At 45.9% G+C, this 143477-nt stretch overlaps 6 protein-coding genes and 1 pseudogene across 6 annotated transcripts; 4 read left to right on the top strand and 3 right to left on the bottom strand.

The window, feature by feature from the left end:
- Positions 1-3664: 3664 nt before the first annotated feature.
- LOC8026652 lies at positions 3665-24469 on the bottom strand. Its single transcript, XM_042293876.1, has 2 exons — positions 24280-24469; positions 3665-6098 (listed from the first exon to the last, which is right to left on the bottom strand). Exon 2 carries the CDS (start codon positions 6092-6094, stop codon positions 3947-3949), a length of 2148 nt encoding a protein of 715 aa, XP_042149810.1. The 5' UTR covers positions 6095-6098; positions 24280-24469; the 3' UTR covers positions 3665-3946.
- Positions 24470-54004: 29535 nt separating this feature from the next.
- On the top strand, positions 54005-56383 carry LOC8026654 (DNA replication factor Cdt1-like). Its single transcript, XM_002404980.5, has one exon. The coding sequence runs from the start codon at positions 54133-54135 to the stop codon at positions 55777-55779; it is 1647 nt and encodes a 548-aa protein (XP_002405024.4). The 5' UTR covers positions 54005-54132; the 3' UTR covers positions 55780-56383.
- An 8273-nt stretch (positions 56384-64656) lies between these two features.
- LOC115317826 lies at positions 64657-67331 on the bottom strand (annotated as a pseudogene).
- Positions 67332-67592: 261 nt separating this feature from the next.
- LOC8035324 (UBX domain-containing protein 7) lies at positions 67593-86377 on the top strand. The gene is made up of 12 exons (XM_029977488.4): positions 67593-67832; positions 70929-71097; positions 71190-71254; positions 71476-71544; positions 72072-72190; positions 77127-77273; positions 78439-78529; positions 78620-78673; positions 80277-80365; positions 84411-84726; positions 85286-85365; positions 85744-86377. Exons 1-12 carry the CDS (start codon positions 67730-67732, stop codon positions 85906-85908), a joined length of 1467 nt encoding a protein of 488 aa, XP_029833348.4. The 5' UTR covers positions 67593-67729; the 3' UTR covers positions 85909-86377.
- A 6542-nt stretch (positions 86378-92919) lies between these two features.
- On the bottom strand, positions 92920-115670 carry LOC8035322 (protein IWS1 homolog). The gene is made up of 14 exons (XM_029977490.4): positions 115501-115670; positions 115069-115136; positions 109546-109882; positions 106368-106575; positions 103916-104053; positions 103763-103826; positions 101922-101985; positions 101269-101497; positions 100473-100623; positions 96447-96659; positions 95507-95733; positions 95179-95244; positions 93893-94004; positions 92920-93127 (listed from the first exon to the last, which is right to left on the bottom strand). The coding sequence occupies exons 1-14, from the start codon at positions 115502-115504 to the stop codon at positions 93005-93007; spliced, it is 2004 nt and encodes a 667-aa protein (XP_029833350.3). The 5' UTR covers positions 115505-115670; the 3' UTR covers positions 92920-93004.
- A 165-nt stretch (positions 115671-115835) lies between these two features.
- Positions 115836-118545, top strand: LOC8035314 (centromere/kinetochore protein zw10 homolog). Its single transcript, XM_002411218.5, has one exon. The coding sequence runs from the start codon at positions 116264-116266 to the stop codon at positions 118385-118387; it is 2124 nt and encodes a 707-aa protein (XP_002411263.4). The 5' UTR covers positions 115836-116263; the 3' UTR covers positions 118388-118545.
- Positions 118546-120680: 2135 nt separating this feature from the next.
- Positions 120681-143092, top strand: LOC8035315 (RCC1 and BTB domain-containing protein 1). The gene is made up of 13 exons (XM_029977491.4): positions 120681-120838; positions 124346-124606; positions 125287-125525; positions 126140-126230; positions 129926-129993; positions 131505-131612; positions 133206-133348; positions 134977-135167; positions 136318-136373; positions 137200-137270; positions 137388-137441; positions 139703-139931; positions 141545-143092. The coding sequence occupies exons 2-13, from the start codon at positions 124357-124359 to the stop codon at positions 141683-141685; spliced, it is 1641 nt and encodes a 546-aa protein (XP_029833351.2). The 5' UTR covers positions 120681-120838; positions 124346-124356; the 3' UTR covers positions 141686-143092.
- Positions 143093-143477: the final 385 nt, after the last annotated feature.

Below are 143477 nucleotides of genomic sequence, written 5' to 3'. Positions count from 1 at the left end.
GGCAACAGGTCATTGTACATTCGGGTCACGACAAAAGCCACTCTTTTGGTTCCCTGTTGGAGCCATGCGATTTGTAATTTAGAGAAAGGAGAAGTTAGGTTTTTGTAACAGTGAAAGCTAGGGACCATAGAGTTGCATTAAATAGGGAAGAGGGGCAGTTGAAACTTCTCTATTACATCCTTAACCACTCCACCTCGCGCGGCCGCGGGCTAGATTGATGGAATAGGATCGGATGACAACGAGCTTTGTAGCGACTGCCACCGGGAGTTTATTGATTTTAAGGTATCGGCGTTTATCGAAACGCAACTTGCGTGAGACTTTTGTCGTGAGACAAATATTGGCAATGGCACGAACGTCAAATTCCACAGAAGAAATTTTAATCGATACAAGCGCGTTTTATATTTTATCTGGCATATGTTTACATCCGGTTATTATTTACATATTCATTTCCAGTAGGAAACACTGCGAAATTAAACTCCGAATTTCAGAGTATTGGGACTCAAACAAATATAAACTCCGATAAACTCCGAATCTTAGGCAAAAAATAAACTCCGAAAAACACCCTCCGAATTTGACGAAAAATAAACTCCGAAAACACGGAGCTCTATGTATACTTTATGGTGGTCGCTCTTATTTTAAAGTTCTTTATAGACCAGCTATCAGCAATGCTAAAATTTTTAAAGACTAAAGTCCCCTGTAATTTTGCCAACCAAGAGACTCCAATTCTTTATCATGCAGTGCATTTACTCGGATACTGCCTTAAATTATGATCTGAGCTATTCATAGTAAAAATTGAAACAGGAAGAACCAAATATATTAATATATTTTATTAAGAAAATCTTAGTTTCTCGAAATAATCAGATTCACTACCGCGAACAACACAATGTCTTATAAGAAATCTATGCTAATTTAAAGGCATATAAAAGAACGTCCAGTTTGAATGTTTTGTCATGTTTCTTTGTAAAAAAACGACGAACTAACGGAGTTACTTTAGAGAAGTAACTGTAACAAGTTACTCTTTCACTTTTGTAACTGTAACAGGGTTACTTTTTTTACCTGAGTAACTGTAACACTGTTACATTTTAGCAGTAACGTGCCCATGACTGCTCTGAGGCCTCGTTCACACAGCCGGCGTTTCGCCCCGTCCCGGCGAAAGCGCCGTGGGCGCCGCGCCGAAAACGGGACGGTGCGGGGACGGAGGAGTGTTCGAACCAGCGGCGGCGGAGCTGCCGGCGATGCTGGCGGCTGTGCACCCTTATATTGGGCGGTAGCTTGCGTCACCTAGCTGAGAAATCTTCGTGCACCTTTCAAATTCCGCTTCGAACGTTTGTATCTCGTAAAACTGTATAACCGATATAACCTATTATTTCGTGCCCAATTACACACTTCCCTCGATCTTTATTACCAATCTTGTAATCCCGTATTTGCGGCTGCTTTGTGGCGGCGTGGACCACCAAATGTAGCGGACGACCGGCGTCGACGGGCACAGCCACAACTGTTTTGTTCCTCGGAACTTGCGTTTGGGTCGCCGATAACGATCTTGCATGTTGCAAAAAAATTTTATTCGTCTCCACGTTTCTAAACAAAAACGACAAGACCCACCGCGAGCACGTTTCCCATCAATCACTCCTTGCACTCGCTAAACACATTCACACGGCGTCGATTCTTGGTCGGTATAAGCGTGCGAAGGCACAGAGACACGGCACTTCGGCGTGCCAAGGAAGCTTTGTACACGCCGCCAGATCCTTGCTTGCAACGAGTTGTGCCTTTTTCCTGCGACACTGCGCTTTCGTAAAATTTTCCATGTGTTCACAACAAGTCTCAACAATACACAGTCTTAAAAAACTTCTTCGCCGAATGACGGCGAACGAGTAGAAAACGTGTCTACAGCACGCTGGAAAACCGCAGCAAAAGGCTAGCAAACCTGCAAATCGTATCCCAAGCGAGTAAAGTCCGCGTGGCTTCACTCGCGCTGCAGCCAACAAGCGGAGAAGCGCGATCCAACAATTGTCATTGAGATGCGATCTCTATGATTGAGATCAGTGGTCCATCGCCTCGGTGATGGCGGCGCAGAGTGCTGCACATTTGCCTCTACTGCACTCCAAACATCCACGGGCAGAAGCCCGTGGATGTTTCATCTGCGGCCGTAGTCCTACGGAAATTTATGCAGCAAAATAAACCTATGCGCCGACCAATTTTTTTTTTATGTAGTTTAATGAAAGGAAATTATTACACCGGTCGGTTTTAATTACCAGCATAAACTGCCAATTTGAAATGAAAACTAACCACTCTACTGGAAGTGTTTATTTCATAAATAGAATTTTGTATTGCTTTGTGCATATTTATCTTTAGATATGTTGAAATTTTACCAAAGCTAATAAAAAAAACTTTCAGCCTTTCCACTCTGGTGAAGAAGGAAAAGCAGCGGAGCTGTAGCTTCTGTTCTCGGTGGTGGCTTTCCAGGCGAGCGATCTCCTCTTCTTTCGCAAGGGAATGTGAAGCGCTCGACGCAGTGGAACTTTAGGCGATAGCGGCCTCGCGGCGGTTGCGGAACAAATCGCGCTGCTGCGCACGCCGCCCGCTCGTTTCGTTCCCACTCTTCTTACGCCGAAGAAATGTTGCCGCCATCTATGAGCGACGGCAGCAACCAACTGTCTGGTTGCCAGGCTGGAAAGGTTGCCGCAATCTATGAGCGACGGCGGCAAGCCGACAACCACCAGACACAACACTCTGGACAGCTACCGCCATCTATGAGCGACGGCGGCAACCAGTGTCGTGTCAACATGTTTGGTACTGGACACGATCCTAGGAAAACTAGCCCTTTGAAAACTCAGCTGTAAAAAAAAAGAAAAAGAGCAAGAGCAAACTTTACAAAATTTATTTGCAACCATTTTGTTTAGATCTACGATTGGGACCATTTCGTCCGCTTCCTTTGGAGAATTGCAGCGCATCACGCATTCTTTTTTTTTTTTTTTCTAGAAAATCTAGAACAGCGTTGGAGAAGGCCGTCCTGAACATATCTCAATTTTTACCTGCATACTACCGCGCAAGTGACGTGAAGAACATATATTCTTTATTGTACCATGTGTATATCACAGCGGTGGGTACATTTATGTATTTGAAGTGCAAAATAGAGTTCCTACATTTAAATAATTCATCCTGGTGCCACCAATCTCCGGAAGTGTGCTTCTTCCGACAAGTGGCATAAGCAAGAATTTTAAAGCCGCAAGAGTGCCCTCCATTCTGAAATTTTCACGGCGCGAGAACTATACAGGTTGGTTGCGGACAGCGTGCGGATTACAGTATTCAAAATAACTAAAGTAATGTTACCTGTGTAGACGAACTGGTGGAGATAAAACATAATGAGCCAAAGACCGTTGAATAAAAAGAGGCCAAACAGAGAACACATTTTGTATGTCCTTCAGTTTTCATTACTACCTCAGGCTCGAGTTGCGGACGTGGAAGGAGGAAAAATACTATAATTAAGCTATACTACATAAAATTTAGTACCAGTGTAAAGCTAATGGAGCGGTCAGCACGGCACAGGTGACAGGTCGGCATGGTTGCTCTAATATTGATAGTAAGTTAAAACATACTATCCTAAAAACATTCTTTTTTTCAGTAGCCACGTTTGGCAATGGTTAAAGCAAACAAGTTCCAGTTTCATGTTGATAAACGAGTGCAAATTTATTAAATAATCTCAATACACAAAATGTCGCAAAACACAAGGCAAAAGACAACACAAAGCTTGTAGTGAAAATTAAAGCTGAGAAACTATACTTGAAGCAGGTACTAAAAACCAAAACTTGCTTCAAACTCACAGAAGAAGTGGTCTAAAACTTGTACCACTTGAAGGATCATCAGAGAAAAACACGCCATGAGGATAAGAAACAAGTTATCACAGCAAAATGTCATTCTCTGCTGAAATTCTGCAGAGACCTTGTTCTTACTGGTCCGCCGCCGACCGTTTCTTGATGTCCGCTGCCTTCAAGTAAGACCGAATGCGCAACCAGTTGTCGATCCCAATCTGATCCAGCTGCACTCCACCCCTATCTGGCCGGTCACAACCGACACTTTTGCGGACAATCCCGACTGCCACCATGAAGTCCATCTTGAGGTGATTCAGGCGCTCCGCAATCTTCTCTTTCGCCTCGCACTCCGCCAAAGAACCTGCCTTTTTAACCCTCTCCACCAGCACCTCACTCCGGCACAACATCTCGAATGCTTCGGCAAAGCACTGGCCATCCCGACCCATCACAAACTGAACGGCACGGTGGACGTGGGACATGTTCCGTCGTATTACATGGTCAATCTCAAACTGCTTGTATACCTGAGGTTCAGGCGTGCTTCGTTTCTTCACTACGAAATCGAGCAGGTGATGGTTCACGTGGATGCATTTCCCTAGCTCTGCCACCAAAGCCACAGAGGACGCCTTGTCACACGCAATGAGCAGTCCGTTAAGAGTCACATTCCCTTTGAGTGCCAAGCCAAGCACCGCGGCATCGAGCTCTGTGAACTGCCAGTTGACGAGGGACAACCAAGCGATGGTGTTGTTGAGGCTAAGACCCTTGTCCAGTACAATGTGCGTATACGGTTTTGATTGGCCAAATTCAAGGTGGACTCGCTTGAGTGTCCTTGTGGTTGACAGCAATATCACCAGAGAGTTGGCAAGCTCTTTGGTGAGTGGTGCTTCTATGCAGATTGTCAGCTGAAGTAGGTGTGAGCTTGAGGTCATCATCTGGATGCCATAGCACAGGCTAGGAGAAACTTCATTCTCGTAGGAGTTTTCATAGACTATCTCTGCAAGGTCGGGCCATCTGTGAAGGACCTGTAGCAGGCGAAAGGGGTCTGTGATAACAGTGCTGAATTTGATCTTTTCTTTCATCCCTGACGCTACCAGCGTCTTGTAAAACTTGGCCAGTTTACCATCACAGACCTCACCTACTGAGACACATTCTAGTGAACTGTTGCTCGCTAGGGCCTCATAGAAGCCGACTGCATTCTTGGTGTTCATGTATTGCCAAAAGAAGCCTAGTTTCTTGAGAGTTCTATTTGCTTGAATGGCGAGTGCCAAAGGAGCAATGTCCTTAATCTTAATGCTACCCACCTGAAGCTCATGTAGCCCTGCATTCCTCTCAATGAGCTTGGCAAGTGTTTTCAACTCAAAGCTGGAAGAAAACCAGGAAAAATGCAGGATGCGGAGAGTGGTGTTCTCAGCCACAACTTCACTGAGGAGCTCCAGCTGCTCAGTCCCGAGTTTCACATAGTCAAAGCTCAACTTCATGAGAGATTTGCTTTCTCTCAGTGCCTGGAGCACTGCCTCTAACTGAGGCACCTGATATGGGCCCAGACCAATTGTCAGTTTCTTCAGTGATGTGTTATTTGCCAAATACTCTCCGAACAGGAAAGAAGCACTTGGGTTCTCGTCGGTGGGTTTGTCGTCGTCGAGAGCATCGACGCCCAAAAGCACCAATGACTTCAGTGAATGCAAATGCCAAAAATTATGCACAAGCTTCTTCTGTGCAGGCAGAGACAGTATCAGGGTTTCAAGCTCCAGCTTTTCCAGCTTCTCCAGAGCGCCTATGGTAGTGACCAGGTCGTCGGCACAGCCTGCCGTGTTGTCTGCATTACAGCAGGTCACCCTGAGTTTTCTCAACCCAGAGCAGCGACCCATGGCGTCAAAGAGAAGTTTGTGTCGCCAAGAAATGGCCTCGCCTTTGAGCTCAAGAGCCACGATGCAGCGATGCTCCTGTAAAAGCCAATGAAGAAGGGTATATGCAAGATTGCTTTTGGAGTGTGATGTCTCGGGCAGAGGTCGGTGGTGGAGAGGGAGAACACCGAGCTTTCCGGGCACCGTTTCTTTCAGCTCCAGGTTCAGGATGCACAAGCACTCATTCCAAGGGACGAGGTCATCAAAGATGTAGCAGTTGCTGACTTCACTGTGCGTACAGCGAAGATTGAGGTTCATTTCCTTCAAGCTGACGAAGCTTTTGACGGTGCAGAGGTCATCATAGAGCTCTTGGGCTGTTTTCTCGCCAGGGCACAGTTGGACGACGTCAGAGGCATACTCCAGGAGCGTCCGCCTTGTTCCCATTGTGCTGCAGGGAACAAAAGCATTTCCTATACATATGGCACCCAGCCAAAGCATTGGGCTTCAACACCTTAGAGCACTTTACCTACCTAAAACTGTTGAATTTAAGCCAATTTGAACCTATAAAAGGTAGTCCTGGAAAAAGTAAAAGCCGCCAGCCTCGGACAGCATGCACGTGTTGCGTTGACAGTCACAGGAACCACTCATACTGTGCACGAGCCGATTGCGAGATTAGCTGCTCTCAACATCCAGCTATTCGACCTCAGCATTTTTGACTGCGCTGAGCCACTGTGCTGACAGTCCTTCGCCTCGGTCAGTACTCTGAACAATGAATTCAATTTATCCAGTCAATTTAGTAGAAAAAAAAACACACCCTTCAAAGTGTTACGAAAGCAAGAACAGTACCACCGCACTATTAGGAATGGCAAGGTTGAATATGTTAGCTGCTAATCTCACAAGAAATGATTCCTCTCGCCATAGCATGGTGCGTGTAGCAAGGCCACGCATTCCTGCAAATTCATTGACTTTGTCTGGCACTGTACACATTCAAACACCCCTAACATGGATGGAGCCAATACCACCTAGAAGGAAAAGGCTGCACCTTTAATTCCCTAATGTCATCTCTAGTGGATTCACACAGCACCGCCTATAGATGTTTGAAAGAAGGGCTCCAGGGAGCTTCCATTTTGGACGACGCTGGCATCACCTCGCGTGCAGCATATTTCCGCCATGGTAGGGTAGGCACATTTACCAGTCGTCCAGCAAACCCAAAGCAAGTGCTCAGTGGCGTAGCCAGGATTTTATTTCGGGAGGGGTCCAATGCAGTCTTGGGTATTTATGCGTTACTAGTAACGCGTTACTGTAACTTTGTTACTTTTTCGGTAACTTGTAACTGTAGTTCTATTACTTTTTCTGAGGTAACGATGAAAGTAACGACGGTACTTTTGTCGTTACTTTTCAGTTCTTTATGAATAATCTCTCATTGAACAAGTACAATCCAGCTATCCCTTGCACTTTCCAGATTGTCTGTTCCGACAATTCGAGTGTCAGTCGGCCTTGCACAAACTTGGTAATACGCTCTTTCTCGCGAGTCACGACCCGAATATAGCCACGTGTAGATTTGATGGAAAAAACGAAGAAAAGAATTTAGTTATCTTTACGCATGTGCTTGTACTTTGTGACTGAACACTTACATCTTAGTATCTTGAAGCACTATCTCTGTTGCGTTTTTTTTTTTTTTCTGTGCACGCTTTTTAATGGACTTCTTCCAAAACCGACGCGCCCCATCGCGGCGAAATACCACGCAGTGCACTTTGGGAACTAGTTGGCCACTCAGTTTCGGTTTCGACTGAGCAGCTTCATCTCATGCTATCACGCCGCGACCGAACGCGCTGCTTGCGTTTTCGATTATCTGACTTTTCACGAACGTACAATACACTCATCCTCGAGCGATACAAAACGAAGACCGGGGCACTTTCCTTGGTTCCCGAAACACCGGATATTGTGCATGCGTATGCGAACGTAGTAAGTCGTGGCTTAGTCACCTCACCCCACGAGTGCATCTTTGAGCTCAATGTCAGTAATCCCGTCTAGTGCCAGTGAACTACAACTGAAATTTGTTCGTCTGGAGCCTTACACACTTTTGTTTGCCAAACGTCCGCTTTTTGTTACTTCATTGGGCGAAAAGCAAGCCGCATCCTCACAGGGTATCAAAATTGAGGCCAGCGTTTACGCATAAACGTTTAAGGAAACGCAATAAATTCGACCTCACTACTGCACAAAAGTTACTATGATGTCTTCCTCGTGTCATCATATATCTCCCACTCAAATTTTATGCTGATAGAAGATTAACTTTTCGCAAACGTTGAGATCGGCTAGCTACGACGGAGGCCCTAACAAGCGTCCCCTACTCCTCGCGAAGCCTTTTTGGACGAGCTTTTACTGACGCCCGAGATCTGTGCCGGGAACGGTGTGTCTGAAATTATCTCGGCATACTCAGGCAGGAAGAAAGCAAACACATAACAAATATTATGGCCATTAGCAACCGTCAAATGCGCTTTGAATTCGTTCGAGCAGTTGTGTGAAGAATGTCGCACCGTGCGCCGGACGGGCATGAACCCCAATGCGGTGCGCATAGGGGTTCATGCCCGTCTGACGCACTTCCGGCGAACGGTGCGACATTCTTCACACAAGTGCTCGACTTTTGCATTCTTAAAACTGTCTGTATGCACGAATTTGCCTATATGATTGCAAGATAACTTCATGCGCATACGCGATGTTGAATATTAGTAAAATGCAAGCGGGTGGGGACTTCACTTCATGCAGTGCTGCGGTGCAGTATACAGATAAGAAATAAGAAGTGTGTTAAAATTGAGCTTTTCAATGGCGCCTCCGAGTTTTACCTCGCATACTCAGGCACATTAAGAAAAACAGTAATTGCAAAAAGTAATATTTCGTCTATGGACGCACGGAGCAAACGTACTTTTTGATCAACAAAACTAATTTAAAGGCGCGAGCTCGATGTATGCATACTTATTGGTTGCTACAGCTTGTTGATTCGTACACAAGCAAGATCCCCCAGCACCCGAGCTTCGCAGCGTCGAGACTCCCAGCACTGGCTCGTCCACATACCTCGATTGGAACGCTAACAGGAAGGTTCAATTACAAAAATACACCAAGCATCTGTTAAGACAAGCGATACGTCTCGGGCTTGTGCAAGAGCTTCGAAGTCTGGCCATTTAGGTGAGTTTAGAGACCACAAATGTCGCTCTCGGGGCCAGAAATCAATCTCTTGTCGACGTGTCGATCGAAACCGAAACCATGCCACCCTCCTTCCTGGCCAACTAGTTCCCAGAGTGCAACGCGCGCCGTGTTGCATGCAGGGCTTTATGGAAGTAGTCTATTGGGTAAATCAACCGTGAAACAACAATACACGCGGAGGGCACTTCGTATGTTTCGTATTTTGATTTGAGTTGGCGTGGTGTCAACAGTGGAGGTAAAATTTACTGTTGTTTGCGCGGGGTTTGTTTCTGGCTTGCCGTGTATGTACTGAAATATGTCCAAGGACTCCATGAACCCAGCGCAACCGTCAATGAGCAAGCAATGTGCTAGTGCTACCAAGGATAGCGGTATTGATGAGAACAAAGAACTAGCATGAACGGCATACAGGCAGATCTTGCTGGGGTGAAGGGGGTTGCTAACAATTTGACCGCAGTAAGCAAACTTTGCAACAAGGAGTACTCCGACAACAAGTCTTCGTGTTCAAATCTGAGAAAGCACATTTAGTTGAATTTTTGACTTTATTCTTTTTATAATATTAACTAATTTTCAAGCTAAACTATAAAGTTTGAATTTACCACTATGGTAAAAGCCTGACTGATTTGCGTCTATATTTTTTTTTTCTTTCAGACACTAGTTTTTCTTAACCTTCTGTGTTATCGAAAAGTAGCTGAAAAGTAACGTCGTTACTTTTTGAAAGTAACTGTAACTGTAACGAGTTACTCTTTTGTTGCGGTAACTGTAACGGTAACTTTGCTACTTTTTTCTGAAAGTAACTGTAACTAACGAATTACTTTTTAAAAGTAACTTACCCAAGACTGGTCCAATGGCATGAATTCTCCCCCCCCTTTTTCTTCCCCCCCCCCCCCGTCTCAATGAGGGTGAGCTCGGCGGTACGAACACTCACGCAAAGATTAGGGAGACGCTGTTAGATAGAACGGGTAAAGCTGCATTGTCCTTTTTGAAAATGAAGCAGGCTCCATTTACAGGAATACGAGCGTGGTGGCTCACCGTTCTACTGTCGTCTTAGTTGCGGCCCACCAACTTTAAAAGCTTCCTCACAGCACACAACTCCCCCCGCTTTTGAGGTAGCACTGCATTACCAACACGTGAAGGGCAGACAAAACACAAGGATAGCTATAGACCAGTGTTGCGGAATTGGCACCCCCATTCCATTCCAATTCCATTCCGGGGAACTAGAGTTTTCGATAATTCAATTCCTTTCAATTCCTAGGAATGGAGACACTGGGCCCATTTCCACTCCTGGAATGGCTGAATCGTTCCATTTCATTCCTTTAATTCCTAAACGTAAAAATTGGCACTTGACAGCTACATTGTGTTGCCGGCATAAGCAGCATAAAGCTGACATTATCAAATGCAGAGACAATTGCAAAAAAAAAAGCTAAATTCCTCAAAACAGCACTGATTTTACTAAGCGAACCGCTGGTGGCAGAAAGTGTTTATTTACAATGTACTGCAAACATCGAGAAAGCCCCTTGATATGTCGATGCTTGTTAAAGACATCGGTCTCGCAACCACGTGACTCACAACAAATAGCAAAACTTAAATCCACTCATTTTCTTTTCTTTTTTTTTAAACTTTTTTGCATTTGACTTTTAGGACATACGCGGCCAGCGTGCTTGTTTGACAAGACCATAAAAATATCCAGTTCGTGCGTGGCGCAGGAATAACCTATATTACTGTATTCTTCAAATACAGCAACACGGGTAGTACACTGCTGGAAGGGACTCCATGCATAGCGGCAAGAGCACATCCTCTGACAAAATGCAACCTGTGCGGCGCAGCACGAGGGACCGTATAAAGTTAAACCATGTCACGAAACCTGTTTTAAAACGCATAAGTTCACGCTTGCTTTACGAATCTCGATATTTCTTATCATCTTATCTTTACGAATCTCGATATTTCAACAAGGCATCTTCTTATCAGAAGATGCCTTGTTGCATATAAAAGATAAAATTTTAAATAACATTGAAAATAAACTTCTTACTCTTGGCATATACTTGGATTTTCGAAAAGCATTCGACAGCATCAATCATGACATCCTACTACAAAAACTTCCCCGCTATGGCATTAGGGGTAAAGCATTGGATTTAATAAAGAGTTTCCTACAAAATCGCGAGCAGTTCGTACAAATCAATGACATCCATTCTGATCTTAAGACTGTTAAATATGGGGTCCCTCAGGGATCAGTATTAGGACCTCTGCTTTTTATAATCTATTTAGACGACATTGTAAACATCTCAGTTTCTCCAAACTTAGTCATGTATGCTGATGATACTAGTCTCTTTTTTTCTGGTACTTCCGTAGATGAAATAGAACAAGAAGCTAATAACTACCTATGCGATTTAAACAGGTGGCTCGACATAAATAAAATGCAATTAAACGCTTCAAAAACAAAGTATATGTTATTTACGCCAAAAAATAAAAAGATCAATAAACTGCCATGTTTGACAATAAACAATTCCATTATAGACCGTATAACTGATTGCAAATTCTTAGGGGTATGGTTTAATGACGAACTATCCTGGACAACGCAAACTGAGCATATAAAAAGTGACCTCTCTAGAACAATAGGAATAATTTATAAGACAAAAGACCTCCTACCGACATGGTTGAAGGTACAGATATACTACACCATCTTTTATCAAAAACTTTACTACTGCTTACTAGTTTGGGGCACCACGGTTAAAACAAATTATAATGGACTTGCAAGTTTACAAAAACGTATGTTAAGAATAATGACCAACTCGAATCACTGTAGTGAAGCCGAAAGCCTATTTGACAGATTAAATATCCTTCCACTTTCTAAACTTTACCATTATAAGCTTGGGCAGCTTATTCATAGAAACGGAATAAGCGGCTTTGACCTCATTCTTGCAAATTTGTCTGAATATAACTTAAGGACAACAAGGACATACAGACTACCATCTATTAGGACTAACTACGGAAAACAAATGATCAATTTTCAGGTTTCCCAGCTTCTAAATGCTGTTGGTAATAATTTCATAATTACTACAAACCGAACTACATGTAAAAAAAGTCTACGCTCCTTTTTGATTGCCACTGAGTTGATAATTCTATAGATATGTTGAAATACATTTTTTTTTTAAATTTTAACCCGCATTTTTTGTGCATCCGCTTTTATTAAAAATCTTGTATACCTTGTGATCATGTTTATATTTTAATTTTATTGTGTGGACAATGCCAGATTGCTATTTTTATATGTGCCGGGAATTTAGGAATGTATTCTAGCTTCTTCACTTTTATGGTTTATACCGAAGTGCTTTTCTTACTTTTATTTATTTCGTTTTTGCTTGATGTCTTGTATTACTTTTTAATCTTTGTTTTTATGACAATGTTAAACAACATCAATGTGTGCTAGTATTCATTCTTTACAATTTTATGTATGCATCCATTTTCTCTTGAGTGTATGTATGTGTGTATCCGTTATATCTTGTATAAGTATTTTTTTTCTCTTGTCGAAGTTTTACCTTAATTGCTGTTGCTGCTGGATTTTGCCCCCCTTCCCCCCCCCCCCCCCCCCCCCCCCCCATTGGACCTTGGTGCCCAGTCAGGCGATACGATCGCCTTTTGCACCAAGGTACCATTTCGAGGAGTGTGTACCCCTTGAAAGAAAAAATAAACTGATTGATTGATTGATTGATATTCAATTCAATTTTTGGCTGGTTCGCCTGCCCTTTTCCACCCTTCGCATACTCATTCTCGTGTTTCCTCTTCAGATGGCGAATAAAGTTTGATGATATACGCCGACTGCACGCACCGTGTATAGTTTCGTATCGTTGCACAACTTTCAGAGTGCAACTTGTTTATTTTCTTTGCGACTAATGCCGAAAACTGTCTTCCACGATGCCATGACTCGATCTGTATTTATCTTGTCTACGCGTCCGAATTGTGATGTTCCTCTTCGCGCTAATCGAGTGGCGGGTTCAGGCAGCAGACGGTACCAACCGATTCATTCTTCTACTTCGGTGTCGGTTGTTCGCGTTGTGGCGACGGGTCGGGCAGTCAGCGTTGACAAAGCTCTTCACATCAAGATACAGTTAACGGGGTAATAACGCACCGTTCGAATTGACATTCCCCGTGTTTCCTCAACAACACCGTCCAACTGACTTCTCATTGCCTCAAACAGGGTCCAGTACAAGGAGCACGAATGCAGACCGGACAGCCGAGGCGCGCGAAAGTCAAAACCTTAGTGGCAGCTAGCACCCAGCTCCCCTTCTCAGTTGCCCTCACAGCAACGGTCGCGCATCGTGTGGCGCGGGACGGTCTTTCTCCGGGTCTAATCAGTTCGGTCACACCAAGAGCAGTGACGATAGTCTACTTCACCTTACGATGGACCTCAGCAGACAGCACGAGAGTTATCGAAACCACTCCAGTGCCTTCTGAGTGTCGCGTGACCCTGCAGTTCCGCTCACGGTGCTGGATTGCCTAGGGTGACTCGTAGCGTCCGGAGCGGTCCATCGCAAGGTGAAACGAAGTATGCAGAGACTAAAGTCAAAGGAAATGAACGGGAATCCGCTAGCTTGCTTGTAACCCCAACCATAGCCCCCCAACCCACTAAAACATATAACACAAAAAAAACAAGCATCGAAACAAAGACCAAGTCAAAGGCGGACTTGCACTACAAATGCAGTATAAAAAAACAAGCCTCGGAGCAAAGCGCAAGAGGAGAAGAGGGAAGTGAATCTCGCTTTGGAATTTTAATGCCGAAGCAAACCCACATTTCGCACTTCAAAGGAGTGCGCGTGAATGAACGTGGAAGGCAGCAGGGCCGGCAGGGCTGGCTGCCTGCGAAACAACGCTCCTCGAACTATAAGAAAAAATACCTGATCATCTTTCGGCGGCGCCCGAGTCAACGAGTTATCAGAGCTCTGCGAGTTACGAGTCCCTTCCGCTCCCAGATCTCAGTCTGTGCGCGCGCGTGCAGTCTACAAACCGTCGCAACAAAAAAAAAAAAAAAAAAAGCATGACAAGAAGGACGATGAGGAGTTGTGCATTACGGTTTCTTTCCTTGCCGCTCCCTTTTCTTTTGCTTGGTGCTCCGTTTCTTGTTTCGCTCTCGTGTAACGCCATCGAAGCCCGACGCCTGCGCGTCCGTGAAAGGCGCCACGTTACCCCCTTTCCCCTTTTGCTTTGACGCTTGTTTTATGTATTGCATTTTTTTGTGTGTGTGTGCATAAGTCTGTTAGGGCTCCACGCGGGCTTGCAGTTTCCCGCTCATTTTATTTCTGAGCAACTGACTCGCTGACTGGCCCGGTTTAGCTGACCGTAAACACACACAAAAAAAGAAAAAAGAACCGTGCCCATTCCATTCCCATTCCATTCCGGGCAAAAGGCGCCTAATTCCATTCCCATTCCATTCCCCTTAACGTTGCCGCCATTCCATTCCCATTCCATTCTGGGGTCGTGAAAATGCGGAATGATTCCTGAATCATTCCGACTCCGGAGTGGCAACTCCGCAACACTGCTATAGACCAGCGTCTGCTGTGTTCCATGGGTGCCGCAATGTTTGTTTATGCTGACGCCATGACACAGTAAGGGGGGGGTTGGGGGGGGGGGGGGGGGGACTGCACTTTTCGCGAGACTCGGTTTTTTGTTGTTTTTTTTTAAGAAACTTTTGCACATAACGTGGTACGTCAGAAAGGCATAGTCACGAAGCTCTAAGAACAATGCCAATGCCAAGAGTTCTTTAAAAAGAAAAAACCTTGTTTTATGCGCAGCCCCCCTTCACAACAGCCTGCGCTTGAGACTATTATTTCACATTTTTATCGCTGGGGCTAGGATTTTGGACACTGGTCTATAGACGACCTGCAGTGCTGTTTGGTTGGGCGCTATCTAGCTACTGAAGCAAGAAATGTTGGGTATGCCTGGGAGTGGCAGGTGCATTGTTCAAACGTGAGCTATTACTCCGGTGGCAACACTAAAGCCTAGTGTCTCAAGCAAGAAATATTAGGTAGGCCAGGAAGCCGTGATCGCATAACATGCAAGTACGGCGGAAGCTGCGGCCTGGAGGGACAATCGGGACGTGATTATGTGTCACCAGAGTTTTACTGCGAAGATGTATCAGGCTTTTCGCTGTGTCATGCTTTAATATGTGTGCGTTGCGCTTGTATACGTAGCGGATATCGAAGCCGTTAGCATACAGTGTGGGGCTTATCGTTCATTTGCCAAGTTACACCGAGGGAGGATATAACTTTGGGCTCTCACTCTACTGGCGCCGCCTGGCTCTTACCGGCAGGCTACAGTCAAACCCGTTTATAACGAACAGCAGGAAACGCTACGATCAGTTTGATATAGCAAGTAGTTCAATATAGCAAAAAAAACATTGACAACGAACTTCCACAATGAGTTTGTTGTAAGGCGAGAGCCTCTTTCTTTCTCATCTCTTCAGCTCTGCCTTGTAACAATACGCTAAAAAGCTTTCTTTTTTCTTTATGTGCAGAGATTTTTTTTTTTTTTTAGCTTAGCTCTCGTCCTGAATCGCTTCTCCTCGTGGGCAAACGCCTTAAGGTGAAAAGATTTTTTTTTTTTTTGCGCGTGTTCGGCTTGGCATATTATGTAGTTTGTAATATGCGGCATAATTTGCGACTCGGCATATTACATCAGACATGACTCAGTTCCAGCACGCGGTATCTAGCTTGTCACCTGACATCGCCAGAGGTGCGTGACCTGCTACTTCAACCACCAGCAGAGTATGACTCCGCTGGTGGTTGTTTTGAGGCCCCGCCGCACAGGGGCCTCGGAACAGAAATGCCTCTAGCAACTGTTGACCGCCGAGGAACTTTGTAAACAGATGCCTACGCAACTGCTGCGTTGAAAGGGACAGCTCTTCGGGGACAAGGCGACCACTATCGACGCCTCGCATCTCCAGGAGCTATTTCTGCAAAGGTTGTCAAAGAATGTGCGAATGGTAACCGCATCGGCCGGAGACATCGACCTTGTAAGGATTGCCGAGTTCGCAGATAGTATCAGGGAAATTCCAGCAGCATCACCGCACGTATCAACAGTTCATGCCAAAAGCATCCCGGACGAGAAATATGAACTCCCAGCAGAGGTTTCTCGCCTCGCCGACATAATGGCACAAATGCAAGCTCCCCGCGGCCGCAGCACATCACGAAGATGCCCTTGACGCCAGTCTCGCTCCTTGTCACGCGCGAGGTCAGGCGAGTGCTGGTACTATCAACGGTTCAGCGCTGCAGCTCGCGAGTGCGAGCCCCCATGCTCGAAATCGGAAAACCAGACAGCGGAGCACTAACGGTGACAGGCGCTCCAGGCAATCAAGACAGCCGTCAATCATTGTTTTATGTGGCAGACTGCACCACCGATGTACACTTCCTGGTGGAGACCGGTGCGGAGGTTAGTGTGGTTCCAGCAACCGCAGAAGATCGCCGGCATTCCAGCACGTCACAGCTCCGGACCGTCAACAATACGGCCATTCCAACATACGGTGAGCATTCACTGACTCTTGACCTGGCTGCGGCAAACCTTCTGCTGGGTGTTTGCTTGTGCGGTTATTCCACACGCCATAATCGGAGCCAATTTCCTGACACAATTTGGGTTGTTGATGCACGTCAAGCGAAGACGTCTTCGAGACGTAGTGACAAGCTTGTCAATACAAGGCATCGCATCGTCCCTGAAGTCCATCAGCCCCACGTCCGAAGAGTCAAAGTACGCCAAGCTGCTTGGCAAGCTTCCGGGGCCGAAGCGTGTTGGACCCGACGAGAGCCTCGTCCAACACACTGTGACACACCACATCGAAACGTTAGCAGTGATGTGATTGGCCTAATTCGTTTTGGAGCACCTTTTGGAGCAGCCAAAACAGTGTTTTGGAGCAGCATAAGTGGCTTTTGGAGCAACCAAAAAAGTGTTTTGGAGCAGCATAAGTGGTCTTTGGAGCAACCAAAAGAATGTTTTGGAGCAGCATAAGTGGCTTTTGGAGCAGCCAGAACAGTGTTTTGGAGCAGCATAGGTGGTCTTTCGAGCAACCAAGAGTGCTTTGGAGCAGCATAAGTGACTTTTGGAGCGGCCAACACAGTGTTTTGGAGCAGCAAAAGTCTGTTTTGCAGCAGATATTCTTCGAAAAAAAAAAATTGTTTTAAGTGCTGGACAAACGAAGGGCACTTTGCTCGCCGCAATAAACAAGTTATGGTTGAGTTAGACCCCCTGGAAATCTTTCCACGTGTAACTCAATAGCCAATGACATGACACATTTTGCAATGCTTCAGTTAAATGATACCTATATATGTACCCGCTAGAGATAAATAGGAACCAAACGGCACATATAAAATTTCTTTGAAAATGACAAGCCCAGTAGTAAATATCGCACCATTAGGTTTACTAGGTATATTATATACTAAATGGAAGCAGCCTCCAAATCAGTAAACACGTAACTACTCCAGTGCAATGCGAAATCGTATACACAAGAGAAAGGTGCATTACGACTAGCGGGTGCTCTTCTTTTTGCTTTTCTAAACTTTCTGCAAGGCTGCTGCAAGCCTCACTTTGCCTTCAGCTAGTAATGAATGTCCACTGTCAATGTCTCCGAAGAGACATTGAGACGTCTTACAAGTGTACAGTGATGTAGGCGTTGCAGAGCTATTCCGAAAAATCGCTTGCCGCCGTTTTCCGGGCTCCCGACGTGCCAGAAAAGAAAAGGATTGCCAGCGTCCGGGCTGGTGCCTCTATCGTGCAATCATGTTCAAATGCACGTGAGGGCAACTTCGGCAGGCTTGCAGTTGCACGTGCTCCGTCACGCGAGCGAAGACAACGGCTGTTCAATCAAAACCGAAACCACACCACTCCGCTTCGTTGCCAACTGGTTCCCAAAAGTGTATGCAAAATCCAACTGTCCAGCATACGACGAAAACAGTCCAGCGGCACGTGGGAGGAGAGGTACAAGCTAAACACAAAAAACACTAAAAAAGCTCAGCATAACTATGCAAGACATCGCGAGCCAGGTTCGAAACGTTCTTGGAGCGCTTTGTGCACCGACTGAACGCGAGACAAACAAGCGCGCTGTGCGAGTTCATCGTGCAGACATTGCCTTCTTTGCTTTAGCTCACTTCTCTTCAACGTTCTTTCGCAGCAGGTTTTTCACGTACCAGGGTCCTTCTCAAAAGAAAGCCCATCGAGAGAAACCTAGGTAGTGAATACTTCGACACAGAAGTCTTTGAGTTAAAGAGGGATTTTTGTAGTAGCGTATGATTTAAACAAGAACAAGAATGTTGATGAACATGCGGTGGTCCTTATGTTTTAGTTTAGAAAGCGCTATATTGGCAGCGACCAGGGGGACGGCAACACCCGACGTCGCGCGACCACGGTGACTGGTAGGCAGGGAAAAAATATGGTTTTCCCACGGCCGTTGCTTTTAGGAGCGAGTGCTTCAGCTCACAAAGTAACTCCTACCGCGCAAAAACATGGCTTCGCCGTTATGCGTTTCACAGCATAACGGCATGGCTGCTACCCGGCACGCTAGCGCCGGAGCGTCCGCACACACCCGCGTCTATCGTTGAAACTTTTTTTAAAAAGATGCGAGACGAGACCCACGAGGCGACGAGAGTGCGAAACGCAAGACGACGGGAAAACTATGCAAGACCGGATAAATCATTGATTCAGGCTACTTAGTGCAGGGCGGCCGCTTGCGCCCCATAACTAAGGTGTGCTCAATTACGGTACTCAGTTTAGTTTCGGTTTTGAAAGACGACCGAAATTGGTCCTTTGGCGCAGGCTTGGCGCAGATTACCCATATTTTGGCAAAATGTAGCAGGATGTAGCAAAACTAGCCCTTTGGCGCAGTTTGGCGCAATTGGCGCAGCAATCACATCACTGCGTTAGGAACCCCGGTTCACGCCAGTCCACGCCGACTGCCATCAGACAATCTATGCATCACCCGACAGGAGTTTTGAACATATGCTTGAGCTGGGCATTGTCCGACAGTCCGAGAGCTCCTGGTCGTCACTCCTTCACATGGTCCCCAAGTCCACACCCAGGGACTGGCGCCTGTGTGGAGGTTACAGAGCCCTCAACTGGATAACATCTCAAGACCGGTATTCGTTACCACATATTCATGACTTTACGGCATCGCTCGACGGCGCTACCGTTTTCTTTAAGATTGACATGGTGGAGTCCTCGGACATTCCGAAGAGGGCAATGACAACGCCCTTCGATTTGCTCTAGTCCGCGCGTACGCCAATCAGACTTAAAAACTCTGCGTAAACATTCCAACGTTTCATGGACCAGGTGTTACGGGACCTGCCGTACTGTTTTGTCTACATGGATGACATGCTCGGGGGAAGATCATCTACAACTACAGACAAACGCATCGGACACCTCCGAACAGTGTTTACTCGCCTCACCGAGTATGTAATCATTGTCAATGTGGCCAAGTGCATGTTTGCAGGTCGGAGCTCCACTTCCTGGGACACACGGTCAACTCTTTGGGTAGCCGCCCTCTCAACATCAAGGTGCAAGCCATTCAAGAATTCCCGAAGCCCACAACAAAGAAGCAACTCTGGGAGTTTCTCGGCATGATAACCTCTTATCATTGTTTTCTCCCGGGTTGCGCCGAGAAGCTCCAGCCACTGCATCAGATGCTCTTGGATGCGAGTAATTCCACAACGGAGCTAATGTAAAACAAGGGTGCTACATCAGCATTTGACCGCGCCCGACAGCTGCTCGCTAACAGCACCATGCTTGCGCACCCGAAAAAAGTCGCCCCACTTTCTGTGGTCACCGACGCGTCAGATATCGCTGTCGGCGCAATGCTATAACAGAAAGTAAACGAAGAGTAGCAACCACTTGCTTTTTACTCTCGCAAGCTTACGCCCACCGAACAGCGGTACAACATCTTCGGCCGTGAACTACCCAGTGTGTACCTGGCTTTACGCCATTTCAGACATTTCGTGAAAGGTCGCCAATTTTTTTGTCTTGACAGACCACAAGTCCACGCCTTTAAATCTCTGAAACCCGATGGTGGCAGTCACTCCCAGAGGGGGCTTTGGCAAATTACCTGCATTTCCAAATACACTGCAGACATTCGTCACACCCAGGGCACCGACAACGCCATCACAGACACTTTCTCACGAATAGGCATTTGCACCGTTGATTCTCTGGCAGCCATCGACTTCGAAAGACTGGCAAAGGTACAACACGGTGATGCACAGCTGCGGGAATTCAAACTATCAGCCGGTATGCTCGTCTTCCAAGAGGCTCCCCTTCCCATGTATCCTGTGAACCTCATCTGCGACACTTCGACAGAATTTCCGCGCACATTTGTACCCGCAAAGTTTTGTTGCCGGATTTTTTACTTCCCTCAAGGATTGTCACATCCCGGCCACACAACACCCTTTAACATCCCATTTTGTGTGGCCTAATATCGACAAGGACGTATGCCAGTGGGCACACACCTGCTTACAGTGTCAACGCTCGAAGGTTCATGAACACACAGTAACACCACTGGGCTCCTTCGATCCGCCTGGCGCACATTGTCGAAATGCTGCCACAATCCCAGGGAAAAACCCATCTATTAGCGTGTGTCGATGTTACACACGCTGGCCAGAAGCAATTCTGTTGGCCGACATTACTGCAGACACAATGGCACGCGCAGACGTCGTGCACTGGATTTCAAGATGCGGCACACCCTCCACAATCACAACTGACAGGGGCCGCCAGTTCGAATCTAATCTCTTCTCCAGCACCATGACACTACTGGGGTAAAGAAGAATCTGAACGACCGTGTATCACCCCCCCAGCAACGGCATGGTGGAGCGTTTCCACCGCCAGCTCAAGGCGACTTTCAAAGCATGGAAGCGTCAAGACTGGATGGCGGTGCTGCCACTCTTGCTTCCCAGCATACGTACGCCACTTAAAAGTGACATTGGTTGCAACGTAGCTGAGCTGGTTTATTGAACCACGCTCTGGCTGCCAGGTGAATTTTTTTGTATTGACACCAGCCGATACCTGTTCGGACCCTGGGAGTTATGCCACCGAACTGCGAGAGGCTATGAAGCAGCTCCGCGTCACGGCACCTAGCCAAGCTGGAGGCCCATCCACTTTCATCATCAACGACTTGGCGACCGGCACTCGTGTCTTCTTGCGACATGCCTCCATGCGGAAGCCTCCTCAACCACCCACGATGGCCCGTACAGGGTGCAGCGAAGAATGTCAAAGACCATGACTTTGGGCGTTTGCGGACAGCAGGAGATTGTAACTTTGGATCAGGTGAAGCCAGCTCATTTAGACTTTGCTCCACCTGATCCATCCCTAAAGGTGGTGGATTTCGACCAGCCGGAAACGTTGTCAACGGCCGAGTCCACCTTGCAGAACCACCCATCGTTTCAATCTTCGATAGACTGTTCACACAGTTTCCTGGAAACCCCTGCAACACTGTCGAGACGACACGCTTACTGACCAGTGCGCTTCGAAAGCGAGGATCTTAAAACGCAAGCCACTACTTGCCGTTGTACATCACCCACAAATATTTCCCGAGCAGTCATGGGACGTTGCTGAAGAATCACACGTCTCCTCACTGGAGATGGGAGTTTGTAGCGGTGCGTTCCCAAAAGGACCGCCAGAGGTTTTTACCAGACGTGTTCATTTAAAGTTTATGAACACCGGGAAAACTGAGAGGCCATCGGTTTGAAAAGAAGGGGGAAGAGGAACTCGGGCACGAGAAAAACGAGGGGCCCGAGCTGAGAAGGAATGACCACATCCACAAGCTAAAGAGCTAATCAGCGCCGGTCCCAGGTTCAACTTTTGCGATTAAGTCAAATGTTTTAGTTACGTTCCTCGGCTGTTCTGTACAGTACTTGACCCATACGCATTGTGATCAGTCAGGGACGCTATAATGTAATGTGCAGGCTTCGTCTTTCAGGTGGATGTGTGTCAATAAGAGACACAGCCTGAACTGGCACAGCTCAGATGGCGTGTCCACATAATGCTGAGAATGTGCGTCAACAAGAGAGACAGCCCGAGCTGGCACCGCTCAGCAGGAGCATCCCCATAGTGCTGATAATGTGTGTGAACAAGACACACAACTCAAGCTGGCACAGCTCAAGCTGGCACAGCTCAAGCTGGCACAGCTCAGCAGGAGGTGCGGCCTGGCCAAGATCTCGGTGGCATGGTAACTTAATCCAGATTGAGAAGTAGATGTCTTTGGTGGCACCTCCAACACTGGCAATCTAGCAGTGCAACATTCGTGATGTCGTCACCTGTTGGAACCTATGGCAGTTCTGATCAAAACGTTTCTCTGCCAACCACACCTCCCAGCTGGGCTTCCACTCTTGGTTAAAGCGCCAACGGAACAGCTCGAGGCTTGTGGTACTTTGGTTTGGAGTTTGGCTTGAGCTCGACATGAACTTCGGGTCCTTTGCTTTCACCAAGTCCCGACTCGAAGACATTTGGAAATTCCTTCCCCAGTCCTTGCATCCGGGGCAGGGACTCGGATAGTTGATAAATTCCTTGAATCTTGATTCCCAGTGCTCAGAACCAGTACCTTCGCAACAGGCTTTAGCCCTGTCCTTTCACTACCAGCAGTGGTAACGTGTGCTCCTTTCCTTCGAATTTCACAGGAACGTTGACACTTCCAAGAACCGTCAGTTTTCGGTGAGAATATATCCCGAGAGTGATTTCTGTTGTTATCAGTTTCTTCTTTGTTAGTCCAAGGCGATGCATTCTCCTCGGATCGATGACTGAACAAGCTGCTCTGGAATATACTTCCATGCAGATGGGGATTCCATTTACTTGAACTTCGACTATCCCTGCCGGCTCAATGAAGTTTAGGCGATACTCCACCTTGGAAGCTTTGTCTAACTCCAGCTTATGGCTTGATCCCACTTTCGAAGCGCTGTTTTTGGACTTGGCCATCTTCTGGCGGCAGGCACATACAATGTGCCCTTTCTTGCCACAGAAATGGCAGTTACGTCGTGTGTACCACCGCAATGCCAACATTTGCCAACTGAGCTTGGACGTGTCTTAACCTTGGCAAGGTTGTTGTCTCGCGTCGATGAGCTGTTCGGCGCTTTATGCGAGATGTTTCTGTCGATGTAGCAAACTTCAGCCGCCTATGGGTTATGAAGGTCTCTTGCGTATATTTCTTCGCATACTCTGCCGCGATTGGAGGGTCCTAAGCCTTTGCGAAGGTGAGCTCTGGTTCGGCGAGAAGATGGCGCTGTACAGCTTCTTCGCTGACCTCGCATATCAAACGATCTCGAAGCATCTCATCCAAAAACGATGAATAGTCTCAGTGTTCAGCGAGGCGACGCAACTCCGCGATGTAGTTCGCCACGGACTCGCCTTGACGTTGGCAACGCTTGTTGAACGTAAATCGGTGAGCAATTACCTATGTTTTCGGTGCGAAGTGCTTCGTTAGAATGGCTACCAACTCTTCAAAAGGTATGTCACCTGGTGTCTTAGGAGAGCAGAGTGATCGAAGCAAGGCATATGTGGAAGGCCCACACACGCTGCAGAAGACGGCCCGCCTCACTAGGTTGTTCACAATCCTGTTCGCCAAAAGGAAGAACCCGAGTCACTCAATGTGTCAAACTCCTCCAGACGTCGAAGTGCCGGTCCTGGTTCGTTCTCTTTCGTTGCCATGCTCCTTGCGTTGTTTAGCCGCGTCGCCAAATGTTATGTTTGGAGGCCAACGCTGCATCACAGCAATCTCACGTATTTAATAAGGCAGAAAATATAGAATAGACTCGAACCGCAGCAGGTTGTACCAGCTGAGAGCCTTTGTTGTGTGCCATCTTCTGCCTCAACTACCTTTTCGACAGAGTTGACACCAGGCTTGGAAGTAGCAACAAAACGTGGCCTTAAGCTTGCAGCTCCTGTGCAGCTCTTCTAGAGTACACTCAGTTGTTTTCTGGAGTCGTTGTTTAGTTCAACAGGAAGCAGATCAGCTGACAATGGAAGCTAATCAGCTTCAATCGTCGGCTGTTTGCAAATAAGCTGTCTTTTTCAGCTTTGACTTGACATTTTGGACTAAAAAAGTAAATTGTTGTGCTATTTTTTTTTTTTTTTTTAACTACATGATTAAAAACAGTGCAAAAGGATGGGACAAAAGTAGGTGCACACAGGACGGACACTGTATGTTCCACGGCTCCATTTCACGCAGTGTAATGCGGCTGTGTTAGGACTTGACAGTTCTATCGAAAAAAGTTTTTGAGGCTATTACTCACAAGTGCTGGCCGGCCGTCGGAAACAACAAACAAAACCTGGCAGCCCGTGATTGCAAACGTCACTGTGATTAGCAAACGTCACCCACACGCAACCCCACATTGTAATAGTTTTAGCTGTAATAATAATTACAAGGCCAATACTTCGAAGTCTACGTGTCAAAGGTTCACAGAATAAAAAAAAAAATGCATTACCTGCAGTGGAATCTTTCTCACTTTGGTTCACCAAACGCGCAGCGTTTCAGATTGCCGGCTCACTAACGTAGCGTCGATCAGTGAAAGTAAACAATGCAACTTCTCATTGCGGAGAGAAAAACGTGGTCCCTAGCGTTCGCACAGTTCGCGACCAAGAAAACCGCCATAGAAGAGCATCATGGGTACGTGTGACGTATCACCGGCGACTAGAGAAAACTTCGGCGCGCAATTTGGTGACGTCACGACCAATAGGAGCACGGAAACAGACGCGGTCCCCTCAACGCCCGGAGAAACATCGTGCCTGACGAACCGTCGTCGAACGAGAGGTGAGTGGTTTGAGTTTTCCTGTGATGTGATCTCTATGTGTGTTCGTTCCACGCGTCCGAGCTGTTTCTTCGTTTCAGATCTATTTGGCGCCGCTGCCTACATTGTTTGAGCCTGCGTTCACAATTAAAACAACCATCGCAGAAAGCTGAAAGCCCGCCGAAGAACGGCTAACTTGCGAGCTAAACCTAATTCAACAAAACCATTTGATCCGACAAAATAATGTGCTTGATCTTACATTTCATGTCAACAAAGAACTGCGCTGTCTGTCTTCGTCCCTACATGTTTTATTCTTTCGTGTTTTTCAAATCTTTACCAACCCGCGTCCAATCGAATGCCCCGATCACAAAAAATAGTTGGTCGTGCTCCGGTGGCCCTTATCATCAGCCGGTAAGGCAGTTACGTTTATCGTTTCTATATTTTGACCCAAGTAACGTCATATTCTCAAACTGTGAAATTCTATCACCACCTCTAGTTTCACATTCTGGTGCACCGTGCACTTGCAGCTTCCTGCACCCCTGCGAGGTTTCCTGCGATCGTACCTTGTATATTATGGATTTCTCGCCGCACGCGAGTGCTCTCGAAGGCGTGCTGTACACTCTGTAACATAGGTTGTGTGCAGAAAAGGCACAAGCCCGAGCACAAAAGCGCCCTTTTTGCACGAGCAGCCGTGCAAAAAGAACATTCTGCGAAGCTACGCCCTCGCACCCGTGCCTCTGCTGCACACAACTTATTAATAACCGAGCCGTTCTCGTTTTTGTTTTGCATATTACTGGTCGCGACTCAACACCGTTTCTTTTGAAGCTGATGGGCACCACAAGGCGTGAAAGAGGTGACTTGCAGCTTTGCCAAGGCAGCAGCAAGACACTACAAGCCTTCGCATTAACTGGCTAGCCAGTGGCGCTCTGTTCTGAACAGCACTGCGTGCCATGCAGAGGGTTTGTGCAAGCTTGCTGGGTGGCGACGCTAGCCACGGTAAGTGCATCCTATGCAGCTTTCTTTTAGGGATATATGTGGCTTGTAGGCCATGTCGTGCATGTGCCACCCAAGGGACAGCAGTGCCAGTGGCAAGGCTGTGCTGATGGTAATCACCACTGCACTGTGTTTTCATTCAATAACTACTGAAAAGGAACCTAGTACTTCCGAGAGATTCTCGGTTGTGCTTTGATGAACTCCAGCTCGCTTACGGACTTGATGTCTGTGTTAACAATGTAACGAGAATTCTTTTTAGTTTGGGGCGTTGTTTCTGCTGCGGATGACTAGCATTGCAGTAGAGAAATATGCAAAATAGTGTAATGCTTGCATTAGTTACCTAAATTGATGGCGGGAATAACTCACCTACATTTCCACCGACTGCATTTCTCAGAGGAATAGCCTGGACTAGATAGCTCGCTGCACTATGACCTTCCTCCTTAGCCTGTACAACTCGGCGTCTTTTCCTGATTGTCTTATGTGGCTGCTTCTGTTTGCCTAGGCACTCGGTTGAAATAGTGAAAGCTGTCTGCATCGCACATAACTGCCATGAAAGCCAGTGTGGACGTAGCTGGGGTAGCCCCCAATATGGCTTCTCTAGCTCGACACAAGTAATGTTCCTACCACTGTCGTGTATAATGCCAATCCAAGATTGAAATATACTTGTGCTTTTCATTGCCGTGACGTCACGCAGGAACATAGCCAGGATTTTGTTTTGGGGGCGGGGGGCGGCAGCGGCGGGCCGGGCGGGGCCGGGCTCCATGAACCCCTTCTAGTTACGTCCTTGCGTCGCGGGATGACAGGCTCACGGTTCGAGCGGCTGTGTAGAAATGAACTATGCCGAGCATTTGTTTCGTGCTGCTGGATGGGATTTGGGGCGACCTTCCAAAGCATTCTTTTGACACAATGAAACTGTTTGTGATCAGTTGTGAACAAAGTCTACAGCCCTAAGAGTGAACCTTTGCCTTCCCATGACGTCTCAATTTCAATGTTGCCGGTAGAGCTTTCCACTTTGAAAAACAGAATGGTGACCAAAATTGTAAATTCTGTAACTTTGCGAAAAAAAGCTATTTCGGCCAGATATTTCGGTTACTATTTCAGCGATGTTTGTTGATGTGCTTAGCAAGTTCTTAGGCAAATCGGGGACAATGAAGAAAATGCCGGAGTACCCCTTTAAAACATGGAGTGCACGTAGTACACAATGGAGAAGTTGCTCGCCAATCATTCTCTTAGAAGTGTGACTTGACCCCTTCGAGGCAGTTTACTGCCGCAGCGTGCACTTTAATCCGCCCGAGAAGAGAAAACGAGATGAATGACGAGTAGGATATCTTTGTTTCAAGGCTTGTTGAGACAGGAAAGGCCAGGGAACCAGTATTGTTGCTTCTTACTACCCGGTACGAGACTCAAGCCCGACATGTAAGGAAGTCGAAAGGCCTCTTCATGTGCCCTCTTTCTGCTTCCTTGTGCCTCGAGTTTTAGCTGTGTCTACAATTCATGCTCGCCTGCATGCCTACTCTTTTGGTCTCTTTTTTGTTCACTGTGTTACTGAAGTTTTCTGTCGTTGCTGTCCCAGAAATGCTTTGTGGATGCACAGAAATACAAGGTGCTCGACGCCTGCGGCTAATTGGTATTGCTTTTCCCAGTACCACGGCATGAAGGAGGTGGCCCCTCTCCCTTCCAAGCAGCTGCGATATACTACAAGCACTGGGTTACAACTGCAGCTAGCCCATGGGTACCGTTCTGCATCCTGCACTGCATGTAGTTCCGAGAGCCATGTGAAAAGGCAGGTGTGACCTTTTTAGGCACTGTCACTTTGTTTTGTGCATTTTCTGCCGCTTTTTCGGGGCAACTTCTTTTTAAGATTCAAATATTAGAAAACGGACTCCAGTGAGAGAGGGGGTTTTCTGAGAAGACTGGCTTCTTTGCTAAACCATTGGGACTGGTATTATATCTATAGAGTTCATGTACACCTTACGTTATGTACTTTTTCTTTAGTTTTATTTTACTTGGTACTTATACTTCGATGTTACACGACAGCCACTAAATGAAGAAAAAACAAAAAAAATGTTGACTTGTCGTTTTTTTTTTTGTTTTTTTGCAATATGTTGGAAGAGTCAATGATCTGGTCGGTCATTCATATTATTTTTCCTACACGCATGTCCAGCCTATGTTTACATAAAGCCCCAATTGCCCCTTAGCAACGGAAATAATCTGTGCGACAGACTAGGTGGCAGCATTGTGGACGGAAACTGGCCCGATTATATCTGCCATGTTTAGAAACTACATTTGATGTCAGGTTATGAATTCAGTGGCAAATTCCCCCCAAAAGAATCTACATCACTCTGCCAGCCAATCGCTGCCGTCAGTTGTCGTGACGTCACATCCAGCAAAGAAACTGCAAACTAGTATATTTTTTTTTTAATGGCAGGCCTCTGCTGTTGATGCGACATAGCACGTCAACACTCAAGCAGTTCTTCCGCTCTTGACCTCTCCGGTTTCACCTTACGAAGTTGTGACGGTGTCTGCTTTTGTTTGCGGTATTTCCCATGTGTCGACGTGAGAAGGCAGCGGTTGTATCGCCAAGTAGCAATCAATCTGTGCATTTGCTCCAGCGGCACAGTGTTACAAACAGGACTCTTTCACCAAGGGCAAAGTCTAACGACTGACCCTACAGTTGCCAGCATCATGCAGCCGTGAATGCGTAACTTGTCCGAACGCTTTTATGCTTTCGTCTGTGTACAGTGACAAAATGACTCGCTGAATGCGAAATGCCGTACAGCAAACTACAGTAGAGTCTCACTCATTCAAACTCCAGGAAGTCACAGATTTTAGTTTGAATTATCAGAAATTCATCCAAATATGATACTGGACAGCATTATGATTTGTTACATGGATAGCTACTCATACAAAGCAGATTTTTGCCAGTTTCCTCTACATAGGCCTAATTATAAGCAAGTACAGGCATAACACATTAGTGAAAGAGCTGTGACATTGAGTTTGTTCATCCGGCAAAAAATTTGTCGATTGTGGACTGTTTAGTCAGCACATACAATCTCAAAATTTTCAATACCAGCCAATGCAAGTAGCTCTTTACGGGACTCTTCCTTTGCAGACAGAAACTTCCGGAGCTGAGCGATGTGCTCAAAGCTATGGCTGTGACAGTTGGTAGCAAGTCATCCCTTTCTTCATTGTCATCTTCACTCTCACTGCTGCACTGTGCTGGCATTACTTCCTGTACTATGTCCTCTAATGAGTCATCACGACAAACACACACATCATCGTCAAGACTAGCATATTCCGCCTGCTCGGCGTTCACATTATGTGCTTCAAGGCCAGAAAGCATGATGCCAGTGAGCTGGTCTTCATCCTCGATGTCGTCTTGGTCATCATTGCTAGTCTTGAAGCACATAATGTGAACGCTGTTTTCTGCTAATGTGTGCCCGCTTGAGCCCCGTTGAGTGTGCTTCTTTATGAGCACCGGTGCACTGCGGAGAAAGAACACTCATGAAAGCACGCTCCGCAGGTATTGCTTCTCTGCGGTGCACCGGTGCTCGGAGGGAAGCATACTCAACAGGGCTGCGAGTACAAAAGTATGAATTAAAGGAGTCATGAAACGCTTTTCCAACTTTTTCCTGTTTAGCTTTCCTCTTCAACTCATAAATCGCGCATTCTACCAAACAGTTAAAGAAGATGGAAACGGGGCAGTCCCCTCTTGCTCGGACTCTCGTTTGAGACACAGTCATTGTCCCCCTAAAAGATTAGCCCGTCGCTCAAAATTCAGACAAAAGTTGCTTTCCCCACCTCAATCACCCCAAAGCTGACAGTGCTGCGGAAGCTACGTGCTCGTTGGGCCAGCCACATTTTTGCCACGTGATCACGCTCTCTCGCGCATACCCACGCGCAGAGAATGAGGTCAGGTGATGAAAGGGAGGCGGCTGATTGTCCGGCAAGCACGTAGCTTCCACCACAATGTCAGCTTAGGGGTGAAGGGATTAAGTGAGGTCCGGTGCCGTGTGACGTGCGTTTGGACCTGGTGACGCGCTGGGGGGGGGGGGGGGGGGGGGGGGGCTTTGCAACGCGCTACAAGGACAGCGGATGTATCACAGTGAAAAGGCAGAGAGATAATGAAGGAAAGGAGTTACGAAATAGACCCTTGTGTTTTCGAATTTTCGTACCGAAAGTCAGGCTTTTGACTTTCTACCTTTTTTTCTTTTGGCCCACTGAACGATGTGTTATTAGTAAAATCCCAATATAAATTGATTTATTCCAGCCAAAATTTGTCTCATGGGCCCTTTAAGCGAAAACGCCGTTTGAATTAAGTGGCTTATAAATACATTAAAAACATAGCGGGACAACCAAAATTTTCAAGTCTGTTTGAATGAACCGGAAGTACGAAATATCAGTTTGAATTATCACAAACCTATTGTATCAATTACTTTCTGCAGCAACTTTGCGCTTAAAATTGCAATAAAGTGATTTTTAGGCTAAATTCATTTTTCTGGACTGTTCGATTATTCTGAGCTTTGTGCGACCCCTTCATGTTCCGAAATATTGGTCAGTGACTGTAAAACTTAAACACGATGGTTACACACCACAGGTCCCGAGGACCATGACATCAATGAGCTGGCTTTCACCTTGTTCAAGGCAGCAGCGGAACACTATGGGCGGGACCCTGGGTCGACGCACCGGCCGGCTCATGGATGCCGTCCTGTACCCTGCACGGCACTGCGTGTGGCTTAACTGGCCAAGCAGAGGGTCATCGCATGGCTTTTATGAGGCGTCGCTAGCCATTGTAAGTATATTTTTTGACGCTCATGTCTGGTGATGTACTTTGGTGCTGTACAATGGAACACATTTGGTGGCAGTTCAGTCTCGCCAATTAGGCCATTTTGAAACGGAACACATTTAGTGGTGGCTCGGTTTAGGTTTCCTGGCTCGGCAATCTTGCAGCAGTGTCTAGACTCAACACAAACCTTTTTTTACTTGGCATTGACTGCGCTGATGATTGCGCCTCCCGCCGCATGCTAGAGTTGGCAGATTTCGGCCAGTTGGCTCACTTGAAGGTTTGCTGGCCAGTTTAATAAATATATAGACGGAATTAGATCGTAATATTTGACTTGGGGTCTTCCTATATGATACTGAAGAGGGCTACATAGTTTTCTAAATATCGGAAATGAAGCGGAGTTGCCCTTTAACACACGCACTAATATACATTACTCCGAAACCTTCACAGAACCCCCAACGATCGACAATTTGGAAGAATACGAAACTACATCGACAACACCTTACACTTAAAACGGATAACCTAATCTGTGAAATACATGTTTGCTACCCGGACAAAAAGTTCCGCCTCGTATGGACGCCTGGCCACCAATGCGTGGAGGGTAATGAGACAGCCCATCGTCTCACCCTCGAGAACTCCCCGGGTCCCGTCTCGTCATGGCCAGCTATCTACTCAGTAGGCGCAACAAGGAACGCTCGCAGAGCCCTGCGGAAGTCGAGGTTAAAAGAACAACCTGAAGAGCGGACCATTTACCCTCACCCTCCAAAGACCATGTCTAGGCAACAATCCTCCCTCGTCAGGCAAGCCCAGACCAACTCTCTTTCATCGCACTACATCTTCCACCACATCTACAAACGACCCGACTCCCCCACCTGCCCAAAATGCGGAGAATACCCTTCCATCCCTCATACCTACTGGTCTCGTAACCCACCCACCCTTCCCCCAACCCTCTCAGACATCATTTCTTGGGAGGAATGGCTGGCTCTACCCATGCGCACCGACATACCCACCGCACTAGAAGCACTAATTAATCACTTTAGTCCCCTTGCGGAATCCATCCGCGAGACGTGCGTCGGACGGACCGTCCGGACCAGGACGTAGGCCCTTACACAAAGTAAAGTTTTGCTTGCTTGCTTGCGGTGCAAAATAAGTGGATTCGGTGACACTTCAGTTACGACGAATAACGTATTCAAATAAGCTCACCTGTCGCGATGCCTTTACGCTGTTACAGATACAGTACGCCGCCAATGACAAACGACTTGGCGGATGGGCGGGATGGCTGCAACGGCTGCTGGCGGTAGCTGCCGGGACACGTGGGCAGTCGCAAAGGTGCAACGAGAAAGCGCGTGATTTTTACCGAGGGTTCCCGAAATTCCCTGCCGCCGTGGCGCTGTACGTTTTGCAAGGGGTCTATTCTTCCGCTCTTCGCCTCTCCGGTTTTACCTTGCAAAGTCGTGACAGTGTCTGCTTTATTTTTTTGCGGTATTTCCCGTGTGTCGACGTGTGCAATATTTCCAGTGTGCCGAAATATTTTTTAAACTGACGTTCGCTCAAGTGAGAGTTTACTGTATACTCGACTACTGTGCGTTGCCCCAGAGCCTTAAATGTAGAGAGTTTGGCCATTCGTTGGGAAGTATAGGAGACAAATGAGGAGGCGCCATTGGCCGAAAGCGGACTGGGCGTGTTCCAGGGCGTCTTCAGAAATTTGAATGTGACCAACCAGAACCCGGAAATAATACCTTGGCGGTGGTCGCAAGAAACAAACCTGATAACTGCATTGGAGTAACTCTCAATGGCTGAAAATATGGTACACGTGATGTTTCAATCACGTTAATCCAAAAAGATGGTGTAAGAGTGCGACTAGCGGAACGATCGACATAATCCTTACGCCAAGCACCCAGGGCCGGGAATCTGCCGTCCGAACGGTCACACTCTGTCCGCGCAAAACAGAGTTTCGCGGCGCATTCGTTTCTTACATCTTTCTGCATGATCATGATCAAAACAACACGTGCACCCTATTTTCAACCACGAAGAGTTACTACACTTCACTTTTACGCGCTTATTAAAACCATATACGAACATAGACTTTTGATCAGAACTGTTTGCTGCTACCACCGCTAGGGGATTCTTTCCGGCTTCTGGTTGGTCAAGAGAGCATGCCAAGCCCTCTTTCCGACTCTGCCGCACGCCCTGACTCTGCCAGCGCCTCCCATTGACCAAACTCTCTACATGTACGGCTTTGCGTTGCCCTACATGTTCGGATAACATACTGTTTCTGTTCACCTGGTAGGCACTTTCATTCTCTACATATGCCGTAGGTTGAAAATGCCCTGAATCATAGATCAAGCCTTGCAAGATGGAACTTCTCTTTAGGCCCAGTGCCTGGATCAAGTCTTGTCCCCCATCCCCTCAGGTCTTTCTGTCATATAAATTGTTGGTATTTCTTAAGACAGTGCGCATCGCCTGCCGACCACATCTTACAGTCGAATCTTGTTAGTTTGAACCCGAGGGGGACCAAAACATTGTACGAGTTTAAATTACCGGAAGTTTCCTTTCTAGAAACATATAAGATGGGACCTGCATGTTAGCTTGAATTATTTGCGAGTTTGAATTAAGAGGGCTTGAACTAATGAGATTCCACTGTACAAAGAGTGTGGTTAATCCAAGGTTCAGATTACTCTGAAATATGTCGGGTGATTACTGAAAGGTTAAGATACAAAAATTTTGGTAGAAAGGAAATGAATCTCCTCAGTTTTTAATTTTTCTCGCCACTATGTCTGAAGTTTTTCAGAAGATCATGGCATCGGTTTTCACCCATTTACACTTGGAAAGAAATGCTACCGGCAATAAGGGCTACGAAGTTTTCTTTGTGTTTGTAGTTATGTACGCTAGTGTGTATCACTTGTTTCTCTTGTGCTACCTTTGCGCAAGCTTGCCGGCGTGCTTGCCCGGCAAGTGAGTAAGAGCTAAACTCAACTGGACGTGGTGTGCTATCTTTTACACGAACTCGGTATTCCTATAGACCTTTACATCTCGGCAGTTACCTGACTGGTGGACACGGGGCATTGACACACATGGTGCCATAGAATGGCTTTAGTTTGGATGGATTTTGGTTTCAGCGGGCTCGCGGCTGTGTTATGTGCGATAAGAGACAAACCCGCCAATCGAAGTCTTGTCTTCTAGTATATAATTTGTGAAATAAAATTAAATCGTGCAAGAGAATTGGACCTCCAGCAAGCTTGGCTCAGTCAAATGCCAGGTACCCCTTCATGGATTTGTGTAGACAGATGTTATTTGTTTGAACATGTACTAATGATTCAAAACTATCAATAAATTGACTATCAATACTATTGATAGTTTTGCACCACTAGAGCGAACACAAATGCCGCACCGCCGTTCACCTCCCTTCCTCCTCTCCGCCCAAACTCCCATCTTCATCATCACTGAAAGTTGAACCAAGTTGGGATGGTAAGTGCTTGGGCTAGTTGGTGTCCCATTTGAAAAAATAAAGTGAGAAAAAGAAGACAGCAACGCAAACTACTAGTGTCGCAAGACTATCGATAGTAAAGCGTTGACAGTACTATCGATAGTTTTATGATAGTCGACTATCGATAGTACTATCCATAGCTTTTCGACAGTCGACTATTGATAGTAGTGTCTAGTTTTTCGATATTCGACTATCGATAGTTTTTTTGCTATCGTGTCAGATTTCTGGCTACTTTCGCTACTATTGATAGTTTTGCATCACTAACAGGTACGCTCTTTCAGCGGCGTCGAGGGTAAATCCGGCATCGACATCGCTGCACCCGAGCGATTTCCATGATGATGGTCTCTTTTCAGCGTCGTGCATTATGTGCCTCGGGCACTTTTGCCAGGCACTCAAGTTTTCTTCGACACGTTTTTCACCCCAGGAGGCAACCCTGTGTGTCTAAATAAATTATTTGTAGTTTATTTAAATTCATAAATAGATCAAACAAATGTTTCTACTACAATCATGATTCCGCCATATAATCAAAAGTAACTTTTGGATTCGTTATGAAGGCAGAGCACGGTGCTTTCAAGAAACAGTGACTACTTGCATTGTCTATATTTGCAGTCTTCTTTAAGATCGTAAATGTGTAAATATACCTTGTGCTTCTTATTGCACAACTAACACTTAAGCAAATTTCCAGTGTCATAAATAATTGGCCTCTCAACCCTTGTCTGACTTGGGGACCTCTCCATACTCTATGTGCGCCAGTGCTAACGCTGATTCCTTTCCCCGACGGTGCATATATAACATAATGTGCAGAAGTTGCACACATAATGATGGTATGCAGTTAGGTAGTAAATATAAGTATCAGACAACACTTCACAAAGCAAGACAAAATAAAAAAATTGGGGCTCCTATTCACACTGTAAAGACAGCTAGTTGGCCAGCGAAGCTGTGGTATCACCTGCAACGATTGCCCACTGCACTATACCAAAACGTTTTTTGTAAAGACCCTTTTCTTTGCAAATGCCACCAGGCGGTGCTCCAGTTTGTTGTCCCAGCGAACTTCCGATTCACAAAAAGAATGAACAAAACCCACCTTGACACAGCTGCCTGAAATGTCGATGAAATGTTTAACCACCAATTCTTCAGGTGAACGCCAAAAAAAAAACAAAGAAATGGGAGATGCTGTAAACGACTTATTTTTTGCAGGCTCAATATTTCGCAATTCACGTTAAAGCTGAAGTTTTGGAATAATTCGCGGGTTCTAATTTTCGCGATGCGGTGGAATCTCAATATAGATTCCAATGTATTTACGTTTTACCAGAATAGTTCGCGTGACCTATTTTTTACGAAATGTAGGCGGTTTGCAAAATTTAAGTCCTTTACAGTATGTTAATAAGTTTTGAATATTTTGTAAACAAACTTTCCTCCTCCAAGATATTAAATTGTACAGCCGAATGCCCTCATTAAATCTCCAACCTTGTTGTCCGTGTAGCATTTATCCTTTCTAGCATGGGTGACATAAGCAAGCTCGACAGACTTGCAAAGACTGTGCGATCAGAAGTCGCTTGATTCGCAAGCAGCAATTCATGTTCGTAAACAGCGAAAGAGCCTATGTGAAAGACTGTATGGTGCCGTTACCACGGCAACTTATGAAATCGCAATTTTTACCGAGAGACGCATGCGGGGAGCACTATGTGTTTCGCATTGTGCACGCCTAATCTATCATGTGGTTCCGACACTTGTGGTTTTCTTATTGAAAACTACAAGTGTCAAAACTACACGATAGAAGACAAGGAGCGCACAATGCTTTTCTGTCCACTACTGTTCTGTTGACAGACACAAAAGAAAACTTGCCAACGTGTCAGATACAGCTTCGCTGTAAAATTGCAGTAAAACTCGACGAAAAAACGAATGCAACGTGTTCAGGAAGGGGAGGGAGGAGCGACGATTTGAAGCCACCTTATGGCGGCTATGTGACGTGATTTTAAGATGGCAGCACCCATGTGACGGGGTGAAAAAATATAGAATTTAAAAAATAAATTGAAGGGATGCCATAAAACCACTTGCAGGGGGGATTGAATAGCTTGGGAGCCCAAGCTACTGTTGCATTGGTAGGAGACTACATTTGGAAGATGGAGTGGCGGTAGCTGGCTTGGCATGTGCATCTGTTGACATTTGGTGACCATAGCAAGCAGAATTTATTGTCCAGGAGGAGACTGGTGTGGCGAGATCAGGTACATGCTTGCGCTCTTTTGCAGTGCTTTTCAATAAGGCCGCAGGACATGAACATAGAGTAGAGTTCTCAATAAGGACAATGTGGATGGCTGATATTTTCCAGGACCTAATATTTTGACAAGCCTTGCATGAAAAACATTTTTTTTTCTTACCTGGATCATGGTGCTGAAGTATCAAACTGCCTCTGATGTTGTGAATGAAAAAAGATGCCACCAGAACATCTCTGTGCTAATAGTCGTCAACAAGATGAGAAACCCAGGGCATCTCTTAGCGCCCAGCCTCCAGCAAGCACTTGTCGCCTTTTCTCATGCTCTGTCTGCGTGTGCGTTCTGGAGGCTCGCAAGATGCCAAAGCATTGCCGAATGTAGGAGGCTCCTCCCTGCAATTCTTGTTGTCCTACATTTAGTCCTCCAGGTCAGTACAAAAACATACAAGTCTATTCAACACCCGAACACGATTTGGGCGATATGTTAGATATAATCCCTAACGGAATGAGAACGTCTGGGCGTGTCTTACAAATGCCCGGGCTTCAAGCATTGCCAAAAGTAGGAAGCTTCTCCCTACCGTCCTCATCTTGCGAGTTGCTACAGTTATTAAACCATTTTAAATCTGGCAATGCTACACCATACAATGACGGTTTTTACAAAAGCAATTTCTGGTTGATCTTATCAAAAGCTTGCTATAAATCGAAATAAATATCGACTTGCTTCCAAGAAAGAAGAAATGGCACCGTGTATTCAAGTGTGCAGAAACTAATTTCTAAATCTGAGGATATGCATGCTTCAATGATGGGGCAAACAAAATCAGTGCTGTTCTTAACAATAAAAGATAAATCTGGACCCAAAAACAGCCTAGCTTTAATTTCTTTATTGCTTTCAACATTTCGGTGTCAACTTCCTTGATTGCTGAAATGTTAGTCAATATTACTGAAAAAAAAGATGTGCTTTTATTGACCAACGTGTGAACGTTGTAAAAACATTTTTAGCAAACAGCAGATCTCCAACAATATCTGGACCCGCTTGGCAATAGTAGAAATGTGTGTACATATGTTCTTAGATCTAGGTCAGTTGACAAGCTTCGGAAAACGCCCGACGCCTTTTTGCAGCGCATCCGCTTAATGGCACCTGCTACACGATCGGCCCGTCATACGGACAGATCCGGTGAAACGTTGGATGCACATTACTTGCGGCGGAAAGTGACTTTATTATAATAACACAATACCTTACAATAAACAAGGTCTTCACAATACTTAATGCAAAAAGAGCGTCGTTCAAAAAATGTTCTCTGTTGACCATGGAGGCATTGACGCTGTGGCACTAGGAATGTTATCTACCTATACCTGCTTGCGTGCCAGCAACAGAGAACTGTTTTCGAACGCTGCTTTTCTGTGGAGCTTGTCAACTGATAGCTCTAAGAATATTGGCATGTAGGGCCTGAGTGGAGGCACCTATTTTCTCAAGCACCAGTTTGGAAACTTCTTATTGAATCCTTTCAAAAAGACACACAGTTTAGAGAAAATGGCAACAAACTTGCTTCTCGCAAATTCAGGAAAACGCAATTCACCAAACTCGACTGCTTGCTCTGCCTTGGCTGACGGTAAAGCCGAGCCAGTCAGCGAATCGCTCGCTTGGGCGGCCAGCACATTCAGAGTATGATAGACATGTTTTGTGCATGTCACAACTCTGCCGTTTTTGCAATTACATTCTGCCTGGTTTACAGCCTAAGAGAGAAGACTGAGTGCTCGAAGCATAGGCAAACACGCCTCAGTGAATCGCGCTAGCATTTAGGGGCTTCCAGATTTGCTTATGCCAATTGAATAGATTCACTAAATGGCCATCCTTTTTCAATAACTGATGTTGCTGTAAACTGAGCTTCGATAAAATGGTCCCGTTCTCGAAAACATGCTTCTACGGAATTGTGTTCGGTCAACTGTCGTAGACCTCTGCACGAGTGAAACTGAGCAGTAGATGTAGGTGCAGCACATTCTGTGAGTATAAAATAAAGGCACACAGCCAAACAAAGCACCTCAGTGATGCCTAGCAGACCACCAAATAAATATTTAACACGGGGTACTATTCTGTTTCATATCTCCAACATTACCGTCCCGCTTCGGCTCGTCACTATACTTCGTTTCAGCTTCGGTCCAGACGCAGCCAAAGCTACAAGCGCGAGCTCCGGGCTTTCAGCATCCCTGCCAAGCACGCGCGCTCGTGCAGTGCAAGCACTGTTCTGGGTCACATGCCCGCGCTTGTAGCATCGGCTGCGTCTGGACCGAAGCTGAAACGAAGTATAGATTGTTGACAGTTGCCCCGCAAGGATGCTTTCCGGACATGCGGAAACATCTAAACACAAGCGCTATCCACCCCTGCTTAACCACATGTTCTTTACGAACATAACTCGGCTTCCTAGCGATATTTTAGAACGCCATAAGTTAAAGAATATTTTCAAAACAGTAAAAGCCTATCTTCCAATTGCGCAACATAAACAGAACGGTGCAGGTAGAGCTGCATGGGCACTTTCTACTTGTCCGGTTTCATACAAAATATGATTGTCGTTAGCAAACTTTTAGGTAATGAAAACAGGAAAATGAACAAGAGTGTGTGATGGGTTTGGAAGGGAAAGAAACGTGGACAAAAGGCAAACACAAACAAATTAGAACAGACGAGACGACCCACCGTGCTAATGCTCTGTACGAACAATCTCAACCTTAAATACTACATTCTGTACAAATACAAGATACCCACGATATTACGAGATAAATAGCCACCAAAATTAACGTACCGATTGGGCAGTGCTGTTCGTAAATCAAGTAAATCGCCGAAGTCACAGAACGTTCACGAAATAAAACGGCCATCTTGGAAAAATAAAAATAGTGATGGTGATAGCGATGTGTGTTCTGTAAAAACTCCGAGGACAAATGTAGTCAATGTTTTTTCTTTAAATTTATGTATGGCACCTGCAAACGCTCTGGAAAACATACTTCACCTAGCAAAACTTCATTAAAATCATGGTGACAAAATAGTCTAAAGTTTAGGCATTTAGACGTGTTGAAATACACTTGGCAATGTCTATGTGGAGTGCAAGTTCGTCCGTTTCTTTTGCAGGGGTTGTGGTGATGTCAGAATGCAGAGCTCTGATTGAAGGATAGTGGGTAGACCTGAAGGCAGCTAGCATTGTGTACCCACCATCCTTCAATCAGAGCTTGGCACTTCGACGTCACTACAACCCCTGCAAAAAAAAGCAGAATACTTCGGACATAGCATGCTAAGGTGGCAAGAAAAATTAAACGGGGATAGCTATCTTCTTTTCATCAAACTTTTCGGAGCTTCATCTTTTGTATAATTACTGCCGTATAAAGAAGACAAAGTCTGGCGGCATGGGAGATGGTGAGCTGGCTGGGCCACGCGTGAGGGTCCGAGATGTGCATGACTGGCAGATACGCTTAAGGTTCGATGAAGGACTCACGGGTATTTTGTTTGCGGCCCCGGACTTTGACCTTTCTCTCGCCTCGGAACACGACATGGTGGCAGCAGTGGGATACTGAACAATCCTCCATCGTTTCTCGGGACCTGAGAAGCCGCACCAAACTCTGCAGTTAGACCGAACGGCCAGCAAAGAAGATTCGAGCCGCTGCTAGATCTACGCCATGACTAGCAACGCAGACGGTTCGGGGGCTTCAATCTCCTAGGCCAGCGTAGGACCTTCCTTCTTCAACCCCTTTGCGGTCGAGCTACCGGAGAAGCTGGATTTCAGGAATCCGAGCGACTGGAAGCGATGGATCATTCAGTGGGACCGCTACCGGATTATCTCGGGGCTTCATCTGTGTGACGCTTCGACTCGGGTGAAAACCTTCATCTAAGCTATGGGCAGAGGATGTCCTTTCTTCGCTCGAGATGACACAAGAGGAGCTGAACGACTACGACATAGTCAAAGCTAAGTTCGACACGCACTTCATTCCGCGGGTGGACGTCATCTTTGAGAGAGCGAAGTTAAATTCTAGAAAGCAAGAGCTGGACGAGCCTGTGGAGGTCTTTATCACGGCATTGCACAGATTGGTGGATACCTGCGACTACAGCCCTTTACGGGACGAGCTCATATAGGACCGCATTGTCGTCAGACTCCTGGACAAGAAACTAAGCGAGAAACTCCAGCTTGATGCTAAGCTTACACTGCAGCGCGCGACTACGGCAGCTTGATCATCAGGCGGTAAAGCGCCAACAGATTGAGCTACGCAGCACAAAGACAGACGGCAACGTTCTTGAAGAACTCAGAAGACAGCCAAAAACAAAAAGCGAGAACAAGGACTTTTGACGTCCGAACATGTTGCCTCTCCAAGCCCTGTCTAATAATTCGCCATAGACGTGCCGATGGTGTGGCAGTTCACGGAAACACGCCAAGTCTCAATGTGCCGCAAAAGACAAGAAGTGCAACGAATGCAAAAAGCTAGGCCACTTTGAGAGCGTCTGTTTTTCCAAACACACTCGAGAAAATTTCAGTATACAAGAGCACAGACAAGGACTGAATGAAGTCTTCCTCGGCGAGTTGGTACACTCAAGCAACGGGAAATGTACCAGGGGAAGCCTGGTACATTACAGCCAAAGTAAACAACCAAGACATCACATTCAAGGTGGACACGGGGGCGGACGTCACAGCTATCCCTCCCAATATGTGCGACGCGACAACGTTTGCAACCTTGCAGACAACAGGGACGGATCTTTATGGAGCAGGCCACACTCCGCTGAACACGCTAGGCAAGTTCACGGCGACGGTAACCTGGAATGGGCACACTACTAGAGAAATCATCTATGTGTCCGACCAGCTAAAACACCCACTGCTGGGGCGGCCTGCAATTGAAGCCCTCCAGGTGCTACCTAGCTCGAACGAAGTCAAAGCCGAAAGCAAGCCGGAGTATGACCACCCCCGTAAAAAGTACCCCTTGCTTTTCCAAGGACTGGGGAAAATGAATGTGGAGTACAAGATCGCGCTTCACCCTGATGCGAGACCATTCGCAATCACATACCCGAGAAGGGTACCTCTACCTCTGCTACCCAGCACTCAACAGGAATTGCAACGGATGCAAGACATGGACGTTATTGAAAGAGTCGACCATGCCACAGCATGGTGTGCACCCATGGTGGTAGCTAAAAAGCAAGACAGTTCTCTTCGTATCTGCGTGGACTATACACAGCTAAACCCGCAACTGGTGCCGGAGCGGATCATCATGCCAACCGTAGAGGAGAGCTTGGCAAGACTCGCCGGGGCGACGGTATTCAGCAAACTAGATGCCAATGCCGACTACTGGCAAGCACCACTAGCCCCAGAGTCAAAGGAACTGACGACTTTTATCACACCAGTGGGACAGTTTCAATTCAAAAGACTCCCGTTTGGCATTGCGACAGCGCCCGAAGCCTTTCAGCGGGAGATGCTAAGGATCCTAGAGGGAATCCCAGGACAAGTATGTCATATGGATGACATCTTAGTTTTCAGTCGTGACAAAAGGGAACACAACAAAAATCTTGAGTTGGTACTCCGCCGCCTCCACGACTCCGGAGTGACCCTGAACACCTCAAAGTGTGAGTTCTCCAGAAAGAGCATCACGTTTCTGGGCAACCTTCTGGACAGCAGGGGCATTGCGGCACACCCCAAGAAAACGGAAGCGATCGTCCAGATGTCGGCACCTGGAAGCTTGGCAGACCTGCGATCATTCTTGGGGATGGTCAACCACCTTGGGAAATTTCTTCCCAACGTAGCCGAGAAAACTAAGCCACTTCGAGATCTGCTACACGAGGATGCTAGCTGGCTCTGGAGCGAGCCTCAGGAAGAAGCATTCCTTAACATCAAAGATCTCCTATGCAAGACTCCTGTGCTCACACTCTATAAACCGGATGCACAACTTACATTGTCGGCGGATGCGTCTTCATTTGCACCGGGGGCGGTTCTGCTCCAAGAGGAAAACGGCAAAAGACGCCCAGTGGTATACGCATCGAGAGCCACGACACAAATGGAGCAGAGATACGCCCAAGTTGAAAAGGAGGCTTTGGCCATCGTATGGGCCTGTGAACATTTCCGGACCTACTTGGTAGGAAAGGAATTCCATGTCGAAACAGACCACAAGCCTCTGGTGCCACTGTTCACAACGAAATGTCTTGACGAAATGACACCAAGGCTACAGCGTCTGAGGATGCGCATCTTTGAGTATGACTTTGCGATATCCCACGTACCGGGCAAAGAGATGTTCACCGCAGATGTCTTCTCCAGGAAACCCCTACTGACTACACGCCAGTCTACAGACTCAAGGCACACCGTGAAGATCAGTGAAACGTTGGTTCACGAGTATGAAATGCTAACAGTGGAGCTCCTTCCAGCCTCTACCTCATTTTTGTCCAGACTGAAGGCAGAGCTTTTCAAAGACCCAACCACATCAAGGGTTATGGAATACTGTGAAAAACAATGGCTGGCAAGGGACAAACTTCCTCCGAACTTAAGCAAATTCGCGAGTCTCGCCGCAGACCTTTCGGTTGTGCAGGGATTACTAATGCGTAACGACCGGCTGGTGATCTTGCCTAGTCTGCAAGGAGAAGTCTTGGAGCGATTGCACAGCGGCCATCAGGGTGTTGTCCGATGCCGGGCAAGAGCCAGAGACTCCGTCTGACTATGTGAGTCGCCGTCCTACCTGTCAGCAATATAGACGACCACATACAGAACCCCTTCTTCAGACTCCACTACACAATCATCCCTGGCAGGAAATTGGAAGGGCTCTTTTCCAGTTCAGGGGGAAGAAGTATACAGTCATCGTTGACTACTACTCGAAGTCCTTCAAACTTGAAGAAATACCTCGAACAACCACAGAGGACATTATCAAGGTTTTCAGCCAGAACTTCGCTAGACACAGTTGCCCAGAAGTCATCTGCTCCGACAACGGTCCCCAGTTTGGCTCAACCAAGTTCCGGTGATTCGCCAGAGTGGGGAGTCTAACTGGTTACTTCAAGTCCGTATTATCCCCAGAGTAACGGAGAAGCGGAGAGAGCGCTGCAGACTGCGAAGGAAACCTCGAATTCAGCACAAGCTCTTCTGGCCCACCGAACCATCCCTGGGCCCAAAGGGTTTTCCCCTGCCAAACTTTTGACGGGGCAGAAGTTACGCTCCACTCTTCCAACGGCACCCAGTACCTCTCTGGCAACACTCCAGGAGGTATCGGCAATGATACAAGAAACGAAAGACAAGAGAGGCGTCTAACTATAATAGGCGCCACCGTACAAGAAATGGCAGGGAGCTACACCCACACGCAGCAGTGTGGATTCACGCGGGAGCGGCCGGACCATTTTGGTCTTACCTTGTAGAAACCGACCAAGGAACGATACGACGCACACGGCACCATCTCCAGCCCACGATTCCCGACAGCGACAGCCAGAAGGCCGGTTAACGGGAGAACGATCCTCAAGCAACCATAACACGAAGTGGGAGAATTTCACGACCACAGGAACTCTATGGACAATGAGGCTGAAAGGGGGAGGCGTCGTATAAAGAAGACGAAGTCTGGCGGCATGTGAGACGGTGAGCTGGCTGGGCCACGCGTGAGGGTCCGAGATGCGCGTGACTGGCCGATACGCTTAAGGTTCGATAAAGGACTCACGGGTATTGGTTTGCGGCTCCGGGCTTTGACCTTCCTCTCGCCTCGGAACACGACAATTACCTTCTCGCATGTTTCACAGTAATCTGTGGCATGGATTTACCACACTCTTTTTGTGACGTGTACCAGTAGGTGTGCGCTGTCATGAGAAAAAAATACAATTTATTTAATTACGACAGGGAGCCACGAGAGGGGAAGATGGCAAGTCCCGATCCACCAAAAAGGACAGGGCATAAGAGTGAAGTCTTGCAAGGCTTGGTCCATGATTCAGGACGGTTTGAAACCTATGATGAATGAAGAGAACAAAGGAGTCCATCAGGTCAACAGGAACATATCTGACCGAAACGTGCAGGGCAATGAAGAGCAGGGGCAAATTTATAGGTCAGGCTGGGTGGGGTGGAGAGGGGAGAAAAGGGAGTTTGCAAGGAGATACTTATTTCACGGGCAAAATGCAGCCCAGATGTGTTTTGTTGACCTAATATTTGTTATGTCACCAAAAACTAATAATTTCTTCCTAAGAAAAGCTGGGGTATGATGATTTTTCATTAAGAAAAAGTTAACCTGAAAAAGAAAGAACTCCCCCTCCTGGACAATGAAGGCGATTTCGGAGATCTTTTTGGCGATTGAACTGGGTTCCAGGCACGTCTCAGGCCACGTTGCCCGAATGTCAGCCGAAACCGGCGCTTGTGTGCCGCGCAAATGAATTAAACAGTCGCGGTAATAATCGTACCGGGATCGACTGGGGCGACGCCCCAAGAGTTGCGGGAGAAGCCAGAAGCGGAGCTCACGTGACCGATGCGGGGCCAAGGAGCGCGATGTCACAAGAGACGCGTCAGCGATTGGTCGAAACGAGAAACGTGCCCTCGGTCACGTTTTAGTTCGCGATTTTTAGAAATACTGTTCTAATTTCCGCTTGAATAACCATCAAAAGTATAAATCGGATCATAAATGATTACTAAACCATAAATAAAGCAGCATCATTGTTTTCTTTCTTTGCTACGCTGGACGCGAAACCGGCAACGAGCAACTATGGGCCAACAAAATAAAATTAGAAAAGAACACGGTACTCGAAAGATTTTGCAAAATGGTAGCTGTAGATGGCTGTTCTAACGGTCGACTGAAGACCAGTATTCGTTCGGGCGACGCTAGTTTTCACGTGTGGGTTGCTTTTCGTGTTCTTTGACGACGAAAAGAGGAAGTCCGCGGAGGAACCGGATCCTGGAACGGCGGGATCGCTGCCGCTTTCCCTTCGGCATCTCCCCCGCGTCCGCCCTTCGGCATGCGGGCCCGCTCGTTGCCGGCTGGGCGGTCTCCGTCGGGTGATGGCAGTGGCCGCCACACACGTACTCCCGTTCCGTTGGTGTTCGGTCACTGAACGGAAGCTCGAACTCGCTCGCGAGAGCGGCATTCGTCCATGTTGACAGAGTCGGCGCAACGACCGCGCCACCGCGCTGCTATAACCCACCGTGGTAACCAGAGTCTCGATCTCCTAAATACTACCGATACCGACTATTCACACTTGACGTCACCCCCTACGTCACCTCCGTTTTCGGAGGCCCAGAGACGAGACTGAAGATGGTTTAGTTTCGGTTTCTTTACTTCGTTCGTCGGCACATAAATACGCGTCATAAATGTCTACAAAAAATTGGGCGGCATGCTATGTTCCCAAGAAGCATTAAAACACCATTTAAAAAAAATTAAATAAAATCGTCTTCATTGTCCCTTTAAAGGGGAACACTGGTCTTGGAGCTTTTTTTCTTATTTTATGACCAAACTTAATGAAACTACACAAGCTCGTTCAGCTTTTTTTGCTGAATTCATATATCTGGTCATTTTCTCAGTCAGTAGCATTGTACTCAAAATAATTAAAACTTGCCTGCCTTTGGAAAAACGATAAAAAAAAAACTGCACAACAAAATATTCTTTTTAACACATGGCTAGATACTACGAAGTGTAAAGAATACAATGTTGGAAGCACTTTTAAGATAAACTCATTATTAGTGATTTTACCACAGATTGAAGTTCAGTGCTCAATGCATGTCTAACAAGTGATATAGCAAAATATAAAATATAAATTTTTCTAGACTTGTATTAAAAAATCTGCTCTCAACATTGTATGCTTCACACATTCAGCTACACATTTCAGGAATGGTTATATTTCTATCTGCTCTAGATGCTGAGATATCCCTCCTGTCAATTTTCAACGAGTGCAAAAATTGTGTTTTGTGAAAACAATGTTTTAGAGTCAACTTCAATGCACATGCAGCCCACATAGATATTATAAATTGACTTATAGCTCAAATATTCATTCACGAAATTAGAAGCTTGGTAGGTTCAGAAGAACAACACCTGTAGAGGTCAATATCGCCATTTTCAAAAGAATGCAATTCCAGAAAATTTTTGGCTCCAAGGACCCATGTTTCCCCCTAAGGACCACCGACCAGTTTGCGCTTTCCACTTTTCCCCCCCCCCTTGCTTCCTCCTCTCCCCCCTCCTACCCTGTCCACCACTGCTTGTTTCCTCCTGGTAGATTCAGAATTATAAGCCTGGTAGATTCAGAAGAACAACAGCCATCGCCATCTTCGAAAGAATGCAGTTTTAGGAAGTTTTTTGCTCCAAAGACCTACGTCCCTCCTTAAAAAAAAAAAAAATCTGCTAATGATGCAGAGCATTTGAGTATGCACCAAAACACTGAGGGAGAGGGGGAGACGAGAATGTGTGTGGACATCAGAACACAGAGCTCTGGTTGGAATGACTAGTGGGTAGACCTAAAGGTAGTTTACGGCTAGCAGTTCAAGAGGAGGAAAAGAAAGAACTCCCCTCTTGCTCACAGTGCTTGGACCCTTAATTTTGTACCCGCACATCACCATTCTTCCCTTGGAAAATTAGCCCCTTGATGCTCTTCGCTCAACATTCAAACAAAAATTGCCAATCCCCCCCCACTCCGGCCTGAGGCTTCTACAGTACTACGCACAAATATCCTCCGTGCACCCCTAAACTGACAGTGCTGTGGAAACTATGTGCTCCTTGGGCCAGTCGGGCTTGAGAATCTTTTGCCACACGATCACGCTCCCTCGCTTATAGCCACATTCGCAGAATGGGGTCAGGTGATGGACGGGGGAGGGGCGAGGTTTGTCAACTAACGTCCCAACCACCCCCGCACGGATTGCGACAGATCTCGCGGTAGCTGACGATTTTTCTGAACCTTTATTTATCCACTAATTTATTTCAACGTCTGTTGCAAATGAAGCACAGGTTCTCGATTGCTTGCTTCACAGAGTGAATAGCACAGCTCGCGTCTGATTTTGTTGCCCGTGGGACGTGCTTCCTTTTTTTTTTTCCGGTACTCCCGTCTCTTATGGCGGAAAAACCCCAGTTGTCTGCTCTCGTTCCTCTCCTGAGTGCAGCATGACGGGAGTGCTTTGTGGTGCACACTTGACTCTCAAGGTGCAGCGAGTGCATGGACGCATGGAGTGGCAATGCCGAAATGAACTCGTGAAGTACACTGGGCACAAGCATGTGGCTTCGTCTTGCATCTTGTTCGCGTGCAGAAGTTGCTTCGACAGTATTGCAGAAATTACACTATCCCTGACAATGAAGTACAAAAAGGTTTGTGTTGAGTCTAGACACTGCTGCAAGATTGCCAAGCCAGGAAACCTAAACCGAGCCACCACTAAATGTGTTCCGTTTCAAAATGGCCTAATTGGCAAGACTGAACTGCCACCAAATGTGTTCCGTTGTACAGCACCAAAGTACATCACCAGACATGAGCGTCAAAAAATATACTTACAATGGCTAGCGACGCCTCATAAAAGCCATGCGATGACCCTCTGCTTGGCCAGTTAAGCCACACGCAGTGCCGTGCAGGGTACAGGACGGCATCCATGAGCCGGCCGGTGCGTCGACCCAGGGTCCCGCCCATAGTGTTCCGCTGCTGCCTTGAACAAGGTGAAAGCCAGCTCATTGATGTCATGGTCCTCGGGACCTGTGGTGTGTAACCATCGTGTTTAAGTTTTACAGTCACTGACCAATATTTCGGAACATGAAGGGGTCGCGCAAAGCTCAGAATAATCGAACAGTCCAGAAAAATGAATTTAGCCTAAAAATCACTTTATTGCAATTTTAAGCGCAAAGTTGCTGCAGAAAGTAATTGATACAATAGGTTTGTGATAATTCAAACTGATATTTCGTACTTCCGGTTCATTCAAACAGACTTGAAAATTTTGGTTGTCCCGCTATGTTTTTAATGTATTTATAAGCCACTTAATTCAAACGGCGTTTTCGCTTAAAGGGCCCATGAGACAAATTTTGGCTGGAATAAATCAATTTATATTGGGATTTTACTAATAACACATCGTTCAGTGGGCCAAAAGAAAAAAGGTAGAAAGTCAAAAGCCTGACTTTTGGTACGAAAATTCGAAAACACAAGGGACTATTTCGTAACTCCTTTCCTTCATAATCTCTCTGCCTTTTCACTGTGATACATCCGCGGTCCTTGTAGCGCGTTGCAAAGCCCCCCCCCCCCCCCCCCCCCCCAGCGCGTCACCAGGTCCAAACGCACGTCACACGGCACCGGACCTCACTTAATCCCTTCACCCCTAAGCTGACATTGTGGTGGAAGCTACGTGCTTGCCGGACAATCAGCCGCCTCCCTTTCATCACCTGACCTCATTCTCTGCGCGTGGGTATGCGCGAGAGAGCGTGATCACGTGGCAAAAATGTGGCTGGCCCAACGAGCACGTAGCTTCCGCAGCACTGTCAGCTTCGGGGTGATTGAGGTGGGGAAAGCAACTTTTGTCTGAATTTTGAGCGACGGGCTAATCTTTTAGGGGGACAATGACTGTGTCCCGGTACTCAAACGAGAGTCCGAGCAAGAGGGGACTGCCCCGTTTCCATCTTCTTTAACTGTTTGGTAGAATGCGCGATTTATGAGTTGAAGAGGAAAGCTAAACAGGAAAAAGTTGGAAAAGCGTTTCATGACTCCTTTAATTCATACTTTTGTACTCGCAGCCCTGTTGATTATGCTTCCCTCCGAGCACCGGTGCACCGCAGAGAAGCAATACCTGTGGAGCGTGTTTTCATGAGTGCTCTTTCTCCGCAGTGCACTGGTGCTCATAAAGAAGCACACTCAACGGGGCTCAAGCGGGCACACATTAGCGGAAAACAGCGTTCACATTATGTGCTTCAAGACTAGCAATGATGACCAAGACGACATCGAGGATGAGGACCAGCTCACTGGCATCATGCTTTCTGGCCTTGAAGCACATAATGTGAACACCGAGCAGGCGGAATATGCTAGTCTTGACGATGATGTGTGTGTTTGTCGTGATGACTCATTAGAGGACATAGTACAGGAAGTAATGCCAGCACAGTGCAGCAGTGAGAGTGAAGATGACAATGAAGAAAGGGATGACTTGCTACCAACTGTCACAGCCATAGCTTTGAGCACATCGCTCAGCTCCGGAAGTTTCTGTCTGCAAAAGAAGAGTCCCGTAAAGAGCTACTTGCATTGGCTGGTATTGAAAATTTTATTTTGAGATTGTATGTGCTGACTAAACAGTCCACAATCGACAAATTTTTTGCCGGATGAACAAACTCAATGTCACAGCTCTTTCACTAATGTGTTATGCCTGTACTTGCTTATAATTAGGCCTATGTAGAGGAAACTGGCAAAAATCTGCTTTGTATGAGTAGCTATCCATGTAACAAATCATAATGCTGTCCAGTATCATATTTGGATGAATTTCTGATAATTCAAACTAAAATCTGTGACTTCCTGGAGTTTGAATGAGTGAGACTCTACTGTAGTTTGCTGTACGGCATTTCGCATTCAGCGAGTCATTTTGTCACTGTACACAGACGAAAGCATAAAAGCGTTCGGACAAGTTACGCATTCACGGCTGCATGATGCTGGCAACTGTAGGGTCAGTCGTTAGACTTTGCCCTTGGTGAAAGAGTCCTGTTTGTAACACTGTGCCGCTGGAGCAAATGCACAGATTGATTGCTACTTGGCGATACAACCGCTGCCTTCTCACGTCGACACATGGGAAATACCGCAAACAAAAGCAGACACCGTCACGACTTCGTAAGGTGAAACCGGAGAGGTCAAGAGCGGAAGAACTGCTTGAGTGTTGACGTGCTATGTCGCATCAACAGCAGAGGCCTGCCATTAAAAAAAAAATATACTAGTTTGCAGTTTCTTTGCTGGACGTGACGTCACGACAACTGACGGCAGCGATTGGCTGTCAAAGTGATGTAGATTCTTTTGGGGGGAATTTGCCACTGAATTCATAACCTGACATCAAATGTAGTTTCTAAACATGGCAGATATAATCGGGCCAGTTTCCGTCCACAATGCTGCCACCTAGTCTGTCGCACAGATTATTTCCGTTGCTAAGGGGCAATTGGGGCTTTATGTAAACATAGGGTGGACATGCGTGTAGGAAAAATAATATGAATGACCGACCAGATCATTGACTCTTCCAACATATTGCAAAAAAACAAAAAAAACGACAAGTCAACATTTTTTTTGTTTTTTCTTCATTTTTAGTGGCTGTCGTGTAACATCGAGGTATAAGTACCAAGTAAAATAAAACTGAAGAAAAAGTACATAACGTAAGGTGTACATGAACTCTATAGATATAATACCAGTCCCAATGGTTTAGCAAAGAAGCCAGTCTTCTCAGAAAACCCCCTCTCTCACTTGAGTCCGTTTTCTAATATTTGAATCTTAAAAAGAAGTTGCCCCGAAAAAGCGGCAGAAAATGCACAAAACAAAGTGACAGTGCCTAAAAAGGTCACACCTGCCTTTTCACATGGCTCTCGGAACTACATGCAGTGCAGGATGCAGAACGGTACCCATGGGCTAGCTGCAGTTGTAACTCAGTGCTAGTAGTATATCGCAGGTGCTTGGAAGGGAGAGAGGCCACCTCCTTCATGCCGTGGTACCGGAAAAAGCAATACCAATTAGCCGCAGGCGTCGAGCACCTTGTATTTCTCTGCATCCACAAAGCATTTCTGGGACAGCAACGACAGAAAACTTCAGTAACACAGTGAACAAAAAAGAGACCAAAAGAGTAGGCATGCAGGCGAGCGTGAATTGTAGGCAGAGCTAAAGCTCAAGGCACAAGGAAGCAGAAAGAGGGCACATGAAGAGGCCTTTCGACTTCCTTGCATGTCGGGCTTGAGTCTCGTACTGGGTAGTAAGAAACAACAATACTGGTTCCCTAGCCTTTCCTGTCTCAACAAGCCTTGGAACAAAGATATCCTACTCGTCATTCATCTTGTTTTCTCTTCTCGGGCGGATTAAAGTGCACGCTGCGGCAGTAAACTGCCTCGAAGGGGTTCAACTCACACTTCTAAGAGAATGATTGGCGAGCAACTTCTCCATTGTGTACTACGTGCACTCCATGTTTTAAAGGGGTACTCCGGCATTTTCTTCATTGTCCCCGATTTGCCTAAAAACTTGCTAAGCACATCAACAAACATCGCTGAAATAGTAACCGAAATATCTGGCCGAAATATCGGCTGTAGACTTTGTTCACAACTGATCACAAACAGTTTCATTGTGTCAAAAGAATGCTTTGGAAGGTCGCCCCAAATCCCACCCAGCAGCACGAAACAAATGCTCGGCATAGTTCATTTCTACACAGCCGCTCGAACCGTGAGCCTGTCATCCCGCGACGCAAGGACGTAACTAGAAGGGGTTCATGGAGCCCGGCCCCGCCCGGCCCGCCGCTGCCGCCCCCCGCCCCCAAAACAAAATCCTGGCTATGTTCCTGCGTGACGTCACAGCAATGAAAAGCACAAGTATATTTCAATCTTGGATTGGCATTATACACGACGGTGGTAGGAACATTACTTGTGTCGAGCTAGAGAAGCCATATTGGGGGCTACCCCAGCTACGTCCACACTGGCTTTCATGGCAGTTATGTGCGATGCAGACAGCTTTCACTATTTCAACCGAGTGCCTAGGCAAACACAGAAGCAGCCACATAAGACAATCAGGAAAAGACGCCGAGTTGTACAGGCTAAGGAGGAAGGTCATAGTGCAGCGAGCTATCTAGTCCAGGCTATTCCTCTGAGAAATGCAGTCGGTGGAAATGTAGGTGAGTTATTCCCGCCATCAATTTAGGTAACTAATGCAAGCATTACACTATTTTGCATATTTCTCTACTGCAATGCTAGTCATCCGCAGCAGAAACAACGCCCCAAACTAAAAAGAATTCTCGTTACATTGTTAACACAGACATCAAGTCCGTAAGCGAGCTGGAGTTCATCAAAGCACAACCGAGAATCTCTCGGAAGTACTTGGTTCCTTTTCAGTAGTTATTGAATGAAAACACAGTGCAGTGGTGATTACCATCAGCACAGCCTTGCCACTGGCACTGCTGTCCCTTGGGTGGCACATGCACGACATGGCCTACAAGCCACATATATCCCTAAAAGAAAGCTGCATAGGATGCACTTACCGTGGCTAGCGTCGCCACCCAGCGAGCTTGCACAAACCCTCTGCATGGCACGCAGTGCTGTTCAGAACAGAGCGCCACTGGCTAGCCAGTTAATGCGAAGGCTTGTAGTGTCTTGCTGCTGCCTTGGCAAAGCTGCAAGTCACCTCTTTCACGCCTTGTGGTGCCCATCAGCTTCAAAAGAAACGGTGTTGAGTCGCGACCAGCTATAACCTGTCGCACAAGGGAGAAAAGGGTGTGAATGTGCAGACTCCTATCTGTTTGCTTTTGTCTAGCGTGTGAGTTTTGTTTGAGAAGAAAACAACAATGACACTTCTTCCACAGTAATATGCAAAACAAAAACGAGAACGGCTTGATTATTAATAAGTTGTGTGCAGCAGAGGCACGGGTGCGAGGGCGTAGCTCCGCAGAATGTTCTTTTTGCACGGCTGCTCGTGCAAAAAGGGCGCTTTTGTGCTCGGGCCTGTGCCTTTTCTGCACACAACCTATGTTACAGAGTGTACAGCACGCCTTCGAGAGCACTCGCGTGCGGCGAGAAATCCATAACATACAAGGTACGATCGCAGGAAACCTCGCAGGGGTGCAGGAAGCTGCAAGTGCACGGTGCACCAGAATGTGAAACTAGAGGTGGTGATAGAATTTCACAGTTTGAGAATATGACGTTACTTGGGTCAAAATATAGAAACGATAAACGTAACTGCCTTACCGGCTGATGATAAGGGCCACCGGAGCACGACCAACTATTTGTTGTGATCGGGGCATTCGATTGGACGCGGGTTGGTAAAGATTTGAAAAACACGAAAGAATAAAACATGTAGGGACGAAGACAGACAGCGCAGTTCTTTGTTGACATGAAATGTAAGATCAAGCACATTATTCTGTCGGATCAAATGGTTTTGTTGAATTAGGTTTAGCTCGCAAGTTAGCCGTTCTTCGGCGGGCTTTCAGGTTTCTGCGATGGTTGTTTTAATCGTGAACGCAGGCTCAAACAATGTAGGCAGCGGCGCCAAATCGATCTGAAACGAAGAAACAGCTCGGACGCGTGGAACGAACACACATAGAGATCACATCACAGGAAAACTCAAACCACTCACCTCTCGTTCGACGACGGTTCGTCAGGCACGATGTTTCCGATGTTTCTCCGGGCGTTGAGGAGACCGCGTCTGTTTCCGTGCTCCTATTGGTCGTGACGTCACCAAATTTCATCCAATAAAGTGCGCGCCGAAGTTTTCTCTAGTCGCCGGTGACCAGGGTGTAAGATAGACAGGTGGGGAAACGGCCCATAGAAGCCTACCGCAGCGCCGTGACCGGATTGTGTACTCGTCTGCTTGCGGGTACCCCCGATTTGCGACAGATGGCGCTGCGGCGAGAGGAAAAAAAACGGAATCGGATTTGCGTGGAACTTTATGGGAGAGTGCGCAAAATAAACCGAGAGCACGACATTCCTTCATTGAAAATCCACGAGAAATCATCTCCGTGAGTTTAGCCGGTCGCCACCGGTCGCCCACCCGGAGTGAGAGTTCGCGGTGCTCCACATAGATGGCGCCACAGAAAAAGAGAAACCCGAGGGGGACACAATCCGGTCGCTCATTTGGCTCTCGTTTCCCCACCTGTCTATCTTACACCCTGCCGGTGACGTACCGGCGGTATCTGTTTTTTTTTTTTTTTTTTTAAATTATATCTTCTAATTTTTTTTAACTTTTATCAAAATAAGTATTTGTAAAAGTTATGGTGTTTTATTAAACGTTTTATGGCACTAAATGGACTATCAAACCTCCTAAACAGCGCAAATTGGCGCAAACGCTGCGAGGTTGACGGAACTTTTGCGTGGCGTCTGGCAACTAGCCCATTACGCGCCTTTTTCTGTAGTTTATGTTTGGTATTTTGTTACTGTCGGAGGAAAACCGCGAAAGCAGGCGAAAGTTGCTCTGCAGTGTGATCGTGTGATGTGCCCAGAAACACGATGAGTACTCAAAAACAAACAGCGCTCACACGTTTCTACAGCGCGAAGAAACTCGGAGTGAGTGCCACCGGCAAGGAAAAATGCATCGCCAACGTCGCCACGAAAAAGATCGAGACACTGCAGATCGCCTCTCCGCTCGTCGTAAGTGGCTACGATTACGTTTCTTCGGCGCCAAAGCGACGTTGCGTCGGTAGCAGTGTCTTACTAAAAGCGCCGACACCGCCTGCGAAACGTTCTCCCATTTCTGATTTAACGACTGCGTGCAAACGACAGCGACTTCAAAATGAAGTGGAAACATCGCCGCTTTGTTTACCGAAGGACGCAATGGACAGTCCCAAAAAAGTACCTTTGGCGGGTGCTGCAGGGAAGGCTCAAGAAACATCAGCTCCCGCGGGTCGAAAATGTTCCCCCGTGCTTAAATTGGCAGCAGGTTCGGGCCGCCTGAAAGAGTTGCACGCACGGCTTGAGGTCATTGAGAAGGCTCGTGCTAGCTTAAGTAAAACAAAGCAAAAACCAGGTGCAAAGCTCGTTAAAGAGTCCGCGCCTGACCAAGGAGCCTACGTACGTTACCATCACCTGATCGAGCCTCAGTCGCCGAGTCTGACCCTTCCCTACAGCTACAAGCAACTGGCTGAAGCATTCCGCTGCTGCGACACAGTCGTCAGCATGCTGTTTAACCGGAAAGAAGTCTGCACTTTCGACAAACTCAAACCCGCGGTGGAAGAGATGTCCAAGAGACGGTTCAGCAAGGAGAAATTGGGTCAGATTAAGGCAGTCTACCCCGGCTCTTACACCTTTATGCAAGAAAAGCTACAACGACGTGGTGCAGAGAGCAAAGACGCCTACCAACTGGTCGTATCTCCGCAGCTTACAGTGGAAGCGTCTGCTGCGAAGACAATGAGTCCCACCTGTCTCCTGGATCGCAGGAAGCTGTTCCATGACCTCTTGCTCTCGCTAGTGATGCGGCACCACCAGGCGTACCTGTCCACCCTGAGCCCACCGGTGACTGTCCCGTCCAGCGCAATCACCCGTTGGCACCCCAAGTTTCCGCTCGACGACGTTCCCCCCGTTTCACCGGCAGTGCTGCCCGAGTGTCCGCTGGAGAAAGGCAGTTCTTCGGCACAGGATGTGCTGAACAATGTCAAAGGGAGGCTGAATGAACGCGTAGAGAAGGCACTGCAGGGGCTCGCTCAGAAGCAGAAGGGACAGCAGCAAGTCAGCGTCTCGGCTGTTCCATCCGATGCAGTTTCTACGGCACGACTGAAGGGAGTTTCCGAAGACTTGCTTGCCCGCATCAGGGCAAGAGAGGCATTCAAGCTGGTGCAACAGATGACGATCCGTCCAGAAGATGAAAAAGAACGGACGCGGCTCTCGCACTTGCCGGAGCTGATCCGCATCACACGTTCGCTGTTCCTAGCAGAACAGAAAGCGGCCATTTCAAAGAATCTGCTTGTGCAGAAGGTGAAGGAAAGCTTCTCGTCCGTCCTCGCCATGTCCGAGGTCGAGGAGTTGGTCGAGCTCGCTTCGAAGGTACTGCCGGACTGGTTTAGGGTGCTCGTGACCCAGCGGGGAACGTTTGTCAAGATCGTCAAAGAGAAAGACGTTAATGCACTTGTGGACAGGGTCACAAAGAAACTTGCTGCGTAATACCAAATGTTAAGTCTGACTGACTGTTTGCGTATAGAGTGTAAAAAGCTGCATTGGTGTGAACGTTCGACACCTGCGTGTTAAAAATGTCTTTGTTCATGGCCCTTTTTTTTTTTTCTCCAAGGCTAAATGATTGTTGTATTTGGAAATGAGCAGAACGTGCTTTTAGCACAATTCAGGAAATTAGTAGGGAAGATACAGTGGTGATACCATAGGGGGCTTATTCGCTGATACAAAGCAGGAAAAACGAAAAACCAAAGTTTTGAAGTAACCATTCTCCTTTTTTTGAAAGTGGACATAGGCATGATGTGAGAACTCGTTGAGTATGTCAGACAAGAGTACACAAGGATGTTGAACCTTCGTTCCATTGTGTCATTCTGTATCATTCCTATGTCTTTTTCTGTGGATTAGTGCATGTTGGTATGCCTTAGAGTGGAAAGAGTTTTAAACCTTTTAGATTGAAAATAATTTTTGATAGCTCTGCTTTTTTTTTTTTTAATGAAGCTCATGTTGTACTGTCATTGTACTCAAACCTTTTAGTGCTGTATATGGTCATTTGACGTGTTATGCATCACGGAATAAAACTTTCTCAATTTCTTGCAAAGCTATTGTGCTTTTAATGTACAAATTTTTGTTGTGTTATTAGCAACACTCAGTGGCTTTTAGACAGCTTTTTCCATGTTGCATGCCATTGTTGAGCTTTCTCAGTGCTTTGAAAAGTGGTGCAGTGTTCTGCTCCAAAGCAGTTCTACCCGTATTCATATTACAAGCATGCAAAATTCTACTGGTTAACCATGCTAATTGCTTTGAAGAAGTGAGATCTAAACATGCCCCACACAAAGAGCTAGTTTTCTGTAATGGCAAGGCACTTTTTTCCATGAATGAATGAATTTGGAGTTTTCTGGCGCAGCAGCAACATAGGCCATAGTGCGCCAAACACAAGGTAAGGAAATATCACAAGGCTAAATGTTTATTATTGCAGCGGATCAAAATATCAAATATCAATTAAAGAAAACTGTAGTTTAAAGTCGATGTAAAATATTAAACTTTTCTAAAAAGTTAAAAACTTGACTGTACGGAGTAACAGGCTCGTCTCCAAGCAAAAGTGCCAAGTGGAAAGGGATTTGTTTTCTGAAAAAGATTGAAAAGCAAGAGCGGCGTTCGTTATTAAATTGTGGGCATACTAAAAGGATGTGAAGTACACTTAAAGTTTCTGAGCAGTAGTCACACATCGGTGGGTCGTCGTTTCTTAGAAGGTAGCTGTGAGTCAGGTGTGTGTGGCCTATCCTCAGTCGACATAAGATGACCTCATAGAACCTTTCTCGATGTCTGGCGCTGCGCCATTCACTCAAAACAGGTTTGACTTTATATAGCTTATTGTGAGGGTCAGAGTCCCACTCTACTTGCCAAGAATTTTTGATTGTATTTCGTAGTGTGGTTCTATAGTCTGTCACTGGGAGGGTGTCAATTTCAATGGACCTGTTTACACATGCACCTGCAACTCGGTCGGCTTCCTCATTGCCGTGTATTCCTATATGGCTAGGAACCCAGCAAAAGTGAATAGTGATGTTTTGCTTTATAGCATTCATTAATTTAACACGAAGCAGACAAACAAGGGGATGCTTCCAGGATCTTGCAGAGTTAAGGGCAAGAAGGGAACTGAGCGAGTCTGTAAATATCACAGATAATCTGTATTTTTGTTTGATTATTTCATCTACAATCACTAAGAGTCCATGAAGCTCAGCTGTAAACACAGATGCATTTTCATTAATTCGAATAACACGTTGGTAGGACTGCCCAACCGCAGCGCAGCCAGCATACCCGGCACCTTTCGTCCCATCAGTAAAAAAACTTTTGTCCGTCTCGTAACGACTAGCAATCTCAAAAAATTCTTGTTTTATAACACTAGCGGCAGACACTTTCCTATTGTATTTTGTCAAAGAGAGGTCGCATGTTATAGTTAGGTCATCCCAAGGAGCAAGTCTCTGTTCAGCTTCCATGACAGAACAAGATATGTCAAAACTATAAGTCGCTGCAGCATCCTTCACACGAAGTGCAAAGGGACGTGTTACGGATGGTTTGTTTTGAAAGGCCTGCTCATATTTTATGCTTTCAATCAAAGAAAAATTTGGGTGCTGTGGAAGAGTATGGAGTCTTAAATAGTACTGCATGCTAAGATAAAATCTACGTTTGTCAAGCGACCACTCATTTGACTCGGCATACAAGCTGGGCACGGGGGATGTTCGAAAGGCTCCAGTTGCCAGTCTGATTCCCTGGTGATGAATTGGGTCTAACATTTTAAGTGTAGAGGGTTTGGCAGAACCATAAACAATACTTCCATAATCCAAAACTGAGCGAACACAGGCCCTGTAGATTCGCAAAAGGCAGACACGGTCAGAACCCCATGAACGGTGTGCAAGGACCTTAAGAAGATTCGACTTTCGCTGACATTTTAATCTTAGTTCCTTTATATGTGAGCCAAAAGTTAATTTACTATCGAATATTAGGCCTAAAAACTTATGCTCCGCTTTAACCGGAATGGGTGTACCTTTAATATACAATGATGGCTCCGGAGACATTCCTCGTTTTCGAGAAAAGCAAACAGCCACAGTCTTCTCGGCAGAAAACCGGAAGCCATTCTGGTCAGCCCACTTACTCATCCTGTTTACCGTAAGTTGAACTTGTCGCTCACAGATGGCTAAGTTACATGAAGAAAAACAAATCTGGACATCGTCGACGTAAAGAGAATGAGTGATTGTGGGCGGAATTACTTGAGATAGAGAATTTATCTTTATAATAAACAAAGTGACGCTTAAGACACAGCCCTGCGGCACGCCATTCTCCTGGGGGAAAGGGTCGGAGATTGCAGCTCCCAGGCGTACCTGAAAGCTACGATCCTGCAAAAAGTCAGCAATGCAGTTGAACATTCTCCCTTTTATGTTCATCGACATAAGGTCCTGGAGTATGCCGTATCGCCAGGCGGTGTCGTAAGCTTTTTCAAGGTCGAAAAATACAGACAGACAAAATTGCCTATTTAATAAAGCCTCGCGGACCGCCGTCTCAAGACGTACAAGGTGGTCAACAGTAGACCGGGAAGTGCGAAAACCACACTGGAAATTGCTTAGTAGGTTCTTTTCTTCTAGTATGTAGATTAGCCTGTTGTTAACCAGCCGCTCAAAAGTTTTCCCCATACAGCTAGTAAGGGCAATTGGCCTGTAGCTCGTGGCTTTACTTCTGTCCTTTCCTTGTTTTAAGATGGGGATGACAATAGCCTGTTTCCAGGTGCTAGGAAACTTTCCTTTCGCCCAGATGATGTTAAAAAACTACACGGCACCTTCTCCACAATGGGCCACCGTCAGATTGTGGGCACCTCGGCCGGGATTCGAACCCGCCACATGGGGATCTGTAGGCCGGCACTCTTGCCTCAAAACCGCCAAGGCGGCGACCAAAAAAAATACTAGGGTTTGTGTGGCCATGTAAATTCTTTTATTTTGAACTATTCACCCCTGTAATCAATGTTTATAAATAGACTCAATATATTCAGTTATGATATCTGACAAGTATGTGAAGTAACAAAGATAAGCATTGTGAGGGTACGGATGACAGAGGCAGAGTTAAACGTTACTTAAAGAGTTTAATAACGATGGCAAATTCATACGGCGGTTATGGCGGGAACATCGCATGGCGGGAGCGTCGTCTAGAGTTCCCTGGTTGGGCCAGGCTTGGCTTTGTGAACAACAAGATGTCGGCAGGTGGCGCTAGTAATGAGCCTGCTCACATCCGACTCCCTCTTAATAGGACCAAGGCCCTTTGGTCCCGAAGCTTTCATTCAGAAAGGTCGTAATCTGTCAAATAGTTGGGCAGGCGCCACACTCGTTGGGTCCTCGAGCTTGGACCGGGGGTTGCAAGTTCTGTGTTGACACTAGGCGTTGGTCCGGTTGTTAAGGGTTCTGCTTCGGCACTGGCTGTTGGTCCGGTTGTCACAGGGTCTGGTTCGGCACAGGCTGTCGGTGCGTGTCGCAGATGGGCAAGGAGGGTAGGGTCAACGTATGGAGGACGGAATACTTTGAGCTGGCTGGAGTGCGCAACTCTCTCGTCTCTTGATGAATTGTCGGCTGGATTAGTTATACGGCGAATCTCATAGGTGACTGGAGTCTTCTGTGCGATGATTTGATAAGGTCCCTTGTGCGTTGGAGCAAGTTTTGTAGTGCCATCTGTGATTGGTTCTTGACGTCGAAGCCATACATGCTGGCCTGGTGTAAAGGTGACATGGCGATGGCTCTCGTCATAGCGACGTTTCCGTCGTTGCTGAGCTTGCTCAGAATTCTGTTGCGCTTCACTGCGGCGTTCTGAAAGGTCTAGAAGTCTTGCTTCTAGGGTGGTGGTTCCAAGGCGTCGGAACTTCTCCATGGGCAGTTTGGGCACATATCCGTGCAGCAACTCAAAAGGGGAAAACTGTAAAGTTGCATTGACGGCTGTGTTCACAGCGAAGGCTGCGGCGCTTAGTTTCTCTTCCCAACGTGATGGCTCTGCGTTGCACATCTTTCTCAGCACCGAGACGAGCGTTCCGTTACTTCTCTCGACAAGCCCATTGCTTGCCGCACGGGATCGAAGCTGCTCGAAGAGTGCTTGCATGGCTTTTTGAAATTTAGCGGGGGCACTTTTGAGTCTAAGAGGCATTCTTGTCCACTGGAACATGCCGCGATGCGTAATGAAAGACGTCTTGAGCTGGTCTTCCGGGCGCACTCTTATTTGCCAGTAGGCAAACCTCAGGTCAAGGCGGGCGAACAGCGAGCAACCTGCTATGTCGTCCATAATGTCCTCGGCACGGGGAAGCGGCTGAGCGACACTGACTGTCTGCTTGTTAAGTGGGATGTAGTTTACACACAGTCGTTTCTTGCTTCCACGAGAAACAATGACAATGGGGAAGGCCCAAGGGCTAGAAGACGGCACTATGATGCCCTTCCTCAGGAGCTCATCAGTTTGCTGCTCAATAAACTGTCGGTCATCAGCTGCATACCGATACGGTTGCCGACTGTAGGGTACAGCGTCTGGAACGAGGTCAATGGCGTGCTGTGCTCCTTCATAGAGTCCCAAGTCGTTGTCGTCGTCTGTAGCAAAGAGAGCAATGTGTCGCTGCAGGACATTTTGAATCGCAGTAGACTCTTCTGGCTGTAGCTCTGTGCCAATTTGGGCTTCGCTTAGAATGGAACTTGTCTTGTTTCTCTCGAAACTGTTCGGGCTACATGTTTTTGGAGAATCACGCTCTGGCTGGGGCGACTTTTCATGGCATGCCAGAGCCAGCCACAAGGGCTGGTTGTCATCTGGGAGAGGCTCAAGTTGGAGACCACCTGTCGAAGGGATAGTCGGTGCAAACGGGGAAGAAGTCAGGGTGTGGAGAAGGACAGCGTTCGACATCCTCGGCAACACCTTCTCCTGGCACAACAAGACGGCACCTGAGCTGGGGTGGCGAATTTCAGTTGGATTAGGCGGCCTCACAACAAGTTCTGCATGTGCTGCTTCGAACCAGTCCTCTCCGAGGATCAGAGGCAGGGGGTTGCGCGCAAGTACCATCACCTCCACGACGGCAGAGATGGGACCAACGGAGATGCGAGTGCACAGAGTACCAGTTGGTACAACTGTGCTGCCACCAACGACAGCAATGGGTGGCTTTGTCCATGGTTGCAAGCTCAAGGTTCCGATAAGCTCTTGCGACAGTATGGTCAACTTAGACCCACTGTCAGGGAAAGCGTCAACCTTGCCGATTGTTGGGACATCGGCTTGGACTACAGCACACTGGACCATTGAGCCCTCAAGTGGCTCAGAGTTCTGGAGGCAGGACATGGCAGGGGCATTGGTCTTGAAGCTGGCTGGCTGCTGATTACGTGGGGTCCTTGCAGCGGTGCATTTGGCGGAGAGGTGACCCAGCTGCCGGCAATTGTAGCACACAGCCTTGCTCAAATCTTGGCCGGGGCGATGGGCGGGAGCTCCGTGTTTTGATGTGATGGCAAGGTATCGTGCCTCCTGCTGTTCTTGTGAAAGAGACGAAATGCGCTGTGGTATGGCAGACACACGTTCAGCTCGATTTGAAGATTGAGTAGAGGAAGGCGTTGCGTGTGGTTTGGCAACTGGTGGCCTTGCACTTTCAGCCTCCGTGCGGTTTGACCTTAGACGAGAATGGCTTAAAGTCTGGTCGAGTCGTGTTACAATGTCCATGTATGCAGGGACCGTCGCAGGACACTGCGCTGTGATGGATGTCGCTAGATGTTCGTCATTGATGCCTTGAACAGCATACTCTATGCGCTGAGCATCAGTCAGCACAACGGGGCATTTCGAGATGAGTTTTAGTTTTGCCAGGGAATAGTTGACGAGGCTCTCTGCAGGCGACTGCACCAGAGCGGTGACCTTGTGCTGCCACTGCAGAAGCGTAAGGCGATCACCGAACTGCGCCTGAAAGGCGGCCTTAAAGCTGTCCCAAGTTAGGCACTGGAGTCCAGAAACAGCTTTCCAGTTAGCGGCTGGGCCTCGAAGCTTGCCGAGAGCGACTGCGAGAAGTGTCGAGGGCTCCCAGGAAGCCAGTCCTTGTGTTCGCTCCAGCTCCTCGATCCAATGGCGGGCCGAAATACCTCCATCGCCGCTAAAAGTTGGAAGCGACGCGGACAAGTCCGGCAGGGTAGTCACCTGCACAGGGGCTGGTGCACGTTGAGACACGGTCAGGAACTGCTGCAGCAAGCTTGTCAGTAGCTGCGTGGACTGCGCCGGGTCGAGAGTCGGGAGAGGCGATGACTCTTGCGGGCCTTCTGCGGAGGCCGCCGAGACGGGAAGAGGCAGGGTCGATGGCGGTGGCGGGGGGCTTCGGGCGATGTCGTCCAGGAGGCGGTGGATGATTTCCTCCTTGGATCCGGCGACGTCAAGTTTGCGACGAGACAACTCGTCGCGAAGGTATTCCGCCGTAAAACCGGCGAGGTCGCTTGGCGTGGCTTCGGCCCAATTGACAAGAGGCATGGCGGGCGGGCGGGCGAGCGGGCGAAACAAAAGATGCGACTCGTTCTTCAGGCGAGTTAGGCAGGCGGTGCGGGCGGGCGAGTGGCATCCAGGCTCCTTGACATGTCGACTGCGCCAAATGTGAGGGTACGGATGACAGAGGCAGAGTTAAACGTTACTTAAAGGGTTTAATAACGATGGCAAATTCATACGGCGGTTATGGCGGGAACATCGCATAGCGGGAGCGTCGTCTAGAGTTCCCTGGTTGGGCCAGGCTTGGCTTTGTGAACAACAAGATGTCGGCAGGTGGCGCTAGTAATGAGCCTGCTCACAGCATTATGTTCAGCTTGATCAGGAAATGTTAAATTACATATGACCTCATAAATTGATGAAAGTTTAAAATTGTGATGCACCTTGGTGGGGACACAAAAAGAACCGCCATTACCATATCCAAAGTTTGGGCATAAAACAAGATGAAAAATGTGGGACTCAAGTCTAAAATAGAAAGCAGGATTAACTTTGACCCAGTTATGATGAAAAGACGGGATATATAAAAATCATTTTATTGCACCCGTTTGGTCTTTTTTTATTTTTTTGTCTCTTTTAAGATAAACTTAACAGGTCCTTTTTTTTGCAGAGACATCGCAACATGCTGCAGGGGTTGCAGACTTAATGGCATAAAGTGCAATGCAAGCATCACATTTAGGAACTTGATGTCCAGCAGTCCAAATGCTGCAGATCTCTATCTACTGTATTTTTTTGCCTTTGTTTACAAAGCTTTATTTGCAGAATGTTTGTCTTTTTCTTTAGGAACATACAAAAAACAAAAGGTGCACGAAGTAGAATTATGATAGTATCAGGGGGTAGAAGCTGAGCTAGTTGGTGGTACATATTACAACGGCTAAACCTGTCTTTACTCCTTTCTCCCTAATTTCGTGGTTTAGCCGGTTTAGCCAACCAAGCAAAGACCGCTTTGCTTGGTCTGCCATAACGTCTTCCTGTATGACAGATTATCTGAACGTCTTGGCAATGCTTTAAACCCCTGTCTTCTTGTTGCCATACCACGCAGTGATTTGCTTAGGCGACTTTCCGGCTCAAAGCGATTCAAGTATTGCTGCCCTCAGGACATAGTCCCTGCAACATTTTTCAACAAGTTGCGAATTGTTTATTAGGCGATGGTCCGCCATCGAATCACATGGTTGCAGACAGTCGCGTACTAACTTGCTTTTGAGTGGGGGGGCAAACCAGAACCTCCCCCCCAGGGACGGTGGGCGGTGACATTGGTATTCTTTGGGCGCCGCTGGCCAGTGTTTGCCCTGCCCAGTGGCGGCTTTTTCAGGGGGGGCCTTGCCCCCCACTTTGAGAACCGGAAAAGCAAGCGCCCCCCTTGCCCATGGTTGCAGAAGCGCAATACGGCCAGTTAGCTGCACTGCATTGTTGAGACTAAATCTGAAAAAAGGGGATTTATCTCGACGATTCTGTACAATACTTTTAGGATAGCAGAAGGCACGATGTACAAGGGAATATGAGAACATCACATGCATAGTGAAATCATGTAGCTTACTTGACTGTTCTCAGTTCTGAGTAGAACACAAGAATCACCCCTTAGGCTTTCCAAGAATAATTTTCTTAATAGAAAAAAAAAATACATTCACCAACTTATTTTAGGGTGAAACATTTAGTTTTTTAGTCGAATTCCAAATATTATGGCAACAAAATGGGTCTGGGCATCACACATAGCCATCCGTGACGTCACAAGTCTGGTTACCTATCCCCCCCCCCCCCCCCCCCCCTTAGTCTGACCACAAATCCGTTTCTGTTTACGACTAGATGTCCTGGAGCCACCATCTAGGTAAAGGGCAGTGAGTTTCAAAGTGAGCTACACGTTGACAAAAAACAAATCCGTTAAACTTATAATGTTGTCTTTGCCATCATGCTACTATGGTTACATCATCTAAAATCTGGTCCTGACGTTCTAAGCCTCTTGCTACGCCATCCGGTCGAGGGGAGAGAAGGGACACCCAAAGAGGTCTCTGCAGTCGACACCGCTGAGTCCACCAAGGACACCTTGGACAAAGGGACCCTCCCCTTGTGGTCTGCTGAAACCACAGCCTCCAGAAGTGCAGCCCAGCACAGGGGAACTTGGTGGCTGCTGTTTGGGCCATCTGACAGATCAACAGGACCTGGATGGTAGAATTAATGACACCCAAGGCGTAAACGAGTGACCTCACAAAAGGCATACTGTAACTCGTAACACCCCCCCCCCCCCCCCCCCCCAAAAAAAAAGAAGAAAAGAAATGAGGCACAGTTATTAAATTTTTCTATCTTTCGCAGTGTCCGCTGCCCATCGTTTCACCGCTGAACATCTTTAATAGAGTCGAGTTCTGGTGAAATAAGTTATTTTCTTAGCTTTATGCAATGCAAAACCACATACCTTTTTTCTTTGCACGTGTGTGTGATCATTTTGTTTTACTGATTTATCAAACTTCAGAATTTTTATTACTAAGATAATTGTTTGAACCCTCGAACGGTAAACAAAATATTTACCAGGGTGCTCAACAGGCTCAAAGCATCTCAACCATTAATATTTATATTTAGAAAACCTAAATCTGTGTTTTTAGTGGATATCAGAGAATCTGCGTCGATTCTGACCTGACATTCCGGCTGGGTGACGTTCAAACTCTGCATCATGGCCGCCATATTTCCAGTGCCCTCGGACCTGTTCATCAGGAACTGATGCATCTCTGTGGCCGACTGATGAAGGGCAAACAGAGCAGACGCACCCACCAGCAGAGAGTACCAGGCAGGAAAGAGCAGCAGACTTGTACCGAATACCACCAGAAACACCAGAGACTCAGCAACTAGGCTAAGGCTGGTTCTGGAGGATGCTGTCAAGTCCGCTGAAGTCCCGCCTTGGTGGTCTGGATGTACTGTCAACAGACGTAGTGGTTACGTCACGCGGTCGTTCTAGACATGCTGGAACCCATTGTAAAATACAATGGCAGGTTTACAGCGCGAGCTAGGCTGTCCATGAAAAGGAGCACTTTAGGAGCACCTTCAACCTCCCGCCAAATTTTACCATAAACCTCACAACAATAAAAAAAAAAAAAAAATTGCAACGCAAATAAGTCTGTGTTGAATTGTGTGCATATATGTCCAGGATGTGATACATCTCTGGAAAACACGCGTGGGTAAAGTCACGCGGCGAGATTCACAAGGGGAAAATTAACATGCGACAAACACACAACACTGTTTTGCCTTGTAGGAACGTGTACGAAGTGAAGGGAAGAATAACGGATGCATAAATCGCCATTAGCTGCATACACTCGCACTCCTACTCTGCTAAACGTGACAAAGAGTGGCAGGCATAGGCGTAGACTACGGGGGGGGGGGGGGGGGGGGGGGGGGGGCGGCCATCAGGGCTTGTGCCCCCCTGGTGAGATCCGAAGGAAGGGAGGGGGTGGGGTAGAGCCTCCCTCCTGGGCTATGATCCTTACTGAGACGCTGTTTACGTGCCATGTAACCATGGGCATACCAACCAGGGCACTTGCCCCCCCCCCCCCAGCTCTCAGAGTGAGGGGGCAAGGCGTGTGTTTTGCCCCCCCTGAAACAGCCGCCACTGGGCAGGGCAAACACTTGCCGGCAGCGCCCAAGGAATATCAAGGGCACCGCCCCGCAGCCCTGGGGAGGGGGGGGGGGGGAGTGTCTGGTTTTCCCCCCCACTTAAAAACAAGTTGGTACGCCACTGCATGTAACGAGCTTCCAGTAGTGGCATGTAAACAAAATAACACACACAGCGACGGACACGTGGCGATATACATACGCTGTAAAATGTACCCCCTAGAATAAACTATACTGATAATTGCCAGTGTAAAAAAAAAAATTGCGCGGAAAAGAACGCCTTCTCGGAGAACTTCTCAGCCTGCCCCCTGCCCTGCCCTGCCCCCTGCCCTGCCCCCTGCCCTGCCCCCTGCCCTGCCCTGCCTCCTGCCCTGCCTCCTGCCCTGCCCCCTGCCCTGCCCTGCCCTGCCTCCTGCCCTGCCTCCTGCCCTGCCCCCTGCCCTGCCCCCTGCCCTGCCCCCTGCCCTGCCCCCTGCCCTGCCCCCTGCCCTGCCCCCTGCCCTGCCCCCTGCCCCCCCCCCCCCCCCACCCCCCCCCCCCCTTTGGGAAGATGAAAAGTCTACGCCGCTGGTCAGGCACCAGGCACAAATTTCGTGATTGTAGTTAAAAAGGTAAGAAGGGAAAACACTTACTTGTTAAGCCGGCATTCGACGGTTCTGTAGGAGGTACAAGCACGCTCAAAGTTATGCAAAGTACAACTGAAACATATCTTCCGAATGATTTCATTGAAGACGGTCATCAAACACAGAACCAGAGGCTCGCTGCGCTCGTTTTCAGATCACGAGAGTGTGCTTCAGCTAACCAATCATTTTCCTTCCACTAAGCGATAAGAAGCGTCAAAGATTTTGGGTGCGACCAGTCACTGTAATCTTGGCTGAATTCGGAAAAACTGACTGTGCCATTCCTTATCATTTTTGAGATATCTTGGCTGATTTGAAAGGACGCGGGCACTGCCTCCTCTTTTGGTTGGATAGAGAAATAAATGCAGCTACACCGCAGTGCCTTGAATTTAGCGGCAGCTTGCGTTACCTGGTGTTGAATTAGAAAAAAACTAGCTATTTAACGCATTTGGAGGAAGTTTTTTTCTAGAAGAAAATGTCAAAATATTTAGTATTTCGTTAATATTTATGCACTCTTACTGATTGAAGTTGGTTGCGTCATCTCAGGTGAAATCTGAGCAATCTTACGCCCAAAAGAAAAGTCAAAACACCAAAAACATGAACAAAACGTTCGTCGTAATTATTGATACTTAGCAATATTCTAACTTCTAGAATATGAAATCCAATGTTCCCGGATTTTGTTTTCTGAAAATGTGGCAATCGGCAGAAAAACGAAATACGTTCTTATGTCTCCTCTGGTGCTGACTGAGAATCGGGCTTTTAAAATGGCGTCCTCGTCTGCCAGTTCAAAAGGAGTAAATCTGGTCGAAAATTTTTGCGCTGTCACAGGTACCGTAATTCCTTCGCACATTCCTGTCGCACACATTCCGGTCCAAACACTCTGCGCGAGTCTGTCCTACCGAATTCGCTTCGGGCAGTCATTCGAAAGCCCATTTTACTACTCAAACTCCGGATGGCTTTGTCCTTTCAGATTTTACTGCCTTACCACGATTTCACGTGTTGTTTTTTGTCAACAGGTGAATTTCCAAATCGCGTAGCTACGGCTTCGAGCTTGAACAGTGACAACCATATCTCATGTGACGCGAGAGCCAGGGACTGTCGCTCTGCCTTGCTCGGTGGCGGCAGTCACAGCGGCGGTATTCTCGGGGTATCACTACCAAGTATCACTACCACCAGCCCGTACCATGAACTGCGTTTCGGTTAAATTGTTTACTGTTAGGCAACCGGACGAACAGGTGTTGCTCATGTATTGATTAACGAAACTTGACATTGGATTGTACAAGAAAATTACACCTCTCTTGGCTCTTATGGTCGAGATTTCGTTATCTATGAGATCTCTGCTTACTAAACAAACCCTACTAGTACCTCGATAATGCTCAGTTCCATGCGCGCTCTCTTGTTGGAAACATAGTTTATGGCACGTGACAGAATTGACAGACTTTCGTAGAAAGCGTTTTCATTGAGCTGCTTACCCACTCAACTTAGCTCAAAATATAAAGAATCCAATCAAATATCACACTTTGATTGCTTTGACAGGCTTAGGAATTCTGAATGTTAAAAATTAATATATATAGAATGACCCAAGTCACCAGGCTCGATCTAAAATGGACCGTAAAAATCGACGCCTGCACGTAACAATCTAAACTTTTCGTCAAAGGAGTATTTTACTGGTCGGTTTTTCTCTTCTAAAATTACAAAGCGTAGCACTCTTTCTGCAAAAAATGGGGCCAAGAAACTTGCCAGGGTCTACAGCGGGCAGCGATGCAGACAACCAAGTCGAGTACAGGGTATGTTTGGCATTCATATTGATAGATGGCACTACCTCCTTTCCGTGATGGCTTGCGACCATTGGGGTTTATTAAAATTAACAATCTTTTTGAAAGGTACCTTTGGTTAAAAAATAAATGCGAACAATAAAAGGAAAACTTAAAGGAAAAAAATGTGTCTGCGCTTTTGCTGCCAACGGATTTCGTCTGCGAGTCGTCTGCGTTCTTTCACCGGTCTGCAACCACTTCGGTCGCTGCTCCCGTCGCCGTCTATCAATACGAACGCCAAACACAACCTGCTACTCCACTTGGCCGTCTGCGTTGCCGCCTGCCGTAGACCCTGGCAAGTTTCTTGGCCCTATTTTTTTACATAAAGAGAAGTATGCTTTGTAATTTTACAAGAAAAAACCGACCTGTGAAATACACCTTTAACGAAAAGTTTGAATTGCTACGTGCAGGCGTCGGTTTTTGCGGTTCATTTTAGATCGAGCCTGTTGACTTGGATCACCCTATATGCTATATATTTAAGGCTTTCCTTCTGCATCGGTAATTGTACTGAAATCATAGGCATGCTTGTAAACACTAGGAACATATGTGAGTGGCGAGAATGAGATAAGCAGTTTGATTATGACACCCTGTGGAATCGATGTAAGTTGATACCCTACAATCGAAGTGTATAAAGGAATGCATTAAGATTTTGTTTTTCTGATTTCTTGTTGGTTTCGAACTGACTTGTCACTTTTCATCACACTGCCAGCACAAGCATCATTTTGTTTGGTGCTGTATCGACAAAATTAATAATTCCTTTCCTATTATTAGGTTTCGAACTGACTTGTCAGATCTCATCCATCTGTCGACATTGGCGGCACTAACTGACATTACCTGTTTCTCCGCCATACGAGCAATTTAAGTGGCTCGTCAAATTATTTAGGGATCTGCGAGGGTATGTTTCCTAAAAGTGTCATGTGTGGCGGTAAAAACCGGGCCATTGGGCGGCAGTGGCTTTGCCACCCACTGCTTCGACTGACTACTCGCTGCTGGATTATGCCGCAAATGACGATGCGATTTTGCTTGCTCACACGGCCGCAGATCGCCACTCCTTCAAGCAAAAAGCGCGAAGTTAGATTTTTTTTTTTTTTTTTTCTAGCCAGCAGTGCAGGGGTCTGAGGAGAAAAACAAAAATATACAGGTGTGATGAACGCACACCACGCAGCAGTTCTCTCCGCAGGCAGTGAGCGGTGAAGAGCCGAAAGGACTTCTCTTTCACTGCTCAATACTTGCTCGCGCCGTGACTTGCTTTGCCTTCGCTCGCTCCCCGCCTTTTCTTCCCCGATTTCTTTTTTTTAAGGCATTTTGATTTTTGTGTTTGTTTCAATGACAAGCCACATTGTGTCGCGTGATCTCTGTCCTCTTTTGGAGTTGATTTTTTGCAATGGCAGCCAAGAAAAAAGAAATGCAGGCGTCTTTGTTATCATCTTTTCCTTCGAAAGTGGTGGCACAAGACCGTAGCGGCACGTCTTTTCATGCCTGTAACGTGGCAAACAACGCTCTCTCCCCTGGCTCACAAGGTACTTGGTGGCAGGCAGATTAAATAACTGCCCAACCATTGAATTTTGAGCAGGTTCGAACGTGCTCAACGCCATGCCACCTGGTCGGGCGTAGAGAACAGTTGGTTTTACACAGTTGTGTTTGAAAGTAGTTGAGTGCCTTGCATTCCCTTGTAACTGCTTACTAGAGGTAGAGGATACACTGGCGCCAAATGTAGGCCTGTTCTATAACTGCGTATAAATAGACCGAAAGTTTTTCACTATTCGCAAGATGAAATCTATGCGACATTTATGAGAAATGGTCGCTTATAACGTTGCCCAAATTATTTCAGGACCACAGTGAAAGGACGGTGCAAAAGAAATGAGTTAATGGATACGCAGGTCGGAAATGATGCAGGGCCACCTAATAAGGGGTGCTAAGCGTTTTTTTCTTGTCGTATGGCATGGGAATGCAACGCACTTTATCGCGCTCAAAAACAAACAGTCTAGTAGGCACAGGTAGACGTGTCTAGACGAACGTGGCTCAGTTTTTGTCCTTTCTCGCTGTTCATTGCCCACGTTGCCTTTATCAACAAGCGTTTCCGTTGACAGTGTTTAATTCTCATCGCCAGGAGCTGATGCAAATGTTGCGAAGCAAATGTTGGAAGCCTGCAACGGCAACCTCGAAATGGCCATCAACATGCACGTTGATTCCGAATGGACTGCGCCGTCAAATTCAGTGGCCGACGCAACCGCACTGGCCTCCAGCTCGGATATGCCCCCGCATCCGGCAAATGCAGAGTAAGTGGCCCGTCTGGGTTTACTGGACTTTCTGTATGAAATGACAGAATATTGTGTACAGTTCCCCGTCATTCACATTTCATCCTTTTCAGCGACGACGTACGACCTCCCATTCCGCCGGTCCGAGAGGTTTTGGTGGAAGGTTCGTTTCCGTATGGTGAGTGGGCAAAATTCTCTCTACATTCCTTTAGCTGTGATGTTCAATTCCTGCGTTACTGGGTCAGTATTATGGCATCTTTGCGCAATGAGTTTGCCTCTAATGAACGTTCCAGGCGTAACTTACGCCTACAAAGTTTAATGAGAAAGTGCCAAGCGTCCTGCATCGGTTCCAAAGCAGTGCATTACCGCTACTAATGTATGTTTCTCATCGTCACAAAGGGTACCACGTTCCACGAAGAGCCACCTACAGCGTCTTTGACGGCTTCCGGGACTTCCAGGCTGAAATGAGTGAGCCACATTTAATTTGAGATTTGCTCGCTGTATTTTCATGTTCTTTCGGGGAAGTGTGCCTTCTCCATGTCTTTAAAATGTTTTGTTCTTGACTCATTAGAGCTTTATGCATAGTGTTGGTTGTAAATGAGAGGGTTCTCAAGGACTTTTAAAACCAGGCCCCAATAAAAAGAATGCCTCACTGCTTCCCCCATAAAAAAAGAAATTTAAAAGGAAGAATTATATGTCCCAATTTTTAATTGAGATAAAAGAAAGAGTACCTTCCCAAAGGCATGACAACATAAAGATATTCCTCTTATAGTTAGCTTCTCTGGAATTTTTTTTTTTTATTCCATCAGTTTGATGTGTATAGACTTTGCCCATGCAAGATAGATACCAATAAACATTGATTTGATCTTGATTGGAATAAATGCTGATTTATTGTGCCTAGTCATAAAGACTGTTTGATGGACATAAAGCAACCTTTATGACTGACGCAACCAAGGAAAAGTGGAGTCGTTCGTTGGCTCTTTTACTTGTTGCAGGATTACAGGAGGACAAAATGCTCCACGGAGAGGAGAGTCCCTCGTACAAAAAACGCAAAACATTGGAGGACCTCTTCAGGCCCCCTCTAGATCTTATGCACAGGGGATCTTTCGAATCGGTAAGAGTTCTATCCTTTGCTTGGGAAACGAGGAACCTCAACCCTCGGTCTGTCTTGCGGAAAGGGGGGCAGAAAACATTTTTTGCTATCGAAATAACCTCTTTGTTTTCTCAGTAAGGTTTTCCGTTCACTCATGGCATCAATCCAGGTTTTTCGTCCGCTCTTCAGAGTGGCATCGATCCTGGAGGTGCTTATGAAAGAACCCATAGCAGTCGGCTTCTGCACGTGCTGCATGGGCCAGATGGATTTTACACATTTTAAATAAACTGTAAACCTTAGCTTTTCATCCTATGATATACTGTAATTTATTGTGAAAGTGTGGCTTTGCAGTAAATTTGTTTTCTGAAAATATCGAAGTAAACTTGTAACCTCAGTCAGAAATTACAAATAAAAACCAAAAAGTTTCCTGTAGCTCAATAGAGAGCCCCTTAAAAGTCAAAGTTACAAAACATTTTTATGTGCTGTTTAAAGGGATTGTCCGGTCGAAACCGGAAGTACTTAAGTTCTTGCGCTCATTACGTCGAGGGAGCCTTCATATAGACAAACGTCATTTTTATTTTGATATATGATCTCCAGTTATTAATTAAACCTTTCATGATCCTGTGTACGAAACTGCACCCCGAATTTCGCCAGTGTCAATGGCTGACATCCGTAGGTTATGCGTGACGTCACAAAACGCAAAGGTTTGTCGGATGGTCGGGATAACAAGCGTCGGTCGATGGATGTCTTGTATTCTGTTTCGAATTATATAGTCTCCTGGACAGTACCCTACTGAAATACGGTTCTTTTAATGCAGTTCCCAAGCACGTGCAAAAAAAGTCACGCCTTTTAGCAGGATGTTACTCGCAGAGAGCCATAAGCTTCGAGCAAACGTATGCCGCTTCGCGCAAACACAACTGCGACAGACGCCAATCGAACTAGGGGCGCTTGCAAAGCAGAGGATGCAGATTTCGCCTCTGCAGCGGCACTTAGGTACACGCGGACTTGTACCCTACGCATTACAAGTAATCAAATTACTTGTAATCGATTACTTTTAAGAGTAATTTTGTAATCAGTTGATTACTTTTATTAGGCAGTAATCACAAGAGTAATCTGATTACTTTTTGAAGTAATAAAATTACTTGTAACCGTTACAATCCACGAGAACCGCCCCGCCGGCACACGCCTTTTTTTATAAAATGACAAAAATAAAATTCGCTTTTTTTTTTCGAACGGAAAAAGAAAGATTTTTGCGGTACTGTAGGAAACGAGGTATATCTCTTTCTATGAACAGTTTCTGTGAAATGTCCGTTTTTTTTTTTTTTTTTTTTTTTTTCTTCGAGCTGGGAGAGGGATGCCCCAGGGAAGCCACAGTGCGTGACAATGGCCATTCAGGGCGAAGTTTGAGGAAACAGAATGTAGCTTTGTGAGTCCTTCGTTCAAACTAGCCCCCTCACGCACACACGCACATAAATAAAAAATAAAAAAATCCTGCTTAGGGTACCTACTCGCAGCCCGGCCGTAGGAGAACCAGAACCAACGAATGCCTAAAGCGGACGCAAAATATAACAAAGGCAGTTGAAATATTTCCCCATTTTACCTACGTGGTCTTTGTGACAAGCAAGGTTTCGAGTTGAGAAGTGGTCGGGGCGATCTCTTCCGCTAATGGATACTACACATGATCCGCTTCGAATCCTCGAGCTGCTGCTCTTTTTTATAACATGCGAGCTCATCCACATGTGAATAATAAAATGAGCGACACAAACTTTGAGCGACAAGCCTTGCTCAAGTTTAACAAGATCTAGAACCCCCTCCGGCCCCCCCCCCCCCCACACACACACACTGACGAACGCCGAAATCATTAAACGTCTTGAAACGAATTGTATGCTTGTGTCCGCATTGTAAAGGTGCAACGACCACGAAGAGGGAGCCAGTTTTTCTTCTTCAATACTTGTGCAAATGTGAAATATAGGTTGGAAGTAGTTCATTGTTACGAGCGCTAAAGATGTGTCATCACACAATAAAGTAATCGGAAAAGTAACGATTACTTCTCTAAGTAATGTCTAATTACTTTTGCCGTCGAGTAATCAAGTAATCTAATCGAATACTTTTTAGCGAAAAGTAATAGTAATTGTAATCGATTACTTTTCTTTAGTAACGTGTACAAGGCTGGGTACACGAAGCGGCATCTGGGTACACATTTCGGCGGATCCACTGGATCGGTGATGAGGTTGCGGGTCATTCCCTCTGAGGCGACGTCCGCGGGTCGAAGGCAAACGGACCGTTCAAATGCATGTCGGACTCGTCACTTGACTTGGACGAGCTTGGTGAAGCGTAGCTACGCTCCATTTTCACACGCGGGTCAAACAGATATCGGGCTGTACGCGTGCTAAATACAACTCCTGGTATCATTTCGAGATGGCCAAGCTGTTGGTTTCGGTTTCGCTGCATAATCAAGGTCTGTTCGATTTGGCCAGGAAGTTCTGAACTATAGTCGGTTACAAGTCAAGGAGGTAGCGGCAAATGCCCCTCAAAGGGAATCTTTGCATTTCGACGATAGGTTCGCGGCATCAGGATGATTTTGCGTAAGGAGTCACTGGCGGCAGCGCGCGGTCAGTATACCGGTCACCTCGAAGACGAAGGCCTGACGATAGCGTACGTCTTCGCCAAGACAATTATCGACCGTAACTTTGGCGTCAAGTTGAAGCGAGAATCAGCAAAAAAATGCCGATTCTCGGTGTTTTTCCCAGGCCCGTTAGTGGGCGTCCATAGATACCAGCGGACAAAGCATGCAGTATTATGCTCAGCTACGGGGACATGCGAGTGCCAACGCACTAAATCCCAAACCTCTGCAATGTATCGGAGTCGTCAATATGCATCCAAGAGCAACTGAAGGCGGAGACTATCAAGAGGGCAATACCTTTCCCCTGTCTTTAAGTAAGAATATCAACACTGTGGATCCCCACATAGCATCAAAAAGAAACAATTTACGTGATCCAATATTTCAACACTCACCACAGGGAGCCAAACCTACGCGAGCAGGCACCTAAAACGCTTTTAGATTATCATAATCAGGCAAATTTCTACCCTTGGTTAGGATCTCAATTCCGCGTCCACCGCAGGTACGTTATTATCATAAATGAGAAGAAATGCAACCTCCGTATCGGCGTTAAAACATCGCACATTTGAGCAAGCGCTGCGAAAAATGGCACCGCGAGCAGAGACGGACGAGGAGTTCTGCTATCGCCGTCTGCTCTTGTCGTCTGCTTCTGCACGGACGCTGAACCGAGTCCGAAGCCGGTGCAAGATTTTGAGGAACTGGGTCTGAACTCGTTCAGAACTGGGATGAATCGAACGCACCAGTGCAGCGGTCGTGCAACTTACGGTTGAATCGAATTCACCAGTTCCTGCACTGCCGAACTAGTTCAGCCAGTTCAGGCGAATCGAACAGACCTAAATTGACTGATCCGATTTGGGCGAGGAGTGGGTGGACGTAGTTTAATATCGTTGGCACAGCATCACACCTCAGCTTACGAGCCTTCTGTCCGCTGAGAGCTCAACTCGTAGCTTTCTTCTGAGAGATGATTGCTGCATAGGCAGGATCTCGATCTGGACGGGAACCCAGTCCCTACGCACGACCACGATCCCCTTTGCTCGTCACTGCACGTCTCGCGGAAAAGTGTGGAACGTCATGTCTTGGCTCGCATGTGCTGCCCGATGGTTGTGGCACCCAACCGCGCAACAAAAATCTCACCCAACCACGAAACAAGTCGAGCACAACAACAAAAACGAAGCACGCTGAAGCGTTCACTCGCAGGCAAACAACGAGACAAAAATGCTCGCTTTGTGTTTTGTGACGTCGGAGCTTCAATGTTGCCAACGAAAGCAACGTTTACGCTAGAATGCGATATGAGCACTATAAATTCAATTACTCACGCAGAGGGGCATATAAAATTCGGATATTGCACGTACGATGCTTCTCGAGGCAATAACAATGATATTCAATTGTTTTCTCGAATACAAAATTTGACCGGACAATCCCTTTAAGTGTTCTATTGAACAAAAAAAACAAAAAAAGAGCAAAGCTAAAACAATTTTTTTTTTTTTTTTGCTTTTCTTTTTTTTTGTTAAATTAAATGTTTTAATAGCTTACAGGAACTGTTTTTCACTTTGATCTGATAAAGCTTGGCTCCCTGTTGAGCCACTAGAAACATTTTGGTTTTTATTTGTAACTTCTGTTTGATGCCAGTTTTTTCCTCTATTGTAGTGGATAACAATGTGTTTGTTCTATCTTCAGCAATCCTAAAATATTAATATTATTATTCATTGAGATTGATTGGTGCCTCCATTGGTTTTAGAAAGGAGGCTTTTTTATTGTCACCGAGTGCATTGTGTATCATAGCTGTTCGTTGCCAGGATAGAGCAGTAGTAATTGAGAAAGAGCTTCAACCTCATCAGTGCTGTTTTTTTTGTTGTTTCGTTTTATTTCTCCATTAAGATTGCACTTGTGAACAAAAATGACTTAGGAGCATGAAGCATTTATCCTGAGGCTTGGTAGGCCAAAGTAAAAATGCCGTGGACGAGCTCAGCTCGTCCAGTGGTTTTTTCGGTAGCCCTAAATTCCATAGCTCGTCCGAGTAGTTTTGCGGCGCTGATCATAGATCGCAGCACTCGTTTTAGTTGGCAAATATTTTTTTTTTTTTTGCCTCTGCTGATTTTTGCATAATAAACTTTTCAAATTTTATATGTAATACTAGAAAAACAACAATTCAAAATAAAAAAATATGGCACTTCTAGGTTACCATTGGAAAACAAATTTTTGGCACTTTCAGGTTACCTTTGAAAAAAAATTTTGGCACTTAATGGGTTAAAAAATAGAGTTTGACTGTTGTGATACTTGACAAAGCAGCCAGCCCAATAGAATGTTTTGCTTTACGTTTTCTCCCCTCTGCATCAGGCGAGGGAGGTTGGCAGGACAAAGAACCGCTGGCTAATGGTGAATGTGCAGAATGTGCAAGAGTTTGCCTGCCAGGTGCTCAACAGGGACGTCTGGAGCAATGCCACCATCAAGAGCATTGTCTCTGAACACTTTGTCTTCTGGCAGGTGAGCCACCAGCCCCCTCGCTTTATTTTTACAGGGACAACCTTTATAGGCGGGGTTTTTGCAACAGACTATAGGGCAAGTTTCGTACAAGTCTCATGGTGACGTAATGAGACCACGTCGCAGTCACATGACCATGTCATAGTGACGTGACGCCATGACACCATAGAAAATTTCTCCACAAAATATAGTGGAAAATTTTCTCCACTAAATAGACCCTTTCTAAAAGTTCACCGAGCAACACTGGCGGCCATCATATTTTGGGCATAGCTTCCTGGGCAAAGCGTGTGATTGGATGCGGGTTCAGGCCAATCGCTGACGCAGCACTCGTGTCGGATACTTTTTGAGCCGAGTGTTGGTTGAATGCCGACGCCGCACTTGTATGCAAGGTGTGCTCGAAGTACATGCCCAAAATATGACAATCTGAAATAATCGACACTCCCGCCAGTAGAGGGTGCACACTCTTGAATGGAGAAATTTTCTCTAAGGTTCAACTTCAGTCGATGTGAGAGTGAGTGTATTCTCGGCTGCTGGTTGGACGTGGCGCCACAGCCTGGGCATGGTCGACCAATCAGACATTTTAACCCATTTGAGAGTACACAATCGGGCAATACTTTGTTGGGAATGTCTCACCCACATACAAATTGCAAGAGAGGTCTCATGGCCTCCGACGTGCTTGTCCTTGGTACTCCTTCGTCCACCTGTCGATGTCAGCGTGTGTATGGAGGTACAGCAACTTGAGATTTGCAAAGGAAGTGCAGGTTTTCGTTAACCCCCAATGTAAAATAGCAGCCGGTCACAGTTTTGGCCTGCATCCGATCTGACTTCGCTGTGGCGCTCGGTTCGTAGCAGATGATAAGCTTTTCTTTCCGGTCTGTTAGCAGAAGAGATACGGCGTTCTCTTGTTTCATTTTTGTCTGCGTATGACTCTTTGCTCGCGTTAGCAGGCGAACCGCCTATGAACGCTGCTTTTGCTCGCTCCGCAAGAAGCGGGATACTGTCGCGTGACGCTGACATTTGATGCCGTGACATCACAGGACATCACGGTTAGCGTGCAGTATAACTGTGTAGTCTGTATGCAACAGCGTGCAGAGCCTCGGTTGTTGCCGCAGTTCATTTGCAGTATGCGACGAGGAACCATACTCACTGCATCGTTGTTTTGTCCTAGGTTTACCAGGACAGCGAAGAAGGTCAGCGGTACGTTCTCTTCTACAAGGTGGCCGACTATCCTTACGTGGCGATTTTGGACCCGAGGACAGGCAAGTCCACCCCGTTCTCCCCAGAAAGCGGACGCCAACTGGTGGAAGTCTCTAGACATTCTCATTAATCTTTAAACATTTGTTTTGCAGGAGAGAAAGTACTCTCTTGGAATCAGGTGGATGCTGTCAAATTCTGCGATGCTGGTCAGTCTCTTTGTTGGGTGTATATTATGGTCGTAAAATTTTAAATTAAAAGCCGCAGCATAGAACGGCATCTGGTGTGGGGCACTGCAACATTATTGTAGCAGTTCCCTGGGCAGCGCTGTCTACTGGCGTTTATGTTAAATCTGCTCCGCGGATAAAATGAGTAGCAATGAAATTTGAGTTTCACACATACAGTGCAGTGCTAATTCAGCACTAGGAACAGTGCTGATGCAGCACTAATTTATACATCCCTTAGCATTGATGTGGCACTGGCATCACTAACACAGCATGTATATCAGCAAGGTCAGCACTGACTAATAGCGCTAAGGTAGAGCTGTGGTGTATGTGTGGACAAGCCTTAACTGATGGCATTTGACTACTGAAGGAAGAGCAAGTGAGCAGGCAAGCCGGCGAAACACAAATGCTTGCCATTGCTAAGTGTATTGAGGGAGTGACCTTGCACAGGGTTTTCTAACCTTGACCTAAAGATGTGTGGGTTCAAAATGAGATGGGTATCGAAGAAATTCTTAGCTGGGTTAGAGGCGATGTGTGTCCCTTTTATGTGCCTCCCTTCTGGTTCCTTGATCTTTAGATTTTGTTTGTGTTTACATTTGAGTAATAATAGTCTATCATAAACCATACATTGCAGGTCACATCTATAGGGTGACCTAAGTCACCAGGCTCGGTCTAAAATGGACCGTGAAAATTGACGCCTGCACGTAGCCATCTAAACCTTTCGTCAAAGGTGTATTTCACAGGTCGGTTTTTTCTTGTACAAAGTGTAGCTCTCTATCTGTAAAAAATAGGGCCAAGAAACTTGTCAAAGTCTACGGCGGGCGGCAACGCAGACGACCAAGTCGAGTAGCAGGGTGTGTTTGGCGTTCGTATTGATAGATGGCGCTACCTCCTTATCGCGACAGCTCACGACCACCGTGGTTTATTAAAATGAACGTAATCTTTTTGGAATGTACCTTTAATTAAAAAATAAGTGTGAACAATTAAAAAAAAAAATCTGTCTGCATAACGACGGCGCTTTTGCTGCCAACAAATTTCGTCTGCGGGTCGTCTGCTTTCTTTCACTTGTTGGCTACACCTTCGGACACTGCTCCTGACGCCATCTATCAATACGAATGCCAAACACACCTGCCACTAGACTTGGTCGTCTGCGTCGCCGCCCGCCGTAGACTCTGGTAAGTTTTTTGGCCCTATTTTTTACAGAAAGAGAGCTAAGCTTTGTAATTTTACAAGAAAAAACCGACCTGTGAAATACACCTTTGACGAAAAGTTTAGATGGCTACGTGCAGGCATCGATTTTCACGGTCCATTTTAGATCGAACCTGGTGACTTGGGTCGCCCAAATATCTCCATATCTTGTTTATGTCATCATAGTTTTTTTTCACTGACGGTGCACAGAAATGCCTGAAGGAAATATAGGGGTAGAAAAAAAACTCAACTTTCAGCCACAGCTGTGCAAGTTTCAGTCTTGGAAACAGTTTAGTTTGCATGCCGTGTGGAGAGATAAGGGAATAACATTGATTCTACTGAGCGCATCGAAAACAGAGCAGTTGCAATAGAAAGCTCTTGCTTTTGGTATCTTTTACAGTGACAGAGTTCCTCGCCGAGCATCCGACTCCCGACGGCTCGGCCGTCATTCCTCCAAAGAAAAAGATTAAATCGGCTCCAGAGAAGCCCGTAAGTTATCACTATACTGCTCGAAGTGTCACAAGTGAAGCAGTACAGAGAATACCCTCAGACTGCTTCGTGGCATTTGGTTAGTAAGGCTTTCAGGGCTACAACTGCAGCGGTTTTGAATGGTATTCCTCAGAATTGCAAACATGGAGACAGGCATGAAGGGGCAAGGCTTCTTTGAAGATGTAAGTCTTATCTTGATAATGCAATTAATGCAGAGGTGCAAGCGAGCTGGTACTGGACATGGAATGATGAAAATAAGCCCTGGAGAAGGGGATCAAGAGGGACAAAGGACAGACACAAATCTCCATACATAGCTAGGTGACTCGTGCGCGACCAAAAAAAATCCATGTGGTCCTGGTATCGAACTAGGGACCTCTCCATTTTCAGTGGAGCGCTCTACCAACTGAGCTAACCAGGAGCAACACGTCAGTAGAGCAAACATGTTTTTTTTTCAGCTGCCACCAGTCTGACACCAACAAGGGTGAACGGCCCGCATTTTAACGTTATGATGATAATACGATTCATGCAAAGGTGCAAGCGAGCTGGACAAGAATGACGAAAACAAGTCCTGGAGAAGGGGAACAAGAGAGACAAAGGACAAACAGAAATCTCCAAACACATCTGGGTGACTGGTGCGCAACCGAAAAGATCCACCTGGTCCTGGTGTCGAAGCAGGGACCTCTCTATTTCCACTGGAGCGCTCTACCAACTGAGCTAACCAAGAGTTAGGCGTCATTAGAGTAAACAGTTTCTATCAACTGTCACCATTCTAACACCAAAAAAGGTGAACGACCTGCATTTTAAGGTTATGATGATAATGCAAAGGTGCAAGCGAGCTGGACAAGAATGACAAAAATAAGCCCTGAAGAAGAAACAAGAGGGACAAAGGACAAACACAGTTACTGTAAAATACCGGGCTAGCGCCCACTCAAAATTTTGAGATAGTAATGAAAAAATGAGGGATGGGCACTTGTCTGGTCATCAATTCTGCATATAAATGTACTGTGCATATTTTCTCAGATCTTACAAATTTGGGTATGGGCGCTTAATGGTGGTATGGGCAGATGCACGTATTCTATGGTAGGTGACTGGTGCGCGGCCAACCAATACCAGGACCAGGACTTTGGCTTTGGGGGGACCCTCCCCCCCCCCCCCCCAAATCCGAAAGTTTTGTCCATCCGTTCGTCCGCGCAGTACCCACTATATATAGCGGAGAAATTAATGTCACATGACCCATTCACCAACTCAGTCTCTCCGCTTAATTTAGCGGGGAAATTCATGTCACATGACCTAAAGGCCAATTCAATTTACTCTAAATTTAGCGGGCAGATTGATAAAAATATAGGTTCCCCGAAACGACTGTACAGTACGTTCTTTACAACCTCAAGTACTGCATTTCATGCATTACAGAACATTGGAGGTAAGTTCGCTGCCAATTGTTTTAATTCTAGAAGCACCTTTAAGGTAACTCAGGTCATAAGTTGAACCAAAATAAATGACATGTCGATTTACAGAGACAAAATCTGAGCACTGCCAAAATATTACACTAATAGGAAACTGCGATCCACTCTGAAACCAATATTAAAAACGCTACCACCAGCTTCTCAGCGGGCATTCAGTGGGTTTGCTGTTTGTCGAGCCACCCTGTGCCCTGATACCATGTTCATACTCAAGGAGATTACTTGATCGCACTGCCACTTAGTTCTCTGTATTTTTCCTGCTGGGTTTTCAGCCATCCCAGCGAATGATTTCTGCTTGTTATGTTATTTTTTGGCGGCCATAGTTCGTAAGTGCTCCTCAGCGATTGCACTCAAAGATTATTGACTCCCTGCTCACTCCAGGGCATTGTGGTGCCGAAGTTGGCGTTCACTGGCACCTATAGTTGAGTCCGTTTCTGTTCAGTGTGAGCTTACGATTAACATCTATAACTGTTCCATAACGTGCATTGCACACCACCAAGGTTGCAATTCTCAGAAGGCAAGTGGGAGCTCACTCTGAGCCTGCGTTCATCGTGGCAAACTCGTTTTTTGGCCAGCATCTTTATGAATATGTACTAATATTTGCTGTGTTGGGAGGTACCTTAAGCACATTGTACTTTAAAATACCCCTTGAAGTAGGTTCAGAAAACTTCTACTTTACTTGAAAAAACGCGAGCAGACAATGAGTCGCTCCATTTATATTCTCGCTTGATCAGCACTTCTCGTTTGATCAGTACATGCGAGAAGGTTAAAAATATTAGCGGAGGATTGCTTGCGGAAGCTACGGGGCTGGTGTCGTGCTCTCCCCTAGTGCGTTTAACTCCCTTGGATGCAAACCAGCGGAAGTGGCACCGAATTCACGAGTCAAGGGGACTTCTGAACTTGGCACCATTTCCGAAAATAACTACTCTGTGCCCACTTGACTTTATTTAGTGTTCGCCGCCATTTCAGAAAATAACTGATGCATCCCCAATTGCCCCTGGGGCAATGCATACCAGTTAGAAAAATACACTGTACTATGGGGGAACGAAAGGGCATCATAAAAGACTGTGTTTAAAAATACTTGTACTTCGAAAGTACATTGTATTTATAACAATTCACTTTACATACATTGTGCCCAGTGTATTTAGTACTTTACTTGAAGTGCATAACCTCTCATTTACTTTGTACTTTACTTCAAGTACTTTTTAGATGTAATTTACCCAACGCCGAATTTTGCTACAGATGTACAAAGCAAAGCAGTAAAATAGCCGTTGCATGTTGCCTTACCGAACGGAACTGCTCTTGCAACTAGGCCAGTCGTATGTTTTGTGGTACCGCAGTACAAACCTTGCTTCAAACGATGACCATGCAGCTGATCCCAAGGGTTGCCATCATGCTCAAGCCGGTAGATTCAGTTTCGTCTTAGACCACCGAAACAAAACTTAGACATATCTGCAAGACTACACAAAGTATCGACAAAGAAACGACACCTCATAATACAAGGACACTTCCCTCTCTAAAAACTGTCGTAACCCCAAAATCGAGAAACTCTACCGGAGTTACCTTTTAACTCTTTCCTGACCGCACTTATAAGCCATCGATCACCGGTGATCGATGGTTTCCAAGCGCCATCAAGAAATTAAATTTAGTGCGAAGAATTGTGTTGCACAATCTCGTGGATAGCCGAAGAATTGTAGGTTCAGTTTTAACGTAGGTTTGAGCTTTATCACAAGCTGGTGGGCTGTCGAAAATAGTCCTGGGAACGGTAGTTGCACTTGTCTAACACGGATGACTGCTTGCATCGGTCTTCGTAAGAAAGATGGTATTATTTGCATAATTCAACTGTATTGTGGCATATTTTTTTAGACCCGAAGAGCTCTGGGGACACTTTAAATGAGGTTATAGACGTCGCTTAACAGACGGTTGTCGGTAAGCATCACTATAATTCCCAATGCTGTCCTGAGCCGGCGTGCATGTTTTATGTTCCCAGCAAGGCAGACAAAAATGCAAAATATGATGGAACTGCAATCAAGGCTATGGCAAAACCAAGGAAGGACAGAAATGAAGAATTCCGCTGGGGATGTGAGGTGTGAGGTATCTGTGTTTCACCAATAGAAGCATTCCTTCGTTCAAAAGCATACGTGTTACGGAGGCTAACTATCCGACGAACCAAAAATAGACGTCAGCTGAGTGCACTAACTTCCAGAAGTAATAACCGTGGGTGCGGGGCACATTTTGTATATTCAAAATTTAAATTATTTGTTGTTTAATTTGAGATAGCTGTAGAATTTGCTGTGTTTATAGACTTTCTGCACGTACATTGTATTTTCAAAAAATAAAATTTTAAGATCTTTTTTTACATTATACCAGCCTCTGCTCCTTCGAAAGAACAACTAATTGGCCACATTTTGATGCACCATATTGCCCCACACGCAAATTAGTTGGCAAAAGAAAAGCATTTGCACGGATCCTTTGAAGATTGCTACTTTTCTTGGGTCAGGAAAGAGTTAACATTCTGCAACAAACCGACTCCTGAAGCTCAAAGCAGTTTCAGTGAACTAAAGTGTTGCGTGTTGTGCTTGCAGGAGAGCATTTTCGAGGAGAGCGAGGAGTCTCAAATGAGGGCGGCCATCGAGGCATCGCTGCGAGAGGGCAGCCGCGTGCAGGAGCCCATATCGGACGACGACCAGAGCGACCTCGAGACGTTCGATTCGGACACCGAGAGCGGCGTGACGCAGCTTGCAGCCGTGCGCAACTCGGCAGCCAATCACGTCGCACGCGCAGACTCTCCCATCGACATCAGCGCCTCCAACAGCAGCGGTGGGGGCAGCAACAGCAATGCAGCCGTGCAGCCAAAATTTGACGCCGAGGAGTGGAAAAGGTTCCTTGGGAGCGACCAAGGTCCGTGCTTTACGCTTTTCGGTGGTAGGGAGCTTCCCAAGATGTTTTCAAAGTGGACAGCTGAATTTTAACGAAACATAAAAGTAAGGAATGGATGAAAACACCGCTGTTTTGTCCATTCCTTACTGAGAAGGGAATGATTAGTGTCGTTGTTAACACAATAATTTTCAACTTCTCAACTGGTGACAATTCACATCTGAGCTAGTTGGGAATGATGACTTCTTTAACTGCAAGAAAATGGAGTAATTCGAGGTGGAGTGGCCCACATTAATAAGTGTATGTGAGCTGTCTTGCTGCGAGAATGCCAAGAGTTGTCTTTCAAGGTATCTTGGAGTTCCTCAAAACTATCTTAGAACTTTTTTCATTGTCAGGCTCTAACCATGTCTGGGTATTTGAACTGTGCTATGCTACCCCTGGTTCCTGGTGCTTTTGTGCACATGGGGAACCAAATTCATGTTGCTGGTTGCCATGGTTTGCATCTCTGACATCTTGGAAAGTTATTTTTGTGACCACTAGAGTTGTATGCTGAAGGCAGTTTTCATTGTGGCCTTTCTTTCAGACGAAAAATCTGAGCTGATGATCAGGTTTCCCGACGGATCAAGAAAAGTGATGACCTTTCCAAGCACATCGAAGTTGAAAGTAGGTGGCACAAGCTGTCATTTGTGTGCGCATATATTGAAACAACTATGTCTCTTTTTTGACACAAATCCAAGGTAACTGTTTTGTTTTGAGAAGTGGGAACCTCATGTAACAATATCTTTCATTGATGAATGTGCTCAGTTTAACTCTACCTTCGCTTTCTGATTCCGGCCTGCCTGTCCCTGACCACACAGCCTCAGTATTCTCTTCTCACATTTATGACCTTTTAAGGGCAGCAATCATTAAAGGTAACAAAACATTGTCTGACAAAGGTAGAACTGCAACAGTTTTTGTAGTCTGGTCATGATGCCACGCAGTGCCGTTCGTCCATTCATCCCATGCTCTGTCACTAACTCATTTGTTTCTCTCCCTTTCCAGGCCCTGATCAGTTTCGCGTCCTGCAGTGGCTATGACGAAGAAACGCACGAACTCGTCACCAACTTTCCAAGGCGCAACCTGAACAGCCTAGATCACTCAGCGACTCTTCGCGACGCCGGACTTTTCCCAAAGGAGACCATCTTCATCCAGTTGCGCAACTCGTGACAGTTGCAGGACCAGTGACAGTTGCACAACTCGCCTTCTCAACTGCCCGTTTTCATCGCCGTGCGAGTTGCGTCAAGCTCCGTGAAGACGTCTTCGACAGACAAAGGACAACAGTGCCGGGTTTATACCGATCGTGATGCGAACCCGTTTTGGAAATTCGGAGCCCACTCCGCTCAGTGGGAACAGGTGACTGGTCGGAATGCAGGGCTCAATAAGGCAACTGAAGTGTGAACAGTGTTGTGGCAAACGTTTTTAAAAATCGGGATTTAACCACGGATTTAATCGCAACACGTGCGGCATTGTTTGAAGCTGATTCAGAAATCAGGAGGCACGCTGGCAGCTTTTATGCCTGTGCGCCGACAGGAAGCAACTGTCTGCCAACCTCAGGAGCGCAACTTCTTAAAAGAATAAATGCAGATTTATGAGAGGCGTTTTGGGACGTATGACGAACTCCCACCAAACGTAAAAATATGTCTGCCCTCTGATTGCTTCTTAGGATGACTGACCCTTTTGTTCATTCTGCAACATTTTAATTATTTTATTTTACAACTTTTGAACTGTTCCTGTGTTGTCTTGTTGCTTACAATATACAGGGTGTTTTTTCTAAGCTTGACAAATTTGTTTAAAGAAAGCCATGAAAGCTATAGTCGGTTACAAGTCAAGAAGGTAGGAGAAGCTCCTCCGACAAGCGTGATGCGCTGGTTTCAAATCCCTCTGCATTCGAAAGAAGAATTCACTGGAAACACTCCTTGTTCCGCTTCAATGGTGAGATATTGGCTACAGTGTGATGCCAACTTGTCTCCGATCGCACTTTTTAAGAAAGCGACCTTTGTATTCATCGGAGAGAGAACCGAGCCCCTGAAAGCAGCCTTTGTATCCATCGGAGGGGGAACCTAATCCCCGAAAGTCGTATTTGTTTTCATCAGAGGGGGAAAACTCTAATCTCCCTCCCGTGGCTTCCACAATGCTAAGTCAGAGTCAAAAGATAAGGCAAGACCCTCCTCGCACGTTGGCCGCGACGTCATGGAAACGATGTGGCGCAGGGATATATGATTCCCCTCGAGGGGCATTTGCCGCTACCTTCTCGACTTGTAACCTACTATACACATGCGGTTTGTTAAGGTGAGTTATACTGCCAGGGGAACATAGTGCAGGGGGCTAATAGTAATGATCAATCGACTAACTAAATAGAATTTGTTAATTAACTTTTTAATTGGTGAAAATACATAGTTCCAATTATAGCCTGTTACAACTCAAGAAGGTAGGGCGAGGGAAAAGTAGGCCGGGGAGGAGGAAGTAGACAAAACGCTTGAGAGGGGAGGAGGTTTCCTTCTCTCTTCTCCAGTGTTCTGTCTGCTTCCTCCTCCCCGGCCTTCCTTTTCCTTGCCCTACCTTCTTGAGTTTCAACGGACTATAGAAACTTACAGAGCATCATCGAAGACCGCTAAGCCAATCATTTTAAGAAATACTTGAGTGCATGGGAAGCGTAGTACTCTGCCACTGGTACCATTCATGGAACAGGTACAAGGCTGGGGCCTTGACGAGAGACGGAAAAATCGTGCAGGCGCGTCATCGCATCGGTAGCCCTGCTCTTGCTGGGCAAGTAGTAACTTTAGCGCACTATTGCACTTTTCATGCTCTTTCTAAATATTGCTGATTTAGCAGTTTTCAATGGTGCTCATGTCCATTTTCACTAATTAAAAAGTTAATTAACAAATTTTATTTAATTAGCCGACTGATCACGATTATCCCCCTATACCCCTGGCCGTATAACTCAACTGCATAGTGCAGCTTTCATGGCTTTTTTTAAACAAATTCGTTAAGTATAAAACAAAAAAAAAGCCCCATATTTAAAAAAAAAAGTCTACATTATTTGTGGCAGGCACTTTTGTGAGTTACTATAAATGCCTCGTTTGTTAGACATTGTTTACTTGTTTACCACTGCAAACTTCGGAAGTGAAAATGAATAAACAAGCACATTCCTATGTTATGCTTTGCAGGCTGAGAGAATAGAATTCTAAGTGGAGAGAATTAAACACAATTGAAAAATAAAGTTCTCTCCAAACCTGTGCCACTCAAAGTATAACAGTTTTAATTTCAATTACAATCATTCAAAATTAAACTTGAGAATTTTTATAAAAAGCCCACCTGTGTGAAAAAAAAAAAAGTGGAGTGTCTCATTGAGAATACTTTCTTAACCCTTTCACGGTCATTGCTGCATATATATATATACACACACACACAGGGTGTCTTTTTTTTTCAGATTTGTTTAAAACCAACCGTGAAAGCTACACTAATGCAGTTTGTGCAGGTGTGTTATACGGCTAGGCGGACATTATAAGGGTGGCTAATCTTTGCGATAAGTCAGCTAATTAATTAAAATTTGTTAATTAATTTTAATTAGTGAAAATAGACCTATTGTTCCAATTAAAAACTTGTAGAGCATCATCAAAAACTACTAAGTCAACTATTCTTAGAAGGATATAATGCCGGGGCAGCATTTTACAGCGTTCTGTAAAAACGCTTCATTTGGACGCATTTCTAGATTTCGGTTTCTCGTCAGAATGCATCTTTGCACCCGCGGTCCTCCCTGGTGGTCGCAGCGCGAAGCCACCCCCTCTCCTCCCTCGTAGAATGGATTGAAGTCGGGCACACGTGTGTTGAGCGTCTCAGCCGCGGGGGAGCAGGACCACGGGTGCGTAGATGCGCATTGATGAGAAACCGAAATCTAGAAACGCGTTCAAATGTAGCATTTTTACAGAACGCCGTAAAATGCTGCCCCGACGTTATATCCTTCCAAGAATAGTTGATTTAGCGGTTTTCGGTGATGCTCTACAAGTTTCTAATTGGAACCCTATGTCTATTTTCACTAATTAAAAATTTAAGTAACGAATTTTAATTAATTAGCCGACTTATCGCAAAAATTAGCCACCTACATAATGTCCGCCTGGCTATATAAGTCGCTTGCACAAACCATGCAAGTGATGCTTTCACGGCTTTTTTTAAACAAATCTGAAAGAATAAAAAAAACACCCAATATATATATATAGTATACGGCGGTGATCATAGATTAGAAAGTGCCCGCCTAAACGCAAAACTGCATGAGGTGTTGATATTTGTTGAGTCTCTGGTGAACTATTTGCACTGAGTTTCGCTTTGCTGGGGCAAATTATGCACTGAGAAATTGAGAGAGAGGAGGAGACGAGCACACGGGGACGTCACAATGCCGAGCTCTGATTGGAAGGATTAGTGGGTAAACCTAAAGTTAGCTGCCTTTGTCTCCACTGCAATCGTCGAAGGCGTTAGAACGCGAAACGCCGGTGTCCGGCGTTCGGGTCTCGCGTTTAAACGTGTTCGACGATTGCAGTGCAGACAAAAGCAGCTAACTTTACGTTTACCTACTAATCATTTGAACCAGACCTCGGCGTTGACGTCCCCGCATGCTCTTGTCTCTTTTCTCTCAGTTTCTAGGCGCATAGTTTTTAAATTATACACTCGGCGCACGTGATGCGCGCGAGATGGTCGTTTCGCTCGTTTCGCGCGTCAGCTGCTTCTGGCGGTGCCTCCCTTACAATTAAGATTTGATGCTTCTCTGAATTCAGAACGTAAGAGCTTATCAAACCGACAGAGAAGCTTCTTAAAGTACTTCCAATTTGAAATCCAGAATGTCGCGCAAACGGACGCTTAAAAATTAGGCTTGTGCGGATAGTCGAAATTTCGCATAGTAGTTTCGAATAATAGACTATTCGATATTCGCTTCGAGAAGAACTACACTATTCGCGTTTTTCAAAGTGTTGATTGCGATGGGTTAGCCCCGTTGAGTGCGCTTCTTTCCGAGCACTGGTGCATAGCGGAGCAGCAATACCCGCGAAAGCAAGCTCCGTGGGTGTTGCTTCTCTGCATTACATCGGTGTTCGGTAAGAAGCGCACTTAACGGAGTAACCCGCCGTGATAAACATTTGGAAAAGTATGAATATCGCAATTGCGTTCTTGGAAGAAAAGCATATATTCAAAGCGGGATGGTGCACGCCTGTCGACTGTGTTTGGGAATAAATGGAAACTTTGTGAATGTGCATATCTACATTCAGGGGTGGATGCAGGAATTTTCTGAGGGGGGGTGGGGGGGGGGGGTCAGGTGTTGGTCATCGCACCATATGTTCAGGAAACCCCTCCCCCTCTGCCTCGTTTCACGCCCTAAATTTTACATATGCAGAAATCAAGGAGGGGGGGGGGGGGGGGGGGAGGGTCAGGACATCCGAACCCGCCCTCTAAATCCGCCCCTGTCTACATTGTAGTAAATGTTCCAAAATTAAACTGACTGTTACGCAAGAGTATACTATATTAGGCAGAGATGCCCTTACAACCTGCGTTCAACATGTGCAATTATTTATTTTTTAACTCGAGATTAAAGAAGGCATATTTTATATAGCAAACTTTGTAAATTCACTCAATTGGGTATAGGTGGCCATCTCTATAGGATTTATTTTATGTCAAATTCGTTGTTTACTTGCCATCCCAAGACATCAGACCTTATGAAGACACATTTAAAAAATATAGATAAACTTAGCTTATAAATGAACAAGTGGAACAACCTTCACAAGTTAGCTGGGTTTTTGTCTAAGCATTATGCAATGGTAGTGGAAGGCATGGAAAAACTATTCGAATCGAAAATATTCGGCCAAAACCAGTATTCGCTTCGAACTCAAAATCCACTATTTGCACAAGACTATTAAAAATAAAACTGAATAGAAACAAAGGTGACAAATTTTAGTTTTCAATATTTTCATTAGACACTTTTAAACCTAAACAGCTCTGCAAGCACTGTACGTGCTTCAGCAAAGTATAGAAAAATTTGCGCATTGACTCTTTCTTTCTACTATTCATCTGGAAACAAAACGAGACCAATGGGAAACTTCTTTCGGGAAAAAAAGCTAGACTGTCAAAAGGTTAAAAAGGGGCATTTGAAACAAAAACAATTCCTTCGGGACAACGTTATTTACCGCGGCGACCGTGGAAGACATCGGGTTACGAGGTGAAAGTGGTAATTAACAAATTATTTACCTAAAACCTGCTACGAAACATTCGAATTACTCGCTTTAGCCGACGCATTCCAATTGAGTGTTGCTCGTAAAAATATGTTGCAGACTCAGACAGTTCAAACCGTCCCGCCGGTTTTGGTAGGGACGAGCGACGTCCCGGCACTTGTTTCTGAAGAGCACATCACGGACACTGGGTCGGCAATTGTACCATACTAACCAAATTGCCCTTCTACCTTCTCTCCATGTGAACACATACAATCGAGCAGCGGTGCAATTCCTTTCTGCCATTGCCAGCAGCACACACTTCGACGAGGGAAAGTTCAAAAGCAAGGCTGATATGTTCTCCTTCTACTACCGCGCGTGCAGTGCTGCAATGTCCCTGCACGCTAGCACCAGATAAAGCTGCGATCACCCTGCTAATACATCGTATGAAAGAGTCCGCAGACATTTTCAGAGGCGTGTTTGTACCTCTTGTGCGACGCTCACATTGGTCGTACAAAAATCGTTTGCAGACATGTTCTGAGCATACAACTGTACAAAGGAAATGTGCATGTCTGGAGATAATTCTGTTGTCGTGTCTGCAGCGAACGCTGTTTCCTTTTTACGATGGACAAGTTTAGTAACTGCAGCTCAAGTGTTACCGGGGGATAGCATCCACCCGTGGTTATACACCCAGGCGGTTGGTACAAGGTCCGGACATGAAGGGTGAATGTGCAGTTTATTAGGTACGCCTCACTGCACTGTTAGCACGAACACGACACTGGTGCTTCTTAACACTTTACTTGGAAGGGGTATTGGCAGGCATAAAATTTTACCATTTAGGTTGGTGCCTAGAACGAGCACTTTCAGCAGTTTCCATGGCAGCCCTTAAAGTCCGAGGGACAACAAAAAAAAAAAATATGGCTTGTCCGCGCCAACGGTGTCCCGTCGGGTCAAGCATTGCTGGGCCTCTGCATTACGGCGTCGTACTTTGGCGTGCCACGTGATGACCGATTAGAATGCAGAGAGGCAAAGTGGCACAGTCGTATCTGAAGCGCTCGGCAGATTGGATGCTTCATGCAATCTGCAGACACTGATCCGTAGCTATAGCCACGATGGGATTGAAATGGCACCGAGTTGTCCCGCCTCCAGCCCGGGCTTACTACCTTCTATGATACTTTTGCGCCTCCTGACCTTCAAGCATGTACAGCGCAGTCAATGCGCAGCAGAAGGCTACAAGTTTGCGCTAGAGGCTGAACATCTGAAACAGAGACACACCCATTCTCATCTTGTCGTTAACCATAGGGTCTCTAGATCCCAATTAAATGGAAAATTTGACTGCTGTACGTCCAGCCATATACAGTGGGAAACAAATTGAGCCGGCTCAAACGAGCGCCGTCCTGTGGTAAAATGCCGCGTGGCGTGCCTCTGGCACGAGACAGGTGGTGGCAGTTCGACAGTAGGGGATAGTGGCGGTTCGTCCCTGCCTCCCTCCAAACGGCTGAATCCGCACGGCATTTTATGGCGATAGCCGTAATGGGCTCTTCCCATTGCTGGAAATGACATCCGTCGTAGTTGTAGTATGGCGCAGCCCGCTGTGCGTGAACGTGACGGATGCCGAATGACTTTGCCACGTGACATGTCGATGGGACTGTACAGCATTATTTCCTGCCCCAGCTTGAACTTTGTTGAGCCAGCTGACATAGTAGCTGCCCCCTGTGCAGAACCGACGCCCCATCCATTCAACATCCGACAAAAAAGTGCCACAAGTTTCGAGGTCGTGTAGATGGGGACAAAAAGAAGAAGCCCGTCGACAACACCGGACATCGATCGCTCACAAACGAGCCAGCAAGCGTTCAATGGCACCTCCTGTACGCTGTCTACGACATAACCAATTGCTACAAACTATCCATAGAAGTTGAATGGGGAGTCAACTGTCCATCTATGTAAAAACGCAGGCAAAATCCCTTTCTCGCCATTCACTACAGTTCGGCACAATTTGTACAGTGTTTTAATGTCTGCACGCAGTCCCTAGGTTGGCACACCAAAAACCGGTGCTGCAGACTGCGGTGCCGAGGCTACAGAGACATGTTCCTCCCTTCTATGCTGATGGTGACCGCCCTCTGTGCTTTCATCTTCTTCTTCCTCTCCTGGAACTGCCTCATGTGCCTGTCCAACCTTGTCACAGTCTTCTTGGTGTTCTGCATGAATTTAATGACAGTTAAGCCACTGCTTTGCAGCATACCCTCTGGCATAGAAAAACGCTACAGATCTACTTCAACGCCGAGTGTGTTTGAGGGCTGGCTTCTACCTGTAGAGCATCCTGAGAAGTTGTAGTGAAAAACATGATACCACGGCCACATGGTATCATGTGATAGCGTTGGTATGTGCTCTCACGGCCGCAAGTCACATGAGTACATAACTTGGCAACAGATTGTCACGCAACTTGATGTCACGGTGCCCATGACTATAAACTTCACTTGGGTGTCGCATAACGCACGACGACGTAAGTGACGTGACATAACCACAGGGTTGGTGCCTCGTGACCACCATCCGCTAAATTTAGTGGGAAAATATATGTCAGGCTATAACAGCCCTCAAGTCTGCATTCTGCATAGTTCAGACTTTACACACATAATATCACTTTAATGCATGAGTTTGCACTACGCAGAAGCCAAAGCCAACTTTGCGAGAGCACATGACAAAGTCTGCACCATCGCTCCAGTACAAACATGAGGCGAGTTTATGGTTTTCAAATGTGTTTAGGCTGCACAAATGTCAGCACCTGCCAGGGTGACGTGCAAATTCTCATAGAACTGGTGCCACTACAGACCAGCAGAACTGTGGGCAGCCAATAATGATGCTTGTGCACAGAGGGCTTTTTTTTTCCCCTATGCCTGTTGCACTCAACTGCCCAGGACTGTCTCAAATGGAGGCCCGTAAAACGAGGGCCCAGAAGCACTCACCTTGACAAACTCCGTGTCGCAATTCCACTTTGGCCTAACCACATAGTCCTTTGTGGATGGCGTTGGTACCCGAGCCCTTGCTATCCAGCCTTTTTCGCCGGGCCTCAAAGACCTGGAAACAAAAGTTGCCAAACAAACAGAGTCATCATATTGACAATGATTGCCAATTTAAAGCACATACATGGCAGTCGAGAGAGTGGTTTTAGTGGGACGCCGGAATTTATCATCACACCTTTACTCCATTTCCACCCGAGGACCATGACTATTCCGACTATTCTACATTGATGCCCGATTCCGAAGCAGTGCCATTTACACTACAGATCAACAAAAAATGTATGGCATTAAGGGGGGACATGGGCCTAAGCTTCAAAATGTTTTGAAAAAATTCATTTTTCAATTTTGAGGTTTTCGCTTTTATAAACTAATTATACACCCTTACACTAAATTTCATAACCATGCGCCAAATAGTTACGTTGATATACAATATTTTCAACACATTGTGGGGCACTAACAGAGTAAAAGACTTTGAATGCACTTTTTTCAGTTTCACTTTTTGCTGCAAATTTCATACAAAATACAAAGGAATCCTTTGTTCAAAGGTAGAATTATTCTGATATCACAATCGAGATGTTTCTAAACTGAAATTGCTGGGGAATTAGGCTATCTACTTTATTTCATTTTAAGTTAAAGTCCTCATTGAGAAAAAGTTATGTTTTCAAAAACTGACATAGGACAGTTATGCCTCTCATATTTTGAGGTAATCACTCTTCCTGAAATATTTACATCTGAGTTATAAAAACTAGATAGCCCGAAGTCCCACATCCCCCCCTTTATATTTTAGCAGTTAAAATTATGCTTAATAGCTCCATTTGCATATCATAGACTTCTTAACAAAGAGAGACACATCTTATGCAGGTATGTAAAGTTGTCCTAGAGAGCTGAAAGCTTGCATTGTACACCGTCATCTGAAGTTAAATCTCTTGTGCAAATTTCATTCCGATCACATGAGTAGTTCAGAAATTCAACCTCTAGCCACTGTCCCCCCTTAATGCGTCTACTTGTTTCTCTAGAATGAGAACCATGCACCTCAAGATGTCAGGTAACAAGGTTGCATTTGTATTTGTTTTGAACACGCTAGTACATTTTCAAGAACCTTCGCTCACCCAAGTCTGTGCTACTAAATCCCGCCACCGGAATATTAAGTTAGCCTCAGGTAGAGATGCGACTCTGGACTGCCAAGTAGCGAAAGAAGCAACAACCAAAAAGAAAAAAGCAAAACCACTGACTTGTCTTCTCCCGTCAAGGCCTTGTCTATGTCCTTTTTGGCAGGGGGTTCATCGGAAGATTCCAACCTGCAAAGAAACGCTGTGAATTAATAGTGCGTGAATTGAAGCGTCCTTCGTTTGCCACCAATACAATCACCAGACATTGACTTGTTTCGTCGCGCAGCCCAGAACTGCTTTGCACGACTGTGTACACAACTCCCGAGTTGCAGAGACCGGGCCGGTGACTTTGGTTCTTGCACACTTCCGACATTTCATGTTGCAGCAACCCCAGTAACCGGCGTGGTCGCACTAGCACGGCGAAAGCGCACCCTGCGCACCACTAACCTACCTAATCTTTCGTTTCTGGGGCATCCTCTCGAAGTCCTTCTGCTCTCTTTCCTCCTTGGAGATGGAGGAGTAGTTTGTGTTGAGGTTGAAGATGGGCCGCGCCCACTCGTTGATCAGCTTGCCCGCCCTTTCCCGATTCTCCTTGCTCTCCTTCGGGTGCTTGTAGAGGTACATCACAGCCCGGCCAATCCCGCTCGACTTGAGGAACCCTTGGTCCAGCGGGGGAAACTGGACACAACAGACGTGCAGTCGGAACACGGTCAAAGGTGAACTTCTTCGTCCAGGATACATGTGCGGCGGGCTGGTAATCTTTTCATGGCAACTGCCGGTGTCGACTAAATTTTGCAGAGGATCCCAGGGTGTGTTTCCCGTAATTTCCCAACCAGGACGGCCGGGAAATTTCTCTGCTAAATGTAACCGTGTCGTGTGACATCGTGACATTGTGTGACAGGACACTGATGTTATATGAAATTGCAATGTCCTTGCACATGGTACCATTACATCACGTGAGACTGCGACGTTATGTGAAACTAAGACGTGACATGCCGATACGCGATACCATTACAACCCGTGACACTGCAACACTCTGACAATACAATGTGGCATTACAACGTCCCAGACCTGGTACCATTACGTCAAGTGACACTAAAATGTTATAAATGCTACGACTCAACATTGCGACGTCCCGGCATGTGACACCATAATGTCGAGTGATGCCGTGACGGCACATGGTGTCACGGTCGGTGTGCAGCGCGACTGTGTGTGGTTTGTGCGCAGCACAATGCAGCACCTTAGCCGTAGCCTCGGTTTGCGAGGAATCAGCCCTTTCTTTTGCCGTCATTTCCGCAAGCCTAATGCCTCGGCAGAGCCGAGCGGCCCGCAGGAACGGCTGCGATTCCGCTGGCGCCTTCTGGGAGAGGTGTGGCGACGCACAAGCTCACCTCTCCGAGGAGACGGAGCATGTGCTCGCGGATCTGCAAGTGGGGCAGGCTCTTGTCCGGCAGTGGGGACAGCCACTCCGCCATGACGTGCAGCACCCCCTGGTCCAGGAAGGCCACCTTCAGGTCCATCTTCTTCAGCTGAGACACTACCGTTGGCAGGAACTTGAGCTTCTTGGTGGCAGCACGCTTGGTAAGGTTCAGTTCCTTGTCCTCCTGTGGGGAGAAGGAAACACGCATGACCGGTACCGTTTTCTCACCGTTCACCTGCAGGGGGCGTCCTCTAATGCATCGCTATTTCGACAGATGGCCGAAAGGCCCACACAGCTCGTGAACATTAATACAACACATACACTGGGAAGTGTTTGGCTCACGTGTATCATTGGGTGACTCGGATTCGCTAAAACGGTGCGCTGGAAAAACATTTTACCTAAGAGCGGGGGCAGTCAAGGAAGTTTGGGACTTTGGGGAATACGTGAGGGTACCATATTTACTCGAACATAACTTGACCATGAATATAGCTCGATGCCTTTATATTAAACTCGCCGAGAATAAAAAAAAAAATTTGAATATAGGTCAACCTTTTATTTCTTTTTCAAAAAACAAAAGTCTGGGCAAAAGAAAGAAACACACCTTTATTTACAGCACTCTCAGCTAAATCACAGTGCGATGCAAAAAAATGAATCACAGTCAGAGATTCCCGACGTGTAATCGTCGTCGGAAGCTTGGTCAGCTTCTTCGACATCCTCACAAATTCGCAGCAATACCTCATTGACACCATCGCAAAATGGCAACAATAAGAAACAAAAGAAAGTGATGAAAGATTACATACAAAGATGCGAGCAATGCCGCGAGCCATCGCAAGCAACAAGGAGCAAAAGTAACCCCCGTATTTTGTAGGGATGCTGCGAACCTCCCAAAGTTAGAGTTTAAAAGGTTCCAAATTTTCGAACCTCGCTAAGATTTGAATTTGAAAATTTGGCAAGTTTAGAACCCCGCTGAGGTTCGAATTCGAATAATTAAAAAATGTTAAGGTTTCTGAAAGTTTGAGTTCGAAGATATCAAATGTTTTACAGATAGTTCGAAAAATTCTAACATTTCGAATTTATTTAAAAATCAAGTCCGAAAAATTCAAATATTATAAATTTTTTTAGGTAAAAGTTCAAAAATTTTGAAAGGTTGAAAGGATGAAAATCAAATTCTGAAAGGTTCGATTTTAAGTTTTAAGCCTGAATTTCACGGATGAAAATCAAATTCCGCAGTTTCAAACTAAGTTTTCATGAATTCATCTAGAAAGATAGTTAGATTTGCTGCAAACTTCACTAAAAAAATTACAGGAGGACACTTACGACCATTTACGTGTAGGAATGCGAAAGCAAACGTATGCGTAGCATATTCCTGCAACCTCTGCGGAGGCCGGCCGAACGAGCTCTGGACAGCGGCGCACCCGCCGCTCTCCAGAACGGTGCTGTGGAGCACGGGACGCAGCCAATTCGGCGCGGCCAATTTGTCGCAGCCAATCGCAGCCATTTTAATAGCCATTTCGCGAAGGGGAGTTCTCTGCCATTTTTTCACGGTTACGGCGCGGAGGGAATTTTTCTGCTGTTTTTTGCGGTTACGGACAACGCTGGCTCTGCTTTATGGTACAGTTAATGCTTTCGCATTGAAACGTTGCCCTGCCTATTATGAACTCACACCAGCTCACTCACGCCCTGTTCGTTAATACTACTTTGTTCTCAGTGCTGTGGTACTGATGGTACTACTTGTATTTCTCGTTATTTGTCATAACTTCTGAAACAAGCGTTGAACTGGTTGAAGGGTTCATCGAAAAGACCCGAGGCGGTCGGGTAAGCATACTCTCTACTTATTTGCTAACTAGTAGCAATCTGATCAAATGTCGCCTAAATGCAATGCTGGCATGAGACAATGGACCTTTTTCCAGTAAGCTTCCGCGCATGCGTACACTCCCGCCGTCGCCATTTTCGGAGGGCATCGGGACGGTGCCCTCCAAAAATGGCGACGGCAACATTCATCTTTGCGAGTATTTAGCCTATTTTGACGCTTTGTTTTTTAGTATCGGTAGCATAGGGTATAAAGAACACTGAAAAACGATACAACGGCACGATGCCAATGTGTTTTGACGGACGGAGGCATGTTGGGCTGCTCTTCATTTGTAGTTCACAGACAACTCCCCAGACGGCGCTCGTTACTCGAAAAAGGTCCATTGAATATGAGGGACAACGCAATCAGATAAAGGCATCCAGGCTTCCCGAAAACTTTTAGTTGCTCTGGGCATTTATTTTCGGCAGGGTGACCCGTGGGATGGAGAAAACACTGAACACAGGCACAACACCCGACACAAGTCGTGGTTGAGGAGAATGCAACCAGACTAAATTACGGGACTACCCGCCTAATACAGTTAACCATGTCACGACCGGTTATTATTGGGCTAACCATATAGCCGCTGCCTGGTATCAGCATATGAGCAATTCGACATGCAAGTTTATTTTAACCCGAAAAAAAGCTGCATTTTCCTGAAGCACACCACCTTTATGCTCCCGACACACGATACAGCCTAAAGGGAAGCAAAACACTTCTTCATAAAGACGAGTTAGAGGTCAATTCTGGCGTATTTTCATCCCGTGAACCTGAATATCACGTTTCCACGAAGGTGTAACTAAACGCGAGAAAACATGAAAAACCTCCGACCAGTCGTTACGTCGTGCTAGTACCTTTCAGCCGCCAAGCGCGTGCCCCTCGTGTGCGCAGCGCGTGCAATTGCAGAACTTGCCAGGTATATTCCCCCACACTGACACTAGTCGTGACATGTCTCTTTCTGACCTTTTTGAAAAATAGTGAGAGTGCGCGTCAACAGCTTTGATAGGCACTGATAATGCGCGAGAGCGGAAATTCCGAAACCTCCTAATGTGACATCGTGCCCCAGAAAGGAGGGGCTACGGCGGTACTTTAAAAATTAATTTCTGCAGCCTCTGTGCACCAAATTCAAAAATAATCTAGATATTTGTGATCCTGAAGGCCAAATAAAGACGATTTAAGTGTTTTCCCTCAAATACAGAACCGCTTCAGTTTCCCTTTAATTCAGCTCGTACTGCCAATAGGGTGCCTACATGTCTGTCTGTCTCAGGGTGAAGACATCCATTGTTGCCTTGAATGTGCCAGCGCGTAACGCTCTCGCGCACTCGGTGCGTGACTTGGGCGGTAAAATGGCATCTATCTATTAGCCAAAGCTACGCACTCGAGCTGAGCGACACCGGATTGCGCGCACTTCAAAATGCATAAAAAAACGATTGGGAGGAAAAATGGCTGAGATGCCACCACTCAAGCAAAAGCGCATGTGTGTATGAAGGCACTCTAACTGCCAATGTTAATTCCCGCCACCTGCTGGTGATCCACAAAATAAAGGCAACAATTAATTTGTCTAGATCGAGGGTTCTCACATTATCTACCCCGAATGCCAACTGATGGTCCCCTTCCGAACGGAGCATTGGTGCAACAAAGCAGTGCAGAAGCCGAAAGACCTTGTAAACAGTAATGTGCATGGGGTCATGGGGTCAAATAATGGGGTCAAAGATAACATGAGTCAAGCAATGCTTAACTCGTAGTCGTGCATCAAAGGGTGACTTGGATCTCCCATTACAATCCTCAAATCGGAAGACCACTTCACTTAGGGTTAGGGTCAACCGGGGAAATCTGGGAGCTCGAGGAACACTTGAGGGTTCTCTGGGAAATCTCTCCGTTCCTAGGACACCAGTTTGAGAACCCAGAATTTAGGTGATAAGAGTGGAAATCGTGAAGTTTTTACGGAATTGCTAGGGGTGTGCGAATCTCTCTTTGAATCAAATAGCACAATGTCGTCGCCAGCTTCGACGCTATAAAGCGAGCCAATTCGAGTTACTACTATTCGCACATCCCCAGTATGATAGTGAAACAGGACATTGGTAAAGAGCCCGATGCCCCTGCACATTAGCTCGAAAAATATCCAATCCCAAGGGGCACATGTCAGCATACCTCCGCGGCAGCTTTCATTTCCTTGATGATCTCCGCAATGATGTCGTCGGTGTCGCTGATGATGTCCACGTCTTTCCGCCTCCTACGCCGGGAGCTCTCCTCTTTCTTCTTGGCCATCATCAGATCAAAGTCCGACATGAAGTCTGAATTCCTAGACACCCGACAAGCGAAGATCCAAAACATTCGTTACCGTAGGACTTTCTCAAGGATCACTCATACCAACAAAACAAGTTTGACATAGACGTTGTGTCGACATGTCACTAGTGTTCACACTTACGACGAGTCGTTTTTGCCACGTGGCGTCACCACAATGCACCCTACCCTATATTTGCAGGAAACCGCATCTCCTTTAAGGTGCCGACAAGTCTTCCCAAACATTTTGGAATGCTTCGAACGTGCCGTGTGCCTGGCTCGAAGCACACTTTACCGACATTCAAAACGCGAAAATAAAAACTAAAGCGCAGCGTCCTACGCACAAAGAAGTATATACAAAGAGTCACTACTCTTCCTTGCCGTGACATAGCTGCGAGCACAAGCTCGTGGCTTTATACACTTTAACTCAGCTTTAATTGACAGCAAAGCCAGGACTTAAGAAGTGCCTTGTTTTTTTAAATGCAGCTCCACAAGCAAGAGAACTTTTCAGAATTACATGTCTGTAGCCTAGGTATAAGATACTCCCACCACAAAGGCACACGCATGTAGGGTGTAATCTCCTTTCCAAGAAACGAGCCTGCTCCGAAATCTTTCGCTGACACGTTGAATGGAACGCAAGCTTGAGAGTCCGCTAAACACATACCGCCCACGTCTGTTGTCGTCTACCTCGTCGTCCGAACTGGAGGCGTCTGGCACGGGTGCGGAAGCGGGCTCCTGAACGACGTCAGCGCTTTCGCCCACCTCGTCATCGTTCTGCTCAACAGAAACATCCTCTTCCTTCTCTCGCTCCTCGTCGTCCACTCTGTCTTCGTCCTCTGAAGCCGCCTTCTCCTTTTCCTTGTTTTCGTCTTCATCCTCGCTGTCCGACAGAACTGTTTCGGAAAGCCAAGTCGACACATGCACATGTTTTAATGTCCTGTCACAATATCCCAAAAGTTAGCCCTCCGCCATGAAAGACCAACTGGTTTTTATACAACCGCTCGGATAAGGACCTCGCCCGCTTGCCCTTGCATTGGCAACCACGCAGATGTCATTTTATTTGTAGGGAAAGGAAAAGAACTGCCCCCTGCCTTGTTTTCTAAGTTGGCAAACTGTAAAACTCAGACTGACTATTCATTGTACAAATCATATGAGGTCTAAGTAAGATGATTTTGAGAAGCAGGCAATCCTCCAACTTTTTCGCCAACAATAAAATATGTGGAAAGAGAATGTGGTCTATTGTTTGGAAATGGGTTATTTCCCAGGTCGTTAGGGCAGACAAAGTGCTCTTGTGTGGCCGCTTCTCAGCTCACGCACCTTTTCGTGCTTTCCGTGCCTTGTCCTTCTTCCTGGGGCTCACCAAGTCTTCTTTGCCAAATCCCTGGAATGATAAAAGTGGCCCAATAAATGAAGGATCGCTCGTGCCACTGTAGAATGCGTCATGGTGGACATGAATGTGTAGCCATCTCAAATTTATAATTTGACCATCATTCAGCTTATTGCTTTTGGCAAGAACCAATACGTGGTCTTAAAGGGGTAGCGCAATAATTTTACCGTGAAAGGATTTGCAGATTGGATTTTTTATATTGTTTATCTAGGCACAAGTGATAAAAAAAAAAAAACTTCCCCCGAAAAACTGCTTTTCCGCTGCGCAAATCGCCCAAGAAAAAAACAAATTATTTGCCGATCTGCAGCCGCATGTGGCAGTTATGGGAACCACAGAGTCACGTCACAGGGCTACACAAAAGTCAACAAAACCAGCACCCCCCGCTGCTGCTACACTCGCCGCCAGCCTCATGTCAAACCGTCTTGTCTCGATCGCTCGCCGTGGCCTCCTTCGGCGACGCTAATCATTGAAAAGCCGACACTCGCGGAGGGTGGCTGGGGGCTCCAAAGACAAAACCCATTGGGAAACCAGGTGGTCCCCCAGGGATGTCGCTCGAACGACGCCGCAAATGTTTTAAAAAAAACTTTAACCTGCAACTTTTTTTTTTTTTTTAGATAAAAGTTAGCGCATGCACGAAGAAATTTTTTTCTGTTCTTCGTTCTAGAGGTGACACAGATTAATTCCCGCAATTAATTGGCCAAAATTTGAAAATCGTTGCACCACCGCTTCAAAAACATTACAAAGAAATGGATAATTCTAAACAAAAAAAAGTCGTGAGCTTGCAGAAATTATACGCCTTGCGGTAAACTGCAGAGCACACAAAATATCTGGGGAGGAACGAGTCTATTATAACTAGGGTTCCGTGTTTTCTGTGTTTATTTTATCCAGGGATGTTGTTTTTTTTTCCTCGGGATTTTCATTCTCTCTCACAAATTCAGTGTTTTTCCTTTCTTATTTCTTTTTTTGCAAATTACTTATAACTTATTTATTTACAAAATAAAAAAAATAAATAAAAGCAACACCACATCGGTAAAAAAAAGCACTCCAGAATTTGAAAAAAAATAAATAAATAAATAAATGCCAAACACTGAACCTTATTTACATTACGCCTAAAATCCGTGTTTTCGGTGAAGGGGGGAAAGGTAAATTTCAAATGCAGTTTTCTTTTTCTTCCTTTTAAAAAAACTGGTGCTAATTGTGTAAACTGGTTAAGTTATAACCAGTTTAGACAAAAACCATTGAATCTGTGGGAAAAATAAAAAAAAACACAAAAGATACCCTCAGATTGGAAAAGAAAAATAATAAACACTGCAAACATGGAACTCCAAAGGCTTGTTCACACACTTGCGACTTCTTAGGACCGGGTGCCTTGAAACTTCTTAAAATCTCTTAGAACGAGAGTACACACTGGTACCACCTATTGGGTAGCAGTGGAACACTTGATGGTCCCGCATATTTTCTATTTCTTTCGAGCATCATTCTTTATTTCTTGGCTCGAAAGTCTACCACCAAGCCTTTGCTCTAGTGGAATGCCGTTCCAGGGTCACCGCAGATGGCACCAGCATGTCATTGCGTTCTCTTGTCGTAAGACATTTTAAGAGGTTTTATGGCACTCGGCTCTAAGGAATTGCAAGTGTGTAAACAGGCTCTAATTACATGGTACTAATAAAACAAACGCATCTCCGAAAACAGAAATATGTTATAATATGTTATGTTCACGACAGGGCCGCGAGAGCGGCATGCAACAATAAGGTCGCTCGCAGACACCCACCTCAAATTCAGATTCGTCGTCGCTTTCGCCAAAGATGTCGGCAATCAGCTCGCCCACATTTGATCTGTCGAGGGGAAAAAGCCCATTACGACAATGGGGGCAAAACGTTTCAGTTTCGCCGCTGCACAACATAGTCGCAGATGGAATACGCACTCATTATCGCTGTCCTCCTTTTCGCTGTTTTCCTCCTCTTCCTCCTCCTTGTCAGAATCATCCTTTTCTTCCTCCTTCTCGGAACCGCCCTTTCCGTCCTCCTTTTCCGACGCTTCTCCCTCATCTTCCGAGCCTTTCCTGCACAAGTTTTGAAGCATAGCTAATAAGCATACAACTTTCAAGTTTTTCAAGATTCGTTTAACCTAGATTTTTTCACCTTGTTTAAAAAATCTTTGCGCCCCCCCCCCTCCAAAATAGAAAAACTACTGCATCTCGCACGCCATGAAATATTTCTGGGCGCCGAACGCACAAGTCGTGAATGTGCAATTACTGTTACTCCAACTTCGACAGCCTTTCGGCGACTGCGGTTTTTCCGAAGAAAGGACGTACCATAAGATACTCAGCGTCTGCCCATTCCACGATAAGCGCCCGCCCCTCAATTTTGTGGCATTAGGAGAATATGCAAAGGACGTATCTTTATGTATTTTTAACCTAAAGAGCGCCAATCCCCCAGTTTTACTCGATTTTCTCCAAATTTTGAGTGGGCGCTTGCTCCGAATTTGACGGTAGTTTTCTGCATTGCTAGTGTCACCTCCACTCTCATTTAGCAAGCGTTTAGCTAGAACCGATGCCACAGTTAGAGCCACCCACATCAGAGATACCGAATTGTTTTCTTAGTTTATTTTAGGAACAGGAACTCAATCCCATGTGTTCCGATATAACATCGACACAGGGTGCTGGAGACAACAGACCACCGGAAAGACAGTCTTATTTACTTACGCCCCTACTGGAGCGGTCGCGCAATCGCTACTGCGTGGTGTGCGCTAAATGCCAGATTAGCAGTCGTACTGCACTGGCTAAACTTCTCGTCTTCAGCGGAGACACCGGAAGACCATCGGGCCTGGCTAACGTACCAGTGTCTAAACGTACACGCAACACAATTACTTTTCATCTCACTTACAATAGGCTCGCAATAATTCAAACTCTGATATATCATACGTCTGGTCAATTCAAACAAACTTCAAAATTTTGGTTGCTCCGCTATGTTTTTGATGTGTTCATAAGCCGCTTAATGCGAACAACGTTCTCGTGTAATTCATACTTTTTGTTCTCGCGGCCCTGTTGAGTGCGCTTCTTTCCGAGCACCAGTGCACTGCAGAGAGGCAAGACTCGCAGAGCTTGCTTCCGCAGGTGTTGCTTCTCTGCAGTGCACCGGTGCTCGGTGAGAAGTGCACTGAACGGGGCTCAAGCAGGGCACCTATGAGCTATGAAAACGGGCACCACGCGGAAATTTTCACAGCAACTTGCACGGACGCTGTGACGTGGCGGCATGGCATAGGTCCACGTCACAGCATCCGTGCAAGTTGCTATGAAAACTGCCACGCAGTGCCCATTTTTACTGCTTATTCAGATTAGACAGCTTCTTGGCCTGATGAACAAAGTTTATTTTGTTTTGAGTTGTCATGTGCTGTCTGAACAGCCTGCGATAAACATTTTTAAGGAATAAATAAACTTGTTATGCATTTCGTCAATGTTTCAAGTGTGGCACACCTGCTTACGATCAGTAGGCCTATGTAGAGGAAATCATCAAATATCTGCTTTGTATGTATAGCCATTCATATGGAAAATGGCAATTTTATCTTGCATCATATTTACCGTAAAATATTGGAGAAGCGCCCACCCCTCTTCCACTGAAAACTAGTTTTATCTAGACATAGGCACTTGTCCAGTCGAATCGGGCACTTAACGTATAATTTGCAGAATCCCCAAATTCGGGAAATGTAAATAGTGGGTGATTGAACAAAGTGGGCGCTTCTGCAGTATTTTATGGTAGATGAATTTCCGATAATTCAAACACAATTTGTGGCTTCCTGGAGTTTGAACGAATGAGAATCCACAGTATTCTTGTGCTCGTTGCTTTGCGGGTGTCAGATGTCAGATGCTAGCAATATCGAAGGTACCCACTTCCATGTCTGCTTTCAAAACAACCGTAAATTTTTAGGTAGCGCCACGGTGTCTGGAACGCATCTCCGACCGATACGTTTACTGCATCCTCAAACGTAGTCCCTTAACTTCCATCCGACGACGTCACAAAAGCGTCGCGCCGCTGTCCGCCACGATCGTGGACATGGCAAATGCCCGTTCCGCTACGGGCCACCCTCCAGCTCAAGGGTCCACGAAACTTCGGCAGCCGGAAGTCGGGACGCGGCGACAACGACGGTGCCAGCGCTCATCCATACTTTATGCCGTAACTTGTACGACCAACCGTCAGGATAGCGATGTCCGACAGCTTACTGTGCCGGCTCCTGCAACGCCATGTTGTTGCCCTTTGCGACCACTTTTGTTCACGGCCGGTATGGGACGCTAGACAAGTCAGTCTGAGACGCGTTTCAAAAGCACCGTAGTGGCGCACGATCCAGAAGGATGGGCGAACACTCCCGCAGACGCTCACTTGGAAGGCGAAGAAGGTGCGCTGCTCTTTTCAGCGGCTCCCGTGTCTGACGGAGAAGGGCTGGCAGGGGCACTGTCGTGGCATGATGCGGCAGATTTGCTGTCATCCTGCTCGTCATTCTTAGACGCGTCCATCTGGTCGGCCTCTTCGCCCCCCTCCTGCTGACCGGAAGCGCTGCTCTCGCTGCTCACACGACCATCCTCTCTGTCTACGAGAGAGAACAAAACAAAACAACTGATATGAGGGGAGCAAGTCGTCTGCTTTTCGCGCAGGGGTTGCGGTGACATCAGAACGATGCTGAGATCCGATTGGCTTTGATTGGAAGGATCTTAGGTAGACCTCAATGCTAGATGCCTTGAGGTCTACCAGTTATTTTTTTCATTCAGTTAATAAGAGCTCTGCATTCTGACATCATTGCAACCCCTGTGCAAGAAGCAGACGAACTTGCACTCCGCGTTGAATTTTCCCGAAAACGCATGAACCAAGCTGCAATAGCATAAGAGTTACTTATGAAGTTAAATAAAATTCTTCGAAGTACTCCAACAATCCCGGCGGCTGCAAGCAACACCGTAACTTTTGTACCATATAGAAAGGAAATATAGAGTTTTTGAGTTCATTCCTGCCGAAATTCAGGGAAGGGGAAGTAGAAATAAATGAACTGCGCAAAGGACGAGGACAGAGGTAGAAACGAGTACGACACACAGAGCGCAGACTTCCAACTGTTTATTTGGCGCAGACACAACAGTATATATGACAGCCCAATCAGTTTGCGGTTAAATAAGGTTTAAACATGACCGTCCAAAAAAGAGAATTCCTTGTCTGATAGTGAAACAGATTGCATGCTTATGCAGTCGTGACCTTTCTTTTTAATGAAGTAGGCTTCTACGAGTTTTCTTTCCGTTGCCTCATTTGCTCTTGCGAGAACATGTGTCCTTTGCAAATCAGGATGACAACCGAATTTCAAACAATGTACAGACAGATGTCCGCCTGTGTTGTTTTTTATTGACAGAAAGTGTTCTCGTGCCCTCAAGTTGAAACAACGTCCAGTCTCGCCAATGTATACTCGCCCGCAAGAAAGCGGAATTTCATAGATAACACCGGATGCGCATTCCGTGTAGCGCGTGCTGTGCTCCTTTTTGCATTTGTTGATGTTCACTCTTGGCTTCATCATAGGGCACACTTTACTGAGTTTGCAGGGCGCTGAAAAGACGACCGAGAGACCATACCTGGCCGCTACCTTTTTCAGGTTATGGGACAGGCCGTGGTGGTACGGGATGACATGCACGCGCATTTTTTCTTTTCGCCTCTGCTCATTACTACCAGTTTTCTGCTTCTGTAGCAAGCGCACACATACAGCAGAGACCAAGTGTTGGGGGTACCCTGCGGCAGTAAGGCGGTCACACTGATCGCGGAAACTGGACGCCATTTCATGAACACATGATTTTTCTAATGCTGAAGTACAGCTAAAGTAAGCCTACTTCATTAAAAAGAAAGGTCACGACTGCATAAGCATGCAATCTGTTTCACTATCAGACAAGGAATTCTCTTTTTTGGACGGTCATGTTTAAACCTTATTTAACCGCAAACTGATTGCGCTGTCATATATACTGTTGTGTCTGCGCCAAATAAACAGTTGGAAGTCTGCGCTCTGTGTGTCGTACTCGTTTCTACCTCTGTCCTCGTCCTTTGCGCAGTTCATTTATTTCTAAAATCATGAACCAACTAGCCCGCCAAAAGGTGTTACTTGAAGGGGAAGTACTGTTTCGGAGTTAATTTTTTATCGCAAGTTCTGCATTAATTGAGTATTACACCTTCTGATCCTATCCATTCCCATTTCTCAAAAATTTTTCATTTATCAAAGTTCCGTATTTACTCGAGTAATAGCCACACTGTTTCTGAGGAAAACCTGAGGGTTTGTTTTTCCGCGGAGCACGTAGCTTGCCAGTCACCACGATCAGCAGCATGATTCCAGCGGTTTACAAGACAGAGATAACGTCTTCGCGCAAAGACCTGTGAAGATTGCATTTATATGGTGAATCGTGTTCTTGATCTAGTTATTCGCTATGTTATTTTTGAGCAATGCGATGATTGGCTGTATTAGTACACTGCAGTAAAGCAGACGCAAGAGCCTTGTTCATAGATAGTGCGGCTACTACTCAAGTAAATACGGTAGAATCTTTCATTCTCAATTTTGCAAGCTTACAAATAAATGCATCAAAAGGCATAAAAATTCAATGTAATTGTAAGCAATAGCTAAAAAAAAAAAAAAATCATCACGTAAAGGTTTCCAGTGATATCAAAAACACTCGCCTCTTCTCCTTTTACATGAATTCCAAATGGCATAAACAATTGCAAGCGTGGAGCCCCAACTGGTGCCCCATGCACGCAAGCACGTGCATGAACTTAGCTTTGGCAAGCTTGCGATTGCACATGCGGGCCCGCACGAGCGGAAGCATGGTGGTGGCCAGCCGCCCCGCTTGCAATCACCTATAGCCTCAACTCAAACCCCAAAAAGTGGCTCTAGTACAACCACATACTTGAATATGGTTCTCGCAGTCACCCAGAAACTTCACAACATCAACCCGCCGTCCTCTCCTCTTAAAACGGCCGACCTCGCCCTTTGTCGAGACCGACTTGAAACGTCCGAGCTTTTCTCAGAATAAGTATGAAATGACAAATGGCGCTGTCCATCCGGCAGCCCCAGGACACTTCTGACTAGGGCATAGTTCCTACTTTCTTGCGCGACGTTTTTTTATAGTGGGCTCGAAATAATCCCGACAACATTACGAGCGACCACTTCTCATAGGTAGTGGTTAGATTTGATATTGCAAATACTGCAAAGCCTTCACGTGCTGATCAGAAGAGTTCCGGGGCCACCCGACAGGGGACGCCGGTAAGACCCTAGGGTGCTCGCTCGAGCGACTGCAATTTAATGGGAGACACTTTCTGCGCAAATTAATTGCTCACAAGCAGGCGCACGTCACCATGTGGCAAGGAGGACGGCGGGCGACAAGGCTGAGCAAAGCCCAGAGATGCTTGCAGACAACCAATGTTCTGGCCTCCTCCTTGCAGCTTGTATTGCAGGCACGGTCGTCGTGAGCGGCTACACGCAGTTGCAGCACAGTCTATCTCACTCAAACGAAAGTGTGCGAACCAGCCGCATAACACGTAAGCTCACCTTCCTCCCTTGGCTCCTCGTCTCCGGATCCATCTCCCGCCCGCTCGGCGACGGGGGAGGTGGGAGAGCTGCGCTCCTCGTGCTCGCTCTCCGACCCGTTGCCCTCCCCACCGGAGGCGCTCCCCTCGTCCCCTTTGCCGCTGTCGTCATTGTCCGTGTTCTTACTCTCGGCGTCCGAGTCCCGGGCCTTGTTGTCCTCTTCAGAGTCCCGGGCCTTGCTGTCCTCGTCCTCGGCGTCGCTCTGCTGCGCCGGTGAGCCGCTGCCCTCATTGTCCGAACCCGCCGGACTCCTCCGACCTTCGCTGTTGTTGTTGGAGTCCGGCGACGCGGGCGGAGACTGCGATGAATTCGTAACGGTCGGCCACGCTGCTTACAGACTACTGCCGTGGTCACGGCCGGAGGGACCGCGAAACGATACTGGGACAAGCTCTATAAGTGAGTGCGGGCAATACAAGAATTTGTTTTAACACAGAATGTGTTTAATCAACCGATTTCCATGGAATTCTGCAATTGCTTCACTGTAACATTTGGCACTAAGAGCCGGTTGTAACAAAAAAGTGACGCCAAAAATTGTTACACCCATGGGGAACGACATAAAAAGACCTCGGTACCCGGCAGGATTTAACCTGACCACCTTGAGATTGTGAGTCAAGTGCCTTGCCAACTGAGCTATATCCCGGGCAGTGGTGGCTAGCACGCAAAATTGAAGTCATTGGCTTGGCGCGCGAAAGCGCAATCGCGTGCTTTAAGGCCAATTCTGTCATGCTGCACCATCTTACGGCGTGCGTCAAAAATGGGAGCAAATCTTCGGTAGGCAGTGCCGTTCAAGCAGCCTTTTCTTCTTCCCCAGGAAAGACCTGTCACACATTCTGTGCTTGCCAGTCTTTGTCAGCATGATCAAGCTTGTGTAACTTTTTTCCAAGATAGATTGTTATGACGAGACTTGACAGATTTTGTGAATGACAGGTTTTGTTAACGGTTTCTGTATGATACGAGCTTCTTTGCACGCTAATGGTGTGGGCATTTCTTAAAGGGGCACTGACACATCAAAATCATACTTTTTTTTATTATCCGAAACGATTGAAAACGATGCCGGGACATTGCCCTCAAATTTCGAAACTTGGGAATTCAGTATTTCTTAATTAAAAAAACAATTTCCAAACGCCGAATTTGAAGTTCCCGCGTGATCTGCGCCAGTGCAGCGAGTCAAATTTTGCGGTCTCCTGCGACTCGACTTTCTTTGGGACCTCTGCCGTTGCCACAGCAACCCGAGGCGAGGAGGAGGTGAGCAGGCGGAATAGAAGCCGGCGCGGGAAAAAACCGGTTTCTTCCCCGTCCAGAGCCGTACTGTCCCCGTCTCGCCGTTAGCGCCGCCAAGTTTTTTGAGGGGGGATACAAATCCAGGAAGCGACATTACACCAAAATCTGATTTTTGGTATTTCAAAAAGAGGGGCCTTAGTGCGTTCGCAATTGCGTTAAAAAACGTTTTACTCTTGCTGTTATTAAATGTTATAGAAATGTCGCCTACAAAGCTTCTAAATTTCCTGATTTTTGACATCACCGATCAAAAGAAGCAAGGAGGTGAGCGCGGGAAATATAAACGCCAAAAATAAAAAGGCGCGCGCGCGCTCGAAGAAATTTTTTTTCGCGATGCAGTTTTTTTTTGTGTGTTTATGACTACAACTTGCATCGTTTTAGACAATAAAAAATAATACGACCTTTGAGGTGTCAGTGCCCCTTTAAGGTGTGCTGTGTAGTGTGGGAGAATTGTTTTACACGAGGAATATGCACCAGGTGCAGACCACAGTCCGGAAAATATGGCACTAAACCGCCATTCACAGATATGCAACCGAGTTAGACCAAGAGAGACCAGACCGGTTTTTAAGCCTCTTGCGACGTCTCAGGACCAGCTTTGCTGCAGCACATCCGGTCCTAAGACGTCGCAAGAGGTTTAAAAACCGGTCTGGTCTCTCTCAGTCTATTCTTTTCAATAAAGATGTTCTTTCTCTCTCTCTCTCAGTCTAACTCGGTTGCATGTGTGTGAACAGGCCTTAATAAATTATAACTGTTATCCGAAAGCTATATTCCTTTGTTCCTTTCGTGTGAGCCTGGGATAGACAATGAGGCCATTTTTCGGGTAATCCCCTAAATGGATGTTATCCAAATGTCCACTGTAAACCCTGTTCGGGAGACAAGTTGATCTGCCTGTAATACAAGAGATCAAAAGAACAGCTCCAGCAGTGCGTACAAAAGGACAGAGATAATAGACTTAATTTGGAGAGATTGCCCATTGTACAAAGGACACCCGCTACTCCATAAACTTTAGCATTCACCTTTCTGAGTGCCACAGTACTTGTTTCACCTTTTACACTTGGCACTCTTTTTGGGGGTAAATTGAGGTGAAAAATGCCATTCAACATTCTTTTATGTCTCACCGGAGAGCTGGAATGTGAAACAAGAACCAAATGCACATTGCGTGTTTACTGCGCATAAAAAAATGACCGCATCTCCACGTGGTGAATGATGTTGATTGGGGCGAAGCTCTGGTGGTGCTGATGATACTGATTTTGTTCATAGGTAGTGCTGATGGTGCCGATTTTTTGTTTTCGTCTATAAACGTTGAGCCAATGCATGCAAAGTTTAACGCGATTATATACGCATTTGACCGCAGCACCCTCTCCTATAGACGTTGAGTGGCTACATGTAACGTTTCATCCATGACATCCCCAGCTCTTGAGTTACTACCACATCTCAGAACCCCTACTCGTCCCGCAGTCGTGGCCGAGGGGTTAAGGCGATGGACTAGAAATCCATTGGGGTCTCCCCGCACAGGTACGAATCCTGTCGACTGCGGAAACATTTTTTCTTTTTTTTAAGAAGACAGATGAGATAGCAATCGATGTGAGCACGGATGCCGGACGAACAAGGCTTCGCCCCTAAAAATTGTTGGTCGGGGGCAGGTTCCTTTGTTCCAAATGGCAAGAAGCACCGATTTTATTTGTATAACCCACTTAAACATTTGTTATTAATGAAAAAGCATTAAATACCCCATGGAGCAAAGCCGGCGGCAACTGTAACCACAAAAAAAAAAAGCAAAATAAATGCCCATTCTCTCATTGGCTGAGCAAAATGGCTCTTAGATAGCCATTGGCGGCAGCTCGGCTACCGCTCTAGTGTCAGGCATTGCTGGAGGGGGGGAAGGGGGGCCGCAAACACTTCTGCTTTTCTCAGCACTGAGGAACATGGCGGCGCCTCAGGCCTCTATATCGTCGGCGGCCGCAACCTCGGCAGTAGCAAAACATGGCCGTTCACGCCAGTACACCGCGGACGAACGACATTCATGCTTTCGCATTCACAACTCATAAAAAGTGCTTAGATGCTCCCAAATTTTTTTCTTTTTTTTGTGCTAAAAAAGATATAATACAGTTCAATAGTAATAGGTATGCTGCTTCAAGCCTACCTGCCTTTTTCAAAAGGTAAGTTATTTTTTCTTAACGATTTACTTTTTTTGTTTTAATACAAGATAGGGTTTATGCAAACAATTTACATATGCAGTGTTAAAAACTATGCATTTGCAACTGAAGGAAGATGATGCTCCTAAGCACGGTAAAATAAATGCACCTGATTTATGGGCGGTTGACCACACACAAAATGTTTACTTGGGCTTGGTTGACAAAGGATATACAAGTATTGGTCGATGCAGCAAACCAGTCATTGACCTTTATTTTCAGTTGTAGCAGGCACTACAAAATGTCAGTGTTGGGAAGTATTTAAGTACATTGTGCTTAAAGTACTTTTTCAAGTAGGTTTAAAAAACTCGTACTTAAAGTATTTTTTTCCTGGTACTTTTCGAGGAAGATGCAACTCCCGACTTGGAAGTATGTTCTCCAAATTTGGTCTTGTTAAATTTGTATCACAAAACGATACTTTGTCAACTCAGAAGAAACACTAGGAGGGATCCTTTACTCTCACCAGAAATGCGAGCACACGACACATCGCTCCATTTGTACTAAGGGCAGCTCTCCCGTGGCATTTCAAACTCGGCAAGAGTAAAACAATTACTATGTGGTCATTTTACTTTATCCGATATTCGCCGACATTTCAGAAAATGACTGATCCACCCCCATTACCCCTAAAACAATGCAAACCAGTTAAAAAAAAAAAAACATGTATAGGGGAATGAAAGGGCATCATGAAAGATTGAGTTAAAAAGTACTTGTACTCTGAAAGTACATTGTTTTTATAGTACTTTACTTCAAGTACATTGTGCATAGTGTAATTACTACTTTAGTTGAAGTACCTAACCTCTCACACTCCCGTGCCCTGCAAACTTTTGCTGCCGACTGTACATAACCTCTAATTTACTTTCTACTTTACTTCAAGTACTTTTTGGATGTACTTTACCCAACACTGCCAAATGTTCTAGGAATATTGCTATTCAGAATGTGCTTTGCAAGGCTGAACAACTCCAGCATGAACCACACGCAATGATTTTGTTTAAATGGGGAATGAGTGATAACACAGGAAGAGTCAAATGATTTCCTCATTTAAACCTTTCCTGAAATTATCCGGGTTGAAATTACCATATAAAATTAAAAGCGCTAACAAAAACAAGGACAAAAAGGAAGGCGAACAGGACGAGCGCTTACTCTCATTTGAACATATATTTAAAAGCAGCTTAAGCAAACAACCTCCGATAAAAAAAAATACACTGAATCGCTCAGTGACGTCACTCATCACCATGTGTCAATAAAGTCACTCTCCTTCTGATGCAGAAAAATTGACGGCTGGCTAACGCAGCCTTCAGTGCCCTTTTTCTTTATAGCATGTGTTTCAAGCACTTCCCTTGCAGCTTTTTCACGGGCCCGCCCCACGATCATGGTATTTTGAAAGTTGGGCTGGCACAGACAGTCTCTGCAATGAAGAGGCACGTGTCCTACAGTTGTTTGCTTAGTCAGTGTATTTTTTTTATTGGAGGTTGTTTGCTTAAGCTGTTTTTAAATAAATGTTCAGTTGAGAGTAAGCGCTCGTCCTGTTTACCTTCCTTTTTGTTCTTGTAGTTGTAAGCTCTTTTAAATTTATAAGTCATGAACCAACTCGCCCACTTGGCCACTTTAGTTAAATTACCAGTTTGTGCAAGGTCAGCTAAAGATTTAAATTAATGCCAAGGTTTCTGTCCAGTAATAGAAGTATCTGCCCTCCTATACGAGTAAAAGACAACATGCAGAACTTTATTATTTTCTGTTCTACTGAATTTCAGAGAAATTTGAATACCAGCAGATTTTAATAACAGAACGTTATTAACACCAATCAGCACGCAAAAAAAAAAAAAAAGTGATGCAGCGCTTGATTTGCGGAAATAAAACTGGCTTTCAAAAACAGGAGAAATAGATTCAAATAAAAAAAAATTAACCAAGCCTTTCTTTTGTGTGTGTGTGTGTGTGTGTGTGTGTTTGGTTGTCGGATCGGGACATCCAAACTCAAAATGGCTTCACTTTCCCCGTTCTACGAAATGCAGCTCACCGGACTCGCGACGTCGCAGGGTGCCTCATCTTCGCTCCCGGCATCCATGTCCGAGCCGGCAGAATTTGCTGAAACGCCAAAACCGATGTGAAATTTTAGTTAACACTATGTGAACGACCTGAACCGGCGCAGCACTGTCAAGTGTCTCCAAAACAATGCATTTCACCTGACACTTAGGACAGCTGGTTCGCGTTCGATAACGCACCGTAACCGAGTGGTATCTCTTCGAAGCTGCCAGATCAAGCGCCCAATGGACTAAATCCAGTGAATAATCATGACAGTGTACGGACACAGCTAACAGAATTGCAGAAAAGTTCGAAGCGTGATCTGCGCGATGCCGAGACATCGTCTGTCGTAACTTTTGTTGGCTTCCGACGCACCTCAGGTGTTGAAGATAAACAACTAGCAAATTAAGATATAACGTATACTCACACATTCTAGAGCGTTTCCTTCTTCTTTTTTTCTTATTTACCTAGGCGACAGAGAAAGCCGGCCAACAGGCCAGACCCCGAAAGAAGCACAATCAAGATCTCCAGCTCGCCCGACGACTCGTCTCCGGTCGGTTCGGCAAGCTTCTCGGTCAGATTCAGCCAACGATACTAAGACAGCGTTGAGGCGTTGAGTTGGTTTCGTATACAAAAATAAGTAAAACTACATTAATTAACTGTTTTAACTAAAAGTTAGTTTGAAAAACACATTACAATAAATGAATACCTAGATGCTTTATTCTATTTACTTTATAATTAAAAAAAATAAAGTTGATCTAGCTGCAAAGGTTGCAACGGTTGCACGAGTTGCACGTGTTGCATGATATGAGGGACATCAGCTGACATTCTGTGAAGGTCTGCCGGTTTGCGGCGAAGACTGCGAGTATCTGTTTCTGAAGCAATAACTTATGGTGGTGCAAAGACGTTTATTTTCCCCATCCTGCCTACATTTTAAGAATATATACGTTATGACCTATTTTCTTAGCGAAGTGATACAACAAAAGCGATGGTAGTATCTAGGGAGACTGCCGGGTGACACCTTAACACTGTGGTCCTGTGGTGGCGGGAGGTTGTTTATAATATTTCTTCCCTTTTGCGACTCCTCGCTCTTGGGAGTAGTTTCCTTGGGGTTTTTCGGAGATTGGGACGATCGTGAAGTTAGTGAAGTTAGTGCGCGCACGGCGTATGTATTCAAACCACCGGACGTCATGACGTCTCTTATCGCCGAGATCTTAATGCCCAAGGAGCCATTAGAAAGGGCTAACATCAAAGCCATCGTTTCAAAGCTGTCACGGACTATCGACGACTTGAAAGTAGACGTTCAGAAAGAGCTTGTGTCGAGGTACGATATCTTTCAACCGTACTACCACGACTCGAAACACCTCGCCGTTTGCCTCGACTCGGCCGTGAAGGAAGTGGACTCCGTGCTCAAGGATGTTCAAGACCTTGTCAAACCGCGTCTCGCCCAGACCACGACCGAGTTTGAACTTCTTTCACGTGAGCTCGAATCCCTAGAGCAACAATCTGTCGAGGTGAAAAAATACGCGCGCTTGCACGACTTGCTGGAGAGCGCAGAGGCGGAGTTCGTCGCGGAAAACTTGCTAAAATGCTCGCAGTTTCTCCAAGACGTGGCGGCTGTCATCGACGAGTTGGACGGCGGTCTCGACTCGAAGATGATCGAAGTGCTCAATACGGAACAAGTGATCAGATGCGAGCGGCTCATTTACAAGCTGTCCGAAGTTTGGAAGCGCTACGTCGTGTGGAAGGTCGGCAAGACACCGTACGTCACGGAACTCACTATCTCGACCACTGATGACGAAAGTACCGAAGCGTTTGTGCAGCTCTTGAAGGCATTGCAGCAGCAAAACCAGCTTCGCGACAGGGTGACCAAGCTTGGTCGTTCGTTGCTGAATGACGTCATCACCCCGATGGTAAAATATGAGACTAAGATTACCACGGAACCCAAGTCACCGACGCTTCGCGTGGATTTTGACGAATCCAAGGCGCCCGCCATCATAAATGCGCTGCAAAATCTTTCGACCGTCTTCAACTTTCTTACAAACAGGCTTCCAGACCGCGCCTCAGTTGGGATAGATCTGTTCCAAATGTTGGGAGAGGCGGTGGGTACGCAGTTCTCCAACATAGTTGTCGAGTGTTGCTTGGAACCGGCCGTCCCAAGCGACGCCAGCGGCCTGCACAGCTTTCCCTCTGAAACTTTGCTCAACCTGCACAACCAGTTGGTTGACATCAATTTCCTGTCGGCGTTGAAAACCCCATTCTCTAACTTCACCTCGGACCTCGAGTCTCTGTGCATTAGCAAGCGCAGCCAGACCATTCTTCTCAAGGCACGGGACCTGATGAAGGGCAAGCTGCACGAGACCGTCATGGTTGGAGAGCCGGCCACGACCGAAAAAACAAGGCAGCCAGTCTTGGACGATGGCTTGGACGAAAGTCTGTTTAAGTTTCCAAGGTGCCAAGTCAGCAAGTTCATGGAGGAGCTAGTGGCATTGCTCAAGACGACCCTCAAGGATATGCAAGATGGCAGTGAAGGACCTGCTTTGCAGACTTGGCACATGGGGACTGTGCGTGACATGTGCGAACTGTACAGTGGCATCGTCCCGTTGTATCATCAGCATGCCATCAAGACCATTCCGTTGCAAACGGCTGTTCACCACAACAACTGCATGTATTTAGCACACAGCCTACTCAAATTGACTCCTCAGGCAAACGGAACTACCTTAGTGGATCTCGCCCTAAAGCTTCGTCATCTTGCGGTCGTCCCATTTCTTGAGCAGATGAAGCGACAAAAGCAGTGTTTACTGGAGTTCTTGCAAGAGGCACCAGTTTCTGAAGACAGCGAGGACTTGGAACGTGCACTGAAGCGCTGCCTCTTTCATCTTCAGCAGCTCAAAAGGGCCTGGTGCGAAGTGCTGCCCATGTCGGTCTACTTCAAGGCTGCTGGCACCTTGCTGAACTCTGTGCTTGAACACATCATAGGCAGCATCTTCAGCATGGAGGACATCTCGTCAACACTCTCCCAAGACCTTGCCTCCGTGTTTGAGAAGGCCATTGAGCAGGCAGTGGACATATTTGATGTTCCTGACAGTCCAATGGATCCCAGGGTGGCAGCTCCCAACCATGTGGCCAAGTGGAAGAAGTTCACCGAAATGAAGAGCTTGTTCAGGTTTAGTCTGAGGGAAGTCGTGGACCGTTGGGCAGATGGGAAAGGTCCCCTGGCAGTCTGCTTTACGCCAGACGAACTGAAGAAGTTGATCCGTGCGCTGTTTCAGAACACAGACAGGAGAGCAGCCGCCTTAGCAAAAATTCACTAGAGTGCAGTGCTTCGACTGTTCTTTCCTGCCATTACCAGTTTACAAGCGCATGTTATGTTCTTGTGCTTGAAGGTCTGCCATGCTGTGCTATATGCTATTTTGCTACTTTTTCACATTAAACAGGTCACCCGACTAACCGAAATGACCATGTCACATGTCCTGAATGTTCTGTGTTGATTTTACCATTATAGATAAACAGTGCTGTAGCAACTTTATTATTCACACTTCCCGTGAGCTTAGTGGTGGCTTCCGTTGTATCAATGTCTAATAAGGTTGGGTAGGTGCTTCACTGAATCTACACTTTACAATGCCTGCAAAACTCACTAGGGTGTCTCAATGTGTCATTCAATGCAAAGCGTACATTGGTGAAAGGAAGAAAAATGTTTTATATTTTGTGAGTGCTCCTGCAAACGAAGCATTTTGCAGACCTACACTTGTGTCTTTTATGGCACAGCACACTCATTTTAGATTTTACATAGCTGTTTTAAGTACCATAGTTCTTGCTATCTGTGGCTTTAGCTTCCAGTGACAGGTCAACAAAATCAACTGGTGCATGGTAGTTGAAGCACAGAGTATCCAAGTAAGGGTAAACAGTGTTTTTAACAGACTTTTTTTTGTTCAGGCTGGGCATATACAAGTTCTGTAGGGAAAGATTGCATTCTATCAATCGTGTAGTTGTAAGGCATCATGAAATAGCAAATTATATATTTACCTGCCGCAATACAACACAGTCTGCACCCAGAATGGTGAGAACCAAGTTCTACGTTAAGGAGCCAAACGCTACCACAAGGCCTGCACATTATGTCGCCTTCAATGGATCCTCTAACTAGCCCCAAATGATGAACACATTGAAGCTCATTGAGAGAGAATACCTTTGAGACGTAATTATTGGCAAATTGATACTTTAGACCCATGTTTTAAAAAACTCAGCCTTTCCACTCTGGTGAAGAAGGAAGACCAATGAAGCTGTACTATGGTGGGAATGAAGTAATGGCCGGCCGCAAGTCGGCAAGCCAGAGTGGAAAGGCTGGAAAGGTTGCCGCCATCTGTGAGCGACGATGGCAAGCAGAAAACAGGCAAGCCAGTTGTCTGGTTGCCACCGTCGCTCATAGATGGCGATAGCTGTTCAGAGTGTTGTGTCGACATTCCTTTGCGGACGGGCACGATCCTGGGGAAACTAGCCCTTAACAGCTCCGCTCTAAAAAACTATCTCAAAACTCCGGTCTAAAAACATGCTTTTCGTGTAGCTTCTCGAATTATGAGGCGCTGGAGAAAACCAGGCCTCTGCGTTAAGTCCTTATTTTGAACTCTTTGTTTGCATTCCACCCATTCAAAAGCATGCGGGAAGGGCCTCAGCATGCACCTCGTAGCGCTGCGCCGCAGTGTTTTTCCGCAGCATAAAGGCCGTCCGCTTTCATCTCCGTCACCATGGCAACGAACACCGATTTTCCGAACGCCGTCTGCTAGAGCAGCCGCAGACTGTCGATGCGAAGTGGGGTGAATGCAGGCAAGGGGGGGGGGGGGGGGGGGGGAGGGAGAGGAGAGATAACTCGCTCCGACACTGCGGCGCAGCCATACGAGGTGCGTGCTGAGGCGTTTTCCACAGGCTTTTCTATGGGCACAACGCGAACAAAAAGAGTTTTAAATAAGAACTTAACGCTAGAAGACTGCTTTTCTCCAGCACCTCATAATTTGACGAGCATTACACGAAAAGCGTGTTTTCTTGGCCATCCTGGAACCTGTTTTGTTTATCTGTAACATATGGGTCTAAAGTTTCAAACTGCCTAACCGTAGAATGCCGCGCATCCGCCCATTCCACATTAAGCACCCATTACCAAATTTGCAAGATTTGAGAAAATACGCACAGTACATTTATATGTAAAATTGATGACCGGACAAGCGCCCGTCCCGTACTTTTTGGCGATTATCTCCAAGGTTTGATTGGGCGCTTGCCCGGTATTTGTCAGTATGTGAATACATTCCACATTATGGACAAGATTCAAGCTGGCCCCAAATTCTTCACTTTATCAAACAAACATTGGACTGAGGCATTCATACCGAAACCGGAAAACCACCGCGGAGAATTGTGACATCGTGAACATGTGACGTCAAAGAGCTCCGTTGGCGGGTGTGCGCGGGGAGTAAGAAAAGAAAGTGAAAACCCCATGAACCCCCGATTTTTGATCGGGGGTTTCTCTATAGCAAAAATGAGAAATTCTGAGCATATTGCGCTAAATTTGACAGGCTTTATCTTGGCTAATGGCTTGCACACCAGCCAGCGCATCCGTGCAATCCAATCCAATGGCACATCTGTGCATATGGTTATTGTTGCGTTGGTTTCGCACTGCCCGCGCTGCCGCAGCTCTTCCCGCTAGAGACATTCAGTGACTTATCTTCCCACCTGGCCCTCAGTCACGACGGTCACGACTCCTACCCAGTGTTCCCACCTGAGTGAGTCTCCAGGACTCTCCCTTCCTTTCCAAACAATTTATCTCTTTCTATCTGCCCGCTCTGCCGCACAGTGTAGAAACTGACATTGCTTTGTACGTGTTAATAAGCAATTTTTCACCAAGAGAATATCAGGCAGAAAAAAAATTGTGAGCAAGTTTTCGAACTCAAGATATCACTGAGGCGCGTTTCATTCTCTCAACGATAAGTGCAATAAGCGCGTGCCTTGCGCACGTTGGGAAGCACAAAATCGCGCTCAGCTGTTCGCATCGTCCATTCGTCGAAGGCCGAAGGTTGGTGGTGTTTTGGTTTTTCTTTTCGCTCTCACATCCGGTGGCGTGTTGCTTGGCATTTCGTTGCTTTAACAAGGAATGCGAGAATGGCCTTCGAGAAAGAAAAAAAATAAAAGGTGTGGCTTCTTGTACCGCTGTGTTCTTAAAACCAGCGTGCGTACAGTACACAAACAGAGCTGTCAGTTTGTGTTTAGTCAAAAGCCTTCTCGCGTCTTTTTTTTTTTTTTTTTTGTCCCCTTTCTTTTTGCTTCTTCGTTTGTTTGACCGATGTAAAAGAGGCGCGCAGTTAGTATTCGTGTTTGTCAGATTTATTTTTTTACTGAACTTTTGAGACATTCAGCTCTGTTATCTTTATGTTTACGCCGACGGCTATCACTTGTTTTGCCCAGAGTTCCTATCTGCGCAAAAACAACAAAAAAAAAAAAAAAAATACAATGGGGGTTGTGTAAATGTGCGGGGGTAGCTTTTTGAAAGATCTCGCGGCACACGAAAAATATTTTGGCAAATATATTGGCTGAAAGCAGTGGAGAAATACGTATGCTAGATTACTCGTTTCTTTCCTGAGTCACCACTTTTGCTCGCTCTGATTCAGCAGAATCTGGCTGAAAGCAGATGGCCTCTTGTTTTATTTTTACTTTTGGTCTTTACGAACGAAACGAACCTCACAGTAACGTGTTTGTGCTGTGTTAACCCCCCTTTCAACGACTCGTGTACAAGAAAAAAAAAAAAAAAAGCTTTTAATAGCGCATTAAAAAAAAAGTTTTTTTCTTCTTGTTCTTCACTGACGAAGCACATTTTGAGATAGAACATGACATCTTCCATATCATATCCTGCTGCTACATGTCCCTGTTTTTATCTTTTTTTCTCTCTCTCTCAAAAGGGCAACATCATGACAAATGCAAACACAATCTCCATGATAGCCTACCCTAAATCCCGAGAGATAGCCCACCTAACGTCAAGAGCGAATCTGGTGAAAATATAGAGTGGGCTAACTTTCGGTGTACAATCAAACAAAGTTGGGTAGTGAAGGAAGCAAAGATGATAGACTGTACTTCGCAGTCAGTAACTTTGCTTATATCTAGGGTTCTGCGTTTTCGGTTTCTATTTTTTCAAAATTCGGCATACTTTTTTCGGTGTTTATTTTAAAATTAAATTTTCGGTTTTTTTCGGCGTATATTTATGCCCACAAAAGTTTATCGGCTTTTTTCGGTGGATATAATAAGGACACCCACGGGCACCGGATCAGATGATCCCTGTTGCTCTGATATTTGTGATCACTCAAAGAATAACGGCACAGATACATTGAAAAAGAAATGGACACTTTATTTGGCAAATGTGTGCAACTGTAAAAAAAACAAGAAATACCTGAGAAGCACAAACAAGTGAGATATGAAGCCTATGCTCAAAAAAACATGGAACTTCACTTTCTGTACATCAGGATTACGTTATCTTATTATAGTACACACACACGTACGTTCCCAGGTTCTCCTCGTTGATCCGCACTCTTTCTTTCCTGTTAATATGGCCCTGAGCTTCGAGAATGCCCTCTCAACACTAATACTGGGCACTGGCAGGCTGAAGAAATGAAGCGCTGCCTGAGCCAAAATCGGCCAATCAACCAACTGTGACCGCCAAAAGGGAGACTGTGCGACTTTTTGAAGCTCAACACAACATGCAGAGCTTGCATCTAGTCAGTCTTCCTTACAACGAGTTTGAAAACACGCTCGTACGTGGCGAAGTTATGGGGCATTTCGGGCTTCACGTTCCGATCGATGATGCGCGCATTAAACCAAAACGTCGTGATGACACCCCTGTATCCCATACATTCGGACACGTTTTGATAGACACTGTCGTTCCACTTTTCCGCCACGGCTCTGCGGTACGACTGAAAGGTCAAAGTGACCTTTTCCGGTTAAAACTGAATTTTAGAAAATGGATTTGACGTACATTCATCGTTTTTTATCGATTTAAATAAAATTGCCGAACCTAAAAACTGACCTTTTTCGGTTAAAACCGAATTTCCGAAAATGTATTCGGCGTACTTTTATCGGTTTTTATCAGCTTAAACCGAAAACTCCGAACCCTACTTATATCCCACCATAGCTATCTAGCTGCATTTATGCCTAGGCAATCATTGATCCCCACATTACTATTACGAGGGGTGGGCTGTCTTTTGGTGTTTAGAAGGATATAGCAAATTAAGCCAAAAAGAGGGGTGGGCTCTGTTTTGGGGGGTGGGGCATCTCTCCGGATTTTATGCTAGAAGTTTTTTAGTTTGTGTTCGGGACGTTGCTCGAGAGCCTTTGTTGCATTGTGACATAAGGTCTCAGTATTTACTTCAGCCCTTGCCCAAATTTTTTTTTTTTTTTTTTTAAGTTTATGTTTTTTTTTTAGTTGATTGATTAGTTATGCCCAAAGCATCAGCATGCTTTCCCTCTGTTTAATGCTGCAATCATAACGTCACTTAGCATCCATGATGTTTGCTTACTATGGGGGGATGCATGGCTGCTGCATTTTGTTGCATAGGGCTTCATAAATTGAGTTAACGACAGACATGGTACTGAAAACCGGTCTTTCTGTCCAAGTCTATCGCCAGGAGATTATGGCAACAAAGCCTTTATCTGTTGCGGTTCATTTGAACAAAAGGGGAGAGAATGCCCTGTGTTCTTACCGTTCCTCAAGTCGGCAAAAGTCTAATAACCGGAGAGGCACTTGCTGCGTGGCAGTATATTGACCTTCTTAGATTGCTCATCAGTGTAGCCAAGCCTCTAATGCAGTCTAGACGCACCTGCATGGGAATACATCGCAATTGAGGGAGCACATTCAAAAGATGCCTTCATAAAAGTGAATACTATGTTCGTAATTTTTATCATACATGTGAAACATGTATATACTACGGGAAGTTGGGCGAGTTGGTGGTACATTTTATTGGTGGAAAAGAAACGGCGCCAAAAAACTGAGAATGAGAAGATGAAGTGCACATTTTTTGTTCTTGGTGCTGTTTCTTTTTTTTTTTCTTTTTCTATATTTAGCTTTGAAAACGACGCATAGTAATTTTTTGATATATGAATAGCTGTACAGAGTTTCACTCTTCCACAAACCTTTTATGCCGTGATGCAAATTTCAACAAAAAAAGTTGCACTGGGCCAGGTAAGAAAAGGCATCCATGTTTAGGGAACCATATGCACTGAACACATTTTTATCCCACCTCTCTTAGCTTGGCGTGGCATGGCTTCGGAGAGGACGGGGCCGTTCCCGCTTCTGGAGCTCGGGTCGACAGCAGACCTCGACAAGTGGCTCATCTTCAGCAACCTGAACAAAGCCTTTGTGTCGACGCTACGGATGGCCTGCGTCTTCGGCAGTTCGGGCAACGAGGCGCTGGTCGTAACCAGCAACGATGACGTCTACGCGCTCGGTTCCAACTCCAGTGGCTGCCTGGGCCTGGGTGACACTCACGGAAGTCTGGAGCCAAGAAAAGGTCTTGTTTGCTCTTTTTTTTTTTTTTTTTGGTAATGCATTCTTTATGGTGGCACGTTTTTTTTAGGAAAACTGCTCGCTGGTCTGGAAGCTTCAGCGGTTCTCACCCTAGTAAACTTTGCCACCATAAGCAAGTGGTGCTGGTCAGAGTAGGAGTAAGAAGAAAAAAAATTAAAAGCAAAAAACAAGTTTTTGTGAAAAATTTTGATAATGTTTTTTTAAAGCAGATTGCACAACATTTCAATTATTCCGAAATAATACGACGCTAGGTTTCAAGCGTAGACGGCGTTCTCGATTTGACGAGGCCAGGGGGATTTCACAAACGAGTAGAAGCATCCAGCGACTTTCCACCGTGGCTTCTTCGAACCCATATCCTTCCGCTGGAATCTCCGAGCAATCTACACTGGTTGCAGATTACAATATGCACTGGTTGCAGAGACACTTTTGATCTCGGAAATATTGCAAAACCTTTGCTCTAGGGAAATGCAGCTTTAGGGCCAGCTCTTAGATAGTTCCAGTGTGCCAGTGTGTTTTCTTGTCGCAAGATATCACGAAAGGTCGTAATGCACTCAGTCGTAAGCGGCCACAAATGTGTAAACCAGCCGTAAAGATTGTTAGCGATGCGATCTTGTGCCCTTCGGACGCCTCCGCAACTGTTTGCATCGTCTCCTCGCGTCGCAGTGGACGCGCTGTGCCGCAAGGGCATCCAGGGCCTGGCCTACGGGAGCGGACCCCACGTGCTGGCGGTCACGCAGTCGGGAGACCTGCTGAGCTGGGGTCACAACGGCTACTGCCAGCTGGGCAACAACTGCAACACCCAGGGCCTTGTGCCCTCCTCCATCGTGGTCACCATGCACCACCAAGTTGCGCACGTGGCCTGCGGGTCGCACCACTCCCTTGCCCTCACCTGTGCGGGAGAGGCAAGTAAAATTCTGCCAACGAGGAATTGTGGCTGCAAAAGGAAGGCAATACTCTCTGTTGTTTACTGGTCACTCTGTGCGGAGAGCAAGGCATCTGATTCTTGCGCAGGAGTTGCGGTCATGTCAGAATGACACCGAGCTCTGGTTGGCTTTGATTGAAGGGATTTTGGGTAGACCAATGCCTTGAATTTCACCCCCTATTTTTTTCCTTCGGCCAATAAGTGCTCGGTGTTCTGACATCATCACAACCCCTGTGCAAGAAGCACATGAACTTGCGCTCCGCATAATCTCGTTGCCAGAATCGCGAGGAACTCAGTCGCTCGCATTCAGACATGTAAATCTGTGAACTGTCCTTAAACATTCAAACCCAGTATAGTTTCGTGGCCCCTTGACGAAACACATGCTATGACCGAGCGACGCAATGTGGGCGATTTACTGGGCTCTTTGGATGTCCGTTACGAGCATGTCGTATGCTTCCTGAAGAGAAATTAACTGGAATGGCCCGGTTTAGCAAGCACACTCAATAAACCGAACCGACCGGTTGGGATGGACTAGTTAGTTTCCGAAAGTTTATGTTCTTCGATCGCTCCCAACCATTGCCGTTGCTCTTGCAGGTGTATGCATGGGGCCAGAATAACTGTGGCCAGGTTGGGTCGGGCTCAACCACAAACCAGCCTACCCCCCGCAAGGTGACCTCGGGTATTGGTGAGTGGACTTAGTTTTGGTTTCCCCTACCTCATTGAAGAGTGACAGACCGATTTCACCAGCCAGTTTCCCAGGCAAAAATTTTCAGCTGGGATCCAACTGTCCCAGTTCGAGCGGGTTCCAGTTCAAGTGGGTTTCAGTTCCCAGTTGGAGTTGGTCTCAGCTTGAATTGGTCCTAGTTACCGCTTGTGCCAACTCCAGCAACAACGAAACACGACACAAAATGGAAGGTTCTCAAGTTTTTATTTTTAAAAACTTTAGCCACTGCTTGCAACGATTGAATCACCTTAGTTTATGCCAGATGAAGGAAGATCGGCTGCTGGCGTCTGTCAGCCTCAGTGAAGACTTCTTCAGCTTCTCTCCGCATCGCTTAAAGAAGGGTGCTCGCCCATTTTCCTGCATTCTGCAGGTGAATTCCTGATATACGATGCGGTAGCACTCCCACCTTGCAATCCAACATTTCTAATTGCTTGTGTCACAACGAAGCATTTTCGAAGTTGACTTCCCGCCATTTTCGCCACTGTGCTCTCCGCGGCGGTTATCTCTTCCGTCTGGTTTTCCCTGGATGCCCTCCAATCACTGAACTGTATCTTTCTATCCTCGAAGTTCACCGCTGCCACCATGGTGTGTTTACAGTTGGGTCCAAAAAAGCACAATACACCAACTTAGGCGGTGGCTCCCCTTCTCTATCGACCACCTCGTCCGGCATTGATCTGGCCCGCGTCTCATGTGCAGCACCATCTGTCGACGGTGCATACCACTAATCCGCACACGCAGGCCACGGCAACCGGCTATGTCCGATTGCCCAAAAAATAAAATTATTCCTTAAAAAAAATAGTGTAGGTATTTAAATAAATGTTTTAAGGTATTTTATATATGTACATAAATGTTCATTTAGGTAAACACATTTTATGCCACTAATCATATTTTCCAATTAAAAAAAATTATGTAGCTAATTAAAAAAGAAAAATTTTATAAATGCATAAAGGTATCTATTGATTAAAAATGTCCCTATTTTATGAATCTAGAAATGTAATTATCTTTAGTTTTCTTCATTAGCAAAAATCTATACACTCCCAACTTGTCAAAATTGTCGCCCCACGTGAACTGGAAATGGGAAAACCATTGGAAGTCCGACTGGGAATCACTCCAGCCAGTTAATTCTTTAACTGGTCCCAGGTTACTCCTACTCTTTCCCCAACTGGGCATGATCGAACCAGTTGACTCTCAATTGGGAATGGTTCAAACTGTTGACGTATCAGCTGGTCCCAGTTAGTCCCAGCTGTTTCCCAATTGGTGCCAGGTAGTCCCAGTTGAAACCAGTTAAGATGCCAACTGGTGTTTGTTAGAAATTTTTGCCTGGGTTTGCTATTCCACTGCTGGTATGTGTTTGAAACTGCGTCGAGCTATTTCGGGCACTGACACCTGCGAAACAAAGATGGGGTGTTGTCACGCGGAACAATTGTGAAATTGGTCTTTTGGTTTGTGTCCAAAAAGTCGGACGGCCAGTAAATTTTGTGTATGTAGAGCGGTGCAGTGGAATCTATCGCGTAAATTTTAATGCAGATGTGTTTTTTTTTTTTTTTTGAATGAGCAGATTGTATATTTTAGTTGCAACTTCAGGTACAACTGAATGTAAGATGTGATTAATGTGATGTCTTTTGACGTCTGACCAGACATGTGCGAACAGGGGATTTAGAGTATAAAGCAACTTTTGAAGCAAATAGTGGTTTTGGCCAAATATTCTGTAATAGAATATCAAATCATTTTCTTAAGCCTTCTAACTAACTAGAAAAGAAAGAAAAAAAAAAAAAAAAAAAAGAATGTAACGCTGTCAAACAAGGAAAGAGAATTCCTTCAACAGACAGTGAAGGGCCCACATGAGCCTGGATGAATGAGCCACTGTCATTCACGGGGCTGGTCGTAGGTGCACAAGTCCGCGACGGCGGATCATTTGGTTCTTTCTTTCTCTTTTTTTTTCTTGTTAGTAAACATAGTTGTGAGTGGCACTCTTTTCTGTCCTGTTCTTCTTCTATCTACTTTGTGCGCTAAATACCTCAATATGTTAGACTACCGAATAGCCCAAATGTCAACGTTACTTCTCTACCGCACCGTGCAGTAGCTTAAAGGGCCAGTGCAACAATTTTTATACTCTGGCCAATTAACTGCAAGAATTAATCTCTGTCATCTATGGCACAAAGAACAGAAAACCATATTTTCTTGCGCACAGTAAATTTTATTAAAAGAAAACGAAACAAATCAAAGGTCAAAGTGCCTCTCAAATCTCCACGTCGACTTTCGAGTGACATACTCTGGGGGATCACCTGGTTTCCCGTTGGCTTCTCTCTTCAGAGACCACAGCGGCTTCCTCTGTGACTGTCGACTTTTCAAGGCTAAGCATCGTTAAAAGTCGCGGCGAGCGATCGACACAAAAAAAACGGTTAGCCACAGGCTGACAGAGCGTAGCAGCGGAGGAGGTCAGGTTTTGTTGACCTCTGCATGTCCCCCAGAGATGTCACTGTGGTTCCCATAACCGCCACACGTGGCTGCAGATCTTATTTTCTTCTTTTTGAGATAAAAAAAAAAAAAATTGGGTTGTGTGTATGTTTATACAGCCTTGGTCTGCCTCAACAAGCGATAAGTCTGTCAGCTGTAGATGGGAAATTTAGCCAGTGCATCTAGTACAACCGCTAGCCTGGGGCCTTGCACCACGTAGTAGTGATACACAACCGCACGCCGGGACGATGCTCTTCCAGATCGAAACGGGCAGGGGTGGGAATTGAGCCCACGATCCTGGGTTCTGCAGCATGAGCTTTTGCTCCATATGCTCCGAACTGGTCTGTTCCTCTTTTGGTGATTATGCAGCAGAATAAGTTTTTTGGGGGCAAGGTGACACGATTTTGGTCACTTGTACCTAGATAAATAACATAAACATTACAAACTGCAAATTCTTTCAACATTAAAATCATTCCACTACACCTTTAAACCTGGGTTTTCAATTAAAAACCCTACTGAACTCGTGTAGGTTTTTCCTCAGCCTCCACTTGTCCATTTCTAAGCCAAGCCTACATTGGGTTGGCAAGTGAACAAACTATTTGACATAAAATTCAACCTATAGAAATGCCTAGCTATACCTTATCTAGGGGATTTATAAGTATCCTCGCCATATGTGAATATATTTTCTTCAGTCACAAATGATTAACGCAGGTTGACAGGACGGCCAGTTCTCTATTTTAGAGAAAAATAAAGAATTTGAATTTGAATTTTGACACTTTCATTGCAATGTAGATATCAACATTCACAAAGTTTCAGTTTCTTTGTTAAATGCACCAGTGCGTGCATGCGCCATCCCGCTTCTTACCACAGACTGGTGCATTGCGGTAAAGCAACACCCTTAGAAGATTTCTATGCGGGTGTTGCTTTTCTGCAGTGCACTGGTGCTCGGTAAGAAGCACACTCAAAGGGACTAACTTGCTGCAATCAACACTTAGAAATATAGGAATATCACAGTTTACCTCGAAGCATATATTTAATAGAGTATTATTCGAAGACACTATTTGAAAATTTAAGTGTCTGCAAAACCCTACATTTGATCATGAACCAGTTATTTTCTCTAAACTGGGAGGTATAATCTCATCTGTATTGAATGCAGTTCGGTGGAGCAAGTGATGACAATATCTGTTCCTCTCTGACAGGTGGAAGACGTTGCATTGGAATCGCCTGTGGCCAAACATCATCCATGGCCGTCATGGAGAATGGGGAGGTATGTCATCTTATCACTGAATTTTCCTCTGGGAAACATGGCAAGCAGAAGCATTTACCTCTCAAAATGTTTGTTGAAAGTTTGTCTAGCTCTGGCATTAGGACACATTATTTAAAATAACACAAGAATAAGATTGTCTTCAAAAATCTGTTCATTTAGAATGACCAGTGTGATGGGAGGTGGCATCACCTGTGTGGTGGTTTTCCTAGCCCGTTCCAGGAATAAGTACATTACATAATGTCTCTAGTTTGTGGGAATGGGAGATGGTCCACGTGCAATTACGAGACAGCATCTACAGTGCAACCCGCTTATAACAGTACCAGATATAATGATGTACTGCTCATAACAATCAGTTTCTAAAGTTTCTAGACTGGAAATGATCAGTTTCTAGTCCAGATACAACGATAATCGGTTATAACGATTGAACTTTTGGGTTTTTTCATTATCATTATAAGTGGGTTTTACTGTACACATAAGACCTACGCATTCACATGTACAGTGCTAATCACACTAGTCTATAACGCGCGAGCGTGCGGCTTTCTCCGGAGAGCGCTAGACTGGTGGCATTCGCGGAAATTAAGCTAGTCACGTGGCACAACATGGAACAGCCCTCTTGAGGGGTGTCATCCTGCTCACTCTATCAGCTGGCGGCGAACGCGGAAGGCTGCTTGCACGTTTTTTACAAACACCATTGCTCGAACAATAAACAGACTGAAGCATGAAGTCGTATCAACAATGTCGTCATCAAAAAACAAAAATATATCATAAAGCACTTTATTTTTATCGCTTATCAAGCTGATAGAGTGGGCAGGACACCCCTCGAGCGGGCCATTCTATGTTGCGCCACGTGACTAGCTTAGTTTCCGCGAATACCGCCAGCCCAGCGCTCCCCAGAGAAAGCCGCTCGCTCGCGCGTTATAGACAAGTGTGATTAGCACTGTACATAAACATGAGTTTATATGTGCATGTGAGAACTAAGACTCGCTTGGCTTCTGCTGTAGTGAGTTGTGTTGTCTCCGCTTTCTACTGTGTACTACACATATTTTATTAATCTCCCTCAAACCCATTGTCATCTATCTATGCTGGACTAAAAAACCGAGTTTGCTTACATAACACCTCCGAGGGGCCACATTCTTCGCATGTCTGGTTCCTGCACCCAACCACTCGGTTGCTCAATGAACCATTTTTATGCTGGGCTAGAAGGCGAGGTGCGGAGATCACTCGTTTTTGCCAGGTCTCCCGCTTCATGCCTCCTGTGTCACTATCACCATTATGCTTTCTGTAAGTGGGCAGCAGCGCCTCGATGGCAAAGACCAGTTAATTAGTCAGATTGGGTTCTAAATGAAGTGGAGCAGGCAAGAAATATGTTGCGGCTTATAGGCATGAATTGCGAGACCGCCCCCGCTATTGTTACACCTCCTCTTCTGGCACACCATACCACTCAGAACAAGAGTGCAATTCTTCCCTTGTTTTCCGGTTTCCGTGTCTTAAACGGTGCCGTTGCCTCGCAGGTGTTTGGCTGGGGTTACAATGGCAACGGGCAGCTTGGGCTCGGCAACAACGTCAACCAAACCAGTCCCTGCCGAGTCACCAATTTGCAGGGGGTCGTCGTCCAAAAGGCAAGGCGGCTTTGGCTCGCTCGTTCTGCCTTTTGAGTTTGTGCGATGCTTAGAGCTTTTCAGAGTTGCTGGAAAGCTGTGCTTTTCATTGGGCAAGTATCCAAAAGCCAGCGACAGCTGGTAGCAATGATTCTACAAAACGATGTGACCTTTGTGGTATTAAAGGCAAACGAGTTCACGACCCAAGAAGTGTCACCCGAACATCAAGTTCGTTTTTTGTTTTGCCTTGAAGTTACCTAATAGAAAAAAGAAAAAGCTTTTCCACGCTTGTTAAATACTATGGAAGAGGGTTGTTTTTGTTTCTCTTTTCACTTTGACAAATTAGCAGTTCCCACAAATTGCCTTGGATTCGTAAAGCATGAAAGAGGAATTGGAAGTATGATACGACTTCATTTGAACACAGTAAATAGGTTGTTTTGTAGTCATGTGCGAGTAGTGGATTTTGAGTTGAAAGTGAACTCGAAGCGAAGAATAATTTTGGCAGATATCGAATAGTCGTTTCTCTAAGCCTTTAACTACTGCACCATGCTTAAAAACAAAAACCCAGCTGAACTTGTGAAGGTTGTTCCCAAGTTTTCACTTGTCTATTTCTAAGCTAAATTATTTTAATCTAACTAGCTATATTTATCGACTGTGGCCTCAGAAAGTTCAATGCCTACATTGTGTTGGCAAGTAAATGATGCTTTTGACATAAAATTAAACCTCCGAAGCATTCAGCTATACCTAATCGAGGGGATTTATAAATATTTTTGCTGTATACAGGTACCTTATCTCCATTCACGAATAATTAATGCAGGTTGTCGGGGCATCTCAGCCTATACTCTGTTCACCCTTAATTATGCTAAGGCTAGAAGCTCCGCCATCAGTGTGAGCTTGCTGGCTCTCGCAGTGCACTTTTGTGCTAGCAGGGGCGGAAAGCTCATGCTGAAGGCGGAGCTTCTAGTCTCAGCTTAAGGGCAAACGGAGTATAGCCGGTTTAATTTTTAAATCTTTTATGCAATGTAGATATTCACAAAATTTCCATTTTATTTTTTTACTACATTAGATGCATGCATGCATTATCCTGCTTTGAAAGTCTGCTTTCCTCGTAAGCACACGGCTGCAACACTTGCACTTTTCAAAAAGTTGATCGCAACAGGTTAGCCCCGTAAAGCACGCTTCTTACCGAGCACTGTTGCACTGTTGAGAAGCAACTCCCGCGGAAGCGAGCTCCGCAAGTTTTGCTTCTCCGCAGTGTACCAGTGTTCGTTAAGAAGCACGCTCCACAGGGCTAATCTGTTGCGATGAACACTTCCAAAAATGTGAATGTTGCAGTTTGCCTCGAAGCAAATATTAAATAGCGTCTTATTTGAAACTACTATTCAAATATTCGCAAACACTATCGTTTTGTTAATCTCGAACTGGACGCAAAAACAAGCTGCTTCAAAAAGCATGCTCGTGTCCCTTCCATTTTTTTTTTTTTAATAGAAAAAGGTGTGATTGAAACCAAGTAAAAAATCTGATTCAAACCAGATACTTTACAGGTCCGACTTATTCATGTTGCTTCAGTTATTATAGCTGTTTTCTTTTTCCCTTCCGCACTGATTGTCGCAGGTCGTATGTGGTTACGCCCACACCATGGCCCTGTCGGACGAGGGTGTGCTCTACACCTGGGGCGCCAACTCCTACGGGCAACTGGGCACGGGGAACAAGGCCAACCAAGTCAGCCCTTTCAGAATGCCCACCGAGATCGGGAGGTGGGTGCGCTCTTTCCACCAGTCCTCTGCTGCCGCTTTAGTCTTTTGCCTACCCTAGAGCCATAGAATGAGCTGGAGTATCAACACTCCATTCCTCAATCATCTTGTGGGCGCCGCCATCTTTGGTACTTTGTGCAGATGAGGTGCAATTGGCTATAATTAATGTTTAAATGTGCAATTTCCCAAGCTTTAAATGCTACGGTGTTGGGAAGCTGTTGCTGTCCATCTTAACATTTCTGGAGAAGGAAAAGCATGTTTTGTGACTTCAGATAAAACTTTGGATAACTGGCAACCTTGTTTCCAAGCACCAAGGTGGCTGAAATGTTGCTTTACGGTATAGCTTATTCAGTGGCCTACCTGTTTTCTCCAAATGCGTGACACCCAATCTGCCCTCCACCAGTTGTCTCAGATTCATTAATGCAGCACCCGCAACAACGTCGCTTTGTGCTCTGTGGTTAAGTGCTTGCTGATTGCGAACGTTCGCCAGGTTCGTTTCACATCATCCAAACCGTTACTCGTGGAAGGCATTGCTAAGTTGACTAGCCCACAGCTCGTGCTGATGGTGACATATGAATATTTCCTCGTAGTTTAGATCTTCCTGTAGCACTGAGATTTCGAAACTGTCCAATTCGGACCTAACTTCCTCCTTGTAATGTTTGCTGTGAAGAGTGAAATTATGTTGTATGGATGTTTAAACAATGGGAAGTTGTCTACCCTGAAATGGCATCTGGTATCTGTGTCCTAGATGCACAACATGGTCAGTGCAATACAACCTAACCTGTGGTTTATGACGACGTGCTTCGCGTGATTGACCGTGTACGATCTTGTGCTGATGTGACGCCCTTCCAGACCAAAATAGGCTGGGGTGGGGTTGAAGCCTATAAATGATTCCGGAGTTCTGTAGTGCAAGCCTTGTGTATGGAGAGCATGAAAAGCTCTCGCAATTATGCAAAACGGTGTCTTCTGCACATGGAGACGTGAGCATGAACTTTCAGAACGTGATAAGTATAAACGAGGATCATAACCAATCACTTGGCAACATTGAGAATATGTGGAGCATGCACATTGACGAGAAAGCCAAGTATGCACCGCCATTGGTTCACATTTGAGGGATTCAAATGCTCGTGAACGCATTTATTTGGCAGGAAGACTTATGATGTCTGGAATTGGCAGATTGACCTGCACGGCATATATACTAGAAACTTTCACGGAAATTTTTTGCCTCTGTGAATTGTGATGGAGCATTGAGGTAATTTATGAAAAAACTGTCTCTTCGGTATATGACAAAGGTGCTCTAAATGCATAGCATTTATAAGTCTCCCACGACTCCACGGTGTCGCATGGCATCGGTGTTGCGTGACGTCGCAGTGCCACGTTACATTATAGTGTTACATGACATCAGTGCTGCGTAAGAAGTGACATGAGAGGGGACACAAAAAACCTGAGAGGGGACGCAAAAAACCTGAGAGGGGACGCAAAAAACCCGAGAGGGGACGCGAAAAACCCGAGAGGGGATGCAAAAAACTTGAGAGCTGGCCCCGTAAATGCGACACATTTGACACTCTTTGTATTGCCCTTCCCCCTCACTGCTCTTTCACGTTTCCCCCACTTCTCGTTGGTGCGAACAGGGTGGTGGAGATTGCAGCGTCTCACTACAACCACATCTCGGCGGCGGCGACGCAGACGTCGAAAGTGTACATGTGGGGCCAGTGCAGGGGCCAGTCGGTGACTTCGCCCACCGAGACATCGTTCCACTCCATCCACGACGTGTTCGCCAGCTTTGCCTGCCCTGCGGTCACCTGGAAGCCCATGGCGCTCGGTACGACGGTCTTCTTGCTTTTGCCTCATTGTTCCAGCAGTCCCAGTCAGAGGTGCCGGTACGGCAAAACTCGTTCGTAGCAAACTGGCTGGCGACACGGATGTGTGTCTTTATCATTGGTAGTTTGAGAGTCATGAAATGCGACAAATAGGCTAAGGGAGGCGTCGGCAGCCTGTGAACCGGGTGCGGCCTGCGAGGCGGTGTTGTGCATCCCCCCCCGCCGTGCCACTGGGAATAACCTCACTCCCCTCCAACGCACTAGCACTCAAGGACACTCCGAACAAGCTCGCGAGATTTGCCGGATAGGGTGTGCTAATCAGCTTATCCCCAAAAAGACAGTAAGCTGAAGAATGCATTTGCAGTGAACAGCTTCATTGATTTTTCCGCCGGCCTCCCCGAATCGAAGTTTTGAAATCTATGAAATCTCGCAGCAGCCTGGATCAACATGTTTGCCACATCACGTATATCTGCAAACATACTTTTTCAAGATAAAGATGGTCAAGTCAATAGTGGGTCTTGCAAACGACAGACGAGCAGCTCCAAAATGTCTGCGACTTTCAGTTAGGGGTTTTGACGCGAGTGTTCGTATTTTGGCAAGCAAGCAGGCAATATTGAATGCCCAAAATCTTATTGAGAGGTGACTCTGTCAATCTTACATTATGTGTGCCTGAATCAAGAGAACATCTGGTCATGTTGCTTCGAGTATGTGACAGTGTTTTATTTTTTCTCTCTATGGGCTGATTTGCCCCCGCCTCAAAATCTCCGTTTCTCCGCTTTGCAGAGATTTGGTCCACAGCAGCAAACTGTAGCTTACAACGAGGGAGCACATAACTAGACTAAATGTTTTGCAGTAGTTGCGAGACCAAGTGTACGCACCATCTACGAGAAGTGGTCGCTTGTAACGTCAGAATTATTTCAAACCCACAGTGAAATGACATAAAACTTGCAGATGAGAAGGGTTTCTGGGCTTCCCGAGAGGTGGCCCCAGTGTGACCTCTTGTCATAAGCCGTCACGAGTGCTTGAAACACAGTTGGTTAAACGCATATCTGAACTAGCCTTGATGCCGCTAGAGCCTGCGGAAATCGGGAGCCTTTAGATGTCCCGTTAAGCTTGTCAATATATATTTTTTTTGTGTGTGTTTCATTACAGACATCTGTCATTCCAACAAGGTCAGTGACAGTGTAAAGATGGCCTTCAATGATCCTGTAAGTACTCTTGTATTTCCCTCGTTTTGCAATTTTTTTTTTTTTTTTTTTTTGTAAATTGCAATTAACAGATGCGTAGAAAGATTTGTGGCATGATGAGGAGAAAAGTGTTAGAGATTTTAGTTGCACTGTACGTATGGCTGAATATACTTTAAAATATTTAGTCAAGAAAAATAAAGAATGTTCAAAAAACTCTAATAGCAATAGAGACTATGCAACCACCTGTCTGAGCCAACCCCTTGCTTGTCGTTTTGCAATTGCTTTTTTTCCGCACTTGACATTGCGGTGGCGATGTGCACCTGTTGTTCATGTACAATACAGTTTCTGGGTGGAGAGTTGCAAACGAGCCAAAATCGGTCCTTTTTTTTTTAGTAGTTTTTGGGGGAAGGCCAAGAGAAGTGAAAAGCTTCTTTTTTTTTTTAAATTATTGCTGAATTCTAGTAACTGTTTCATCTTTCTGTGTGTTTTGAATATTTTCACTGTTCCTTTGTTTCACTGCGAATGAGTGTTCCTACCCTTTTGACTAGGTTGTTTTTCCTCCTTGTTGCTTTTCTCCTTTTTTCCTCTATGCCCTCACACAAAGAAGTTCGGCATCTGTCATTTCTACACACTTGTATGTATATGGCCAGAAATTTCAGAAATGCTTAAGAATTGAAACTATTGCATAATACTTTATTACCAATTTATTAGCTTCAAGCAAAACTGAAACTACTCTAATGCTCTAAATTTGCAGAGCTTTTTGTTTTGTTTTTACATTGTCTCGCTTATTTTTAAAGTTTAATTCAGAAGCTACAAAAGCATTTTGTTTTCTTCTTATTTTCTCCAGAGCACCAGCGACCTCAAGTTTTGCGTGGAAGGGAGGCTGATACACGTGCACAAGGCCATCCTCAAAATTAGGCAAGTTGTCAGTTTCAAAATGTGGATGGTGATACAGTAGCAACTTTTACCCAAGAAATGTTTTTGTTTTTTAATAATTTGCATAACATAACTTTCTGCCTTGTCCTTTGATTTTAGGTGTGAACACTTCAGGTCCATGTTCCAGTCTCATTGGGAGGAAGATGACAAAGAGTGAGTCTTGATTTTCAGTTTTCTCACGTGGAGCACCACTCCTGAATTTTGAATCTGTCTTCTCTGGAAAACAGAGCGAGCCAAAATTGATTGCCTTAAGGATGCAGTTGCATCTTCACGGGGGCTTTCACAACACCTCAGTCGAGGTAGAGGGAGCTTCCTCGGGAGACAGCGACCAAGAGTTGTGTTCTTTTGCGAATACAAAAACTCTTGTCCGAAGAGAAATGGCAAAACTGCAAATGCCTCCAAAGTGTATAGTGCCATAGTATATCCAGCTTTCATTTTATATGCTCGGATAAAACTCGGAAGTTTGAATTACAGGCAATAGCTGTGACTACGACTGAGTTGCACCGTAATTGCTCGGTCTGGTCTTGGTTACCCATCCACTCAGTACGCGGCCGGAAACGTTCATCGCTCGCTCATGCTAACAAACTGCGTGCAGTGAGTCACCTGTCACACGAGGTCGGAGCATCTTGCAGGTTTCAACGAGACTGCACTTTTGACTCGATGAGACGAGCTCCAAAGAATAAATCCGCAGGTTTTCACCAGTGTGCAACACAGTGACAGAGTGTAGTACCACCCGCTTTTATGCATATCCACTCTTTATATACTCAATCACATACAGCCTCGTGGTCACCGAAGTATGTTTGAAAGAGAACACACTGTGCGCTGCCTAAAACTATATCTAAACTGGTACTGTTACGAGCAATATGTCGCTTCATATCTGATAGCACAGACAAACCGAGTTCTGTTTTCTACGGTGAGAAATATGTAGCGGCATCCCCTGCCCACCGTAGGAGTAGAAGATACCGCCATTTGGCAAGAGACAAGTACCTTGCCTGGCGTCGCAGTGCAGGGCCCGTGCGAATGCACAAAAAGCGGAGTTTTCCGTGTGGCACAACGCCGACTCCATGAACGCAGCGGTATAACCTTGTCGCAACAGATCTGGTTTCGGTAGACACTCGGTTACAACGTACCAATCTGTCAAGTTTGGTTGGTCAATTCCCGTCTATATATATGCCATGGAGTCTACTTCACTCATTACAGATTTTGTTATAACATTCATTTGGATAAAACTGACTATATTAGGGTGTTTGTACTAAGTAGTTCACTCTTCCATTATAACACACTTCAGCGGCAGACATTATTTCGGACACTTACGCTGCTTTGGTTTAATAGCAGTGACGTCCGATTTGCGAACTGTCGTCATTGCACTTGGCACCTCTCAGGCCTCGTACAACCCAAAGGGCGTGGCAATGACAATCATCGGCACAGCTCAGTAATAAAAAAAAAATAAATTGCTTTCTTCAAAGTTCAGCTGTTTCAATAAACCATTTCTTCTCTAACACCCATTCATATTTTGTCAGTCTTGCTGGTTAGAACACTCAAGTCATAATCCATCTCAAAGCCTCTAGTACTAGTATCTGCATATTCTGCATACTCCTTTTACTACAGACCAAAATCTTCATCACTACCGAGGTCTGTTATATAATGAGTTTGTACCGTATCCATATAAAAAAGTCACACCTTCAAATATGACCGACGTATTAGGGGCAAAGCTCCTTTGGGTCTAGCCTTGTCCGGCGTCCGTGCTCACATTGATTGCCATTCCATCAGTCTTCTTTAAAAAAGAAACAAAATGTTTGCGCAGTCGACAGGATTCGAACCTGTGCGGGGAGACCCCAATGAATTTCTAGTCCATCGCCTTAACCACTCGGCCACGACTGCGGGACGAGTAGGGGGCTCCGAGATGTGCTAGTAACTCAAGAGCTGGGGATGTCATACATGAAACGTTGCATGTAGCCACTCAACGTCTATACAGGAGAGGGCGCTGCAGTCAAATGCATATATAATCGCGCTAAACTTTGCATGCATTGGCTCAATGTTTATAGACGAGAAAGCGTTGCGGTCAAATGCTTAAATGCGTATATACCACGTTCCATACCACGCATTCTCTTTCTGACATGGACCGTTGACTTAAGCGGTGGAGATGCGTTCCCACAGCTTCTAGCGGATCCAAACTGATCCGCTAGAGGAACCACTGACTCTGCATTTCACCGACCATAAAGCAGTAATAATGAATTCGAAACGCAACCCAGAACTCAGCACTACCTATGAGCAATAAAAAAAAAATCGGCACCATCATCACTACCTATGAACAATAAAATCAGTATCATCAGCACCACCAGAGCTTCTCCCCAATCAACATCATTCACCACGTGGAGATGCGGTCATTTTGTTTCTTCTGTCTCCCCCCCCAGCACGGTGGACGTGACGACATTCCCGTACAGCGTTTACAAAGCATTCCTCGAGTATCTGTACACTGACGAAGTGCAGCTGCCGCCGGAAGACGCCATCGGACTTCTGGACTTGGCCAATTCCTACTGCGAGACTCAGCTCAAGCGCCACTGCGAGCGGATCATCAAGAACGGCATCCTGGTGGAGAACGTGGCGATGCTCTACGCGGCTGCCATCAAGTTTGATGCCAAGGTAATGCTCAGGTACACAACGGGAGGGTATGAGGGTTGCCCGCTTTAGACCGTCTGTTCCGTCCATAATATGTGCACCGCGGTTGAAGTTACCGAGCCTCCGAAATGTCACCCGTTGAAGGGACAGTGACACCCCCCAAGAAAAATGTTTTTATTTTTTGCCAATCGATCCATTAAGGTGTCCGAAGACTATCCAGTCAGTATTTTGCAACAGCGTCACATCGTTTTAATAAAGTAAAAAAATGCGACTGCTTGAAATCGAAATTGGATTGGGAAGGAAGGAATATAATACAGGAGAAAGTTACCGCAAGTCACGTGGCTGTGCAACTTTTTTTTTTTCAATCGACGTATTTTCAGTTTTTTACAAGCCAAAAAAAAAATGGGTATCATATCTTCTGTCTGTTTTTAGACTGAGTGTGTGCCTTCGATGACCCACGACTTTGATTATCTTTGGTGGTTGTGTCTAAACCATAGAAAACGGCACGTGACCACGGAGAAGAAAGTGGGCGTGACTCAAACCGGCCAGCTCTCGATCGGCAGTTTTCGGAAAGAAAGAAAACTGATATCGAGCTGCAGATTGTGTTCTGGGTAGTTGGGCTCTCGTATGTCATGTATGTACAAATAAAGCGTTGGCAAGCCTAAATGCCCTGTCAGTGTCCGTTTAAGGAGATGGCAATGCTCCATTCCGTACCCAGCGGCATTGCACCGCCAATGGCATTGTGCCACCAACAGCGTTGCACCGCACGCAGTGGGGGTCCAGGCAGTGCACTAACACTCCCCACTCTGCTACAGGGTAGGAACTGCGTATCGGTGCCATCGCACCTCCGTTGCATTAGATAAAATGTCGAGCCAGGAGATTTTTGCAAGCTTAGAAGTTTAGTTAGTGGAGCGAGAATTACCATAATATCCCAAGAGATTGCCCACCTCAAATGAAGAGCTAGTCATGTGAAAATAAAGAGTGGGCTAACTTTCAATGTTCAGTCAAGAAAAGCTGAAAAAAATTCTATCTTTAGGTTATGTGTCCCTGCCAAACTTGTTATTGCAGCGAGGGGCAATGAAGCAAAGACTTAACACAACCCCGAAACTGCATGAAGCAAAAACTATACACTCGCACACACACACACACATGCAACGAACAGAGAATTTGCATGTGCGTGTCATTTTTGCTTCCTGCATTCTCGGGGTTGTGTTATGTCTAGTAATATCCACCAGCTTGTTTGCACCCCGACTCTCACTTAAGCAAAGATGACTGTCCTTCCAGTCAGCAATGTTTGCTCGTATCCCGCCGTAGCCAAGTAGTGGAATTTACGCCAAGGCCACCATTGATCCCAACGTCACAATTACTACAGTCGGTGACAGGTCAAGAACGAAGTGGAGGCTCCTCCCACCTCTTTCCACTTCAGCAGAGCGAACACTGGAGAGGAGGTCGCCTCCTCTCCAGCTTGGAGGAGCTCCCCTTGAACTCTTGATTTGTCAGACTATATAGCCCATGGGCTATCTATCGGTATTTAAAACAAAAATAGGGGTGGGTTTTTCTTTTGAGGGTGGTACATCTCCCGGAATATCACGGTAGTACCGTGCTGAGCAGCTGTGTCCTCCTCCTTGCGGTTTCAGGACCTGGAAGACTTCTGCTTCCACTTTGCCATGAACCACCTGACAGCTGTGGTTCAGACGGAGGCATTCAACAGGCTCGAGGGCTCCACCATCAAAACCTTCATCTCCAAGGCCGCCGTCTATGGGGCCTTCAAGTACTGACGGTTGCAGGAGCCCTCTTTCCCAGGGTCAAACGCTTCTTCCTAGGCCGGAAAAAGTCTCGACGCGCTGGGGAGGAGTAATTTTAGCCTTTGTCATTTTTTTGTACCGTACAAGCCGTTTGCTCTTCTTTATAAATTAGGACCCTCCCCCCCCCCCTCGCTTTAAAATTGTAGCGGAAAGAAAAAAGATTATTTGGCCTTGCTTGGACGTTTTTTGGCGTCCCTCAAGAAACATTAAAGCGAAGGAAGCTCCTGATGGCCGATGCCAAATGTACGAGACTTTATAAGGTTTCTGCAGCTTTCTAACAAACTGTTTTTGGTCCCGAGGTGCAGTTTTTATCGATCTAATATAATTGTGCACGCTTTTCCACGTATGTGTAGCTAAGTGCGATCTTGGGGCTCGTGCCTAGTGTTTATTCTCGTCTATGGCTTGTGTCGCGCAAGCAGAGAGGATTTGATCTGCCCTCGACCATACAGATTTTTATCCTCGACATACAATCCTCAGTGTCATACTAGTAACAAAAAGAGAAAAAAAAAAGGGAACAAAAAGTTTTTTTGTTATCGTTGCATTCCGGTTTCGCAGTGGTGGCGTGCCCTCCTGCAGCTTTGTAAAGATGCGAGGTTCCGATACTGAGGTGCCGTTTTTAATTGTGTATCTGATAATATATATTTTATCCTGGGTATAGCAAAATGCAGTTTTTACTCTGTATAGCTCGTATCTTGCACTTACTCTCATTTATTTTTTGTGCCTCGTGAACTTGAAAATATTTCAAACTCTGACATACGATGTGTCGTAGTAACAAAAAATAATTTGTTACGGGTTTCTTTGTTTTTTTTCTTTTTGAGTGCTGGCACGAGTGTAAATAAGCTGAAAATATCTACCACACTGCAAGACGTGTAGCTCTCTGCCCGTGTTCCAGCGCTAAAAAAGGTCAACAGTGTTCAAAAGATGCAGCGGAAGCACTCCATACGCTGCTGTGGTAGTCATATGCACTCCGACGTCTGTGATATTTTGTGGGGGTTAGCAAGGGTACTACTGTTATAGCCAATGTGAAAACATTCTACCCTTTCAAGAAATTCTTATCCAATGTTGCGCACGTTTCTTCTGTCCCAAGTAAGAAAATTGAAGCTTGTCGGTTGCAAATCTTTCATTGGAAGGAATCAGTGACAGTTTATGCGCCATTATTAAACTGTTGTCCGTGTTTTAAGAGCTACACATGCCAGTTCTGTATTCATTGTATTTTCTTTGGGACCAGTAATATCGTCCCACAAAGATTTGCATCTTCCAAAAAAAAAAAAAAAAAAAACCTTGACTTGTTTGAAAGACAGTATCCCCTTCTGGCCTGCACAACTTGCCCTGTAAAGTTTGTACCTGGATAAGGTTTTGATAAACATTTTTTACTCTGTGTCCACGGTGTGCTGTCTGCATTCTGGACGATGGGCTAGAACATACCGTAGGAAGAAAAACGTTTTTATTTGCTTCCTCCTGCTCTACGCCAATCTTAATTGGTGTTACTGATAAGATGAGAACAACAAGGAGGCCTTTCTGTAGTCCCATCTCCAGCACAAGCGTCTTGCCTTCGATAACACTTTGGCGTCTTTGAGTGTGCACGAGCAGCCACAGAAGGTAACTAGCATGCGTTGGAGGCAAGGCATCTGAAAGAGACCCCCCCGGTCTTATTCTTTTGATAACTGTAGCGAGGGACGCTAAGCGAAGCTGCTGACCACACGCGTCTGCATCATTTTAGGTGAACGGAACTGACCATTCTCCCGTTGCAAAATGCCTGTACTCC

This window comes from Ixodes scapularis, unplaced genomic scaffold (genome assembly GCF_016920785.2).
Source record: "Ixodes scapularis isolate PalLabHiFi unplaced genomic scaffold, ASM1692078v2 PGA_scaffold5__190_contigs__length_132052651, whole genome shotgun sequence".
NCBI lineage: Eukaryota > Metazoa > Arthropoda > Arachnida > Ixodida > Ixodidae > Ixodes > Ixodes scapularis.
The sequence above is the reverse complement of the archived record's forward strand: the minus strand, read 5'-3'. Positions and strand labels throughout refer to the sequence as shown.

Bases quoted from the DNA above. Each gene is read 5' to 3' on its own strand.
- LOC8026652 (XM_042293876.1), bottom strand. From the start codon at position 6,094: ATGGGAACAAGGCGGACGCTCCTGGAGTATGCCTCTGACGTCGTCCAA.
- LOC8026654 (XM_002404980.5), top strand. From the start codon at position 54,133: ATGAGTACTCAAAAACAAACAGCGCTCACACGTTTCTACAGCGCGAAG.
- LOC8035324 (XM_029977488.4), top strand. From the start codon at position 67,730: ATGTCTCCTCTGGTGCTGACTGAGAATCGGGCTTTTAAAATGGCGTCC. The intron at 71,255-71,475 runs GTGAGTGGGCAA...ATCGTCACAAAG, and splicing joins GGAAGGTTCGTTTCCGTATG to GGTACCACGTTCCACGAAGA. The intron at 71,545-72,071 runs GTGAGCCACATT...TACTTGTTGCAG, and splicing joins GGACTTCCAGGCTGAAATGA to GATTACAGGAGGACAAAATG.
- LOC8035322 (XM_029977490.4), bottom strand. The intron at 103,827-103,915 runs GTGCGTATTCCA...TCCCCTCGACAG, and splicing joins AAGGAGGACAGCGATAATGA to ATCAAATGTGGGCGAGCTGA. The intron at 101,986-103,762 runs GTGGGTGTCTGC...TTATCATTCCAG, and splicing joins ACGACGAATCTGAATTTGAG to GGATTTGGCAAAGAAGACTT.
- LOC8035314 (XM_002411218.5), top strand. From the start codon at position 116,264: ATGACGTCTCTTATCGCCGAGATCTTAATGCCCAAGGAGCCATTAGAA.
- LOC8035315 (XM_029977491.4), top strand. From the start codon at position 124,357: ATGGCTTCGGAGAGGACGGGGCCGTTCCCGCTTCTGGAGCTCGGGTCG. The intron at 136,374-137,199 runs GTAAGTACTCTT...TATTTTCTCCAG, and splicing joins AGATGGCCTTCAATGATCCT to AGCACCAGCGACCTCAAGTT. The intron at 137,442-139,702 runs GTGAGTCTTGAT...CTCCCCCCCCAG, and splicing joins TGGGAGGAAGATGACAAAGA to CACGGTGGACGTGACGACAT.